At 38.0% G+C, this 144,179-nt stretch overlaps 2 protein-coding genes and 1 pseudogene across 3 annotated transcripts; all 3 read left to right on the plus strand.

Moving 5' to 3' along the window:
• The first annotated feature begins 5,008 nt into the window (after positions 1–5,008).
• Positions 5,009–21,687, plus strand: DSCC1 (DNA replication and sister chromatid cohesion 1). The gene is made up of 9 exons (XM_039227201.1): positions 5,009–5,534; positions 7,622–7,790; positions 9,356–9,490; positions 12,282–12,372; positions 13,990–14,128; positions 15,117–15,169; positions 15,618–15,772; positions 18,033–18,181; positions 21,231–21,687. The coding sequence occupies exons 1-9, from the start codon at positions 5,356–5,358 to the stop codon at positions 21,337–21,339; spliced, it is 1,179 nt and encodes a 392-aa protein (XP_039083132.1). The 5' UTR covers positions 5,009–5,355; the 3' UTR covers positions 21,340–21,687.
• Positions 21,688–22,748: 1,061 nt separating this feature from the next.
• Positions 22,749–108,638, plus strand: TAF2 (TATA-box binding protein associated factor 2). Of its 2 annotated transcripts, XM_039227230.1 has the most exons (27): positions 22,749–23,102; positions 23,763–23,817; positions 34,338–34,498; positions 42,272–42,390; positions 43,686–43,827; positions 45,320–45,551; positions 48,295–48,479; positions 49,537–49,650; positions 50,795–50,894; positions 52,518–52,603; positions 55,444–55,579; positions 57,045–57,199; positions 57,932–58,046; positions 58,380–58,489; positions 61,242–61,307; positions 62,880–63,132; positions 64,507–64,647; positions 67,200–67,310; positions 72,164–72,357; positions 72,976–73,115; positions 76,155–76,224; positions 82,567–82,676; positions 91,865–92,094; positions 93,394–93,549; positions 94,036–94,141; positions 97,725–97,847; positions 107,178–108,638. In XM_039227230.1, the coding sequence occupies exons 1-27, from the start codon at positions 23,020–23,022 to the stop codon at positions 107,438–107,440; spliced, it is 3,756 nt and encodes a 1,251-aa protein (XP_039083161.1). In that variant the 5' UTR covers positions 22,749–23,019; the 3' UTR covers positions 107,441–108,638. The 2 variants fall into 2 exon arrangements, with proteins under 2 accessions (XP_039083161.1, XP_039083162.1); XM_039227231.1 differs by lacking the exon at positions 93,394–93,549.
• Positions 108,639–143,266: 34,628 nt separating this feature from the next.
• Positions 143,267–143,393, plus strand: LOC120228702 (annotated as a pseudogene).
• The last annotated feature ends 786 nt before the right edge of the window (positions 143,394–144,179 follow it).

Below are 144,179 nucleotides of genomic sequence, written 5' to 3' on the forward strand. Positions count from 1 at the left end.
GACTTGTCCAGGAATGCAATTATTGTCTACGTTGACCAAAAAAGCTGCTCTTTGCTCTGACCTTGACCAGGAAAGGTTCATCATGAAGTAAAATCGTTTCATCTGTTGTGTTTGGTAAACACGCTCTGAGTACAGCATCCCTGTTTTGGCCAGCACTTGTTAGTTATTGCATGTGTGGGGATTGTACGGGGATATATTATTTAGCCAAATTGTAAAACGCCAAATATAAAAAAAGAAGTGATGGCAATATTCAGTACACTATTGCCTTCCTTCTGTTATTCTAAATTTACTCACTCTCAGGGCATCTGGGTGGCTCAGTAGGTTAAGTGTCCAACTCTTGGTTTCAGCTCAGCTCATGATCTCACCATTCATGGGTTCGAGCTCCATATCAGGCTCTGTGCTAACAGTGCAGAGCCTGCTTGGGATTCTCTCCCTCCCTCCCTCTCTCTGTACCTCCCCTGCTCACTTGCTCTCTCTCTCTCAAAATGAATAAATAAACATTATTTCTCTCTCTCTCAAAATAAATAAACATTAAAGTATTCTTTATAAGTAGTTGTAAACATCTGAACATCTCACTAGACCTTCTGCAGTCATTTAAATATTAAAATGTATATTATTTTGTTATAGGTTATTTTTTTCTTCTCTATACTCCCAAGTATAAGGGCATCATATTGATTTTTTCAAAATATGTACACCGAAAGCTTATACTGAGAACATTGGCAGATTTTGAACAGAGGAATGCCATGATCTGACTTACATTCTTGCAAAGTTTGTGTGAGAGAAATCATAAAGGATTCTCAGTTTTGTGCTTGACTCAGTAAATATCTTAATGGGATCTTCCTTCTCTTTTCCAAGATAGAGAACAAGGCACAGCAGGCTACTCTGTGAAACATGAAACAATACCACCCTCTAGTGGGGAAAGTCCTGACTGTTTTATAAGCAAAGCCTTCAAAGTTTATTTAACAAAGGATGTGCAGTTAAAATTTAAGCTACTGTATTTTCTAAAGAATTAGATAAGTCTTGGTGTAAATCAGAAATTCCTTACCTGAAGTGATTTTAAGTAAAAACAAGGTAATACAATTTCTAAGACATAACTTTATTCTATTTCTCCTATCACATGAAATTAGTTCCCAGATGGAAGCTTTGTTTGTTTGTTTGTTTTTAAGTAGGCTCCTTACCCAACATGGGGCTTGAACTCAAGAACCTGAGATTGGTAGTCAAAAGCTCTACCGACTGAGCCAGCCAGGCGCCCCCAAGGAGGTATTTCTTTCAAGGCTTCCACTTCAGATGTTGGTGAGGCTTCATTTTTTATTTATTTATTTATTTTTTTAGCCCAGTTTCTAGTTGTGAGCCCCTGACGGGGTTCAGGGCAGGCTGCCCCCAAATATACCACTTGGGCATTCTGATTATTTTGAATTAAAGTTAACTTAAGAAATGACAGTGCTAGAAGGACACTCTGACTCTCCTTTGTCTCCTGAGAAGCAGGAAATAAATCTCCCATGTGAAAGGTACCCTACTATACCAGGAGCGGGGGAGACACCCTCATCACCAGAGATAGGGACTCTAGGGCCAAGAGTGCTATATAAACTTACCACTTCTTCACTACTTTACCACCCCAAGCCCTATAAAGTAAAATAAATAAATAAATAAATAAATAAATAAATAAAGCCTGCCTGAGTTGGTCCCTTCTGTAAGTCTCATATTTCTATGAGCTCAAATATTATGAATTAAGTTTGTTTTTCTCCTGTTAATCTGTCTTGTGACAATTTAATCATTAGAGGAGCCTAAGAGCCTAGAAGAGAAGAGAAGAAAGGAGAACTCCTCTCTCCCTACATCACACTCTCTTCCCTGGATGATCTCATTTCTACCACTCTGTAATCACCATATATGCATATTTAAAAGCTTTATCTTTTAGCTTCTGGCAAGACCTTTATTCAAGATCCAATTTCTAAATCTGACTTCAAGGCATGTCTTCCCCTGCATTTTCTCATAGGATCTCAGTAACCACAAAGCAAAGCCAGGGCTCATCACATCTCCCCCTGAATGTTCCTACCCTTCCTGCGATATGTTGTAAATGAGAGGAAATGCAGTTACTCACATAAGAACCTAGAATTCATCCTTGATGCTTCCCTTTTTCTAACTCCTCAGGTCTAATCAAGTAGCTACCATTGTCCATTGTATCTCAAAAATTATTTCTCAAACCCAGCTAACTTTATCACTCACATAAGGTCTCAGAGACAAAAAAAAAAGGACAGAGAGAGAGAGAGAGAGATTAAGTAGTCATACAAATAAATGTAAAATTACAACTTAACTTAAAATCTAGAAATGAGGGGCACCTGGGTGGCTTAGTCGGTTGAGCGTCTGACTTTGGCTCAGGTCACGATCTCCCTCAGTTCGTGAGTTTGAGGCCCACATAGGGTTCTGTGTTGACAGCTCAGACCCTGCTTCGGATTCTGTGTCTCCCTCTCTCTCTGCCCCTTCCCCCCTTAAATAAATAAACATTTAAAAAAAATAAAATCTAGAAATGAGATGCACCTGCTGCCTTGAATGTATATATTAGAGAGGCTTCACCTGATCAGGGAGGTCAGAGAAAGATTTCTGAGAAATGATTATTGACCTAAGCAAGTGACCCAATACCATATGTGGCCATGTGTGGCTATTTATGTTTAAATCACCTAAAATCAAATGAAACGTAAAATTTCATTCCTCATTCTCATTATGCATATCTCAAGCACTCAAAAGCCACGCACACGTGGCTGGTGGCTACCAAACTGGACTGTGCAAATACAGAACATTGTCAACATCTCAGAAAGGTCTACCAGGCAGTGCTTAGTGAGAGAAACAACAGGTGTTAATCAGGCCAAGAAAGAAGGGAAGAACATCAGACAAACAGACCCCCAATAGGGGGAAGCATCCTGGAGACGGAAAAGACTTCACAGAGAGCCATTGTGCCCAATGCTCCCAGGAGGCATCGGAGAAGTAAAAGAAAAAGCAGTAGCAGAAGAAGCAGGATAGGATTTATCTTCTAAAGGCTGGGAGGGAAAAAAACTAAACAAACAAAAGCAATTCGATGAAAGATGATGAAAGAAAATAAGAAACTACAAAAAAGAGTAAGTAGAGAGAGAGAAAGAAAGATGGTAGAGATGAAGTATATTAGATCTAAATTTGGATCCCATGTACCAGAGGCTGTGTTGTTAATCTGCTCAAGGAAAGATACTACATTCAGCACAGCAGATGCAGGGCCAGACCAGCGAATTAAATGGGCAGATGGGGGCAAACCATTCTTGCACCCTTGAGTCTCTGAAGGTCACATTCATTTCTGTCATATTCCCAGGTGTGTGATGCGTTTTTTTTTTTTTAAATTCTGTGATGCTAATTTTAATTTCTGTGACAGCTTCAGGGCTTCTATTTTGCTTTTTTCAGGAGTAATTATGACTCCATGAGTGAAGGAGCTAATTTGAGAAGCTGCAACTACATATATTATTAAAAATCGGAATGAGATTTGGAAAACAGTGAAAAGATCTTCCATCTCTGGTTGACCGTTTTCTACGAATTATCACTCGCCTCTGAAAATGTTAACCATATTTATCACAAAGTCTTGGGATTTTTGCGCTATATGTCTGTTCCCTTTGATCTTAACTCTTACGTGATGACTTTTTATATCCTGGTTATGTTGTTGGCCATATATAAATGGTGATTCTTTTTTTTATTCTGTTTTTAATTTTAAACAATAACAAAAGGCTGCCATTTGTTAAATTTCACTTGCTTGCCATGCATGTTAGATTGTAGGTATTAGTATCTTCATTTTGAATATTTGTTTCAGATAAGGAAGTTTGAATGAGAGAAATTAAATGAAGACAAAACAAGTCACAAAACTAGTGAGAACAGGGTTAAGATTTCAAGAGAGGCGAGTCTGATGTAAATGTCAGCATTGCTCTTCCATTAAGCTGCTTCCCGTTGATAGAGCTCTGCAATGGTTGATTCTCTTCCAATTCAAACATCTCATCAGGCAGCCACCTTCATACCCAGCATTCTTCTCCACCGGAGTCCTTACACATTCAGGTGTATTAAAAAAGATAAGTAGGTCATAGGAACCAACCTTTCTACCACCAACTAAAGCACCACCCAGTACCCCTGGGATGCCCTACTCTGTAGTTTTCCAGAAGTTGAAAAATGCTCATTTCCTTTGAATTCAACCCCTCAGTCACCTACCCATCTACTCACCCACCCACGTCTTTTACTTTGCCCAAGGTCTGATTCACCCTAGTGGAATGTTCTCAGGGAGACTCAGCTCTCACGGGCACCAAGAGTCCCAAACAGGCTGCGGGGTCCCCAGGAGAGTTCACAGCAGGCTCTTACAAGCTATCAAGGCACGGCCGCCGGCCGTATATACGGATGAGCTTCTCTCTTGAAACTTTGTATTCAATCAGATCACTGCAAAATTTGGCCTAGAAGACACCTTGGAGAAAGCCGAGTGAGCAGTTTACACATCCTGCGGTGGCGAGTTTCTGTCTCCCCAGGAGACTTGCAGGCTGTTTCCACCCCAGGACAGTTGCTTTCGTCCGGACACGGGTCTCAGCCCCTCTCCTGACACCCAGCTCACACTAGGTGCTCAATGAATGGATGGATCTAGTCCAAGCCATTGTTTCTCAGATATGACGGTCCCCAGACCCGCAGAAATTAGATTCCCTTTCCAATTCCACCGGGGCCTCGCTCCGGATCCAAAGTGTTTGCATAAAACGCGGCTGCATATGTTTCGAGACAGGGTATACTGCTCCGGCATCAGACTTACTACCTCCTGCAGTGCCACCGCGGGCAAGGAGCTTGCGGCATTTGCGAAATGGGGCGAACAAGGAAGGAACCGCCTTAAAGGGTGGAGCGAAGGAGGTGGGAAATGATGCAAGCAGAGTGATGATCAGAAGGCCCCGCCCTGGCGGAAAACCGGACTGTTTTCGCTGGCGAGGAACTGGGGGTGCCGGCGGGAAAGCAGTGGAAGGGGGAGCGGGGGTTCCGCGTGGCGCCCCGCCGCCTGGCCGCGCAGCTCCCGCGAGGTCCCGCCGCGGCCGCCCCGCGGAAGCCGAGCTCGCCTCCCCGAGCCGGGCTCTGCCAGCGGTGACGCGCCGCCGCGGGGGTCGCGCCGCGCCGGCCTTTGAATCCTGGGAAGGACGCGCCAGCGACAAGCCCCGCCCCGGAAACACGCCCCCTGCCGCCGAGGCGCGCTTTCGAAAGTCCCCACTCCGGCCCTGGTACCCTTCGTTGTCTTCGGGCAGCTCGCTTGCCGGTGCCCTCGAGTCCGCCCCGCCCTGTGCGCCCTCCCGGACGCGGGGGTGGGGGGAGCCCCGAGGCCGCACAGCGATGAGCAGGACCCGCGAGGAGGTGGACGCGACGCTCCAGATCGCCAAGCTGAATGCGGCCGAGCTGCTGCCGGCCGTGCACTGCCTGGGCTTCGGCCCCGGGGCCGGCGCCGCCGCGGGTGACTTCTGCCTGCTGGAGCTGGAGCCCGCGCTGTGCCAGCAGCTGGAGGCCGGGCGCAGGTGAGCCTCCCGCCTGCCGCCGGCCCGCTGCCCCGCGGGGGAACGCGGGACGGGGACGCCGGGCCGGAAAGGGGCCTGGAGTTGAGCAGGGCGCTCGCAGCTGCCGGGAGGCCTGATCTCCAGCGCGCTGCCTTTTCCCGAGGAGTCCACACCTCTCCCGGTGGTACACTTAGCTGGACTGGGGTGATGCCAGCACGCCTGGTGCATCCGATCGGGGAGGCCTGCGTCCTCGGAGACAGATCAGGAAGCATAACCTCAGGGAAGTTTTGGAGACCTTAACAGGGATGCCGGCAGCTGCCCTGAACACCTCGCCATTCTAGCTTACAGTCAGCGCTACTGTCTAATATTTATAGAGTTCTTTTTGCCTTCTACTTAACTTCGTTTCGAGACGATAGGTAGTACTGTAGGGAATAAGTTGAAAAACGTTTTACAGAGTTGGTAGTTGTGGCATGCCCTCAAGAAACAGACTTGCTTGGGGTCATTTAGTGGGAATCTGAAGCTGTTTCTAATTGTGGATCAGCTACACATTAGCTTCAGAACCATGGATTTAAAAACACAGTCAGAAGAGAAGTCTAGAGAATCAGTCTGTCAAATGTGTGCTCCCCCAGCTCTTGGCAAGTAGGAGTTAGGGGCTCTGGTTTGTTTCTTGTTTGCACCACCTCACTTCCAACACCTGTATTTTATTAGGTAGTTTGTGCTCTTGTAGATTCCTTTAAGTCGAACTTCTCAGGATTTCAGTTTTCATATTTACTCATCTGGTAGTATTATAATTAACTGGCCAGTTTTCAGATGCTAGGCACAAAGTATCTTTAAGGGAGCCAAAAGGGAGTCTCACTCGTTGGTTTTCCTCCCCACTGAGTTGTGAAAGGACTTCAGGCGTGGGGACCTTCTTTATATTTAGTGCAATGTGGAAGTCAATGTGGAAGAGTGGTTACTTGAGACTATTAAGTGTTAGTGCTAGGAAGCTTAAAAAAAACAACATGCATTCTTTTCACTTGAACTGAGTCTTAATTTTAAAAAAGTACTTACACATTCTTCTATTTCAGGTTTTATTTTTACTATTTATTTAAAAGAAGCGAATAGTGTACAGGAGGGTTAAATGTTTTATAGACAAAACCGCTAGAAACTACTCCCTTGCTGTCAACTCCACTTTTTTTTAAGATTCTTAAAAATGTTTATTTATTTATTTTGAGAGAAGCGGAGGGTGGGACAGAGAGAGAGGAGAGAGAGGATCTCAAGCAGTTTATCCTCACATGAGAAACCGAAATCAGGAATCAGACGCTTTACCAACTGAGCCACCCTGGCGCCCCCTCCCCCCATCGTCTCCTTCTTTAGTGTTTCCTCTTAGTCCTCACCTCTGTTATTCTTGCTCTTTTCCCCCTGTGAGCCTTTGTCAGAGCTTCTCTACTGCCATGTGTAAACATATCTTTTTCATATTTTTTCATTCAGCGTTGCCTCTCTCTTCGTAAAGTCCCGATATCTTTGCAACAAGAGCTGATGCGTAGGCTGGGATGTGTCCTAGGATTGTTAGGGGACACTCAGAACAAAACAAGAAGAATCTCTCTTAGGTGGGTACCAGGACCATCAGCATGATGGTGATCATCTGGGAGCTTGTTAGAAATGCAGAATCCTGGGTCCTGTCCCAGACCTGCAGATTGGGATTCAGTTTTTTAACAAGATTCCCTAAGATGCCTCCGCATAGGTTTGAGAAGTACTGCTTTAACGTGGTTTAGGAAATTGACATCGTGGCTGAAGCTACTGGTTGCTTTTGTCTTGTGCTCTTGGAAGCAGTTTGCAGAAAGATGCGATGTGGTAACTTTTGGACTCTTGGCCCCTTTGGATCTTTCTTGCATGTTGAATTATTTTTCCTTGGTCAGGCCACCTGGTGCCCCTCTGTCTCTCAGCTGGTTCCGCCATTGCTCTCTGGAGCCCAGCATTATGTGAGGGTGGTGAGAACAGGGGCCAGACCCAGCCTCAAGACTTAATTTTAAATTCTGCAAACCTGGAGGATTTTGGAACTGTTTATAATGAAGATGTCCCTTGAAGTCTCAACAAACCATGTCTTTTCTCTTCCCATTTTCCTGCAGTCTTGTGATTCGTGGTGATAAAGAAGAGCAGGCTGTGCTGTGCAGTAAAGACAAAACGTATGACTTGAAGATAGCAGACACTTCCAATATGTTGCTTTTCATTCCTGGTTGTAAAACTCCTGACCAGCTGAAGGCGGAAGAAACACGTTGTGACATTATTCATACTGAGGTACTGCTATTTATCTTCTCATTTATATGAGAATCACAACATATGTGCTAATATTGCCTTTAATTAAAATCTTTAGGTGTGAAATGCATGATCACAGGGGACCTGGAAGATTCTCTAACGAGATTTAAAATTTCTTGGCATCATTTGTTTGTTTGGAGTCTTGCGAAGTTGTCTTTATTTTCCCTACTTGAGTTTTAAGTCCCAGATGAGGTGACCATTGCTGGTGACATAGAAAGTGCATTAGGAGGTGACGTATTCTAAACGTTTTACCTATTTTTAGTAAGTCTTGCAGTGTATATGTTTTGAAAGAAGACTCCCTCACACAACTAGCACCTTAAGTAATATTTAGGAGGCAGAGAAATGAAGAAATTGGGTTTTCAAGGCAAGTGTGTGTGTGTGTGTGTGTGTGTGTGTGTGTGAGTGTGACCTTTGAAGTCCCTTTAATTCATTACTACCTCTAGCCATGTATGACCAAGTCTTAATTATTGTGGAGGCTACTGGTGGCAGATACCAAATAGAAGTCTCCATTCTGGTTAGATTGTTAACACATGTTGTGATCGAAACACAGCCTTACATTTCCTCAGAATGATTTTAGGCCATCTAGTGCCTTAGAAACAATTGGAATAGAGATAAGGGAAAATAGTGGGAAATCTCTGACCCACGATGTTGCCAGAACAAAAGAAACTTTGGTAAAATGTGTATTTTGGTTTTGGGGGGGGGGAGGGTTGTGTCTTTTAATTAGACACATGGGCAGTTTAGTCTTTTGTAAACTGTTGGTTTCTCATCGCATACCTGTTCTGTAGGTATTTTGCAGGCCTGTAACAATACCGGAGTGCCTTTGGGCTCTCCTTACGGGAACTGTGTGCAACTGAGACCAGGCAAAGCTTAACAAAGTTCTACCAACTAAAATTTTAATCTGTGGTTGAGCTTTAGATGTCTGAAAGGGCTAGAGAAGAAATGCGCGTGCACAAAGCAGGCTGTTGATGGTAAATGACAGTGGACACTCAGCCTCAGCAGGTAACAGGATGGTGGAGCCTGCAGCAAATTGAAGAGCACAGGCCCCACGGAGGTGGGCGGCCATAGCTTGACCTTGTGGGAAAGCAGGCCCAGAACTGCCAAATCTTCTGATTGCTTGTTTTCTTTTTTAAAAAAATTTTTTTTGATGTTTTATTTATTTCTGAGAGAGAGAGAGAGAGAGAGAGACAGCATGAGCAGGGGAGGGTCAGAGAGAGAGGGAGACACAGAAGCTGAAGCAGGCTCCAAGCTCTGAGCTGTCAGCACAGAGCCCGACACGGAGCTCGAACTCATGGACCGTGAGATCATGACATGAACCAAAGTCAGATGCTTAACCAACTGAGCCACCCAGGCGCCCCAGCAGTTTGGAAAGATGTTTCCTGAAGATACCCATCCATTTGCTGAGTTGGCTGGAGGGTATTTTCTCAACAGAAAGTGAAATGCCTGGCTTTCTTGTCTTCTGATTGAGAGCAATGAGTTGGTTGAAATTTTGTATGACATTTTCATCTAGAATAGTCCCTGAAAGGCTCTAATATATTTATACTTTCTAGATCTTTGGTTTTTCTAATAATTATTGGGAATTAAGAAGATGCAGACCTAAATTAAAGAAGCTAAAGAAGCTTTTGATGGAAAATGCCTACGAAGGACCTGACAGTCAGAAAGAGAAGGATTCCAATCATTCAAAAGTAAGACTTATTTTCACTTTTTTTAAATTGAAAAATAGAACTATAATTAGAGGTATTTAATGGTGACATTTTTATTTTTAATGATTGTATTATGAAAATTTCAGACATCCCCCGAAGCAGAAAGATCTCCATATATTCATCACTCAGTTGAACATTTATCCCTGTTTTGTCAGTCTGGTTTCTTCTGTCCCCCGCTGCTTCCTAGCTTTTTTTCCCCCCCCTTCTTTTTCTGGAATATTTTTTTAAATTGTTTTAAATGTTTATTTTTGAGAGAGAAAGGCAGACACAGAATCCGGAGAACGATCCAGGCTCTGAGCTGTCAGCACAGAGCCTGACATGGGGCTTGGACTCACGAACTGCTGGATCATGACCTGAGCCAAAATTGGATGCTACCCACTGAGCCACCCAGAGGGCCCCCCCCCCTCCCCCCAGTCTGGAGTATTTTCAAGCAACTCCTAGATATCATGGTGTCGTTTACAAAGCTAAAAGTATTGCGTGTTCCTAACTATTAAGTACATTTTTTAGAAGTTAAATTAGTTTTTATTTAATTAAAATTATAATTCGGGGCTCTTCAGAAAAGGCGTTATGGAAATGGAAATGGAAACTATTCTTATTCTTTTGTGAGAATTAATTAATTCCTGGAAGTATGGAAAAATATTTACAAGCCAAGTAAAAAAACAATTCAAGTTTCTAATGTAGTTCAACATTATAACTGTACTGGTATTCTGAAGTCCGCTCTCTTCTTCTCTGTTGACTGATTTCCTTTCTTTTTTTGGGTAACCACTTTATTGAGATACAATTTGTATACCAGACAGGTCACTCATTCATTGGTTTTAGTACATTCACGGAGTTGTACAGTCGTCACCATGATGAAATTTAGGACATTTTTCTCACCCCGAGGAAACCCTGTACTCCTTAACTCTTCTCTTTTAAACTTATCTTTCCCTGCTTCCCTCTCCCATCAGCAACCACTAATCTTTCAGTCTCTTGATTTGCCTCTTTTGGGCATTTCATATGAATAGAATCATATACAACCTTTTCTGACTGGCTTTCTTTTTTTTTCTGATTTGGCGTGTTTTCAAGGTTCATTCGTGTTGCAGCATATATTAGTAATTTATTTGTCTTTATTGGAAAATACTCCATTTTACGGGTATACCACATTTTGTTCTATGTTCCTCAGCTGACGGACATTTGGGTAGTTTCCACATTTTATTATGAATGACATTCCTGTGAACATTTGTGTACAGGTTTCTAGAGGACCTGTGTTTTCCTTTATCTTGGGTTTATACACAAGAGTGGAATTGATGGCTCATGTTGTAACTCTTGGTAACTTTTTGAGGAACTGGCAGACTGTTTTCCAAAGTGGCTGCACCATTTTACATTCCCATGTATGAGGGCTTCAGTTTCTCCACATCCTTGACAACTCTTGTTATTGTCTTTTTTATATCCATACCAGTGGATTTGAAGCAAGATCATTGTGGTTTTGATGTGTATTTCCCTAATGACCGATGATGTTGACCATCTTTTTATGTGCTTTTTGACTATTTGTATTTCATTGAAAACAGTCTATTCAGGAACGCCTTTGCCTAATTTGTAATTGGGTTATTTGTCTTTTTATTACTGGGTTGTCGGAGACTTCTTTATATAATCTAATTACAAGTTCCTTATCAGAAACATAATTTACTTATGGGCACTTGGGTAGCTTAGTCACTTAAACCTCCGACTCTTGATTTGGCTCAGGTCGTGATCTCACAGTTCCGTGAGATGGAACACCATATTGGGTTCCCTGCTGACAGCACAGAGCCTGTTTGGGATTCTCTCTCCCTCTACCCCTCCTTGGTTCATGCATACACACACAAGCTCTCTCTCTAAAATAAATAAACATAAAACAAAAGAAATGTAATATGCTTATATTTTCTCCCATTTTGTGGGTTATTTTTTCACTTCTGATTTTTAAAAAAATTATTTTTATTATTATTATTTTTTTATTTTTGAGAGAGAGAGTGAAGATGAGCAATGGGGGGTGATGGGGACAGAGGGCAGAATCCAAAGCAGGCCCCGGGCTCTGAGCTGGTAGCACAAAGCCCAGCGTGGGGCTCAAACTCATGAGCTATGAGATCATGACCTGAGCCGAGGTCGGATGCTTAACTGACTGAGCCAGCCAGGCATCCCTCACTTTTGATTTTTCTTAAAAATTGTGATAAATATACATAAGATAAAATGTACAGTTTTAACGTTTTTATGTGTATAGTTTTGTGCCATTACGTACATTCACATTGTTCTGTAATCATGACCACCACGCATCATCCGTAGAAACCTTTCATGTTCCCAAGTTGGGACCAAATACCCATTAAACACTAACTCCCCAGTTTCCCCTGCCTCCTAGCCTCTGGCAACTACTACCCTACTTTTCATCTTTATGAATTTGACTATTCTAAATATCCCATACAGGTGGGATCATATAGTATTTATCCTTTTGCGTTGATAGTAATTTGAAGTACAGAAGTTTTTCATTGTGATGAAGTCCAATTTAATGTTTTTTCTTTTGCCATTTGTTTTTGGTATCCTAGCTAAGAAACTTAAGCTAAATCCAACATCATGAACCCCTGTATTTTTTTCTAAGATTTCATGTGGTAATCATTATACATCATTAAAAGAAGAAATTGAGCTACAGTATAAATACTGCCTTAATCTGTTCTGTGTATTTATCCCCCCAAATTTAATAAATTTAAAAAAAATATTCTTCAAAGGCCTTAAAATTTTTCTTGGGGTTTTTTTTTTCTTGTTTTAGTATACAACTGAAGATTTGCTTGATCAAATTCAGGCAAGTGAGGAAGAAATAATGGCCCAATTACAAGTTCTAAATGCCTGTGAGATTGAAGGTAACATCACTTACTGTAATCATTCATAAGAATGGAATTGGGCGGGGCACCTGGGTGGCTTAGTTGGTTAAGCGTCCATGATCTCGCGGTAGTGGGTTCGAGCCCCACGTCAGGCTCTGTGCTGACTGCCAGCTCAGAGCCTGGAGCCTGTTTCAGACTCTGAATCTCTCTCTCTCTGACCCTCCCCTGCTCATGCTCTCTCTCTCTCTCTCTCTCTCCTAGAAATAAATAAAAATATTAAAAAAAAAAAAAAAAGCATGGAATTGGGCATCACGTGTGAGAGAGATTTACGGACATCTTGATCCTATAGCACACTATTTATTTAATTTTCTTTTGGGCTTAAAGATTATGATATTTATGTTTTTGGGTGTGGGGTAGAGACTACATGTGACCTTCACCTGAGGAGGTCAGCTGTGACCAGTGACTCCAACCACTCTTTACAGGGCTTTTCCTTGTCATGGAAAGGAAAGTACATTTGGTCCTAAGCATTGAAAATAAAATTTTTATGATGGATGCCTGCTGTTAATTACTATGGTGTATGGGTACCAGGCATGTTGAGGTTAGAAACCAATGGATTTTAATGCAGCTCTGTATATTAGTCACTTCTCACCTGGGGAGGGATAAAATTTTAGTCTGTGTCAAGGAGCGTGTAGATTATTCCTAACATACTTTCTGAGATCAACATCACACATTTCCCTTTTTCAATGTTGCCTTTATTCTTTCAGAATAGCAATAGTAACATTCTTCCTTGGAAATGGTAGATTTGTACTTGATTTGTTTCTCCAGGGATGGTGGTAGAGCCTTCGATTATAAGATGGCATTTCGTGATCTTTCACCAGAATAGGGAAAGTTGCCTTGATGTCTAGGCTTTATCTTGCCACTGGTTCACATTGTACCTCTGAGTCCATGGACTCTTGAGTGACCTAGGCTTCTTTACAAGTACGAGGACACTTCTGCAGGACAGCTAGGAGTGAGAGTTATAACCATGGCAGTGCCCCTCAGCAGAGTTCAGCATATGGGATATCAAACCTACGGTCTTTACCTCATTTGTACAACGTTCTAATGAAATGACTATTCTAGCAACAGGTTTCCACGTTTCCATTTAGATCGACAAGATTATTCTGAGATTATTGAGTGTTAAAACACTCGATAAAAATCAGTGTTAGTCACATATGAGGTATTTTTTAAACCTGCTTGGTTTCAGTGCGCTAAGGTGGCTCGGTTGGTTGAGCATCTGACTTTGGCTCAAGTCATGATATCATGGTCCATGAGTTCGAGCCCCACATCAGGCTCTGTGCCAACAGCTCAGAGCCTGGAGCCTGCTTCAGATTCTGTGTGTCCCTCTGTGTATGCCCCTCCCCTGCTCACATTCTATCTCTCTCTCTCAGAAATAAAATAAATACATAAAAAAGGTTAAAAAAAAGGTGCTTCATTCTCTCAAGACACAATTCATTGTGATTAGGAGAAAACATAAAAAGCAGCATTGCTTATAAAGAAAGCTAAGACTTTAGTGTCTCTTTTATGTGCTGGGCAAGAGCATGCTGCTTCTTTATTGATCATTAGCCAATTAATTTGCTTAAAATGTTCTTTGGTAAAGATTACATTTGGAATTTGTAGGTTATTGGAGGATTCTTGACTTTGATTATGAGATGAAACTTCTGAATCATGTAACTCAGCTTGTGGACTCTGAATCTTGGTCTTTTGATAAAGTTCCTTTGAACACGTGCCTTCAGGAGCTTGGACCATTGGAGCCAGAGTAAGTATTTTAATCACTGTCCCTCCAAATTTTCTTTAAAGAAGCAAAGTTATTTTCTAGGATGGAGCTAAACCCAGGGCATAGGCTATTTATATTGGGATATCGTATAGAAATTTAAAAAATACATAACCAGGAAGGACTTAGGAATTTTGGTTACTAGACTGAATCAGTGTGCATCATCTCTGTTTTTTCCTGCCATAAAAAATGTTAAGAAATAGGGGTGCCTGGGTGGCTCAGTCGGTTAAGTGTCCGACTTCGGCTAAGGTCACAATCTAATGGTTCATGGGTTCAAGCCCACGTCGGGCTCTATGCTGACAGCCAGCTCAGGGCCTGGAGCCTGTTACAGATTCTGTGTCTCCCTCTCTCTCTGACCCTCCCCTGGTCATGCTGGCTGGTTGTCTCTCTCTCTCTCTCTCTCAGAAATAAATAAAACATTAAAAAATTTTTTAAAAATGTAAAGAAATAATTATATTTAAGCTGTTTTATGATAATAAATGTATGTTCACACAGTTCATGTAAGAATGTCTAGCATGGGGGTGCCTGGTTGGCTCAGTCAGTTAGGCGGCCAACTTCAGCTCAGGTCATGATCTCACAGCTTGTGAGTTCGAGCCCTGCGTTGGGCTTTGTGCTGACAGCTCGGAGCCTGGAGCCTGCTTCGGATTCTGTCTCTCTCTCTCTCTCTCTCTCTCTCTCTCTCTGTCTCTGCCTTGCCCCGCTCATACTCTGTGTCTCTGTCTCTAAAAAAATAAATAAATGTTAAAAAAAAAATTTTTTTTAAATAAAAAAGAATGTCTAGCATGGGCCTGGCATACATGGCTTCCCAGTATTTTTTAGTTAGTTCCTAATGTAAAATTTTATGTGGCAACTGAAATCACTTAGTATTTCAGATCTCAAAGTTCTGTCTTAAGTTTTTAGTTAGCAAAGGTGTTTAAGATATAATGCATAAAAATGTGAGAACTTTTAAAATGAGTATTTGTAAATTTTTCAGGGAAATGATTGAACACTGTCTTAAATGTTATGGAAAGAAATACATAGAGGAAGGTAAGATTTGGAAAGTATTTTAACTTGTGTGTGTTTAAAGTTGGTAGAGGGGCACCTGGGTGGCTCAGTCGGTTAAGCATCCAATTTTGGCTCAGGTCATGATCTTGCGGTTTGGGCTCTGTGCTGACAGCTCAGAGCCTGGAGCCTGCTTCAGATTCTGTATCTACCTGTCTCTCACCCTCTCCTGCTCATGCTGTCTCTCTCTCTCTCTCTCTCTCTCAGAAATAAATAAAAACATTAAAAAATATTTAAAAAAATAAGTAAACATTTTAAAAAATGTTTAAAATTGTATGCCTTTCTGAAGCGTGTGCCTGATAAAAAACAACCCCATGGGCTTGTGAGAAGTGAGCTGTGTATAATTTTTTCTGAGAAATTGCACTGAGGAAAAGGAAGCGTTAGTAGTGCTTTGAATTGCCAGTATGAAACCATCCAAACCCTTTTCCTTTAGGTGAAGTTTATTTTGAATTGAGTGCTGATAAAATATGCAGAGCAACAGCACAGATGCTACTTCAGAATGCGGTGAAATTTAATCTGGCTGAGTTTCAAGAAGTGTGGCAACAGAGTGTTCCCGAAGGAATGATAACCAAGCTTGATCAACTTAAGGTAAGGTAGCAATAGTGCATGCTCCCATAACTCACCTGGTTATCGTTCATTATTGGGTGGAAAGAAATTTGTATTGCAACTGAGCTTGGAGCCACTTTATTTTCCCAGCCACCATTTCCACTGGGAGCACACTGTGCATTCAGTCCGTCTCTGGCTTTAGAACACTTCTGTCACCTCAGTGAGATCCCTCAAGCCTGTTTATAGTTAATCCTTCCTCCTGCCTGGTGTATCTCATCTTGTTGCATCCTCTTCATAATCTTCCCTGTACCTTCTTCCCTTTCTACTTCTCTCCTGCTCCCTGCATACCAGCCTTCTTTCAGGTTTTCAGGATCACCAAGCTCTGTCCTACCTCAGAAACTTCACACAAGCCTTTTTGTTCTAGAATGACCTTCTTTGTCATTTCGTCTCGCCAGCCACTTCCTATTCATCTTTGAGTCACTTCATCAAGGGGGCTTCCCTTTAAAACAAAATGCCTCCTCTCTTACTCTGCCACCGCACCCTGTAGTTTTCCTTCATGGTGCTTATGGCTTAGCACTGGGAAAACGTTTAATTATGTGGGTTTTCCACTCTCTACTTGGATAGAATTTTGTTCACTCTTGCTTATCAATGCATAGCATACTGCCTGGCGTGTCGCATATGCTCAGTAAATATTTGTTAAATTGTGAAAGGATTTGCTCAATATTTACAGAGTTCCTTTTATGTCTAGGCACCATGCTAGATGCTGAGTAGAAAACATCACCCAATGTGCCATCAAAATCTCAGCCTGGGGTCTAGCAATGGGGGGTGCACGTTGCCTGTATAAATCTTTTCTAATAATGTAAAGTGATCTGTGTCATGGGAAGGACATGTGTACAAGATATGGGAAAACAAAGAAAGGGGACTTATCATCTGACTGTTCAATCAGAGATGATTTTCTGAAGGAATGGCGATTTAAGCTGCTGGGTTTAAAAGAATGAACTATTAACTCTCAAGATGGAGGCGCAGAGATAAGGATCCAGGACATCATGCTCCAGGGCATGGAGGGACACAAATTGGGACGCTGTTAGTAGGAGGAAGAGTGAGAGTGGAAGTTGCTGTGAGTCAGTGAGGGACACTATGGTCTGTGCTAAGGAATTTCAGTCCTATTTAGAAAGCTCCTTTGGGGCCCTTTAGTGACATCAAAAGAGCTACCTGGTGAGTTTTGTCTTTTGGAAAGAACACTGACCTTGAAGATGGTTAGATGGAAGTTTGGCCAGATTATGAGAAAGGAGAACTATCCAGGCTCTCTACACATAAGTACTCCTAAGAAAGTACTGACCAAAGAACTAGGTGATGGAGCATAGACAGAGAAATGTTGAGGCCTTAAAATCTATAGGATTAAGTTTGAATTATGGAGGGGTGCCTGGGTGGCTTAGTCGGTTAAGCGTCCGACTTTTGCTTAGGTCATGATCTCGCGGTTCGTGGGTTCGAGCCCCGCGTCGGGCTCTGTGCTGACTGCCAGCTCAGAGCCTGGAGCCTGTTTCAGTCTGTGACTCCCTCTCTCTCTGACCCTCCCCTACTCACGCTGTCTCTCTCTCTCTCCTAGAAATAAATAAAACATAAAAAAAAAAAAGTTTGAATAATGGAATCTAGGATAATCCAGGTCTCCTCATATCCTAGGATAATGAGACTAGAGCAGGTTTGGGTGACAAGCACAATGAGTTCATAGATGGGTTTGGATAGAGTTCCTGTGCCTGGAAGAGAGATTTGAGTTGAAGATAACATATATTACCGTCTAGCAAGTAGGTGGTGCTTACAGTTACGGGTTTAGTTGAGGTTGGCTGAGTCATCCAGGGCAGTGACCGTGAGACAAGTTGAAGGATCAGGATAGAAGCCCAAAGAAATGCAACATTGAGTAAGGAGGAAAATGAGATGGTGATGTCAGAGATAGAGATTCAAAGAGTAGGAATCAACATTCATAAAGGACACAGAGCTAGCAAGATGAATCCAAGAAAGGGGCCACTGGATTTGTCAATGACAGGTCACTGGTAACCTTGAACTATAGCTATTCTGATAAAATGTGCAGCAGGAGCCAGAATGCAGAAGGGAAAAAAGAATTCACTTTTGAATGGAGCTCGTTTTATGAAAAAGGCTATTGGAGGTCTCTCTGTAGTTTATGTGTTTCATGTAACTGACGTCTTAAATGGCTTGAGCTCAGCTGAACCCAAAGGTAAAAAGATGAGTTATATTTAAACATTAGACCAGTATTTTAACTGCCCTTTTCTGTTTCATTTTTTCATAGGGTTTAGCCTTGGTGGATAGACAGTCAAGACCACAAATCATATTTTTGCTAAAAGTAGATGATCTACCTGAGGACAATCAAGAACGTTTTAATAGTCTATTCTCTCTAAGGGAAAAGTGGACAGAAGAAGACATTGCTCCATATATTCAGTAAGTAATTTACTAAAATGGATTGGGAAGGTTGCTCTTCTTATTTTTTTTTTAACTTATTTTTTTTTTAATATTTTATTTATTTCTGAGAGAGAGACAGTGTGTACAGGGGAGGGTCAGAGAGAGAGGGAGACACAGAATCCGAAAACAGGCTCCAGGCTCTGAGCTAGCTGTCAGCACAGAGCCCGACGCAGGGCTCAAACCCACAAACCGTGAGATCATGACCTGAGCCGAAGTCGGACAGTTAGCCGACTGAGCCACCCAGGCACCCCAAGGTTGCTTTTCTTATAAAGAGTAGCTTAGAGATCTTAGATTTATTATTAGGACATATTCTTTTTTCTTTTTTTTTTTTTTTGAGTGTTCCCTAGGGACACAGCTTCCTTCAAAACTTTCTCAAGTTGGTGGCCATCTTCCCTGTCATTCTCCACAACTTCTGTTCCTGGTCTTGGAGAATGTTTGTCTTTTTCCCCCTACTGCCTCTAAAACCATGTCTCTGCCCTCCTCCCTGCAAAACTGCAGCTCTTCGATGACCAAAAAGGCTACATACCCTGCTATGGCACCTCCTGTCTTTCCTGCTGCTTTGCTTTAACATTTTGGTAGATACCAGATTCCAGAAGAATGAATTAGCTCTTTAGTCACTGTTTAAAGAACCTCAAATGCACTGACGTTACCACCTCCTTACTTCTTACCTCTCATGTCCTCTCCTCTCTTTCCCCAGGTTGGATTTCCTGGTCAGGATCTCTAGCTTCTACTGTGTATGCTTTGCTCCTATCGCCCCCTCTCTCCCTCTTGTCATACCTGTCTGGCAAAAATCTGTAAAGATCAAACTCAACCCTCTCCTTACTCTATGCCTCCACCTGGGCAGGTGAAATTTCCTGGAGAAAAAGACACAATGGAAGTTGCCAGTCTTACTTAAGAGCCTAAGTGGTACTTCACAGAGTCCTTGGCAAGGAGATTTTTCTACCCTTGGAGCTCACTTTTCATAGTTTTGCTTTTTGCATGATCAGTACCTCCTTTTTCCTCTGCACCCTCAGCTTGTGACCTCATTTCTTGAGAGAATAGAAACAGATGAGAAAACACAAGGACAACTTCTTTCCTACTGCCAAACCCGCCAGCCTCAGTGTGTTGTGTCCACATACGCTTCCTCTGCAGTCCCTCCTATATAGTGCGTGAACCGGCCCCGCCCCTAAGGCCAATCCTCCTTCTGCACTGGATCCATCCCTCGGGCCTTACATAGAGGTATATCCTCTAGTTATCTTTTTCTCCCTTGTGCTATTCATGTCTCCTTACCTGCTGGATTATTCCCACCGATATGTGGTATGCTGTGGTACCGGTCATCTTAAAAAACAACCACCACCTACCGGACTCTCTGCCCTCTGCTCTCCTTCACAAGAAACTCCTTTTAAAAGTACTATTTATATTACTTCGTCTCCCATTTTCCTTAAGCCGGTGGGATCTTAACCCGCTGACATCCATTTTTCTACATTCAGTGGTCAGTTATCTTGTTCACTTAGCACTGTTTCACACTGTAGATCACTTTCTACTTGAAACACACTGTTTTTTTTTTCCCTTCTCTCCCAAGGTAGCTCCTTTTCTGTGTCTTTTGCTGATGTCTCCCTGTTCTTCCCAATCTTTAGATGGAACGTTCTAGGACTCCATTCGTGACCAGCTTCTCTTCTGTTTATGTTTTTTCCTTGGTGCCGTCATCTAGGCCTGAATTTAAATTTATTTAATTTTTTAATTTTTATTTATTTTTGAGAGCAAGAGAGACCGAGCATGAGTCGGAGAGGGGCACAGAGAGAAGGGGAGACAGAATCTGAAGAGGGCTCCAGACTCTGAGCTGTCAGCACAAAGCCCGAGGCAGGGCTTGAGCTTATGAACCGTGAGATCATGACCTGAGCCGAAGTCGTACACTTGACCAATTGAGCCACCCAGGCGCCCTCGCCTGAATTTAAATTTAAAGACCTACTAATTTTTATCTTCACACTTGATCTTTTCCCTGAGCTCTAGTTTCTCTTATCTAGCTGCCTAACGAACATTTCTACGAGGATATCTAAGAGGAATTTTAACCTGACATGCTAACAACAGAGCAGTGGCTGCCCCTTGTCTAACCCCGTCTTCCACATCTCAGTCAACAGCACTCCCGTTTGTCCGGTTACTCAAGCGAGAAGTCCGGTTGTCTTTTTCTTCTCTCACCGCCTGGTTTAAACTATGAGCAAATCCTAATGGGTCATCTAGTACCTGCTTCTGAATTGGTCTCCCTACTTCTACTTTTTCCTCTTCCCCTCTCCTCCTTTTCAAACGTTTTATTTTAGAAAACATTCAAAAGTGATAATATAACGAACCCTCCATGTGGTCATCATTCAGCTTCCATAATCAACTCATTGCCTCCATTCTTTATAATCCAGATCACATTCTGCTTTTCCATTCATTAAAACCCTCCTGGGGCTTCCCTTTATCCTTAGGATTAAATCACGATTGCTTTCCATGTGCTTTAAGGCCCTGTATGATCTTGCCCTTGCTCCCTTCTCCAGTTCATGTTATTTTGTTCCATTCTTAGCCTTCTCTTTGAGGTACAGAAAAGGAAGCTAAGGTTGAGGGAGGGTAGGTAACCTAGGCAAGCACACACAGGTAGCCTGTAATCCAGGGTCTCTGTGTCTACACCTTCCTCTGTCCCATAGCTTGTATTTCTGATTTAGAGGCCGTGTGATAGAATGGGGCAAAAAAGGGACTCAGGAGGCATGGAGACTGGCAGCAAAATTGGATTCCATCCTTTGCTACCTGAGCTAATTTCCTCATATCTAATGTGGGGTTAAATTATAAATTACTTTTACTCTTTCTGTGAAGGTCAAACGAGATAATACATGTAATGTACCTAGTTCAAGTAAGGCTGAGTAACCACTCCCTACCCTGTTTCTCCCACAAACACATCCTTATGCTTGCAGGAAAGATGAATTTAGACAAGAGAGAGAGAGATAACTAGCACTGTGAATATTATGTTCCCCAGCACATTCATGCTATTCACTTTTTTTTGTTGTTGTTCCTACAGAGATTTGTGTGGAGAGAAGCAAACCATAGGTACATTACTCACTAAATACTCTCGCTCTTCAATACAAAATGGTGTTAAAGTTTATAACTCGAGAAGACCCACTTCTTAAAAGAACAACAGTCTTTCTTTGGGACTAAAGTTGCTTCATAAAGTTGATGGATATAAGAAAAAGATTCTTTCATGTATTTGTATTCCAGACTTTAAAAAACACACTGCCTTGAGGCATTTTTCTCCTCATCCCTAAGCGGTTTGCAACTACTGCTCTTTTTTCCCCTTAAATGTGGTTGGGCATTTCTATATCTTTCAAGTTATGTTTGCGTTATGAATACAGTGTAAAGGACAAAAGGAAGTGGTGTTTACTAGATTTAGAATACCTCTAGAGTCTACATATTTTATTTATAGAAAAAGTTTTGCATTTTTTATATTTGAAATTGCATTTCTTTCATTAGGATTTGATTTTCTAATCATTAACAAATTTAAAGGCTTTTTCAAAGAGCTAAATAGTAATAGTTACCTAGAAGAGAAATTATTTATTCACTTAAATGTCATTTCTCAAGTGATTTCGCCTCTACTTTCAACATTCCATGAAAACAGGGTGTCGCTAGATGTTCTGTTATCTAAATTGCATTGATGAAATTGGCTTGGTAATAGCTCCTGTGTTGCCTGGCTGGTGTAGACATGCACTTTGGGATGAAACTGACTTGATCCTCAATCTTATGTGAAGATTACTAATAGAGCAGTTTATATTCCTATAATGGGTAAAACTGACACAGCTAATACTGGAAAACTACAGGTAATTTCTAGTTGGTTTTGGAATGCTAGATAAAAGTTGCTTTATAGTTTTATTTCCTAATTTGTATTCATTTAGACCAAAGTTCAAATTAATTTTTCCTTAGCTAATAAACTTGTCACCAGGTCAGTTTGAGGGGTTAGGCCAAAGTTAAATCTGATTCCAGGTTAAAAAAAATTATTAATCCTCAATTACCTGAGATTTAACTGTTAATGGAATTTACAATTGTTCTGTTCTCTTGTACATGAACTACAAGTTACCAATGGCTTCAAAATTCTTGTCTTTTCAATAAATGTTTTGTATCGGTGTGAATTGTTTTTGCTTTTTAAAGTACTGAGGCCGCAGTACCTAGTGAGGACTCTCGGGTTTAAGTTAGACTACCTGGGGTCTAATTACGTGTTTTCCAGCTTAAATCACTGGGGCCCAGTGAGTTCATGGTATCTTGTTAACACAGCAAACCAGCAAGACACCCCCCGCCCCACTCCTGGTTTCCTGTATCCCTGGTTACTAACACCCCCACCAACCCCTGTCCCGTTCTTCGCAAACCACTATGTATTTGTGGCCTAGTTCCTAAATTTCCAACAGTTCTCTCCCACCGCACACCCATGGTAAGGCAAACGCAAGCCCCTCAAAGTTATCGCGCAAGCCCCGCCCCCTGGCCCGAAACTTCCGGCTCCCGCCCGCGCCGCCGTTCCACTTCCGCTGACGCCAGAGGTTAGAGGTGACAGGCAAGATGTCGGCTGACGGTGGCTTTGAGCGGCTGCTGAGAAGAGCATCTTCGTGACCAGCTCTGCGGAAGCGGCTGAAAGGAGCCGACTCGGCGGAGCGAGTTTGAGGCGGCGGCAGCGGGGCCGGGGCCGGAGGTGGGCGCCGGAGCAGCCCCGGCCGCTGGGCATGACTGTCGGGAGCGTGGCGGAGCGAGGAGTGGGAGGCGCCGGAGGCCGGTGATCCCCCGCATCCCCCGGGAAACCGGGAAGCCGAGCTCGGTGCGAGCGCTTCATGCCGCCAACTGGTTTAGAGCCCGCCAGAATGAACAGGAAGAAAGGAGACAAGGGCTTTGAAAGCCCAAGGCCGTATAAATTATAAGTATTTTCCCATCTCCTTTCCTCTTCTAGATTTTGTTCCTATTGATCATACTTTGTGATGCTTGAAGCTGCCTTTGTGAGCCTGGAAAAGCTAGTAGGACGTTAGAACCCACTCACTGTGATGGAAATGGTGTTTGTAGGGCATCGTGTATGGTTTTGAATGAGTGTTATTCAACAGATTACCCCTTGCAGGTTAATAGGTATTTTTCTTTTTTTTTTTAATGTATTTTTTAAATGTTTATTTTGAGAGAGAGAACATGAGCAGGGTGAGAGGGAGAGGTGGGGGGTGGGGGAGAGAGAGAAAGAGAGAGCGCGAGAATCCCACGTAGGCCCAGCGCTGTCAGCACAGAGCCCCACGGTGGGGCTCAGTCTTACAGTGAGATCGTGACCTGAACTGAAATCAGGAGTCTGACACTTAACAGACTGAGCCACCCTGGGGCCCGATTATGTTTTTTAAAAAGTAGGTAGCGTTTTTTTTCCCCCGGAGAAATCTTTTTCCATTGGTTCTGCTCAGTTTAAAAAATGCAGTTACCTTAGTGTGCAGGATTTTAAAGTGAAAGATTAAGTATCATGAGCTGCTTATTCCTCACGTATAGAATAGAATAGAATTACGCTTTCATTTAATAATAAAAGTACTTTTTTTTTTTTTTAATATACAACCCATCAGGTCGTCTGCATCAACAACATAAACTTCCAGAGAAAGTCGGTTGTGGTGAGTATATTTTCAACAATTATAAGCAGTAACAGGTCACCTTGACAGTATTTAGAAACTTTCACTTCCAGATAACTGTTTCAAGAATAGGTAAGATTTGGGATTCCGATACGTATGACTCCAGGCGCATTGCCTTGATGTGACACTGGCTGCCTCCTCAATTCTCCCTTTTTTCTTTCTTCCCCCCACTCCTCCCTCCTGTTAACATTTTATTCCATTTAATCAGTTGTGGAGTGTGAAAGTCCATATTAAGCATTTTAGAATTGTGAAAGAAACAAGAATAAGCCCATAGTGGAATTTCTTAATGTGAAAAAAAATTAAGGTTAGTGGTCTCATTGACTTGACTTGGCTGCTAACAGGCCAGTTTTGTTTTATAATTCTTGGCCTCGTTTAGGTGGATTGCTTTTTAAAGTTGTAGGTAAGGTGTTTGCAATCTAGTAAACACTACCCCATCCCTTTGCTGTGTAGAGATTACATATATATCCTTGGCATATAGAAATGTTTGGCTACTTAAGGACTTAATTTGGGGGGAACTCATAATAAATAGACAAAATCAGCTGTTTAGAGGTATCTGAAGGCATGAATTTCCCCTGGAAACTGTTACCCATGTATTCATATGTTTACTTAAGATGAGCTATATAGGCAAAAAAATGGAACCTCTTCATAGGAATCATAGACCCCTTAACGGTTCATTAAGTCCCATCTCCTCATTTAAGAAATTTCTCAATCAGTATTCCTTATGTATGATTACCGATGACCCTTGCATAATATAGGGGTTGGAGTCCCGACCCACTGCACATTCAAAACTATAGCTATAACTTTTGACTTTTCAAAAACTTAACTACTGATATCCTATTGTTGACCAGAAATGTTATCAATAACATGATATCGATTAACACATCTTTGATATGCTTATTATATACTATATTTTTATGATAAGTAAGATTGAGAAAGAATGTGTTAAGAAAATCATAAGGAAGAGAAAATATATTTATAGCACTGAATTGTATTTAACAGGACAAAATCCACATATAAGTGGGCCTGTGCAGTTCATACCTGTGTTTACCTTGTGCTTCATGGAAGGATACTTTAGGTGTGTTGTGTTATATGGATTGGTAGGGAAGATAGGAGAATTAGGGAGTTTAAGCCCTAAAGGAAGATGACAACAGTGAAAGTGTATAGAAATAAAGTTGATATGGTTGACTGAATTACAGTGAACATTTATTGAGTATATACTATGTATGACCTTTCTTAATGTGTATGACCTCACTTAATCTTCACAATAACCCCATGAAATAGATACTCTTTTAATCTTATTTTATAATTAAAGCAGCTGAAAGACTGCAGACTAAGTAACTTTCTTCAGGGTGTAAAGTTAGCCAGTGATTGATTAAAATTTTTTTTAATAATTAGTTTTGAGAGAGAGACAGACAGACCCAGAATCCAAAGCAGGCTCCAGGCTCCCTTCTGTCAGCACAGCGAGTTTAGGGCTCAGACTCACAAGCCGTGATATCATGACCTGAGCCGAAGTCGGATGTTTAACTGATTGAGTCACCCAGGCACCCCCATTTTTTAATTATAGATGATCTAAAAGTCACCTTCAACTCCTTTCTGTCTGTTGTTTCCCCTCTCCACCTCCTCCACCCCTGCCAAATTGAAAGATGGAAAGAAATTGCAGATGACTTTTGCTAAGAGTGTTAGGAAGGAGTTGTGAATGATTTTTGGGTTTCCCACTAGAAGAATTGGTTGGGTGGTGTATGGGTTAGGGCCCCAAAAGGAAATAAGCAGCAGATTCATGTAGGTTAATTGAGAGAAAGAAGTAAAAAGACTATTTAGAAGAAACAGTGTTAAGAGAAACCAAGAGATGGTGGTGCACACGAGGTTAACAACAAGGGATAGTTACTGCTGCTAACCCTGAAAGAACAAAGGAAGGGAGAAGTTACTAGAACCTATAGTAGGTGGCAGAAAGAGTCACCATACCAAAGGTGTGGCCTTTGGTAGAAGAATGAAGCTGCTGCCTCCCTTTGCTGGATAGCGAAGAACCTGCAGAGATAAATGTAATGGGCTCATTTTCCTTCCCCTCACAATTTTCTCCTTGTGCTTCCTGTTTGACCATCCCAACCAGAAGCTGAAGGGCTGGTGCCCAGTTAATGCAACTCCTGGGGTGTGGAATGGATTAGGAGGGGCAAGAGGCGAATATCTAGAACAGCCTATGCATTTTATCCCCGAACCATCCTTTCTTGTTTTTTGTTGAGATGAAAAGCTAGTGTTCCCAACACAGGGGACTTAATGAAGTCTTATCCACTATCGCAGAGGTTGGCAATGGCCGACTATCTATTTTTGTAACAGGTTTTATTTGAGTACAGCCACACCCATTTATTTATATACTGTCTAAAGTGCTTTGAAGCTACACTGGCAGAGTTGAGTACCTGTGGCAGAGACTGTGTGGCCCACAAGAAAAAGTACCAGTCCCTCACCTAATGAATTCACATGAGGATATGGCCGCTCAGCTCTATCACCAGTATCTTTCATACAACATAGTGGAAAGAAAAATGGGTAAGAGAAAGTGAAACTTAATTGTGAGAGCCACTGTTTTCTTTAGCAGCCTTGAGTCAAGGCTGAAGTTGATATACACAACTGCATTATTCTTCCACTCATTCCATTTTTCCTTTATCTTCTGCCACCACTTCTGTTGGTCTGACCTAGACCTTCATTCCTGTAGGATCTGCATCCTTGCTTGTCCTGTCTCTGTTGGGTTCTTGCAGTTTTCCATTGATTAGTACTATTGGTTGAGTGACCCTAACATGCATTCTGTGAATCTCTGTGGACTGCATATGTAATCGTTGTCCTTACTATGTAGCAGAACCTTAGTTCCTATTTAATAATTGGGATTAGTCATTCTAGTCAGTATAGTTACCTCTTGTTGGTTCCATAACATGAGGAACCTAGAGTGGTCAAGTGACAGTCTCAGCTTCTAATTTAATGGGACCATGATTATGTGCCCTGGGTGGATGCATTTTTCTGTTGGCCACACATACCTAATGAATACAAGGTTACAAAGATAGCAAAAATTCCTTCTGTGGGTTTTTTGTGTGTGTGTTTTTTTTTTTTTTGATGTAATAGTGAGAGTAGTCATTCCAACTTTTACCTTTCGGTTCTCAGATCCGTTTTGGCTGTGGAGAGATGACTCTAATCTATGGAGAGATGTCTCCTAGTTAAGACCGCATCCCGTTGCAGGTCTCTCAGTTGGTGCTGTAACTAAGCCTTTAGCAGTTGATCATGCCAGTGCTTCTGGATGGTTGGGTACAAGATAAACCTAGTAAATTTGTATGTTAGAACCCGTCACCACACTTTCCTATACACTTAGTTGGAGGTATGTAGGCGATAATACAGTAATATGTAAGATTTTCTGTAAGTATGTTGTGGTTAGGGAAGGAAAATCTAGAATGTGTCTGTTCTTGTAAGGGCATATCATGTTCTTGGTATGAGCTGTCTGATGCAGTTGTTTTCCTACCAAGTGACTGACTGGTCCTTCCAGTACCATATTGGATGCTTAGTATGATCCTCTACTGTTGGTAGTGGGCGCTCAGCAGTGGTGGTAGTCAGATCATCCTTGGGGTGTGTGTGTGTTGGGGTGGGGGAGTCCATGTTGGGTTCGTGCACAGCCTCCATTCTGCCTCTGTGACCACTTTATATATTGAACAGGTGACTAGGGAAAGAATCTTTGACATCTCCTTCATCTTGCCAGTTGTTTTTTGAGGGTCCTTTCTGCTGTAGATGCCCTCTGATGGTCATTTATGTGATAACATGGATATTTTCACATTATACTTGTTCTGAGAAATCCATTAATAGACATCTTCTATTTTTAATCTTTTTAATCTTCTATTTTTAATCCTGAGAAGTTTGTTCTTTCCAGGTTCCTAACCAGCATATTAGCAGTTGCCCATGGATCAGTGTAATTGTATGCTTCAGGTCATCTCTACTTCTGCAAAGAGTGTATAGCCAGGCGTATTTCCTAACATTCTGTCTGATGTAGGACTTTCTTCCACTGTCTTGGAAGACAGTGGCATTTTTTTTAATTACTTATTTTGAAGAGACAGAAGACCGAGCACGAGTTGGGGAGTAGCAGAGAGAGAAGGAGACACAGAATCTGAAGCAGGCTCCAGGCTCTGAGCTGTCAGCACAGAGCCCGATGTGGGGCTCAAACTCACAGACCACAAGATAGTGGCCTAAGCTGAAGTTGGATGCCTAACCGACTGAGCCACCCAGGCGCCCCAACTTCAGTGGCATTCTGATGGTAGCTTCCATCCACTTCCAGCTGATCCTAGCATCCCGTGCACTTATTCATAATTCAGGCTTGTACTTTGTTCTATTCTGTTAACTGAGCAAAGGGAACTCTCCTTGAGGCCAGAGGTGTAAGTTGAGGGAGAGGTAGAGAAGCAGTAGAGGAAGTCTTAGTGGATTCTGAGCACCTGCTCATGCTGTTGCCTGTACTTTATGAACCTGCTTGGGCCTGGTTCAGATGTGTTGTCTGTTTAAAAGTAGAAAACTGCTGCACATGCCCAGTTTTGTTTCTCAGAGCTTTATATTTACACTCAGTTTCATCATGGTCATTTCAGGTAACATAGTCTTTGGGAATCCCATGGTCATGTGTTGCATTTCTACTGAAGGGTCTAGTAGCAAACCAGTAGTTACTTTGCAAATGGAATATAGTTGGTGACAGAAGAGGTTGTGGTCTTCCTTTCAAATCTCAGGAATTTGCACTGTCATTCTATTGGAAAAAGCCAGAGTCTGTATAGCATCTCTGTCTGCAATGGGCATTTCAGATACCATAGGATCTGCTGAGTCATAAAGCCCAAATAGCAGGGCAGCTTGAACCACAGTCTGGTTCTGCTGCAGAGCGTTTTCTTGGTCTGGACCCCTCTCAAAGCTGACAGCCTAACAGTTTGTCTAGTAAGCCCAAATGCATATATTGCCTCCACAATTCAAAGACGACCACCAAGTTTTGTGTCCCTTCCTCCTCCTCCCCACCTTAGTGATCAGTACAGAATAAAGCAACTTACTTTTCATTCGGAAGGAATATTTTTATATGCCTCAGAATACCGGAACCATAGAAGCTTTGTTAATGTGACAGGCCCCTGAACTTTAATGGGATTTAACTTTCATCCTCTGCCATCCATGTTTTTTATTAAAACATTTGGATAACTTCCTCTTCTTTTCCCAACAGGTCCAGTTGGCATAATGTTGTCCATGTAATATACTAGTATAATTCTTTATGGGCTATCTTTTCTTTTTTTAGATAAGAATAGTGTTTTTATTTTATTTATTTTTTATTATAGTTTATTGTCAAGTTGGTTTCCGTATAACACCCAATACTCATCCCAGAAAGTGCCCTCCTCCATACCCATCACCCCTTTTCCCCTCTCTGCCACCCCCATCAACCCTAAGTTTGTTCTCAGTATTTAAGAGTCTCTTATGGTTTGCCTCCCTCCCTCTCTTTATTTATTTTTCTTCTTCCCCTCCCCTATGATCCTCTGTTAAGTTTCTCCTGTTCCACATATGAGTGAAAACATAGGGTGTCTGTCTTTCTCTGCCTGACTTCACTTAGCATAACACCTTCAAGTTCCATCCACATTGCTACAAATGATCAGATTTCATTCTTTCTCATTGCCATGTAGTATTCCATTGCATAGATAAACCACATCTTGATCCATTCATCATTTGGTGGACATTTAGGCTCTTTCCATGATTTGGCTATTGTTGAGAATGCTGCTGTGAACACTGAGGTACGTGTGCCCCATGCATCAGCACTCCTGTATCCCTTGGGTAAATTCCTAGCAGGGCTCTTGCTGAGTCTTAGGGGAGTTCTATTGTTAATTTTTTGAGGAACCTCCACACTGTTTTCCAGAATGGCTGCAGCAGTTTACATTCCAACCAACAGTGTAGGAGGGTGCCCGTTTCTCCACATCCTCGCCAGCATCTAGAGTCTCCTGATTTGTTCATTTTAGCCACTCTGACTGGCATGAGATGGTATCTTGGTGTGGTTTTGATTTGTATTTCCCTGATGATGAGTGATGTTGAACATCGCTTCATGTGTCCGTTGGCCATCGGGATGTTGTCTTTGGAGAAGTGTCCGTTCATGTCATCTGCCCATTTCTTCATTGGATTATTTGTTTTTCAGGTGTGGAGTTTGTTGAGTTCCTTATAGATTTTGGATACGTTTGGATACCCTTTATCCAACATGCCATTTACAAGTATCTTTTCCCATTACATCTGTTGCCTATTTTTATTGATTGTTTCCTTTGCCATGAAGAAGCTTTTTATCTTGATGAGGTCCCAATAGTTCATTTTTGCTCTTGATTCCCAGTCGAGGGACTTTTTGACTATATTTTGATTGAGCAGGAGAGTTGGTATAGTTTTTTAGGTGACAGTGAAGGCATTCAGATGATTTGAAAGCAACCTGTGTGGGGTTTTTTTTCTGATGAGAATTTTTTGGGAAAAACGGATTTGTTTGATAATTAGCTATGATACTGGGTACCAAGAGCTATGCTGATTTGCTGCAGTAAAACTACTACATCTATAATTGTGGTTTTGATTGACAGATTTGTGATGATTCACCATCATTCTTCAAAACCTTGACTTTCACATTGGCCAAATAAGTGAGTTAAATGAAGATGTAGTAAGCATCTTTCAAATATTAGAGGGCACTAATCTCTGCAGTCCCTCAAGGGATGTCTAGTTGCTTTGATTTACTATCTTGGGGAAGGGAAATGGACACTCTAGTGGTGTCCACTTAGCCCTTTCACAGTAGTTCTCACTACATTGCTTAGAGAACAAGTATGGGGATTTGCCGGTTACTAAATATATGCTATATTTTCTAGGACTGGGAAAGTAAGCATGAGTTCTACTCTGAAATAGACTTGGGCTGTTATCCCCTTTAGTACTTGACCTCCAAAGACTTCCAGTATGACTACTAGACTATGGTAAGGTTTTGGGACTCCAGGGATTGTCAGTTTAGAATCAATATAAGATAACTCCAGTACAAGGGCAAAAATTTGTTCATTGGAGTATGATGTAGATCTCAGGATTTTAAAGAATGATACATGAGACTTGAACGTGATTATAGGCACAGGGGAAAAAAATCCTGTAATTGTAGGATAGGGTAGTTAATAGGACAGGAGTTTTGAGAATACTGCAGAGCATGGCGACCAGTGGAAGGATGATTTTTGAAGAGTAGGGAAAGATAGCTGCATGTAGCTGAAGGGCAAGAGAATCGATCGTTGGCAGAAGAGTGGTTGAAATTAAGGATCTGCATTAAATAGAGACGAAAGTAGCCATAAAAATACCAGAAAGGATTGTAATAAGAAACGGGAGGAGGTCCAGGAGCAGCAGGACTTCATGGGGTTGAACAGGAAGACTGGGGGAGAAGTAACAAGAGGGACAGAAGGATAGGCATTGTGGACACTCAAGTCTAAAATGTCAGCATGGAAGTAGTTCTGAGCAGTGTTGATGTATCTTTTGGAGTGTGATCTTGATTGCTGTCCTGTAATAGAAGTGAAGATTGTAGGAAATAAGGTCAGGGAAGTTTGAAGCAAGGTTACTGTATGGATCAGGTATATCTACATTCAGATCACTTAGAGTTATGGCAGAGATAGGTTAGAAATGGAGCGTATGAGCCTTCAGTGAACATTGGGGAGTTTGGGAGATAGTCATGAAAATGATTAGAGGGTGGTGGACCTGTATGGAATGACTATAAAGGAAAAGAAAGAGAAAAGAATAATAAAAACCATTCTTATTTTTTTTGGCAAACAGTTTTATCTCATTTAATCCCCATTGCAATCTCAGAAAAATTCTATTTAAAAAATAAAAATTATTGCCCATTTACAGCTGTGAAAACTGAGGATTAATTTATCCCGGGTTACATAGCTGGTAACTAAGAGAAGTATTTTTATTTTTATTTTTTTTAAATAGTTTATTGTCAAGTTGGTTTCCATATAACACCCAGTGCTCATCCCCACAAGTGCCCTCCTCCATGCACATCTCCCCCCCCCCCCCCCCATCAGTCCTCAGTTTGTTCTCAGTATTCAAGAGTCTCTCATGGTTTGCCTCTCTCCCTCTCCCCCACTATTTCCCCCCTTCTTCTCCCCCTTGGTCCTCAGTTAAGTTCCTCCTAATCCTCCTATACGTGCAAACATACGGTATCTGTCCTTCTCTACCTGACTTATTTCACTCAGCATAACACCCTGAAGTTTCATTCCTTTTTGCTACAAATGGCCAGATTTCATTCTTTCTCGTTGCCATGTAGTATTCCATTGTATAGAAAAACCACATCTTCTTGATCCATTCATCAGTTGATGGACACTTAGGCTCTGAAAGATGTCTGGTATGATTTTAAGTGCTTTCCATGTATTGCTCAGTTGTCAAACCACCAGAAGATAGGTATTATCATTATTCTTGCTTTACAGATGAGGAACTAGACACTGAGAGCTAGGTAATTAACCCAAGACCATACACTCACTGAGTGGTAGAGCTTGAATTTGAATGGAGACAGTTTGCCTCTAGAACACATACTTTTTTTTTTTAGTTTGGTTTAGTTTAGTTTAAGGATAGAGTGTGCAAGGGAGAGGGACAGAGGAAGAGAGAATGAATCCCAACACAGGGCTCACTCTCACGACCCTAGAGTCAGACTCACCCAACTCAGCCATCCAGGCACCCTGTAAACCATACATTTAATAATGACATAATACTGCCCTTACTCTTACAGCATACGCTATATTAAATTCTGTGAGTGGTCTAGAGTAGCATATGAAACTAAAAGGTTTTCTGTTTTCTCCTCTCCTAATTTATAGTAAATGAAAGAATAAGTAGCTTCTTGTCAAAGGGGTTTCAGGAGACATTTTATCTAAGGCTAGAAGGTAGAGAAGTTTTTGAAAAGGTTGAAGGACACAGGAGAGGTTATTTAGAATAGGATAGGAAGGTGGTCAGCTATGAAGTGGTTGGGAGGAAAACAAGGAGCAAGCAGAAGAGAGTAAGTAAGAGTTTAGATGACCAAGAGCTGGCAGTAATGCCAGTGCCCAAGGCTGACAGTGGAGGTTTGTGGAAGTTAATGGGTCTGAATGTTGCAGGCAGATAGAGGTTAGGGCTCTAGGTGGTGTCAGAGACCTGATGATACAAGGAGACTGGGCTTTCCTTGTCTTCATGAAACATGCTCCATCACTGGAAAAAACCGAATCCTGTTCTTCTTTCCCACCCATGTAAGCTAACTATTGACTGAAAGCACTTTCCATCATCTTTTCTATTATAGTACACTTTTGTTGTTTTGATTCTGCTTGCTTGCTTTCACCTGATCCAAGCTTGTTTATGCAGATTGGCATTGGATTGCTAATAGGCTAATTAAAAGAATTTTGGTCTTTTCCCTGCCAGTTGCTAATAGTTTATATCTTAAACACAGAGCTTTCATTAACAGTATTTTGGCCTCTGTTCTTTCTGTTCTCATTTGCTACCACATAGATCTGTGTTAGTCTAATTTATGGATGTGTGGCTCTCTTCTTATTTGGGAAGCGGAGGGGAAAAGAGCTGCAGAATCTCTATGCTTTTGGGCAGTTGAGCTGAATGTTTTATTAAAAAAAAAAAAAAAAGAATCCTTGCATATTATTTAAAGCCCTGTACAAAAAACATGGTATAGTAGGACTCCACTGGAATCCTTTGGATATAGGTTTGAATGTTAGTTCTCCACTTAATTAATTATATTAATAGTCTTAATTTCATTGACTTATTGTAAAAAGCATAAGGTAGTACTTTTTTCAGTTATTAGTGGGATTTTAGAGAACTTGTGAATGTATCTAGTATAATGTCTGCTGTGCAGTAGCGCTCACTAAATAGTAACTGTTAGAATTGTGCTACTTGAGCTCTCTGTGGTTGCTGCCTGTTTCATCTTCACCATTCCTGTTGCAGCTTCTAAATTTTCCTGTTCAGTTTGTAGCCCTTGAAATGTTACTATTTCATGACCTCCCACATTTCATACTGGAGTACACCAGTTTTTTTACCCATCATATGTCCAAAACCGCTGGATATATATGCCATGTTCCATTGGCCCATCTTTCCCATTTGATTCCCATTTTGGAAGGCCATGTTCTTTTTACCCACTAATCTGGTTTTGATTCTTTCTGCTCTTTTTTTCCTTCTTCCCTATTTGAGTTCCAGTCTGTCTAGAAATCCTTATATTTGAGAGTAGTGAGTCCTTATACTTTTTTCTGGCAGATGGTCCAGTTTTCACTAATGGTGAATGTGAATCATCAAGAAGATAAAGTATATATAATTCATGCCTGTTCATTTATTAGGACAACAGTGTTTGAAATGAAGATTCTCAGAGAGCCCTGACATGTATGTAGCTATTTGGGATTCTGTCTCTGGAGTGTAGTAGAAATAGTAGTATAAATAAGTATAAGTAGTAGAAATAAAAACATTCTAAAGCCTGCCAATCTTAATTATAATGATGTTACTATTCTTTATCTTTGCAGGGATTCGTGGAACTGACTATATTTCCCACCGTTGCAAACTTGAATAGAATCAAGTTGAACAGCAAACAGTGTAGAATATACCGAGTAAGGATCAACGATTTAGAAGCTGCCTTTATTTATAATGACCCAACCTTGGAAGTCTGTCACAATGAATCAAAACAGTAAGTTGTATACCTTAAAAGTTGATATTTCCAACAGCTATATTTTCCCTATTTTATTGGATTTTTTTCAAAATACTTGTCTTAGATTATTTGGTTCCAATTATTTGCATATTTGTTTCAAGAAATTTTACTAGCTGTGCCCACCAAAGTAAGTGACTGTTTCCTTTCTTCAAGTTACAGTTTTGAAGTATTATCTTGAGAATTTTAAATAAATTTTTAAATTATTTTTCTACTTTTAACATTTTTAAAAAATACTTCATTAACATCAAAACAAATGGGTTAGGTGGTTGCTGTAATCCTCAGACCAAAGACTACTTTAAAATATTTTATAAAATACTTTGACTTCCTTTGACTGTCATATAAAAATACTGTGTCTTAAATACCTCTTCACTTTAAATATTACGTCTACTGAGATTACTTCTGTTTTTTATCAGTAAACATGCTGTTATGAACAGTTTTGTGTTCTACTCTTTCATTTAAATACTTTGTCTCCACTTTTCCACACATGATAGGCTTCACTTTCTATATTTTTATGGTCAGATAATATTTCATTTACTCAGTATACTGTAGTTTGCATGATTGTTTTCCAGTTGTTTGGCATATGTACGATTTCCAGCTTTTGAGATCATAAGTAATGTTAAGTGAATATTTTGGCATAGATAAGGTTTTTTATTTGAATTATTCCCTTAGGCAAATAGGATTACTTATTATTCTTAAGGCTCTTCTTAGTATTTTACTTCATTGTGCCCAGTAACATTTGTATTAATTTAAGTACTGTGAAGTATGTTTGAGGGCACTTGGTTTTTTAAAGTTTAGAAAGCACTGGATTGATTGGATCATGATTCTGTGTTTTGGACTAAGGTATCAAACCTTCATTATAAACTCTTTTTAGTCAAGATATTATTTTAACTAATGGCTGGCTGCATTAAGGCAGCAATTCTCAAAGTGTGATTTCCAGATGAGCAGCATCAACATCACCTGGAAACTTGTTAGAAATGCAGATTCCCAGGCATTGCCTTAGATCTCATCAGAAACTGGGGATATGGTCCTGCAATTTGTGTTTTGTTTTGTTGTGTTTTGGGGTTTTTTTGGTGTTTTTGTTTTCAAAGATTTTATTAAGTAATCTCTACACCCAATGTGGGGGTCCAGCTTATAACCCCGAGATCAAGAGTCACGTGTTCTACCAACTGAGCCAGCCAGATGCCTCCTGCAGTTTGTGTTGTAACTAGTGTGTCTGGTGATTCTGAAAGAGGGTGATGCCTATGAATCATTGCCTTAAGGGATTAGGGGGTTGAGAAAGGAGGCTTATCTTTAGATATATTTTTGGTCCCAATTACAATTGGGTTTAGAATCTTTCAGGTAAGAGAAAAGAAAATGCTGTTGGAAAAATACGGGTAATCTCTGAATTACTCTTGTAACTTCTCATTTCACAAAGGTGAGTTGTTGAAATTACATTGCTTTTCAGCCACACTTGTAGAACTCATTTAAAACCGCTTCCTACAAAATCAACTTCATCCTCTTTCCCCCAGGGGGAAAAAAAAAAAATGACCTACCCTTAGAGTAGTAAATATATTACCAATAATGCATGGATAGGGCACTTGTAAAAGAGCAGGTAGGAAAGCCATTGCCTTGCTAGAGTCCAGAATAGCTCCGCAGTTGACATTAGAACTCTGCATTTGATGACAGGGCGAGCAGGCTCTCCATGTGCCAGTCACAGAACAGAGTCTGCATGTTCGCTTTACCTCTTGTTTCTACTCCGGTCTCAGAGAGTGTAATCTGTGGCGGTGCAGTGACCAGAACGATGGGCTCCACATCTGTGGAGGAAGCAAGCTTTTACTTTTTGCCTTGTTTTGAAGTGATCCTATCCCCTAAGATTTTTCTGTAGTGATAGGGAAGATGCTTCATCACTAACAGTGTTATAATGAAAGAAAAAGAAGGTATAAATGGGAGTCTTTTCAAAGGTTAGGTTAGGAAATTGGGAAAGATAGAATATATTTAAATTTTTCTTTTCAGTTAGAAACAGCTCTTTTAGCCATGGTCACTTTGCTCACTACCCCTGCTTTTCTTCCAAGTTCTAGGATCTTGATTTCTTTTTAAGAGAGATGACATTAGTTATTTTTTGCTGGTGTTTATTATCTGATTTGTTTAAAAGAGGATTTGAGGTTGGTTTTAGAATTTTAGTAGACAACAGTTTTAAAATGTAGCTAATGGAATTAGCATAAAGAGTGAAAAAGTGTAGAATAGTGGGTACACACTATTAATTTATTGCACAATTGTTATAGGAAGACTGTAGATTCAGTTTTGATGTTTCTGGTTGCCATACCAAAGAGGAAACACTCATTTATATGATTGATAAGACACAAGATAGAAGATACTGATAATTCAGAAGAAATACTGCTTTTCTTAGCAGTTACACGTGAAAAATCTCTTATCTGAAAGACATTATTTTTAGAGAACTTTGGGAAAGGCAGATACTTAAGATACACTTAAAGATACACTTTAGTGTGTCCCTAGATACTTCTGTTGCCTTTTTTGTTTCTAAAGTAATTTTCTTTAATAAACCAATAAAATTTATGCTGTGGCTGAAACAAATTAAGTATAGCAGTTTTGAAATAGAAAGTTAAATTCTGTGATAAAATTTAATCTTAATACATACGAGAATGCCCTAACATTCAAAGAAGTAATACACTACTTAATCACATTTTCTTATTTGTTTTAAAGTTAAGATGCCAAGCCCTCCTGTTTTTAACAGAAAGGGTCTGCTTACCTTGGTTGAGATTCAGCATCTTTGAACTGCAGAGGGAATGTAAGGAAGAGAAACATTTAGATAAGAGACTGAAAGACATTTCTACCTATTTTACCTAACCAAACACTAGTGGAGTTGTTAAATTACCTGTGCAAGTAATTAAACCCCCCCACTTTTTTTTTTTTTTAATATATCAGCTATTGAGGCACTTGTTCATGCATTCTCTCCTTTCTCTCTCTCTCTTCTTTTTTTTTTTTTTTTTTTTTTGGATTATTGTTTGCCAGTAAAATAATTTCAGCACTTTCTCTAAATATATTTTGTGTTTGAATCTTCTGTATTGTAGATAAATTATAGTTTGCCCAATAGGAGCTTTTTGGTTCACTTTGTTTTGTTGCTGCATTTTTCTCAGAATAAAATAAATAGAAACTTTCTCAGAAGCTGTTTCTTTGGATGGATAGTCTACAGTCCTGACATCTCTTTCCTTTGTTTCTTTTTCATCCCTAGATAGACTTTGCCACATTGAGAAGATCTTTTTTATTTTGCTTGAAAAGCCTCAGTGTTCCCAAGTTCCAGTAATCAGTTTAATTCCTGTCTTCAGTATTCAGTTCCACTAAGGAGTGGCAGTAGAAATGACCAATATTGAGATATAAATAAAGTAGCTATTGAGCGATTAGAATGATTTTTAGAGTAATTGGAGTTGATTTTTTAATTGCTATTTTTAAAAAACATTTTGTAAGTCCTATATTTTAATACAGACTTATATAGTACATAGAGGTTTTAAATGTTGTTATTTTGCTAATATTATGGAGTCAAAGTAGCTGATTCCTTTACTAGTTATGATTAAATAATTATATTTTAACTCAGCCCCAATGCCTCACTACTAGTTGTTTTTAGTAGTGTTGCTCAGGGTTAATTTGTCGTAGTTGGAGGAACATTTGGATTAATTGTTCCGTGCATAACAGAAGAGCCATTTTGTCCCATTTTGTTCTATAGCTTGAAATACAGTAGCCTTTCACAGATGGCTGCTTTGAGTAGTTCACTCAAGTTTGAGCTTGAGTGAATCCCCTAGACTTTTTCATAGACAACCCTGTTAAAGTAGAGTTTTCTTCAAGAATCCTTATTTGATAGTATTATATCAGATGTTGTTTTAATTATTTTTAAAGAGTCATCTTTATTAATTTTGGTATTAGCTTCACTTTTGGAAAATGGGTTTTCCTGCTGGCTTGCTTTTCTTTTTTCTGTGTGCAAACTCTCAGAACCAAAGAGAAGAGAAACCAAATATTGACATGGATATAGAGTAGCTAGAACTTTCAAACACTGCTAATAGGAATGTAAATTGAGTATGAATATATGCATACTTTGCAATTCGTGTAGGTCTCACTCCTAATATATATTCATTAAAAATGTACTCATATGTTCACCAAAAATTATGTACAACATTGTTCGCAGAACATTTGTAATAGTCAAAACTGGAAATTACCTGAAGACTCATCAGTGCTAGAAGATAGATTGTGGTATGTTCTCATACCACTGGAATTCTAAATAGTGGCAAGATCAATGACCAACAGCTACATGCAGCAGTATTTCTGGATCTCATAAACTAGAGATTAAGTAAAAGAAATCAGACACAAGAGAATGTATATTAAGTTCTTAATCTATCACATTAGATGTCAGAATAATGAGTAACCTTGGTGGTGGGAAGTGGGGTTGGCTAGTGGTTACAAGAGGGCATCTGGGAGGCTGGTAGAGTTCTGCTCATGCTCTGCACGCTGGCTCCTTTTGTTCTGTGAGCTGTATAGTTAGAGTATATATAATTTTCTGATGTGTATTATACTTCCATGAATATTGTTAAGAGAGAGAAAAAGTTCACAAATAATTGGATCTTAAGCTTTGCAAAATCTGCATCTGTAGTTTTAAGAAGTATATGTTGTTGACAAAGTATTAAGAGATTATTTTAATATGGATGTTTATAATAGGTTTTACTGGTTTTTCAATATTTTCTACATTACTTGTCTCTTTTAAGCTTGTTTCCTTGGGGAGGGGTTGGGGGTTGGAGACTGGGATTGGCGATGGTGGTGTTATAGGACAAGGACACTATTGTTCTGAAAATTGAAAATACTTATTCTAATCTTGTCTTGTAAGTTTTGGCTTTTATGAGGTTATTATGAAAAGAAACATATTTGATTCATATTATGAAAGGAAACACTGAAATCCAAACCATGAGAAGATTGTTCTTCATAACTGGCTTTCCAATAGATTCCACTTACGATGACTCACCATTTTATTTGGACTACTTTACCTTTTCTCAGGAAATGAGGAGATTAAGTGAGAATAATTTCCCATAAAAAACCTGAGTGGTCTAATATGTAATGTTTCAGTTGGCTTTTTATGTAATGGTTGTTTTTTATTTTTGAATTTCACAGATAACTGAGGGCAATTATGGGTTTCTTCAACTATCTTTCATATTTCATGTTTTTGAAATTTTATTGAAAATAAATTGCAATTTATAGATCTACAAAGTAGTCTTTAAAATTAGATGGTTTGTTAGCTAAGTTCTGTCAAGAATGCAGAGTGACTAGCACTTTTATATATTTCTGGTGGGAATGTGGAATGGTATAGCCATTCTGGAAAACAGTTTGGCATATTCTTGCAGAGCTAAACATATTTTTACCATCTGACTCAGCAATCCCACTCTTGGTTATTTGTACTACAAAAAGAGAATTGAATTCACATAAAAAGTAATACATGGTTGTTCGTAGCAGTCTTATTTGTGACAGCAAAAGCTGGAAGCAATCCATATCTTCTTGAGAAGCTGAATGAATAAACCGTAAATAACCTGTGGTCCAGTATATACAGTAGAAGACTATTTAGTATAAAAAGAAACAAATTGGTGATGCATGTAATGCTCAAGATGAATTTCAAAGATATACTAGATAAGACAAATCAGCCTGAGAAGGTTGCATTCCAGGGGTGCCCGGGTGGCTCAGTCAGCAAAGCACATGACTTTGGCTCAGGTCATGATCCCACGGTTTGTGTGTTTGAGCCCCAGGTTCTGTGCTGACAGCTCAGAGCCTGGAGCCTGCTTTAAATTCTGTGTCTCCCTCTTTCTCTGCCCCTCACCTACTCACATTTTGTCTGTTTCTCTCTCAAAAATAAATAAACATTCTGTATGATTCCAAGGGATAGCACAAGGGACTCTTTGGGATGATGGACCTGCTCTGTATCCTGATTGTGGCAGTGGTTACACATGTGTAAGAATTTATGGGAATTACATACCAAAGGAAAGAGAGTTTCCTTTTAAATGATAATTTAAAAAGTATAGATGGTATCGTGTGACACCTTCATTTTTATTGTGGTCCTGTAGTTTTTACGCATTTTACTTTACATGTTTATCTAACAGAAAGAAATTGTTAAAAGTATTAAGAAGTCTGTTTCACTGCTTCCAGAACCCTACGTTGTGTAGTTGTTAAAAGCTATAGTTAGTACGTCCTTCCTAGTCAGTAGAGACATGGGGATGGGAGAAGAATGGCCTCTGTCAGGCTAAGAGGGTATAACTTTAATGTTTTTTAATGGCCTTTTTCCTGTTTTACTTTTCCTATAATCTCTCTGTACTGTATATGAAACTTTTTTTTTTTTAACTAGTTAAAAACTTATTGAGCTAGTGAAATGTGACTAACTTTACTTTGTGGATTCATCTAATGGCCAGATGATCAATATAAAGGTGCTCAGCAAGAGTATGGCTCATGGAGTTGTGTCTTTCATCTTGCTCTTGCTCTTATCATTCCTTGTCTTTTTTGTTTCATCCATTTTTTCCATATTCCTTTAAATAGATTTCAGTGAGGAAATGTAATATGTGTACAGATGGTCCCCAACTTTAGACATTTCGACTTAACAATTTTTCAACTTTATGGTGGTGCAAAGGTGGTGATATACATTCAGTAGAAACTACTTTAAATTTTAATTTTGATTTCTTTCCCAGGCTAGCAATATGTAGTACCTGATGTGGAGTTGTACAGTGGGCCTCAGCTCCCAGTCAGCCACTCAATCACAAAGCTATATAACCTATATTCTTAGGGCAATTCTATACCCATACAACCATTCTGCTTTTCCTTTTGAGTATAGTATTCAGTAAATGACCTGAGATGTTCAACACTTTATTATAAAATAGGTCTCGTGTTAAATGATTTTACCCAATAGTAGGCTACGATAAGTGTTCTGAGCAAGTTTATGGTAGGCTAGCCTAAGCTGTGATGTTTGGTAGGTTAAGTATATTAAATTCATTTCAGTTACAATATTTTCAACTTATGATGGGATTATTGGGGGAAAAAACCCATTGTAAGCTGAGGGAGATCTGTATATATCAATATACATTTAAAGTGTTTTTAATGAAATAAAATTGGATGGGAACAGTGTTGTATTATTTTCATAAGACTTATGTGTGTTGTTTTCATCCAATGGGAAAGAAGGCCAAGTAACTATGGAACAGCTATTTATTGATTGCCCCCATGGCATATAGGAGGTACAGTAGTAAAGCAGCCAAAAGTTCCCCTCCTTCTTTAAGCTTACATTGTCAGGCACTGGGGAGTAAAGGTAAGCAGTATTACATCTTAAGGATTTGATTCCCATCCTAACTTGTTTTAAACGTCTTAATTTATGTCAGATGATAGAGTTTATTGAGCCCATTGAAATTTTTGCCATACTGATGAAGAATAACTAGTTCTTCAATTCTACATATGTTCCTTTTACTTCTATCAGGAACGTATAGTGGTTTTGGCATTCCAAAATTAATGAAGGATATCATAATTGTAATAATCACATGGTATTGGCAAATAGGCTATATATGATATTGTATTTATAATTTAATAGATTTTGTCATGATGAATAATAGTTACTTGTCCAAAAAGTATTCTCATAAATTATGTAAAATGATATGATACTTAACAAACAAATGCTACCAAATATTTAAGAAAATACTTGGTGAAATGTTTGACTTCTTATTAAAACAGGCTCTATTTTTTTCCCCCCAGGAGAAATCTAAATTATTTTTCCAATGCTTATGCTGCTGCAGTTAGTGCTGTGGATCCTGATGCTGGAAATGGAGAACTTTGCATTAAGGTCCCCTCAGAGTTATGGAAGCACGTTGATGGTAAAACACCAAAAATATATTGACTATATGATAAAATCATGTTAGACTCAGTGACTGAAAACTTTTACATGAAAATTAATAATGTCATAATTGAAGTTGAAATGTACAGAGATTGGAAGCTCTGTTTCCTTAAGATCTCTGATTAATAGGAAAATAGCAATTAAGAGCTCTGACCAAAAGCAACTTATTCACTGTTCTTTTTTTTAAGTGAAAGTTATAAAAACAATTGGATGGATGGAACAATTTGTCAAGAGTTGAGAACCCATGCAATATCAAATCAATTTAAAATTAGAGCATTTTATAGCAGGGAGAATCCTAAAAAAATCACCTGGTTCACTTCCTTTTACAGAAGGACAATCTGAAGTCTAGATAGCAAGTGACCTCCTGAAGGTCACTAAATAGTAGTAGAGGCAGTGCTAGAGCATAGGGTTCCTAACACCCACTCTGCACTTTTGAGCACACTCTTACTGTTTCTCAATCTTTGTTTTCTCTTGGATAAAGTCACAGCCATTATAATTATTATGTATAGCTTGCCTACCTTTATTGAGCCTTATAAAAATTAACCAAGATAAGGAAGTAAGAAATTCTTGTTTTGTTTTTGCTATTTATTTTTTTTCTTTAATAATGTATTTGGTGAGGGGTTGAGGGTTGCCCAGTTTTGGGGGACTGGCATAGAAGGCTATCACTTCATGTTCAGGGAATGGAGATAGTCCACTTATGGTTGTAATATTTTAAGGGAGATGAAAACAAACCTTTTTCATAAGATTAAAAATCTTTTGAAAGCAACATGTACTTGTTATGTACAAATCAATGATAACATAAAAACTACATTACATAAATTCTCAGGTAGCTTTTCCTACTCGCCCCCTATTCCTCCTATTCCTCAAAGTCAACTAGGGTTAACAATGTGGGGGACTTTTTAAGTCCTTTTCAAGTTTTTCATTGATTCATAACTGTCCTTTAATTTCCTATGTGGTAGGTAGTTTTGAACTTTTTTCTTTAGATAGTACATTGTCAAACAAGTTGAGAGGAGGATATGTATGACCTGAGCTATATCTTGGGAGAATACAACTAGCAGAGACTAGAATTGAGTGGAAGTAAGGACATCAATGGAGGCAGGCTATTGAGTTAATATAGCCGGAGAAAAGGTGAGACCTTAAAGTAGGTTAAGTAGTGTGATTTTTCATTTAAAACTGAGCTTTTAATTCTCTTTTTATGTTTAGTGCCTTGTTATAGAGACCATTGTGACCTTATATATTTACATGTCAATGTATATGTATATTTATTTGTTGCAGAATTAAAGGTCCTAAAGATACACATCAATTTTTCTTTGGATCAGCCAAAAGGAGGTCTTCATTTTGTGGTGCCCAGTGTTGAGGGAAGTATGGCAGAGAGAGGTGCTCATGTTTTCTCTTGTGGGTATCAGAATTCCACAAGGTAGATTATTCTTATATATTTCAGTTAATTTCATTTTCCAGTTGCATTTTTTGTATGTATATGCAGTACATGTGTTTAGTGTAAATTGAGAAGTATGAGCTTCATCCTCAGGTTTACTTCTTCTGAATCTTGTTCCACTAGTCATTCCTTCTCAGTCCTATGGATTCTCTTTTCTCTTTACTTTTCAAAAAAGAGACTGTTCTAAAATCATCTCAGTTAATTATTTTTTTTAACTTTATACTGAAGTAAAACAGCATATAGAAAATTAAATTGTAAATAGAAAGTTCAGTGAATTTTCATGAGTGAATAACCTATGTAATCCACACTCACATCAAGAAAAAGAACATTACTAGCCTTGCAGAATCCCCCATCCAACTCACTTCCATTTACTACCTGCTCACCTAATATCCTCCTAAGGATGACCACTACTCTGATTTCTAAAACACCGTAGCTTAATTATACATTCTTTTGAGCTTTATATAAATGGAAGTGTATTCATTATGCTCTTTTTGTCTGGCTTTTTTTGTTCAACACTATGGTAGTAAGATTCACCTTCATTATTATATGTGATTGTAGTTCATTCTTAAAGCTCAGTAGTTCACTATATGTTACTGAAATATTATAGTATGCCTATTCTCTTCAGATTGTTATTAATAATTCTCAGATTATTAACTTCTTCAAGCCAAGGATGATGTCTCATACTTCTTTGAGTTGCAGTATTAGGTATAGACCCTGGCATATAGTAAAACCTGACCTTGATAGAAAATGGAATAGAAATTTTGTGTCTGGCATTACTAGCACTGTTGGAATTTATGTGATGCATCCCAATCCTATTCTCCAAAACTGTTTTCTAATTTATGGATTAGAATCTGAATATTGTGTTTTTATTACAACTTTATTATAAGTTTTTTTTTAGTTTCTGGTAATGAATACTACATAAAAATTGACTAATGTGAATATGCAAGTGAAAATAAATTTTAATTTAAAAATTTGAAGCTAAGAATTGCCTACCTCTTTCTTAAGGATTTAACTGGCTGTATCATGTGATATATTTTCTTAATATTGCCAAATAATATTTGGAGAAAAGTTTGTTGTTGTTGTTGTTTTTAAAGCTTATTTACTTTTGAGAGAGACAGAGGCAGAGTGTGAGTGGGGGAGGGACAGAGAGGGAGTGAAACACAGACTGGAGCAGGCTCCAGGCTCTGAGTGTCAGCATAGAACTTGACTCAGGGCTTGCACTCATGAACTGCAATATCATGACCTGAGCCAAAGTTGGATGCTTAACTGACTGAGCCACCCAAGCACCCTGAAAAGTTTGTCTGAAAAGTCAGACCCTGAAAAGTCTTTCAAGTTGTATAGTAAAAAGCATCAGAGGCAAACTGCTGAAGTTTCTTTTTGCACATACTCTGTAAATGTTAGGAAAACTTATAAGTGGGGGAAACAATGTAGGTTACACTATCACCACTTTTTACACTTGTGATATTTTTTTTAGGTTTTGGTTCCCATGTGTTGATTCATACTCTGAATTATGTACCTGGAAATTAGAATTTACGGTTGATGCCGCAATGGTGGCTGTTTCCAATGGAGATTTGGTGGAGACAGTATATACCCATGATATGAGAAAGAAGACTTTCCATTATATGCTTACCATTCCAACAGCTGCGTCAAATATCTCTTTGGCCATTGGACCTTTTGAAATACTTGTAGATCCATATATGCATGAGGTGAGTCATAGCATCTTGCTCCTTTCTCTCTTCCTAGCCTTTCACTCCTGATAAAAGGAAGGATAGTAATGAAATGCTAAGTTTTTCCTAACTGTTCTTTCAACTTTCCAGAATATCATTAGACAGGAAAGGATTCCTTATCTGATATATTTAATGACGTGAATTCTTAAATGAAGTCCTTTCAGAATGTTATATTAAAGTTTCAGGGGTTTTTTTTCCAACAGAGAGCTTAATATTCCAAAAGAACTTCAAGTTTACCTTGATTAGAGTATGTGGGTTGATTTCCGAAACTGATTTGTATTAACGTCATCTTTTTGTTTGGTGTATGTTCATGAATATTATAATCCCATCTCTGGAATCTGAAACACTGCAATTTCAAATTAAAGAACAAAATTTGTTTTCACTTCAACATATGCAGAGGAAAGAAGAAAAGGCTGAAACAGAGTTTAGAGTTCTAGTCCACATACTCAGGAAGGCTTCTTGCAGTTTTCTTCCGTATGTTGCCACAAATGATATACTAATTGGTAGACCCGTTAGTGCTTTTAGGCCTCCCCAAGCATGAGACTTCTGGAGTTTAGAAAGTGATGCATTGGTTATGACCCTCTCTCTTTCTGTATGTGTTTGAAGTAATATTTGAATGACTGTCTCTTTATTCTTAGTCCCATACATTTTCCAGTATAAAGCTTATATTGTGGCCAAGCATATCTCAATATTTCTTTGTTATATGAGCAAAAATTGAGGGCAGTTAGGTTTAGACTGTCAGTAAGCTCCTCAGTCTGTTCTTATATTTGCTTTCCTGAAATTCACAAGATTTATAAAATCACTCCTGGAAAATATTCAGGGTATTTTATGAATGATTTTGCTTTTGCTGGCTTGACATTGATTCTTAAAAGTATATTCACTGATAAGATTGGCAGTGAATTTTATTATCTTTGGTAAGTGATCAACTGTAAAGTCAACATTTGATTAGTACCTACTTTGTATTTTGGAAGGATTTTTTTTCCCCACTCCAAGCTATTGGATGAGAGAAAGGTAAATGATAGTTAAGAAATATTTTTCTAGAATACTTAACGAGACCATGACTTAGTCTTTCTCTATCTCAAATAAATAGTTTTTGCTGCATTATCAGATTTGCTATCAGGTAAGTCTTTTTAATAGTGAATCTTTTTCTGATGAATAGTATTTTGGTTTTTGTTTGTATACCAAGAGAAGTGCTCTTTATGATGTAGTTTGGGCCCTTGACCATTAATCGTACATAGATGCTCAATACTCATGTATGTTAGTGTCTACTTATCTGTTCTAATGCTGTTAGAGAAGTAATTTTTATCATACATTAAAAACTTTCCTTGCCTCCACAATCTTACAACAGTCAGAATTCGTTAGGGCTGCTTGGGTGACTCATTCAGTTAAGTGTCGAGTTAGGCTCAGGTCATGATCTCACAGTTTGTGAGTTAAGCCCTGTGTTGGGCTCTGCACTGACAGCGCAGAACCTGTTTGGAATTCTCTCTCTGCCCCTCCCCACGTGCATTCTTCCTCTCTCTCTCAGAATAAATAAATAAATGTTTTAAAAAAAAAGAAGAAGAAGGAAGGGCACCTGGTGGCTCAGTCACTTTAGCGACCGACTTTGGCTCAGGTCATGATCTCGCAGTTCGTGGGTTTGAGTCCTGCATCGGGCCCTGTGCTGAAAGTTTGGAGCCTGGAGCTGCTTCAGATTCTGTGTCTCCTCCTTTCTCTGCCCTTCCCCAGCTGGCACTCTGTCTCTGTCTCTCTGAAACATAAATGTTAAAAAATTTTTTGTTTTTAAATAATAATAAAAATAAGAACTCTTTAGTGTGACTTTCAGGATCTTCTAGAATTTGGCCCTAATTTTCCTTTCTAGCTTTTTTCCCATTACTTTCTTATTTGTTTGTTATATTTATTGTAGTTCTATAGATTTTTCTGACCATACTGTATTTCTGTCTTTGACTTTGAGATGTCTACTTTACTCTTCATTCCTATCAGACTTTTGTCCAATCCAAAAAAATTAGCTCAGATTTAATCTCCAGCATGAAACTTTACTAAGTCATTCTAGTCAGCATGATCTCTGTTATCGTTGATGCCATTTTTTTTGTCACAGAATCATAATATGGGATGAGATGTTATATGATATTCAGGTGGCCGTATCCAAGGTAGGATGTCACATAGTAAGGAAGTCAGAATTACTATTTCCATTGCTAGTATTTCTTATCTCTTAAGTACCAGTAAGCTTCCCTGTGGCTTTCAATATGCGGTTGAGATATTAGGGGGACTTCTGGAATTGTTCTTTATATGTAATGAAGGTAGTATGATTAATATTTACTATTAATTATTAAAATAGTACTATGATAAATGCATTATTCACTAGGTTAGATATTTATGGGTCAAAGGTAGATTTGCAATAAGCCTTGAAAGTTTAAATCTTTCTTGTTTTGTATGGTTATGCAGATGAAATTTTAATTTGGAACCAAAGTTGTATTTTCTTTGAATATAAGCATTTCACAGACTTATAATCCATCATGAGTTTAATTTTCAAGTACAGTGAATATTTTATAAACAGTAAAAGTAACCACTAATTTCACGCTAGCATTTTCTCTCATTGCCTTGAATTTGTTAAAAAGATTTATATAAATGAAATTTCCCTTATAATTGAGACATTTAGGAAATTTAATATACTAAAGTTAAACTTTTCATTGAATGATCGATCTTCCCTGCTTTTTATTTTCAGGTTACTCATTTTTGTTTACCTCAACTTCTTCCATTGCTTAAACATACTACATCATATCTTCATGAAGTTTTTGAATTTTATGAAGAAATTCTTACATGTCGATACCCATATTCCTGTTTTAAGACAGTATTCATTGATGAGGCTTATGTTGAAGTGGCTGCTTATGCTTCCATGAGTATTTTTAGGTTAGTATTCCTTAAGATTTGAAATGTCCAAATGAGGGTAATGATGTGAAGAAGGGCTACCCTGTTGATAGATCAACTTTAAGATATGTTTCAAACTTTTAAATATGGTTGGTTTTGTAGAAAATTTAATGTTTTTAAAATTCAGAATGTAGAAAAGCATGCAAAGGAAAATTTCAAAATAACTCAAAAGATTTCTATTATTTTCATCCAGATATAGCTGATAGTAATATTTCATAGATATTTTTGTCTCTTTTGCTTATGCATTAAAAAAAATCATACAAGGTATGTCATGGTTTTCTAATGGGGTTATTTTTCCTAGCATCATTTAATAATTTACTGATGTCAGAAATTTCTTCGCTAACTAAAAAAAAGAGAAAACTTCATTTTCTTCTTATACCTGCCTTAATTTTTTCCCTTCTTTCTTTCTTTTTTCCTTTTTTTGGGAAGGTTCCAGATTATAAATATTAAGTTTTAGATTCAATCATTTTACCTTTTCTGGGCCTTACTTTTCTCATCTGTAAAATGGCAATAATACAACTGGCCCTGTATTCTCTGTATGTTAGAAAGATCTTATATGTAAGTGTATTCGAAAGTAAACAATGGAGCCCAAAAAATTAATAGGGGTGCCTGCCTGGCTCAGTCGGTGGAGCATGCAGCTCTTGATCTTGACATTGTGAGTTTAACCACCCTGTTGGGTGTAGAGCTTACTTAAAAAAATTAAGTTATTACTGGGAAAAGGTTTTTGAAATTACTCAGTTTCTGATGAACATATCCATTTCTGGCTAATGATAATTTCCCATTCTCCCAGAAAATGATACTTATATCACAGAAATCAATAGAAAACAATGCAGTCCTTGCTTTAGGCAAAAGTTTGTTAAGATTATAGATTTCAGCTAAATTTTGAAAAGATGTGAGAGCTTTTGGAAGAATATTGCTTGTTTTTTTTTTTTTATGTCTAACTTGAATTTCCTTATTTTAAAAGTGTGATTATTTTATTTTTGACTGAATCCATTGTTTCTTTCTTGGTTATAATTCTGTCTCATCTTTTAAATTCCAGCACAAATCTGTTACACAGTGCCATGATCATAGATGAGACACCTTTAACTAGAAGGTGTTTAGCTCAGTCCTTGGCCCAACAGTTTTTTGGATGTTTCATATCCAGAATGTCTTGGTGAGTAATTTCATAGTTTAACAAATACTGAGAAAAAGAATTGGGAAAGTTTGTCTTTGTTTTATTTTCTTTATATATATATTTAGAAAAAATTATTAGTGTAAATTTCATCTTATATTTTTGCCTGTCAATTCAGTTTAGTTCTACAATTTTTAAAGGAATTTGGTAGCAATAATTTCTTTGTTAACTGAATGAGTACTGTAGAAAAAAGGCCTTGAATGTACAGAAACTATTGTTAGAACTCTAATGTCCATGTTCAGTGTAATTGGTTATGTTAAAGATCATGTATAAGGCAAAATAACAGTCCTCTACAGTAGTGATAAAGGTTTTCCTGTTAGTGTTTAACAGGATTTTCCTGTTAGTGTTTAACTTTGTCCTAATACACTTGAACAGAGTAAGAGATAAGAACACTTTTTCTTTTTGATTAACTTGAGATGAATTTGAAGATATACGTGAAACTCCCATCAGATTATAATTAACTTTTGTGATCATTCTCAGCTATACGTAGCACATGAGTATAGGTTGGTTTCTTTTTCTTTCTTGTTGGCAGGGAAAGGGCAGAGGGTAATAAGACCTCTTGATTTGTAAAATTACATAGTTTCAATGAAGAATAGTGCCTTGAACATGGTAGGCAAAATATTTGATTAAATGAATGAATGAGTGGATATGAATGTATAGATGGATGGATGGTATTAATTGCCTTTCCTCTTGAGAAACCAAGGAATAAATTAAGTAATTAAACTTTAGATCTTGGAATCCCACTAATAATTTTGCATGGTGTTGCAGATGTGGACTTTAAGAGTTGAGCAGTACAGTCCTGGCTTTGGGCAAGTATTTCCTTGGAGGTAAAAGTATTGGCCAAGGAGGAAACAGTGCACAGACATAGGCACATTCCTTGAAATAAGACTGTAAAGCAGTCTCCAAATTAAAGATGAAGCCAAATGTGAGGAATGTATAATGAATAGATAAGTAGAACTCAGTGGGAGGAAGTAGTTAAACCAAGTATCTTGTTAGTAAAGTTTTCTTTTCATTTTTATTATTATTTTAAGAATGCATAAAAATACACACTATAGCTTGTTCTGTTATTTGGTCTTATCTGAAAATTTCTTATGATTAAAAGAATATATTTTGACTTTCTGCTTAGGTCTGATGAATGGGTACTGAAGGGAATTTCTGGCTATATTTATGGACTTTGGATGAAAAAAACTTTTGGTGTTAATGAATACCGCCACTGGATTAAAGAGGTAAAAAAAAAAAAAAAAAAAAAAAAAAAGCCAGCTCCATTACCCATTTAGAAGTCAACAAGACATGTTAAGGTTCTTCTGATTTACAAGTCATTTGTCCTTTACTTTTAATAATTGTAAAATATTGTCATTGGAAACTGCCTGATTTTTCCCAGCAAAATGAAAATTACTGTACTGAGAAAGACTAATGGTGTATTTTATCTAGTTCCATTGCCAGTGTTGACTTCTAAAGAATTTTTTGCTAAGCAGGAGAGTATTTAAGCTCCTTCAACATCAGATTAGTCATTAGAAAAATCCAAGCTTCTCATCGTAGTCATTTGTAAAATATAACTGGGCTTTCTAAATTTGTTTAAACGTAGAGTCCACGTTCTGGAGTCAGATTGCTTTACAGTCTGCCTCATACCTTTACAAGCTTTGTGACTGGTTAATCTAAGTCTCATCTTTATAAGGGGAATAGATGGGAATTGTGAGACATCATCACACATGTAATGTATATGGTGCCATGTAGATAATAAGTGCTTATTATATGCTGGCTGATCTTTCAATGAATTTATGTTCTCTGTCATTGACACATCTTTTTCCCATTATTTAAAGAGTTGGCTGAAAAGAAAAAAATCACCTGTATTTTGCCTATCCCATTCTGTTCATATGTATATACATTTTACTCATTTTGTGCTTAGCTTCTTCCTTCTCAAGTGGAAAAAAATTCATCCCTTAATGCCTTTATGAAATAGACCCCTCCATCTTTCCCTTTTGTCATTTTATGTATCTTCATCATCCAAATCTAAACTCAAGTAAGCCAAAAGGTAATTGCAAAGGATTTCAAGTATCTGGAACTATGAAAGAATTGATACATCTAAAGTGGAAAAGTCCATTCTTCCTTTCAAAACCTATTAATAAAGAAAAAAAATAACATAGCATTTATAGTGTTTCAGGGACTATTATAAATATTTTACATATTAGCTATATTAACCTTCCTAACTACCACATTTGACAGATGTGGAAGCAGAGGCACAGAGAGGTTAAATTATTTGGCCAAAGTTACATAGCTAGTGAGTAGTAGAGGTAGTAGAGCCAGGATTCATACCTGGCTTTTAAGCACTTCGCTATGATTTTTACCACTTCCGTAATACTGCTTATATATTATTTAAACTAGTCCTGAGTTTGTAACTGTTCTGTTGCCTTTTTGTCACTTAAACTATTTTTTTCGTTTTGATCTGTGTCATATTAGAGAAGATGCACATTTTAAAATGATAGATACGTGACATAAATTTTATTTCCATTTCTTTTTACTTGCCTAAATCCTCTACCAGAAACAAAATACAGAGAAGAAACAAATGAACTTGGAACACAGGTCAGAGAATTTGGGAAGAGCCATTAGGAAAAAAAATGCCAGGCTCCCAGCCAGTCCTGAAGTCACAGAGTAGAGAAGGTTTCTTGGCTCTATTATTGAGCCAGCTATGTAGTCTGCTTTGTTTATAAAAACATAAACTATTTTACAAATCCATTTAATTTATTTTAAGAAATTTACATTTTGATTCTAGGAAATGAGAAATCATAGTTCAGTTCTAAAATTTGATATGTAAAAACATTTTCACGGACTCCTATTTTTATGTTTTTTAGGAGCTAGACAAAATAGTGGCATACGAGTTAAAAACTGGTGGAGTTCTACTACATCCCATATTTGGTGGAGGAAAAGAGAAGGATAAGTATGTTTGTTGTTCAGAGGTGATATTATAAACCTTCTGTTATGGGTTCAGTCTTTTACAGTTACTTGGGATGTGCACTGAGGCCCACACAGGCCAAATAATATCATGTAATAATATTGAAGTCACAAACTCTGATAATACTCCCATTACTCCTTTCCTTACTTGACTATTTTTACTGATATGGTGGCTGCACATGGATTTAAACATCAAAGAAAGACTCTTAAAGAATATAAGACTTCTTTTTTCTATGTTAATTTCCTAATGCTACTGTATCGTATTGTTCTCAGAAAAGTTTGAAAATAATGGAAACAAGTATTTTGCTTATAGACGACAGATTATTTTCTTTTAAGTCTGAGTAGTTAATTCCAACATCTAGACATCCAGCTTATTTATCTGAATGGTCACCTGCCTAGACACTTATGTACTTTTGCTTTTTCCCTGCTTTCCTTTTACTTCCCTCCCTCTCAACCCTCCTTCCCTTCTTTCTCTCCCTTTCTGTTTCTGTTGTATAACAGGTCCCTATAAAGAAGACAGCCACTCACAGCAACATAATGGTACTAGCAGGCAGTCTTGTTTGTTCTAGTGATTCCCTAAGAGAATGTGGGTTGAATTGGATAGGGAAATTTTTTTGTATTTTCATGAACCATTAGATGAAATTTTATGTTTTCCTTAATTATGAACATAGGCAACAGACAATGCTGTGACTGTCAACAGTAGAAATCATTTAAAAAAAAAAAACAGTAGAAATCATACATCTTTTCCTGTCACATTATAATTGTTAGCAGATATTTTGAAATGCTCTGCACTGATCATCACCACCTCAAAATTCCAATAATAGACCACTGCTAGATCTTGTTATTTAATGCATTAATAAACTAGCACATATATATTGGTTTATAATAATGTTTTAATATTTTTATAACTATTTCATTATAATTGGTTTTCTTTGTAATTTTATATTTTATTTTGTGCATATGAAAGCAGTTTCTCAAAAGGGATTAATCATAGGAATAACCAGAATACCCGTGTCTAAAACCACCATAAAGATTATGAAACTGTATAGCCAGTAGCCTTTTCTTTGTTGTAGCATGGTCACCAAGACAAGATTAAGCATAGACGTTTGGTTAGATAAACTTGGATTTTTATCATTATTTTTATGATCATATACCTTTCTGTATATGTGTTTTAATATGTAAAATGACAGTGATAGTCCATCCATCTTAACCAGGTTGGCTGTGAGGTAAAGTTTCATAAATGTTAGTTTCTTTCACTTTCTTCTCCTGACTCACTGCTGTATGGCAGTTTCCCAGCATGTAATTAGAGCATTACCGTTGTGTATAAGTATTATTTACACAAAATGCTTTTGCTTGGGTTCTGCCCATTTACTTAGCTCTTGTGTGTTTACTTTTTAAAGGCGAAAAGTCTGGAAGCAATATACCTCCCTCCTACCCATTCTTCTTCTTGGAGATAATCATGACTATAAATTTGGTATATTACTTCCAGACTTGTGTGTGTGTATGTGTGTGTCTTTATGTATGTATGGCATTACAAAATATAGTTTGATCATATATATATTACTGAGTAAATATCAAATAGACAAGTATTTTAAATTTCAGTGTCATGTTTATAAGGAAGTATAATGAGTACTCTGACACGTTGATTGTGAAAGTGCAATTTGGTACAATGATTTTGAAGGGTAATTTGTTGGTACCAATCAAATTTTTTAACTAAGTTTTAGAATCAGTACTTGTACTTCTAGCTATGTTGTCACATAGAAAGTCTACTTTCTAGGGCACCTGGGTGGCTCAGTTGGTTAAGCGTCTGACTTCGGCTCAGGTCATGATCTCACACTTTGTGAGTTTGAGTCCTGCATCAGGTAAGCTCAAGCCCCACTTCGGGTGAGCCCTCCTCTCTCTTTTTCCCCACCCCCCCCCCATCACTTGCGCGTACTCTCAGATAAAAGAACTTCTACTTTCTACATTTGCCATACAAAAATACTTGTACATGTGTAAAAAGATATTCATTACAGCATTATTTAAAATAGTGGAAAATTTTAAACGTCTTTAAATGCCATAAATTTTTTTCACTATACTGTACCTTTTATTTTTATTTTTATTTATTTTGAGAGAGACAGAATGAGCACGCACAGGGGAGGGGTGGAGAGGGGTACTGTCAGTGTGGAGCTGGGTGCAGGGCTCAAGCCCATAAACCATTAGTTCATGCCCTGAGCCAAAACTGAGAGTTGGATGCTTAACCAGTGAGCCACTCATGTGCCCTTAGAGTGTATCTTTCTTTTAATTTACTGATGATCTCTAATCATTTCAAAATGTAAAATTTTTACATAGTCAGTCCGGTCTTTGTCAAGATTTTATATTTTTTTAGGAAGATTTTTCCCACCCTAGATATATGACAAGAATTTTTTTTTCTTATTCTAATACTTCTATAATTGTTTTTGATATGTAATCCATCTTGAATGTTTTGTGTGTGTGTGTGTGTGTGTGTGTGTGTGTGTGTATGGCTTAACCTTGGGACATTAGAATTACATGGATTATAATGATGAATTTGGAGAGCATTGAAATATTTACACTATTGTGTTTTCCATTCTAGGAGCTTCGCATGTGTTTTAATTCAGATTTTCCTTTATGTTTTTTCATGAAACTTCATAATTTTCTTCCAGTTAAGTTTATTTTTAGAAGTTTCCCAGTTGTGTGCTCTCATGCTACAAAAATTACTGAGTCATTCCCATGAAGTTTTTGATTTATTATCTTGATGTGATCATGACATTTATTGTATATTTAATATTAAAATTTGTTATATTAAGTAAATCTGTTTGTTTTTAGTCCAGCCTCTCATCTACACTTTTCAATAAAGCATCCACATACGCTTTCCTGGGAATACTACACTATGTTTCAGTGTAAAGCTCACCTTGTGATGAGATTGATTGAAAATAGGATCAGTATGGAATTCATGCTACAAGTAAGTGTTAAAGTTAAGGACTTAACTGTAAAGAAAGATGTGTTCTATATGTGATAATCTGAATACTGTTCTGTAGAATAGGAATCAGGGCATCTGGGGTTATAGCAGATGTACTGATTAGCTGTCTGCTTACTAAGTAATCTATGCTTTTTGTTTGAGTTTCCTCAGATGTAGAATGAGTACCAATATTTTACCCACTTAGTACTGAATTATTGTGGTTATAAAATTGGAATGTGAGGATGGAGGTAAAAATCTATTTATGCATATGATTTTGTTTTCAGCATTATTTAAAATATTAAGGATGAAGGGTGCCTGGGTGGCTCAGTCAGTTAAGAATTGGACTCTTTTCTTTTTTTTAAGTTTATCTATTTATTTTGAGAGAGAAAGCATCAGTGGGGAAGGGGCAGAGAAAGAGGGTGAGAGAGAATTCCAAGCAGGTTCCCCACTGCCAGCAAGAGCCTGGTGTGAGATCATGACCTGAGCTGAAACCAAGAGTTGGATGCATCTTGACTCTTGATCTCAGCTCAGGTCTTGATCTCAGGGCTGTGAGTACAAGCCCTGCATTGGGCTGTGCATTGGGCTCTGTGCTGGGCATTAAGCCTATGAGATGGTTGGTTGGATGGATGGATGGATGGATGTTAGATAGATAGGTACATAAATTACATAAAATACATAAATACATACAAATGTATGTATATATGTACATACATAAAATACATAAATAATGATGAAGTGCCATTTAGAATGTTTTCAAGAGAAAAAGCAAAGTTATGTCTAAAAGATGTTCATTTTGGCTATTGTTAAATTCTGCCATATATTTTAAGCAAGTTTTGGTGTAAATGGTTGAGATATACTGGTTGAAGTAGTAGAAACTAGATGTATTATAAATGTTCAGCAATTTTTTTTTCCATTGATAACATTCTTACAGGCAAGTGAAAAATAACTTTTTAGTAATTTTTTAAATAAGCATTTTACCTTTGCCTTAAAATTAAGTTTCTTTAATCTTATATCCTTCACCTTGCCTGTAGAGTTGAGAAATATTAAATGAGAGGTGGTCTATAAAGAAGCTTTGTAGAGTTATAAAAATCCTAATGAGTATTCTCAGTTTGCTAAATATAATGTTTAGTTTCTTTGTAAAGCTCATGGTATAATAAATTATAGGTAGTACCTATTACTGTTACTATAATCCTGAAAAACAGTATTCAGCGTTTGGCCAGGACCTCATTAAAATTGAGTTATTAGTTTAGAGAAAGAATAGTTTTATGGTCTTGCTGTTTAAATCTTTGGCGCTTTTATTGCTAATAGTCTTTAATTAGAACACACCTATGTTGTAGTAAGATATGAAATTTCTGTCTTCTGTAATTGACTATAGTAAAGTCATAATGCAGAGTGGGTATAGTACAGAATTGAAAGCAATAGGTATTATGTTATACAGACTTACTAACCGACACTTTCATCCTTTTAGGTTTTCAATAAGCTGTTAAGTTTGGCTAGTACTGCTTCATCGCAGAAGTTCCAGTCACATATGTGGAGTCAGATGTTGGTTTCCACATCTGGGTTTTTGAAATCCATCTCAAATGTGTCTGGCAAAGACATCCAGCCTTTAATAAAACAGTGGGTGTATCCTTTTCAGTAGCAGTTCAGCAAGGAGGGGAAAGGAATAATAAGGTTATGTGTGTCAAGGGAAGGAGGAAGAGAGATTTGGGAGAGCAAAGGAGAACTATTTGAGTTTCTAAATTGTAGCGGAAATAACCAGAAAGAGTAAATCATTTCTGCTGAGGTGTTTGTTAATTACCGATACACACACACACACACACACACGCTTGTAAAATTCGGCATATTTTGAAATACATGTGTGTGAGTGTAGCAATAGACTTGATGGTGGGGGAGGTGAATACTCCACCAGACAGGCCTGAAGGATTACTTGTAAGATGCAGTGGTTTGGTTGCTTTTAGATGTGGTTAGAGCTTGGCACAACTTGAGTGGTATCTGGGAACTTTCAGTTTTTACATTTTTTCATATCAAAGCACTATTATATTAATAACCCCAGTAGAGTGGCTTTGCTTCTTTCAAATCACAAACTTGTTAATGTTTCAGAAATGTTGTTTAAATCTGGAGAAACATTTTTCACAAAAATTTTGAATACTTTGCCACCTGGTTTACAGTGAAGTGTGCTCCCAAGCTTTGAACTGGTAAGAATGCATTTGAAAATTATTACCTACCATAACAAGTCTTTCATTTTGTTTAGTACATATTCATTTCAATATGCAAAAATACTTACCATAACAAGTCATTCATTTTGTTTAGTACATGTTCATTTCAATATACAAAAATTCCTTTACAATTCTTCAGAGACCAGAGTGGAGTGGTAAAATTTTATGGAAGTTTTGCATTTAATAGAAAACGAAATGTCTTAGAATTGGAAATAAAACAAGATTATACATCTCCTGGAACTCAGAAATATGTGGTAAGATTTTTACCAAAGTGACCTGCATTAATTTCTTCCCAGTTTCAGTATAGGATGGATGGGAAGCTGCTTAGAAGTTTCATAATGAGATTTTGTTTGCAAAGATTGAAATTGAGAAAATACTAAGTATCAGTGAAGAGGTTACAGATGAAGATTTCAAGAAACAGCTTACCCTATGTTCCCCTCCTTTGGCACCAGCTACCGTTTTGTGTCTCCAGATACACGTCTTGTCTAGTATTATCTTATATCATGATAAAAATACCTGTACATGTAAGAATAACGTACTGATATTATTCTAGTATTATCTTTGAGCAGTGTGTTTTCTTTTCTAAGGGACCACTTAAAGTGACAGTGCAGGAATTAGATGGATCCTTCAATCATACATTGCAAATTGAAGAAAACAGCCTTAAACATGATATACCCTGTCATTCCAAAAGCAGAAGGTAGGCATTGAATCATAACCATAAACTGAAGTTAATGATTAAACTAGAAGTCTCACAGATTAAAATGCCAAAATAGAAATCCCAGTATATACCTAAGTTTTGAAGAAGAGAACATGTTATCTGGTATCTTTTTTCCTTCCATTCAAGTTAGTATTACCAAACATTTTTTACTTGCTTTCTGCTTTTGTTTGTTTGTTTTTAAGTTCATTTATTTTGAGAGATAGCGGGAGGAGCAGAGAGAGGGAGAGAAAGAGAATCCCAAGCAGGCTCCACACTGTCAGTGAAGAGTCAGATGCAGGGCTCGAACCCACAGACTGTGAGATCATGAACTAAGTTGAAATCAAGAGCCAGATACCCAGAATCAAGAGCTGGACGCTTAACCAACTAAGCCACCTAGGTGCCCCTTGTTTGCTTTTTCTTCTTGACAACATTTTTATCCTTAGATGATAATTCTTTTTATCCTTAAAATTAATTAACTTAAAAATTTAAGAATCCTTATTTTGTAGGGACAGAGGGAAGTAGAAGTTTGATGTTTTGGAGCCAGGAAAAATTCAAGGCAAATTGCTTAGGTTTTTTCTTTCTTTCTTTCTTTTTTCTTTTTTTAGAGAGCCAGAGAGTGTGAGCAGGGGAGAGGGGCAGAGGGAGAAAGACAAAATCTTAAGCAGGCTCCACCCTTGGCACTGAGCCCCACACAGGGTTCGATCCTACAACCTTGGGTCATCACCTGAGTTTAAATCAAGAGTCGGATGCTCAACTGACTGAGCCACCCAAGCACCCCACTTAGGTTTATTAGTCTCTTGGATTAATATCTATAGTAAATATTGGCAAAATGATTATTAAATAAGGAAAGAGCTCAATACATGTCACAAAAAACCACTGCATTTTCTTTACTGTGTCTTTCTCCCTTTTCTCTATGTCACCTTGCTCTTACACAACATTTTTTTAAAAATTTTACTTATTTAAGTAATGTCTGTACCCAATACGGGGCTCAAACTCATGACCCCAAGATCAAGGAAGAGTCATATGCTCCTCTGACGGAGCCATCCAGACTCCCCTTTATTTATTTAAGTAATCTTACATCCAACATGGGGCTTGAACTCATAACCCTGAGATCCAGAGTCACGTGCTCTTCCAACTGAACCAGCGAGGCATCCTTTACAGAACATTCTTGATGTCTTAAAAACACACTTTGTCAATTTACTTAAAAAAAAATGTTCAGCCATTCATCATTTATTTAATACATTTTTTTCTTTACCATTCTTTTTTAACTCAGCCATCAGCATGTATTTTGAATAGTGAAAGATGGGAATATTTTTGTGCTTTGCTGAAGGAATGTATAGTAATCTCAGAACATTAGGAATAGAAGTCTTACACTCATGACTACATTTAGGTCATCTCAGACAGATGAGAATGTCAGTTGATTCTGAAATCTCCCTGGAACCATTTTTTCTTTGTGGAAATTCTTTCTAGGTTCAGACTGAAATTCCCCTTTCCTTTTGTCCTATCTACCTTGGAAATTGGGAAGATCTGATTGCTACCCTTTTCATAACATTTCCTTAGGTTTTTTTCTCTGTAGTAACAGTATGTCTTTTGGGCGTTCTTTGGTATGTGGAACACAGGAAGACTGTTATCTGTTCATTTGTTTTCACCCACGTTTTTAGTGTATATCCAGTAGATTTTGTGATTCAAGAAACAAGGTCCATCTATATGCCACCTATGAGAGACTCATTTTAGACCTAAAGACACTTGTAGATGGAAACTGAGGGGATGGAGAACCATCTCTCATGCTAACAGATATGAAAAGAAAGCCCGAGTAGCCAGACTTCTATCACACAAACTAAATTTTTTTTCTTTTTTTTTTTTTTTTACAAATAGTTTATTGTCAAATTAGTTTCCACATAACACTCAGTGCTCATCCCCACACACAAACTAAATTTTAAAACAAAGACTATAACAAGAGATGAAGAAGGGCATTATGTCATAATTAAGAGGTCTATCCATCAAGAATATCTAACAATTGCAAACATATGCCCCCAACTTGGTAGAACCGAAATACATAAATCAATTAATAACAAACATAAACTCATTGAAAATAATACAATAATATTAGAGGACTTTAAGGGATTTCTTTGTTGATAGATCTGTTTTTCTCTAAAACAGCTTACCAGTAGTCAGAGAAAGACAGATATCATATGACTTCACTCATATGAGGACTTTAAGATACAAAGCATGAGCATAAGGGAAGGGGAGCAAAAATAATATAAAAACAGGGAGGGAGACCAAACATAAGAGACTCTTAAATATGGAGAACAGTCAGGGTTACTGGAGGGGTTGTGGGAGGGGGGATGGGCTAAATGGGTGAGGGCATTAAGGAATCTACTCCTGAAATTATTGTTGCACTATATGCTAACTAACTTGGATGTAAATTAAAATGAATGAATGAATGAAGAGCTTACCAGTTCTTGGAGATACACACACACACACACTTTAACCTGACATTTAGTTATACATTTTTGCTTTTGTTAAACTTTGATCAGGAAGATATTTCAGTATCATTAACTTCATTCCCTTCAGCTTCAAAATTCTATGGACTATTTTGTGTGTTTAAATTCCTTTACACTCACTATCCTTTATTCCTCAAGGTAACATCTTACAATGTTGCCTATAGTTTTCAATTTGAACTTCAGCTGTTCTTTATCTCATTTTAAAATTGGAAATGTCTGTTTGTAAATTTACTTTTCCCTAAATGTAGGAATAAGAAGAAAAAAATTCCACTGATGAATGGAGAAGAAGTTGACATGGATCTTTCTGCAATGGAGTAAGTTACTTGAGTTTAGGGATATATTTTGCGCATTCTCATTTATCTTGTTATGCACATCTAAAGGTATATAAATGTGTTGAAATTAGTGCTTTCAAAACTTGTGAAAGGCCATAGAAACCTGTTTAAAACCAATCTCACATGAAATCGTCATTAACCAAAGAGTGAGAAGTAAGTTTCACATGGCCCAGGGGAAACGAAGAGGAACTACAGGATGGGGTAGGCGGTTTCCTTGTTCTCCTGGTGCCCAGTAGAGCCGTGTTTCTCAAATTCTCCTGTGCATGTCAATCACTTGGGGATCTTCTTACAATGTAGTTTCTGATCTAGTACTTCACTAGTGGGTCCTTATAGTTGGCATTTCTAGTGAGCTGTTGGGTGATACAGATTCTTTTTAGAAGGCTTCAGGGCACTTTGAGGTCCCCGTGTTTTCAAAATACAGTTTCAATACTGCTGTTCTAAATTTTATGTAATGTTTATTGATTGACAGTGTTTCATTTTTAAACGTAATGTAGCTCAAATTTCATTTTGTTTACCCATTTTGTGCCCATGTATTTTTTATAAAATATCTGTAATTATTTACTAACTTGGTTGCCAAATATTATTCCTGTTTATATACGACTTATGTTCTTTTTTATATCAAGTACCTTGCCTAGAGTAAGCACCCACTGGTATTTGATGAATTAAAGCAGTATTTCGAGTGCTGTTCTTTTTTTATTTAAAAATTTTTTTAATGTTTATTTTATTTTTGTGTGAGGGAGAGATAGAGCACGAGCTGAGCAGGAGCAGAGAGAGAGGGAGACACAGAAACTGAAGCAGGCTCCAGGCTCTGAGCTGTCAGCACAGAGCCCGACTCGGGGCTTGAACTCACAAATGGTGAGATCATGACCTGAGTTGAAGTCGGATGCTTAACTGACTGAGCGACACAGGTGCCCCTCAGGTGCTGTTCTTTTGATAAAATTGTTGGTGTAGACTGGAATTTTAAAACTATGCTTGTTACTTTGAGAAGTATCGGAGGATAAATTCATGATACGCCTTTGATCTATGATTTCAGAACATGCTGTTTGAAAAAGATGATCATGAATCTAACGTTTAGAAAAACAGTGTTAAGAATCAATTAAACAAGTTAATTTTGTTAAATAAATTCGTTTCTTTGTTGCAGATTGATTTCTAAGAAAAGGTGGCATTTACAGCCACAGTCAATTAGGCTATAGGCAGTGAAATGAAGAAATTTGATCTCATTTTTATTTTACATCACATAATCACAAAATTAGCATTTTGTTTACATCAAAATCCCCAAATTAGTATTTTCAGATGGAACATCTTTGTGGCAGCTATTTTCTTATCCTTGAGGATCTTTTAAGCAAGATTGATAAAGATTAGCCGTTGTGAGAAATTTGAAATACATTAAACATAATGAAAATGTTGTCAGTGTGATTTAAAAAAATGAATACAGTAAAACGTCAGGCAGTCTTGAATATTACATGTGTAGAAGAGAATCTGTTTAACAAAACTTTGATTTTACTTTATAAATCTATAAAATTGAAAAAAATTAAAAATTGTATATTCTTTTAGTGCTGATTCCCCTTTGCTGTGGATAAGGATAGACCCAGATATGTCTGTGCTGAGGAAAGTTGAGTTTGAGCAAGCTGATTTTATGTGGCAGTATCAGCTCCGCTATGAAAGAGACGTTGTTGCACAGCAGGAATCTATTCTGGCCTTGGAAAAGTTCCCCACGCCAGCGTCTCGCCTCGCTCTCACTGACATTCTCGAACAAGAGCAGTGTTTCTACCGAGTAAGAATGTCAGCGTGCTTCTGCCTTGCAAAGGTGAGATGACGTATAGTAGAAAGAAAACAAGAGGACTGCTGCATATTAAAAAGAAATAAAACTGAAAATAAATTAAAATTTACCATAGTCTTTAATTTTACTTGGTAGCAATTCCCTTGAAAGCTTTTTGCCAGATGTGTTTTATAAGACTGATGTGAAAGAAACGTGTTTTGACCTGAACATAGATAATGCATTGAAAGTTTATAATTCCCAAACTGAAAGTCAGATTTTAAAACCAAGGAGAATTTTTCACCATTTTATTGAATTGCCAACCATATTATAGCAAAGACTGTATTTGGCAACAAATTCCTTAGTGTGAGTTCTGTTTTACGTGATTATACAGGAAGTCAGTTCATCTTCAGTGTCCCACAGTGGTGACTGTTTCAGATTGGCATGGGCTTAGTAGTCAATATTAGCAATATATAATTTAGAATGATAGGTTCTATAGTTTCATGCACTAGAAAAGTTAAGTTATTAAAACTAAATATTTTTCTTTAGATGCAAAAAAACTAAAGATAGAACAAATGAAAACCAGAAAAACGCAGACAAAAATTTGGCCAGAAATACTGGGTTCCAGGTATTTAAAAAACATATTGATAATAGGTTCATTCCCACTTAGTGACTCTTCTTCCTTCCTCAGTGTTGAATCCATTTGTCCAAATCTTGTCCATTTGTCCAAGATTATAAATAGTTTAGATTCATTTTATTTTTAATGAGAATTATTGGGTAGTTGCATTCCTACATTCTACTCAGATATGTGAGGACAAACATGATATTCTTTGATATAATTTCATTAAAGATCTTTGTGATGCTTGCGTGCTAAATTCTTAGCAGATCCATGAAGTTATAGAGTATTATTTAAAGTTAATTATAAATCTGTTCTTTTCAGACATGACTTATATACACTAAAAGTTTCAACAGCAAGATATGGTGTTTGGAAAGCAGTCTTGCAGATGTTAAATGTTATCACTGTACTTGGCTTGTTTTTCAATTAGGCTAGATTTTAAAAGCTTATTTAAAATCCTTGGTGATGTTTCTATACGATAGATTTAAAATGTTAGAATTGTATTTGCCTAAATGGATAAAGACAACTTATTCAGAATAGAAGCCATCTACAGACATATTTTCTTACAACGTAAAAGAATGCTCCAACTTATAAATTGTAGGAGGTAATTATAAGTGTATGTAAGAATTTTAGGGGGAGGTGAGTTGTTTTTTTGGAAATGGTAATAAAAGGCTAAAATGTATTAAATTTCTGAAGATTGAAATTGTTTAAAACTATTCCAATTGAATTAATAAATTTTTAAAAAGCTGTTTTATTTAAAAATGTTTTCAGTGGTGATGGAAATCACTTTGTTTTCTAATTATTTGCAGATTGCAAATTCAATGGTAAGCACATGGACAGGACCACCAGCCATGAAGTCACTTTTTACTAGAATGTTTTGTTGTAAAACTTGTCCAAACATTGTGAAAACAAACAACTTTATGAGCTTTCAAAGCTATTTTCTACAGAAGGTACAGTTTACTTTCTTAAGATTGTTTTATGCCACTATCTGTATATCTCAGTTTAACTTGGGAACTATTTAAATAACAGGTGTGTTTACTTTTTTATGAAAGGTTTTGCCTTTGTTCTTTTGTTTGTTTCTTCTAAAATGTTCCCCAAATTTAATTGATTGTTCATGGAATTTATGAGCTGTGTGTAAGTAACTCTCTATCCACATTTATACTAAAGTACAAATGGATAATTTGACTTTTTGGTTGGTTACATGGCAGACCGAGGTATGGGTAAGGCCTTCTGATAGCATTCCTTCTAGAATGTGGACAGCCCATCTGAGACAGACCAGTACAGTACCCATCTCTGCTTTCAGTCCTAGCTCTGCTCTCAGTTTTCATGAGGACAAGTTTCTTAACCCTTTGAGTCTCAGTTTACTCAGTTGCAAAATTTTTCTTTTTTAGAATTAAGTAGATCAAGTATGTAAAGCGTTTTATACTATATCACATAGTAAATTTTTTATAAATGGTAATATAGAAAGTCAGAGCAGTGTGATGGTATCACTGTTTTAGGAAGGGATTTTGGAATGGAATGGTTGTCAGCATTTGGGCAATTTGCAAATCATTAATAATGAAGGCAGAAGTGAGATTAAGTACATCAGACTAGACTAGAAGAAGGAATAAAGTTGAAATAGCAAAAACTAAAGAAGCCTATTTAATGATTTTGGTGTTGAAGAATATGAGAAAGACATGTTGAAGATAAAGCAGTGCTGAGAAAGGGACATTTTGGATTTGTTTTCTATAAAGGAAGAAGAAACTTGAGGCATGTTTGGCACAGAGAAAGGAATCTTTGGAAAGGGAGAAATGAAATATTTAAGTGGGAGCAAGTCAGTATAAAAAAGAGAAGGTGCAGCATGAATTCTGAAGATACTAGTAGAGGGTGGGACATCGTTGGGAGTTAATTTTAGAAAAGATAAGAACATTCCTTTTTCTGAGGCAGGTGGAAAACAAACAAAGTAAGTGAAATGGTAGATGTCGAGGGGGATGTTAGGTAAGGTGAGATTTTGTATGACAGAGGCAAAAGTAAACGATTACCCAACAGCCTTGAGACACCTACTGAGAGTAGAAGTCATGATATAATTACAGTGAATTTCATCAGCAGAACAGATTGAGGATGAGCCGGGTTTAGGGAAAGCCATTATTGGTGTAATCAAAGAAGTCTGTGATGTCCTGTTATTTTACACAACTGAACATTCTGTACTACTTGTAGCTCAGCTCTCTGTTGCCATTTCACAAATTCATGGTATGGCAACAGGTTATTTCTGTGTCTTCCCAATATGTTTTCTTCATTATGTGCCCTTCATTGTGCATCTGTATACCTTAGGTTGGAGTTTCATATTGGGAGTGTGTCCCGTCAGTGAGGGGGATGAGACCAGTTAAGAAGTTTTGGTTTGTTTGTTTTTTTAAAAAAGCAGTAGGCAATATCAGAATGCAGCACATTTAATTAGGGTAGATATAAGAGCTTTTTGGGTTTTATTTTTTAGTTAGTATACGTGACATTTATGTGTGTATCAATTGGGATGTAAATATATTTCTTACTGTGGGTTGCCATCCAAAAAGTTGGGAAATGAATGCGTTCAGAACAGTTTATCTTTCACATAATACTTTGAGTGCCAGAAAAGAGAGAGAAAAGATTACTCTCTAAATCAAACTGGAGTCCCAAAAGGCTAGAATAGGCATAGGAAAGGTATTTCTTGGAAAAGAGTCTTTCCCTCAGTTGTTCTTACAGCATTAACAGTGTCTTGTTGCACTGTTGTAACACTGACTATCCTGTTGCTTCTGGGCCTTCACGCAAGCAAAGGAGCCACCCTCTGATTTGTCCCTGTTTGGAGGATTTCATTATCTTGAATCCAGTGAGAGCAGAGTCCACATCTCCCTGCATACTGAGGACTCTGATGACTGTTCATCTGTGGCTCCATCTTGAGTTTAAATAGTTTGTTTTACTGGTAAAGGTTACTACTGTGCGAGTCAGGTTTTCACTTCTTCAGAAAAGTTGCCACCAAAAATTTGGAAAGGGGGAACTTTAGATAATTTACTATTTTTCCTTAGGTTTAGAGTGAGGTGGTACTGCAGAATCAGTGTCTCTCAGACTGCTGATTGAATTCTACTGTCTGCCACAGGCGTCCCACTGCTGTGTCCTTTAATCTTAAAAATGGTCGTGAGGAAAGGAAGCTCTTAAGTCAGCAGGTAGCTAAAATTATCCATCTTGGTAGTAGAGTAGGAGTTCAGTAGTAGTCTGTCTGGTGTTAAAACCCATTCCTTCTCCACTGGATTCATACAATTTATATTACATATACTTTAACAAATGAAGACAAAGGGGCACAGGCTATAGAGTGCCCTTGGTTTGCTTCTCAGCTCTTTTATTACAGTGTACACGTTCTCAGTGGAAGGGGGTGGGAATTAGGGAGGTTAGGTTAGGCTCTATCCAGATACCTGTGTCAGTCTCATATTTCAGTGAATTGTAGTAAAGAAAGAGTTAGGTTATGTGCTTTAAAAAGTTTGTTTTTGTTTTGTAGACTATGCCAGTTGCAATGGCTTTATTGAGAGATGTTCACAACCTTTGTCCCAAAGAAGTCTTAACATTCATTTTAGACTTAATCAAGTATAATGACAACAGGAAAAATAAGGTAAGATAATGAATTTTGTAAAACCTACCTAGTTATATTTTATTTTTAAGGAAATATTTAGACTGTGAAATCATCGTTGAGTCCATGGTACTTAAAATTTCTAGAGCTAGAGCTAAAATCATACAAAATGATTTGTTACAATAACCAGTGGAAAACAACCTAAGATTAATTTTGTGTGTGTGTGTGTGTGTGTGTGTTAATTGTTCCTCATACCTGTTGTAACATGGAGATACTAGTATATCACATTTAAGGGAGCCAACTAAAACTTGCTTTGGTGAAGTATGACAACCCAATTTTATTTTTATTCCTTTTTTCTTTTACCATGTGATGCACACAAAACAGTTCCTTCTTGGGATAACTTGTTTATTAATGAATTTAACTTTTCTGTTAATTAATTAGCTATTGAATGCTGTTCTTTTTATCTTGTTATTCTAACAATCAGCAAATGTTTTTGAGACTATATGCTATGATATGCAGTATACTGTGTTTAAATAGAAGGAAGAGATGGTAGATGCTGTCCAGGATATCATTTACTCATTAAACATCTATTGATCAACTGCTGTATACCACAGTTTGTTTCTGGACCCTCACAGATTCCGCCTAATGGAGAAATCAGACAAGTACAATAGTAACAGTCATCCATAGTGGAAATACATATACCCAGTTTTCTAGGAGAATTCAGTTTTCTGGTACCTTCCATAGTTATAGAGAGAATGACTCAGGGAAGTTTTGTATATGAGCAATGACCCTCAAACTGAGTCACAAAGATGAATAGGATTTTTCCCGGTCTGTAAATAGGGACAGTCTTGGAAGGTTATTCCAGGAGAAGGAACAGGACATCAAAAGACACATGTATCTGGCAGGGTAAGTCAAATTCATGAAAAGTTTAATGAGACATTACAACAGTAAAGAAAAAGTGAAAAGTATGTTTATTAAAAAATGGTGATTAATAATGAAAATCAAGGAGACCAGTTTTTCCTCAACATAGTAGAATAACATTCAAAGATTTAAGCTAAAAAGAGTCTTTAAAAAAATCAGTGCTTTGAAAGTACATTATAGTTGGTAGACTTTCTTTCCACTTTTTTTTTTTTTTTTAATTTCTGAGAGAGAGAGAGGCAGTGTGACCAGGGGAGGGTCAGAGAGAGAGGGAGACACAGGATCCGAAGCAGGCTCCAGGCTCTGAGCTGTCAGCACAGAGCCCGATGCGGGGTTCAAACCCATGAACCGTGAGATCATGACCTGAGCCAAAGTCAGACGCTTAACTGACTGAGCCACCCAGACGCCCCTCTTTCCATTTTTGAATACTGTTAAAAAAAACTTTATAAGGTTTGTTCCTAGTCTTCTGGTTTGTTTGACTTGTCATTTATAACATTCCTTTTTTCCTCTACACATGAATTTCTTTTATTGAAGATACAAGGTTAGGATTTTGGATGATAGCAAATCAGATTATATTCAGATGGAATGGGGAAATACTTTGTACATTTGTTTATGTCAGTTTTCTTGTTTTGGGAGTGTTTTTGTAATTTAATACAGGGTAGTACTTTTACTTTGTGAAGTGATTTTACTTACCTTAATTCTTTTAAACCTTACTTATTCTGTAGTTGGCAAATGAAAGCAAAACACATAGGTCGAGAGTCTAAAATTACACAGTAAGTATGATCTGAGAATTGTGCTATGAGCTGCTGCTGCCCATCTGTGTGGTGATCTTTTTAGTAAACCATGCTGTTTTTTATATTATTATACATGTCATTAATGATTTTGTAAGGTGCATAGTGATAGATTATTAAACTTTACACTTCATTATTTTTTTGCAGACCAATGTAAGACTCAATTTGTTTTAATCTTGGGCAGGCTAATCAGGTGTTTGTCAGTGGTTATAAGTTAAGATTAGCATCAGATGTATGAGATAGATCGTATTATCTCAGTTTACATTTGAGGAGATAGAAGCTACTATAGATCTACTTAGGGCAATAGTCACATATATGGCAGAACCAGGAGTTAACCCAGATCTGTCTGATATCAAAACTTATTCTCTTAAAAATTGTGGTTGGGGAAAAAAAGACTTGGTTGTCATTTAAAGATTTATAGGTTAATGGATTAAAACTTGCAGAACAGATGTGATTAGATGGATGCCTAAGACTATTGCATTGATCTGTTTGTTTTTAAAGCACCTCACTTCCAATCACAAATGATTTATTTCTGAGGGCTTTGGTTAAGGATTTGTTTTTTTAAGTTTTGGTACATAGATATAAAAATTTTAAAGTGCATAAGAAGAAATGACAGGTTTTCTACAAGTAAAATTAGAAATAAAAAAAATTAAATGCCAAAAAGAAGTTGAGAGTCTGGGGTGAAATATTTAAAAAGATTTTTTTAGCATCTCATTAATTGGCAGAGCATAAAATTCAGTATTCTGGATGAGTTAGTTTTCAAGAAGACTAAAATTTAGTCGCTTTTAAGCCTAGTTATTAACCATTTTACATAATCTTTTATGCATATGTATTTCTAATAAATCATGCATGTTTATGAAATTTGTTTTGTCAAGTGTGGTACATAGAACATGGGTTGAACTATTCCTGATTCCAAAGGGTCATTTTTAACATCTGACAGTCTTTGCTGTAGTACATTGATATTGATGCCTTCAGGGTTTTTTTGTTTTTCATAAGAACTTTTGCTGTATTGAATGTCTGCTACCCCATGTGTGTTCTGTATATTACTTCTTCTACCTTGTCTCTTAAAACCTTGAGGTGATGAGATTATCTAGCTTGTTCAATTAGGATTATAGTATCTGGGAGAATTGGATGTGGTCTGAAAGATAAATGTTAAATCTTTGATTTTCCTACTTCTCCCACACTTCCATCTCATTTTTAATTTGTAAGTTTTTTCTGTGATCTCAATACTTTGGTCAGAAACAGTGGTTAAATAAATGTTTAATAAAAGTGGTTCTTGCTTTGTTGGCAGAGTAGTTAACAGACGTAACAATGAAACGATCAGAATACTTGAAGAAAACGCATAAACATTATCTGAATAATCTATGAATAGAAATGGTCTTTTAAAATTTGAAACAAAGACTTAGAACCTGGAAAAGAAAGAGTTGATAAATGCAAAATGTTAAAATAAAATTAGCATGATATAAGTACGTGACTGTTTTCTCTGGCTCTGGAGGAAATAACTGGACTTAGAGACTGAAGCTGTAGTGATTAGTTTTGCAGTCATTAAAATGATTTGAGAGGCCCCTGGGTGGCTCAGTCGGTTAAGCGTCCGACTTTGGCTCAGGTCATGATCTCACAGTTCATGGGTTCCGAGCCCTGCATTAGGCTCTGTGCTGACAGCCAGCTCAGAGCCTGCAGCCTGCTTCAGATTCTGTGTTTGCCTCTCTCTCTGACCCTTCCCTGCTCATGCTGTCTCTCTCTCTCTCTCACAAATAAATAAAAACATTAAAAAGAATTTTTTTAAATAAATAAAATGATTTGAGACAAAGCTTTGTCCATAGTGAACATGTGTAAGCTATTTATTTTATATGTTGTGTGCCATACGTGTGTGTGTGTGTGTGTGTGTGTGTGTGTGTGATTTTTTCCCCCAGTATCTAAGCACAGAATGTGTAGGAGTTCTATCGTTACATCTGTCACGGTGAGCTGCTGGCTCCATGGGGGAAGTCCCAGAGGCAGGTGTTCCTCCTCTGTCTCCTGGCAGCTTGTGTTGCCACAGCACACTCCCCACGCTGGTGATAAAATTGAATTTACTTGTTCCATATTCAAATTCCTGGGCTAGAGTATCTGATTTGCTGAGTTTAAATCAAGCTACAGCCAGATTTTGCCGTTCAGTACATTGCTTCTCTGGGAATTGACTGGGATAAAATTAGGAATTTTTGGATGGTTATCTCTGCCTTCTCTTGCTAGAACTCCCATTTGTATGTTATGTCTTCTACATCAGCCTTATGCTTTCCTTTTTTCTTGACTTTAGATCTGCCTTTTTGCTTAGAATTTCAGGAGTTTTTTTCCAATGTTATATTCCAACATAATTTTGATTCTGCATCTCTGCATATTTCTTTCCTTCTAAAATACGTTATGCTACTGCAGGGCGCCTGGACAGCTCAGTCAGTTAACTGTCTGACTTTGGCTCAGGTCTTGATTTCACCGTTCGGTGGTTTGAGACCCGCGTCGGGATCTGTTCTGACAGCCTGCTTCAGATTCTTTTGTCCATAGTGAACATGTGTAGACTATTTTTTAAATTTTATTTGTTGTGTGCCATACATATATGCGTGTGTGTGTCTCCCTCTGCTCCTCTCCTGCGCACGCTCTGTCTCTCTCAAAACTAAACATTTAAAAAATATAAAATATGTTATGCTATTGGAAGGAATACCATGGGTTATTTTTCAAACAATGTTCAATGTAGTTGTGGCGTATTTTTCCCTTCTTTTTCTTGCAAGCTCTCTTTCCAGTAAGTTATTTCTTACCTTTTGTTTGTTCTGGTCTTTCTTTTTTCTGTTGATGCTTTCCTAATATCTGGTGATCCTTGGTTATAAATGTATGTGTGAGAGTAAATGGCTGATTTCAAGTTCTTTGTTAGCAGCATTCATGGGCTGTCATCTTCCTTGTAGAGGACACTAGCTAGTGACTGTAAAGTGCCTCACATGTGGTAGATACTGGTTGAGTAAACTAACATATTATGAATTAGTGAGTCTCTTTCACTCTTTTTTCCCAAAGTAGAACTACACAAAGGGCATAGATAAATAATTCCCAGAGAACTTGCTTAATCTATCGGATAAGTTATGTTCTGAAGTTGTAAATATTTTATTTTATTAATTTTTGAACAGAGGTGTGAATTTTGTTTTCTCGTGATTATTTTTGGCTTAGTTTTCAGACAATTATTATCGTGCAGAAATGATTGATGCCCTTGCCAACTCTGTTACGCCTGCAGTCAGTGTGAATAATGAAGTTCGAACTTTGGACAACTTAAATCCAGATGTGCGACTCATTCTTGAAGAAATCACCAGGTTTTTGAATATGGAAAAACTTCTTCCAAGTTATAGACATACTATCACTGTCAGGTATGAGGAAAGTTACTTGCTTTTATAATTATAAGAGAAATTAATTCTCATTATAGGAACTCAGGAAATAAAAGGAAAAAATTAAAATCCTATATGGTTGTACCATCACAGTTACATTATTACTGTTTCAGAGAATAGCCTTCTAAATTTTTCCCCTTGTAACTAAATACATTTTATTAATTATGTGATGTTGTATATATAATTTTTGTATTCTTTTATCATAAACACTTTCTCATGTCATCAGAAGTTCTTCATAAGCATTGTGTAATCGTTTTATCCCATTGGATATAATATAAACATCTCTGTTGTTAAGCTTATTTAGATGCCTTTTTACTTCTGTCAACTTGTTTATAAACAGCTATCAAAAAATTCTATTTCTTTAGGAGTTGGCTAAAAAGTTGATTCACTGGTTAGGACATCATCACCAGTTCTCACTTACCATATATATTATTGATTAAATTGTTGCAAAAAATTAATGCTACAGAATTAAAAGATGGATTCAAATCATATCAGTTTTTCAGTTTACTGTTAGAGATTTTAATTCCTAATGCCTGGGAAATAAGTTTGATACAAAATGCTTTTATAGAAGTATTTAACTGCAAATACTGTGTTTCCTAGTTGTTTGAGAGCCATACGAGTGCTTCAGAAGAATGGACATGTGCCAAGTGATCCGGCTCTTTTTAAGTCTTATGCTGAGTATGGCCACTTTGTGGACATTAGGATAGCAGCTTTGGAAGCAGTCGTTGATTATACTAAAGGTAATGCTTTAGAAATATATACTCATGGCGCCTGGGTGGCTCAGTCAGTTAAGTGTCCAACTTCAGCTCAGGTCATGATCTCACGGTTTGTGAGTTCAAGCCCCACATTGGGCTCTCTGCTGGCAGCACAGAGTCCATTTTGGATCCCCTCTCCCCCACCCCCCCTACAGTATCCCTCCCCAGTTTGTTCATTCTTTTGTTCGTACATTCATTCATTCATTCTCTCTCTCTGAAAGTAAATAAATAAAAAATATATATATATGCTCATATCATTTCAGAAAGAAATGTTTACTATTTAAAGCTGTCTTCATTATTGGGGTTGCATATTACAAACAATATTAGATACATAAATTTTAAATTCCTTAGAAAGAATTTTTGATAAATGTAGAACTTCTGTAAGTGAGGGAAAATAATAAAATTACAGATATCTTTGGTCTTTTAAGAAGTCAGTGTATCATTTTATAACTTTAATTATATGTTATTAAAACTAGAAGAAGATTGGGGTGCCTGGTTGGCTCACTCGGCTAAGCGTCTGACTTCAACTCAGATCATAATCTCACAGTTCGTGGGTTCGAGCCCGGCTCGGGCTCTGTGCTGACAGCCAGCTCAGAGCCTGGAGCCTGCTTCTGATTCTGTGTCTCCCTCTCTCTCTGACCCTCCCCTGCTCATGCTGTCTCTATCTCTCTCTCTCAAAAATAAATAAAACATTAAAATTTTTTTAAAAAAACTAGAAGAAGATTTTGGGGAAGTTTCTAACTCAGGACTCAAGAAAGCATCTTAGGCCTTTCAAATATTTCTATTTGTGAAAGTAGAGCGAGATACATACACAGAAGCCCCCATATGGGGATTAGGTAAGGCTCTGTGAAGTTGAAAAAAACATAAGACCAAAAAGTGAATAAGAGGATATTATATATTCAGAACATTTAAAATGATACAGGGCAGAAGAATAGAGATGAACATAAAAAATAGAGTCAGTAGAAGAAAAGTAGTAATCCAAGAAATAATAGAATACTTTGAAAGAGTGTGAATGAAACTTCCTAAGCTAGAGTCTGATAAAATTTAAAATTTGAAGGTTAGGGGAAAAGTGTGTAAGTCCTTAGGAATATCAGAACCCAGTTATTCTACAGAGTAAAAGAATAACATGGCCTGTGACTTCTTCGCAATATGAAGAGTTCAAAAGACTGTAAACAAATGGCTAACATAAATGTTTAGGGAAAACTGCAATCTTGCGTTTTCTTTTTCGCCAAGTTGTCACTGATGTAGACTTAGACTAAAGACTTAGATGTACATCTCCGGTGTAACATTCTTAAAAATAAAATTCCCAAGAGAATTTCTAGCTGACCTGGAAGTGAATCACATAATAACTCAGGATTGGTGAAAGTGTGAAATGAAAGACCTACTCATGAAGTGACTATGCCTGTAAAATAAAGAACTGAGCTTAAATATTTGTTACCATGGTTATAAAATTTAATGCAAACTTCAAAAATAATTCCTTAAAAATAACATGCAAATATAAGAAATATGTAATTTAATTTACGTCTAGAATTTCAGATTATTGTGCCAAAATATGGGAAGAGTAAAGAAGTGTGTCATACTTCTCATCTGACTATGGAAAGAGAAGGAGTGAGGGAAGTTCTTTTATAGGCATTAGTTAATTTTAACATGTTAATAGAGGAAATATACTCATCTTTATAATTTTTTTGTAAATTTCTATAGAAGTATTTGTGTATAGTCAGAAATTATAAACGAGTAAGAACAATAGGTTGTATCTCATATGTTGATCTAAGTTCAGAAAGGACGGTCATTTGTTCTTTTTATTGAGGGTTGAAATAATTCTGTCTTTTAAGAAGTGGTGAAAACAGTGATCCTCTCTCAGTCTTGTTTTGTTTTGACCTTTTACCAATTTATGAAATCTAGAAGTTCTGAGATTTACCAAGTACGCCAGTATTCTCAACCTTCTTTCCTAACGTACATGAATGATGTTTACTGTAATGTAACTACAAAGATTTCATGCATTATTACTACCTGAAATGAAATAGAATGCTAATATTATGATTTCTAAAAGAATGCTAAGTTAGTATAATTTAATTGAGAAATGCTTCAGTGTTATCCATGAATCTAGATCATTAGAAAGTGAAAAAATGGAAGATATTAGAAATAAAATTCAGACAATAAATTAGTTTTTCAATTCCTAAAAGCATAACTTGTTGAAAAGGTGAATGGAAATAGCTAACAAGAGACTTTATTGAGGTCATTTATATTTATAGCATGATTTTATGTTATGTTGAAAAGTTAAGGCTGTTCTTTAGTCTCAAGTGAAAGAAACCACTTGGGTAAAAATAATTTTTCTTATTGTATAATGTAATAAAATTGAGGTGCCACTGGGTATCAAGTTTCCCTATAATTTGATGTAAGCAAACATATTTTTCCATTTAGAGTTTCTCCTCTCTAGTTTAGGGTTCTTAATATAAGCATGATTTGCTTTATGTTTTGTTTGTCATTGATTTGAGCATTAGTGAAAAAAACACACTTGGTTCTGTTTTACATTTTGGCTATATGAATGAATAAGTTTACAAAGTGGCCTATCCTGCAGAAAATGTAAGAAGTTGCCTGCCGCTTTCAACTCTGATTTGAAGTACAGCTAAGGCATAACCCTAGATATTATGTGTAAATTCCCTCCTTGTCCTTTATTTCATTTGTTATAATTAGAAACAAATATATTTCTTAAGTTAGAGAAAGACAAATATATGATTTCACTCGTGGTCTGTAAGAAACAAAAGATGAACGTAGGGGAGGAAAAGGAAAAAGAAGATAAAAACAGGGAGCAAACTATAAGAACAAACTGCGGGTTGCTGGAGTTGGGGGATGGGCTAAATAGGTGACGGGCATTAAAGAGGGCACTTGTTGGGATGAACACTGAATATTATATGTAAGTGATAAATCACTAAATTCTACTCCTGAAACCATTATTACAATATATGTTAACTAACTTGGATTTAAATTAAATAAAAATAAATAATATATTTCTTTATTTTTCAGTGGACCGGAGTTATGAAGAACTGCAATGGCTACTTAATATGATTCAGAATGACCCTGTACCCTATGTAAGGTTAGTTTTTATGCTATGATATTTTGATTTTACAAGAAGTAAACTGAATAATTTTAGAAGATTATATATGAACAGAACAAATTTTTATTATTTTAAAAAATAGAGGAATATGTTATTACTTAATGTCTTTTTTATGTGCTTTTTAATTATTTATTTATTTAAAAAATGTTTTATTGTTTATTGTTGAGAGAGAGACACACACACAGAGTGTGAGCAGGAGAGGGGCAGAGAGAGAGGGAGACACAGAATGTGAAGCAGGCTTCTGGCTATGAGCTGTCAGCATAGGGCCCGATGTGGGGCTCGAACTCAAAAGCTGTGAGATCCGGACCTGAGCCAAAGTTAGATGCTTAACCAACTGAGCCACCCAGGCACCCCTATGTACTTTTTTAAAAAATTGGATATGATTTTGGGAAGACTTTATAAAACATATATTGGGGAGGAGGTTCTTTTTTTCTTTAATGTTTATTTTTTGAGAGAGAGGGAGAGAGAACGAGCATGAGTGGGACAGGGGCAGAGAGAGAAGGAGACACAGAATCCCAAGCAGCTGCAGGCTCTGAGCTGTCAGCACAGAGCCTGACATGGGGCTCAAACTCTCTCAAACTGTGAGATCATGATCTGAGCTGAAATCAGGGGCTTAACAGACTGAGCCACCCAGGCGCCCCCAAAAATATATTGTTAATAAGCAAAGTTTATTCCCTGCAATTTTACATACGACTTCTACTGTAAATTAAAGTTTATATAGCAGTTTGTAATGTACATAGGACATCCCTTATATACCCAAATTTATAAAATCTCTATTGATTGATTCAGTCTGTTTTAAAAGTAATTAAGAGAAGTATCTTGGTGTATCTCATTTATTCCTTTCTACCTCATATAAAATCTCAATTTTTAATATATAGACTTAGTATTTTAAAAGTATAATATATTTAAAATTTAGAAAATAAGGAAAAATAGAAGAAAATCCCAGTCCTGACATAGTAGCAGTTTTCATTGTTGTATTTCTTCTAGTCTTCATTTGCTTCACTTTTGCTGCTTTTGCAAAGTAGGATGTTCGTAGTGTATGTGAATAGGATTAAACTTTTGACTGTTTCTGTCTTCCTTTCTTTGTATATGTTAGACACTTAAATTTTTGTTAATTTGTTTTAAGATTATGACTTCATAAAATAAAATTTGAATCATTAAAAGTAACTTAGATTATAGTCCTTCCAGCTTTTTTTTTTTTAAGTTTATTTATTTATTTTGAGAGAGAGGAAGAGAGAGAATCCCAAGAAGGCTCTGCACCGTCAGTGCAGATGCCTGGCATGGTGCTCAAACTCCCTAATCATGAGATCATGACTGAGCCGAGATCAAGAGTCAGATGCTTAACCAGCTGAGCCACCAGCTGCCCTATAGTCGTTCCAGTTAGAAAGAAGAACATAGACCTAGAGCTGTTAATTTTCTTCCTCAGCTTTACATATAGGTTGGCAGAGAGTGGTTTTCTTTAAAAAAGGCAAACTGCTTTCTAAACTCAGTGAATTGCATCTGGACATGAGGAGTCCATCTAAGAGATTACAGCTCCCTAACAAAGACATTGTCTTTACCAACAGTTGTTTTTCAGGTTGGTTGTAACAGTGAGTTCTTGGTTAAGTCACCTTATTCAGTGTTTTATGTTTTATGTTTCCCTTCCCTCTTCCCTCCTCTCTTTCTTCCCTAACCCCAACCCAACCCTAACTATTTCAGATGCTTGCTGTATACATACCTTTGTATAAAGTTTTATGGTTAATTATTTCATAGTTGTTGATTTGTGGCTGTAAATTGTATTTTAAGTGATTTTTCCTTGTGATTGAGGTGTACTAAAGGTAAGGTTGACATGGACAAAAATACTCATCCATTATAAGGTACATATTCATATAAAAGAGGATAAGCAGGAAACCAGCTTCATCTCTTAATCTGACAGAGTTCATGCATTTGAAAATTTATCAGATCCTACTAATAGCAGGTAGGAACAGAAACTATAAATGCAGTGTAAACAAAGCTTATCATGTATTCATTTATGTTTTCAGTCCACAACATCAGAACTAACATTAAAGCATGTGTTTCTGAGATCATGGAATTATGTTTTGAAGACCATTTTTAGCAGATTATAATACTATGTAATATTTGAAGTTGCTCTATTTCTCACTTGTATTCTATACACTTTAAATGATTGTTTTTGAAATATTGTGAAACTGTGAAGAGCACTGTTATTTATAATCCGAATTGAAAATCTGTTTAAAGATATATTTCATGATTATATTTGACATTTTTCTTCTTAATTTCATTGTGATTCAAATGTGATTCATTTATGTCATCAGAACATAAGCATGGTGCCTTACATACATTTGATTTAGCACATGTTAAACAAGTGATTGGATGCAATTTCTTACTTCTTCCTCTAATCATACAAATGGCTTTTTTCCTCATCATGTTTGCTTAAACAACTTCATATGTTAAAGAGAAGTGCTTTTATCTTTGTGTTGATGACTGTGTATAGAAAAAAGCTTTAAGGTGTTTATTTTTAATTGTGTGGGGAAGTGCTCAATCTTTCATGTTAGTTTGTTGTTTTATTTTTTAATTTTAATTTAAATTCATGTTAGTTAACCTATAGCATAATCATGATTTCAGGACTAGAATTTAATGATTCATCACTTTCATATAACACCCAGTGCTCATCCCAACAAGTGTCCTCCTTAATGCCCCTCACCCATTTAGCCCATCCCCCCACCCACAATCCCTCCAGCAACCCTCAGTTTGTTCTCTGTGTTTAAGAGTCTCTTATGGTTTGTATCCCTTCTGTTTTTATATTATTTTTCTTCCCTTATGTTCATTTGTCTTGTTTCTCAAATTCTACATATGAGTGAAATCATACAATATTTGCCTTTCTCTGACTGACTTATTTACATTTCACTTAGCATAGTACACTCTAGTTCCATCCATGTTTCAAATGGCAAAATTTCATTCTTTTTTTTTTTTAGCTGAGTAATATTCCATTGTATGTATGCATATGTGTATATATGTATGAATGCATGTATGTTCATACATACACACATATCACACCTTTATCCTTTCATTAGTCAGTAGACACTTGGGCTCTTTCTGTACTTTGGCTATTGTCAATAGTGCCACTACAAACATTGGGGTGCATGTGTCCTTTAAGTCACCACTCCTGTATCCTTTGGATAAATACCTAGCAGTGCAATTGCTGAGTTTTAGGGTAGTTCTATTTTCAATTTTTTGAGGACCCTCCATACTGTTTGCCAGAGTGGCTGAACCAGTTTACATTCCCATCAGCAGTGCTAAAGGGTTCCTCTTTCTCCACATCTTCGCCAACATCTGTTGTTGCCTGAGTTGTTCGTTTTAGCCATTCTGACAGGTGTGAGGTGGTATCTCATTCTGGTTTTGATTTGTAATTTCCCTGATGATGAGTGATATTGAGCATTAAACTAAATAAATGCACTTGTTAAGTTACATATTCACCTGACAAATTACTAATACTTTCTTTCATAAAGTTTGCTGTTCATTTTACAGGTTTGATAAGGTAAATAATCTAGATGCATAATTGTTAAATAATTAAATCTAGGTGTACTGTTTTTAAACTAAAATGAAGTTTTTTACATTTTTGAAAATTACAGTTTCCTTTTAGTGGGCATGACTTTTAAATACTCACATAAATTTGGAAAAATATCAAATCACATTAAGAAGAAAATTAAAAAAAAAAACCTATAATTATTTCAACCAGAAACAGTTAACATTTTAGAGTTTTGTTTTACACTTATTTCTGTACGTTATGTACTTTTTACATTGATAGGAAAAACTGTTAATTATATTCTCTTAAGAATAAGTAAGATTATATTTAAACTGACATGGAATTATATTCTGGTTTTGGAATCAAGCATATGAATACATATGAATACAGTGTATCAGTCCCTCAAGAGACATACATATGTCCTGTGCTTTTTCTCATGAGAGATTTTGAACATGTTTTTGGTTTTGATTTGACTCCATTTCTTATTGATAATGATTGGCAATAGATTGGACTAGCCTACCAGGAAAATTCTCAACTCTTTAGGAAAATAATAGGATGTCTTTACTGCTATGAACTTGATGTGAACTTAGGACTTTCTCAAGATTTGCTTTAGATCTGTTCTAGTTGTCTGAAGCATATGCTTATTCTGATTTTTTATGTTTAATCTCTGTAAAATGAAATACAAAATTCTCATTGTTTTCTCTTAAACCTGTCTCCTCTGAGTATTCCTTTGGGTGTTTTGTCATTTATTTCTTTGTAAAAGCTTTTCTTCTATTATCTAAACTTGAGAGAAAAACAATTTTTGCAGAAATGTTTAATTTGATAAAAGTAACATATGTACTGATAATTATTGCTCTTTTAATGATCAAAGACATCCTCAGTGCACTCATTACAATTCATTGGCATGGCTGTCAAGAGTTTGTAATGATCTGAGTAAATACCGTAAAGTTTTATCAGCTGGGCCCTACCACTTTGGTATTTGGGGTAACTGAGAAAGCAGCCAGATAGAAACTTAAGTTTTCTTCTTAATGTGAATTAAAAGTATAACAGCATTAACATGCTCTAAAGAACAAACTCATCCATATTTTTAAAGATTATTTACCTGTAATATTGGTCTATTCTTACAGATAGATTTTGAGGTCCTTAAGGGCAGGAATTGTATTTATTATTTGCTTATTTACAAAATCATGAATATGAAGTATTCATGAAGAATCCTCTTTCATACTACCTGTCTGTAAATTGCATTTATAACCCCAGTTCACTTTTTGTTCTCATAGCTTATTAGTAGTCTTTTATACAGTCTTAAAATTTCAAAGCACAGAAAGATATTAAAGAGAGTCCATCTCTTTTAGTTTTATAGACATGAAATTGAAGCCAAAAAAGGTTAAGTGTCTTAAACTACAACTTAGTAGTTTCGCTTTCTTCCCATTTCTTTTTCAAGTACAAATCCAATTTGATGCCTTACCACCAACAGTTAAAAATAAAAACTTCATGGGTTCACCATTAAGGTTTTGCTAATCTCATTTATAATTAGAGTCTAAGTTTCTTTCGTCTCCAATTATATCCAAACATCTCATTATTCTGTGGTCTTGAATCTCTTGGGCCCAGGCCTGGCTCTTATCCCTGCATTAAGTGCTAGACTGTGGCCATAACTTCCTTGCTTCTCCTTTTCTTTCCCTGTCTTCTTTCTCTGGCATCTCCTACTCATAGCATTGGACATTTTCATTTTCAAATTTTGTTTTGGTCACATTGCCCTATTTTTAGAAGACTACAGAAGTGTTCAGGTAGCCTCTCACAGGAGGTAATTCTGAGTAGTGGAATTTAACTCTTACCCTCCATGAGGATACTTTTACTAATTAACTCTTCTGAATTCCAACTCATTTTGAGGAAACCTTTTAGTGTGGTCTCCATATTTTAAATGCTTCTGCACATCTCCATGCTTTACAAAGATACTATAATAAGGAAGTTTATAATCATTTTAGTATTTCAGGGTAGACTTCTTGGCCTGTATATGATTCCCTCCCTCCGCCTCCCCATGCTAAGATTTTTCTATTTACTCACCAGCCTGTCTTTAAAATTTTTTCTAGGTGGGGGGGGGTGCATGGGTGGCTCAGTCAGTTAAGTGTCCGACTCTTGATTTTGGCATCAGGTCATTATCTCATGGATCGTGGGATCGAGCCCTGCATTGGGCTCCACACTGACAGCGTGGAGTCTCCTTGGGGTTCTCTCTATCCCTCTCTCTCTGTCCCTTCCCTTGCTTATGTGCATGTGTGTGCTTTCTCTCTCTTTCTCAAAATAAATAGACATTTAAAAATATATCTTAAAAAATTTTCTAAGGAGAACGACATGTTCATTTAGAAACAGAATAGGAAAGGTCGGTTAGGAATACATAGAGTCAGTTTTAAAAGAGCTCGTTGTACACTACAGACTTTGTTTTGTTTTGTTTTGTTTTATCATAGCAAGTGCCCTTTTTATTTATTTTTTTGTTTATTTATTTATTTTTTTTTTACAAATAGTTTATTGTCAAGTTGGTTTCCATATAACACCCAGTGCTCATCCCCACAAGTGCCCTCCTCCATGCCCACTATGGATGTTTTAGTAAGAACAAACCCACCAGAATTATTTTAGTGGATAAACAACAATAAATATTTAGGATGTTTAAGGTAATGTCTTTTGAAATGAAATTAAACACAAAGGTAGATCTAAGAAAAAATGATAAAATAGGAAGGAGGAACTACAGAGAATTTTCAAATATTTATTTCATGGTCAGCAAAATTTGATTCTTCTTTATCTTTCAGACATAAGATTCTAAACATGTTGACTAAGAACCCACCATTTACTAAGAACATGGAGTCTCCCTTATGTAATGAAGCCTTAGTAGATCAACTGTGGAAACTTATGAATTCTGGTGAGACAGCAGTAGCTTTTAAAATTTTTTTATTATAATATTTGCATTTACAACAGGTTTTCGTACTTAAGGAACTATGGTTAATTTTTTGTCTTTTTTTTTCTTTAAGAAGGATAACTTATCTGCCTTCACAGTGGTGAGCATGATAATATTTACTAAGCATATATTCACTCATTTTGCCTCACAAGGTGATCGAGGAAACAAAAATATGAATTTGTGTGGAAATATCCCAAATGTTTAAAGAGCTGTAAATATGAGTCTACAAAGTATTATTATTGTTATTTTTATTTCAGAACATTACAGAGAGTGGGAAAATAGGTCTAGTGACCCTTCCCCAGAGGTAACCAGTTTCTTGTGTATCCTTTCAGGAAGAGCATATGTCTTTATTGTCATGCACACTGGACACCATGGTGTCTCATCACAGTTTTGCTGTCTTTGAATGAGGTTAAGGCGCAGGATAGCCTAGTAGTGCTCTTCAGTACTCGGCCCCGGAACCAGTTGATGAGGGTCAAGTCTCAGCTGAATGATTTACACAGTGTGACTTGTCTAAGCCTTTGCTCTTCCATTTATGAAATGGAGATGACGGCACCTACTTCTGCAAACTGAAAATTAAATGAGTTAATATTTGTAAAGCACAGTATACTCCAATTAAGTGCCCAAAATGTTAAATTAATGTAGTGATGACATCATTATGCTTCTCAAATATCTGAGCTGTATGTAGTTCCTTTTTTGTAAGTCATTCATATTCTTTGCCAGTTGAATTTTTGGCCTTTTCCAGTTGACTTGTAAAGGTTGTATATATTTAAAGAAAATTTGCCTTACAGCTCTGATGTGTTGAAATTGTACTACTGGTTTTAAAATTCAGTTAAAAGGTAAACTTATTTTCACTTAAAGATAAGCTGTTCCAGACAGATGGTGAGAGAGAGCAGTTGCTATTCTAATATGTGTGTTACTTCATCTTCTTACAATATTGGAAAATAACATGTCCTACCTGTTTCACTGGTGGCTGCTTCACTAAATCGCAACTAAATACTAAGTTCTGGTTCTTTTAAAAAATATATTTACCAGCATTGTGATATTAAGTAACTGCATGACTTCTGTCCCTCAGTTTCATAATCATACTGCGGTACCTCAAGTAAAGACACCATAGCAGTAAGTCAAGTAATGACACCATAGTAGATATTTCGTTGAAATATAGTCGTATGGAACTTGTCCTCAGAGTATTTGGAAAATAACACATAAACCATAGTTTATATGATAAAGCTAAATTATTTTTCTCATGGTTTGTGTAATCCCTAGGAGAATGTTTACATAGTGTTTTATATTTTGCTACCTGTGGTTACACTGAAGGACGTTATGATTACTGTCATTTAGTCCAGGAGATGAACACATAAGTTCAGGAAATTGTAAAGGATCATTTAACAGTTAATATGTGGCACAAACTATACTGTGTTGAATGTATTCTTTTTTTTTTTTTTTTTTTAATGTTTATTTTTGAGAGCGAGAGTGAGACATAGAATGTGAGCAGGAGAGGGGCAGAGAGAAGGAGATGCAGAATCTGAAGCAGGCTCCGGGCTCTGAGCAGTCAGCCCCAATGTGGGGCTCGAACTCACGACCCATGAGATCATTACTTGAGCTACGTTGGAGGCATTGTTAACCAACTGAGCCACCCAGGCACCCCAGTGTTTTGAAAGAATGCATGATTCCTTGACAGAGATGGAGTGTAACTTTGAGAAAAGCATAATGAAATACAAAGAATCTTACCACCTTCTGGGGAAGATTTCTTGAACAAAATAAGTATGCGTTTAAAATTAATGTAACAATTTCTATAAGACATTTGAAGCCCATTGGAAAGGTATGGTTATACAAATTCAAGCTCTGACTGATGCTCAGTATTTAATGTTGATAGCGTTCGGTGTGAAGCACTGTTACTGGTTTGGTTCGGAGTTCTCTATGACAGGAATGTAAACAGGACAGCTCTGTGAGGTTGCAGTCATACGCCATTGACTGCTCACCTCTTCAGAATTATAAAGAGATGGGAGCAATATGAACAGTAGGAGTGGTGCGAATAGTTAGGAGGGTTTTTTTGTTTTTTAGTGTTTTTGGAGAACAGTGGACATTAGGGGAGATGGGTTAGAGGATTGATCGTTTCTCTTCCACACTTGAGCCCCTGAGATCCACGAATGAATGTGATGTAGGAAATCCCCATTTTTTAATTTTTAAAGTTTCTTTTCTTTTTTTTTTTTTTTAATTTTTAATGTTTTATTTATTTCTAGGAGAGAGAGAGAGACAGTGTGAGCAGGGGAGGGTCAGAGAGAGAGGGAGATGCGGAATCTGTGCTGTTCTGTCAGCACAGAGCCCGACGCAGGGCTCGAACCCACAAACCGCGAGATCATGACCTGAGCGAAAGTCGGACGCTTAACCGACTAAGCCACCCAGGCACCCCTCTTTTTTAAAAATTTTAATGGTAATAACATGTTATGACGTTTTTTTCTGAAAAAAAAAGTATATTTGGAATAAACTGTGGACAGTAGGGATTTCATTATATACATTTATTTATTTCTGTCCTAATCCAAAGTGGATTTGAGATGTCTTGACTGTGCATAGTTATATAATTTGGTGAACCCATTTGAAGTAGCATAGGGAGACAGTATCATGGCAGTTAAGAAAAGGTCATCTTAGTGGAAACTAATTTGACAATAAACTATTTGTAAAAAAAAAGAAAAGAAAAGGTCATCTTAGGAGGTGGTCATCAGTTTTTAAAGAATCAAAATTTGCTTGCTTAGCTGGTTTCAGAAATTTCTCAATACAAGAGTAATTGTGGTAGGATTCATAGCATTAGAATTTTGAAAATTGTGGGGAACCTGGATGGCTCAGTCGATTAAGCATCTGACTTCAGCTCAGGTCATGATCTTGTGGTTTACAAGTTCCAGCCCCATGTCAGACTCTGCTCTGACAGCTCAGAGCCTGGAACCTGCTTCAGATTCTGTGTCTCCCTCTCTCTCTGACCCTGTCCTCCCTCATCCCCCTCATGCTCTGTCTGTCTGTCTCTCTCAAAAATAAGTAAAAACATACTTAAAAAATTATTTTTAGAAAAAAAGATTTTTAGAAAAAATATTTTTGAAAGTTGAAATTAGTATGAGAGTAAGACAAATGAACTAATTATATGAACTTACATTCATGTTCTTTTTTAATTAATATGTCACTCAATGAATATTAATACTACTCTTTTTAGAAATATAATAGGGAGATTTAGAGCTGATAGTTACCAAGAGGGACACCTGGTAACTGAGTCATTCTAATGGCCATGTGCCGGGAGGAAGGTTCTCAGACTTATGTTTTTGAGATCCTAGACTGACTGCCAGGTTTCTACTCCTCTGCTTGGTGTGTGGTAGCTCCACTTATGTTCTGGGTTGCTGCTCTGGTATCATGCCAACGGTTTTTGTTTTAAAGCTTTATTTTTTTTTTAATTAAAAATTTTTTTAAGTTTATTTAATTTTGAAAATGGTAGAGTGTGTGTGTGTGTGTGCTCGTGCAAGCAGGGCAGGGGCAGAGACAGAATCCCAAGCAGGCTGTGTGTTGCCAGCACGAGCCATTGAGGGGCTCCAGCTCACCACCAGGAGATTATGACCTCAGCTGACATCAAGAGTCAGCAGCTTAACCGACCGAGCCACCCAGGTGCCCCCAACAGTCTTTGTTTTAAAAGTTCTCACACACACGGAACTATTAAGTGTGTATGTACACATATGTACAGTTATCAAATATCTTACCCCGTTCTTTAATTTTCCCCTGTAACTTTTTCTCCCCAAAGTTTTGTTTTTAAAATTTTCAGAGCTTAGGGGCACCTGGGTGGTTTCAGTCGGTTAAGCATCCAACTTTGGGTCACGTCATGATCGCATGGTTTGTGAGTTCAAGCCCTACATCGGGCTCTGCGCTGACAGTGCGGAGCCTCCCTGAGATTGTCTTTTGCTCGCTCTCTCTGCCTTTCTTAACTCACTTGCACAAGTGCTTAGAAAAATTTTAAGAACATTACAATGAATAACTGTATTTTCATCTTGGTTTACTAGTTAACTTTTTACGGTATTTACTTTTCTCTTTCTTTTCCTTTCTTTCTTTATACATACCTCTTTTTTCCCCCTGAATTGCTTGTAAGTAAGTTGCATCGTGATACTCTTCCCAAAATACTTTAGTGTATATTCCTATGAATAAGGACATTTTTCAATATCATCATCATTAACAGTATCAATATCATTAAGGCACCCTACTCCAATATATATCTCGTATCCAGATTTCTTCAGTTGTATCCCAAAATGTCCTTGTAGTTCCCATATAGCTTTTAAAATAATAATGCTTCTCAGAAAGAGTGAACACTTTTAAAGAGAAACATCTTTCACTTTATATGATCTTTGTTCCTAGTGGCTTAAGAATCTTAAATAAATAGGCCTATTTTTTTTAATGTTTATTTATTTTGAGAGAGAGCATGTGCACATGAGCAGGGGAGGGGCAGTGAAAGAAGAAGACAGAGAATCCCAAGCAAGTTCCATGCTGTCAGTGCAGAGCCTGTCACAGGGCTTGATCCTGCAAAGTGAGATCATGGCCTGACTTGAAATCAAGAGTTAGATGCTTAACCGACTGAGCCACTTGTGTGCCCCTAAATATGTTTATTTTTAATCAAAAGTATCACATTGTTTGTGGGCAGTTCTTTTTAAAGGCTTCAGGTATTCATTTATCATTTATTTCTTGAGCACCTCCAGTTTGCCACTATACCTTGTTTTGTGTATATCAGATACCTTTTGTGTTAACTTTGTGTACTAGAAAGAGAGACATAGGAACAGATAAATTTTAATACAAATAGATAGTTACTGAAATAAAGAGCAAAGTCCTCTAGAAACCTAAAGAACAGAACCATGAGCCCTGCCTGGAATGTTCATGGGTAGTGACATTTAAGCTAGCTCTTGAAGAATGCAAAAGAGTTTGCCACATGAGAAAGACATTTTAAATAAGCCTCACGTTCTGAAAGGGGGTTTTGGCAAATAATGTTATCTGATAAAATATATTAGGATGCAAAAATGAAAGGCCTTAGGAGCTGACATTTTATTTATCCTGTATACAGTGTGAACAGGTAGAGGTACGACCTGGCTGACTTCTATTAGCTGTATATATGTGTTTCCACACAATGATTTTCATTTCCCCCCAAGAAAGGTTTTAACATTCAGAACATATGGGATCCTACCTTTAATAGCTTTCTGTAAGATATTGGATTAAGACCAACATGATAAAAATTAGAAAAAAATTACATGTAAAGAAAACTTAGGAATTGGAGATTTTTACTGGTACATTACATTTCATTTAAAATATAAGTGCTTTCTCGGGGCATCTGGGTGGCTCAGTCGGTTAAGTGTCCAACTTCAACTCAGGTCATGATCTCACGGTTTGTGGGTTCGAGCCTCGCGTCGGGCTTTGTGCTGACAGCTAGCTCAGAGCCTGGAGCCTGTTTCAGATTTTGTGTCTCCCCCTCTCTCTGACCCTCCCCTGCTCTCGCTCTCTCTCTCTCTCTCTCTCTCTCTCTCTCTCAGGAATAAATAAAACATTAATAAAATAAAATAAAAGTACTTTCTCAGGTCTTACCTGTTTAACAGTGTTTTTTCATTTCTTAAGATAGAAGCCTGCATTGAAGAAATTGCATATTATTAGGAAGGAAATGTTAGCCATCACTCCCAAGCTGCTCTTCAGTGTTTGGCACATTACTGTAAGAATGACATGAAAGCCTTTATGTAATCACTCAGGACACTGGTGGCTGTTTATATCATACTTTTTAGTGTTTGGAAGTGTACAGCTATAGTCTAGGGGATAGAATGAAGGACAGCTTCTAGTTCAGTTTGGTGGGATTTGCCAAGTTTAGAAAATAGACAATTTTGATACTAACATCAGAAGAGTTCAAAGTTCTCCCCCTCTGTTTCTCCCCCAGAATACTCCTTTTTAGGAATAGGAATGGTCAAGAAAATGAAAACATATTAATGCATATTTTTGTAGAAAATTACATATGTATATAAACACATGGATATGAATGAAATGTTTTCACTTCGTGTAGTATGAATGGAGAGATCGGGGCAGAATTGCCCTGTGGCAGTTGTATTTGTCTGGCCCAACTCTACAAATGTCCAAGCTTCTTTCATCCATAAGAAATGCTGGGCTTTTGAAAAATTTCCTGAAAACAGTGCTTTCAAAGTGAGCTTTCTTTTTAGCAGCTTTTTAGCTTGATAAGCTTTAGTAAGCAGTGACTTCAGAATATGAAGAGATGCTCTTTTTAGGATCAGATTTGCTGTTTTGAGGGGTCTTCTTCAAGATACTTTGTGATGTGAATAGAGAACGTCAGTACTGGGTCCCTGCTTTCTTCATGGGTGGTGTTCTTCTGTTTCAAGTAAGCATAATGGGTCCCAGAGTGTAACTGCTAGTGTGGACGGACCAGTCCGAATCCTAACCTGAGAAGAGGAGAATGCAGTTTTCACACATGAGAGCCGCCATTTAAGTGATTGGGACCATACAAGCTAGAAGAAGAGGTTCTTCAAAATGCTGTCACTGAGGGCAGAAATCAGGAGCTGTTTCAGGGCCCCAAATGGAATTGATTGCTTCAAAATCATAGAATTTTGACCTGCGGGGATATTAAACACCATCCCTGTTCAGTGCTCTTGTTTTAGGGCCCAAGCTCCGGACTTGCCCAAGATCACAGAGCTAATGTAATTTAGCAAAAGTGTTTTCCTCACTATACCACTCAACTTCATTGCACTAGAAATAATGACAGCCATTTTAAGATTTTATTTCATGATTTTGAAATGGGATGGAGCTTTGATCTTTTTCTTTTATAATTTTAACAGAGGTAACTGCTGTTCATTTTTTAGCTCCCTTTTACCAGTCCTCAATTTTAATATTTACAAATCAGTTTTTTGAAGGAAAAAACACTATCAGTAATTGCTCTCAGGAACAAAACAGTGTTCATTCTTCCATGCAAATTGAAGATCGACCAAAATCTTCAAAAAAAAAAAAGACCAAAAAGCCCACCTAGAAATAAAATAACACAACTCTTCTCGTAGGGTTCAGTGCATTTAGCAGTCTTCGTCATGCTGCCTAATCACCCGTAAGCTGCTGTTCAAAAAACAGAACACGCTAGCTCATCAGAGGGTACATTTTCCATTTGCTAATATTTTTTTTAAACTTTGAGGAATTCTGCACTCAGTTGCCTGACTGGTTTCAGTGTTATCTACAACATAGTTCAGGATGGTTATTTGCAATAGACATAATTAGGTGATACTGATCTTCAAGGTTAAGTTTTCTCCCAGTGTAAATGTACCCCAAACTGTTCCGGTTTTCTTTACTGATAAATGCCTATGGTTCACTCCTTTTTTTTTTGCTATGCCCAAGGATAGATAGTGCTGGCTGCTCTGATATGATTCCTTCCCTTCCCTCAGAGGTCCAAGTCCACCAGCCCTTGTAATAAAAGGCCTGGGAATCGGACACCCATCTGTGGAACCTTCACATGTATAAACTGCTTTGAGAAGGAAAATGAATGCCTACCAAAAATTAAGCAATGTCAGGCCATTAAAGTGTCCAGATCTGCATATTCTGGAGAAGGAAGTGGATTTCCTGTGTAAAATTCTTACTTTTAACTCTGTACTGTTCTTCCCATTCCTAGTTTCTCTGTAGTTTTTATGACAAAAACTTGATCCTCTTCAGGAGGTCTTACCTCTTTCTTTTGCTTCTAACAATGGTATATATCTTTTACCTTGTCACACAGAAGCAGAATTGAAGGTGGCTCAAATAGGATTGATGGTCACCATTTCATGGCATGCAGGGTGCCTGGCACCATGCAGTATGTCCTGTGAACTCTGTGAAGTTATAATTCCTCCTCTGAATTTCCTTTGCATGTAATCAATGTCATATTTACTTCTATTGGAGTAAATCTCATCAGAACCTTTACTTGACTAATTGCAGTTTATTTACTCATTCTGATATTTGTTGTTGAAAACCACAAAGCTTAATATTTATGCTGTCTAAAATTTGCTGCAGCAACTCCTTTCCCTTTCGTCTTTCCTTTCTAAGCATTATCGTCCTCCTTTGAAACTACAGTTCTTGGTCAAAATTAAGTATTTGTAGAGTTTATTTTTCTTATGCAGAAGAATTTACATGTTACTTTCATTGATTTTAAGTTCTTTGTATCATTTTATATTCCACCTAGAAATCATAGCAATTCTCTTATCCTAGATGACAGATTTTATCTTGTCAGTCAGTTCTGTTTGATGGCAGTATCTGCCTGGGATGTTCTCTTGGGGAAAAAGTGAAAGTGAGAAAGAACTCTGGTATTATGTGCTCTCTGATCTGTCATTGATAATGGGATAAGGTATAATCTGAGATCAAAACCCTTACATTGGAGATTTTTTAAAAAACCTGAGATCAAAGAAATTGAAAGAACTTGTCTATAGTCTCTCATCTACTTTTAAAGTAAATCTCTACACAGTCAGCCTTCTTCTGGTCAGTGTGTTTTATCAGCTGTTGCCATCTCTGGGGTTTGCTTTTTCCTATAATTTTTATCTTTTAAACATACCTTGCAGAGCGACACAAATATAAAGGTGTTTCACAAAACATTTTTCTCCTCAATAAAAATTTAAAATCATGTTATTTTAAGTAGTTGTCGGGTTTCTTACCATATTTAAAACCTGAAAGTAATAAATTTGAGAGGAGAATTTGTTTCAAATAGCAGGGTTCATAAAGACTCTTGGAGGGCTGTCTTCCTAACGGGCAGTTCAGAAGAGAATTAGACAAGAACAGAGAATGAGTGAATGAGAAGTAGTTACCAAGGAGGAGGAATAAATATACTGAAAGATTTAAAGCCTGAAAAAATATTGCTTTTGAAATACTAAATTTTTAGCAGATGTCTAATATTCATTTGTTAAGAATAGTATAGTGATAACATTCTTTCCGATTATAAGTCATTAGTTCATTCACTAACATCACTGCTTCCATAACAATTTCTGAGTATCTGTATTAAGATAAGATAAATCTTTTAGAGGGTTTGCCAGTGGTGCCTAGGTCAGTCGATGGCCCCTTTTAGCACAGTCCATTTTCTCTGTATAGGCTCTGGAGCAGTTTATGGATAAGTGCACATATTGACTTCTTTATTATTTACTTCTTAGGTACTTCACATGACTGGAGGTTACGTTGTGGTGCTGTGGACTTGTACTTCACACTTTTTGGCCTCAGTAGACCTTCCTGCTTGCCCTTGCCAGAGCTTGGGTTGGTTCTTAATCTAAAAGAGAAAAAAGCTGTCTTGAATCCGACCATAATTCCAGAGGCCATAGCAGGCAACCAAGAAGCTGCGGTTAATCCAAGTAGTCACGCACAGCTAGTTGGATTTCAGAACCCTGTAAGACTCACATGCATTACAGAAGATGCAGTTTTATTATTATACAGAGCTCCCTAGAGAAGAGAATTGCTTTTTTTAACTGGCAACTTTTAGAGCCACTAACAGTTTCGTGTACCACTTAAACCACTGGTTGACAGTAGTTTAGCACTCTACAATTTATAAAGTGCTACCAACAACTGCATAGCTGCACATAACAAATGATGTGCTGCCAGTCCGTTTACCCCTTTTGTGATGACACAGTGATGTTTTTGTACTTGAGTGTCAAATTTCTTAGCATATCAGAAAATTGAAGTGAATATTTCATCTTGTCTCTGTATCGTATTAGCAAACTATTTGAACACAAGGGCTCTGAGTTTATTTGCTATTCTGTGTAATACTTAGCACAATTCTAAGCATATGATAAGTACCTGGCAAATGCTTGTTGAATTAAACAAATAAGTTCTTACTTAAAAGGGTCAGTAAAAAGTCAGGTAAATGAGTATGTGCAGATTTGGGAGGAGATTATGTATTACATGTTTTTTTTAATGTATGTGTGCATGTGTTTGCCTTTTAAAAAGCTTTTATATCTAGCTCTGCATTGTGAAATTACCAGACTTTTTGTAGAAAGACCTTTAGCATACATAACAAGTCATTTTACTGTAATTCAGAGAAAGTTTTCCGGAAATGATTTTCATGTTGGTAACAAAATGTCCCCAATAATGCAAGCTTCATTTTTCACCAATATTTAGACCAGATTACTTGCCTGGCAATTCCCTACTGGTGTTTTGACACTTGAAAACTGAGATTCTCTTTATGCTAATTAGTGATAATCATTTTAAATCATTTATTCACCTAAATTTTCTGGAATATAATCGTACTTATTTGTTGTGAATTTAAAATGTATCCTAGAATTTGGATTATAAAGAAGTAAGATAAGATCTTTCCATAGAAAAAAGGGTCTCATGAAAGTGCTTTTTCAAATCTGAGTATTTATAAACCTTTATAAACTAATTGGTTTCTAATTCTTGCCATGTATGTTAATTTATTCACATTCATTCTTGGAGTTTTCAGGAAAAGAGAAAATGGCACCAAAACATACATTCTTATGGTAAAGCTCTAGAAGTTTGCTTATATACCTCCCATGTTCCACCCAAAAGACCAGCAGACAGAAAAGGTGAAGTTTACTTTAAGCCCACTGCTGATAATTTTTAGGCACTGGGCGTGCTCTAATCTGCATGGTTGCTGTAGCTATTAGTGTTCAGCTATAATATGAGCTACTTGTCTTCAGGAATCTAATTTTGATCTTGAATATTGCCGCAGGAAGATGATCACCTTGCCAAGGAAGCATCATGTAATATGTCAGCTCACCAGCAGGGAGTGAAGAGGAAGGCTGATACACCACTGGGGTCCCCACTAGAACCTGGTCAAATACTGGAGAAGAATGAGGATAGCAGTAAAGTCAAACTCAAAATCAGAGTAAGAAATACAGGTTAAACCTGTATTAATAGTGTAGGATATAAACCTTCTTGTAAATCTTTTTGAATACTTCCAATGGTATTTCCTTAGCAGGAACAGATGGGGCAGACTGAATCATAAAGAAACCCAAATGTCTGTTTAAGACCTTCCATCTGATTATTTAACTTCTATTACCACATACTTCTTCTCTGTTTGGGGGAGGAACTATGTGTATATGATCTGCCATGGCTCACTACCTCTTCCCACGACATAGGAGTAGATTTTAGTTGCTATTTCATTTCTGGTAATATCCAGTCAGCTTCTTTTAGAGGCTGGACCATGTAATCTTTTCTTATTCTTAATACTTTCTGAGGAAAAGACTACTTTTCCTCGTAAGATGTGGGGGTGTATTCTGTGGCCTTTCTGCTACCTTTTCTAAGAGCTAAGATCGAAACGTAAAGTGATGTAATGGTTCTTTTTCTCCTTTGTTTTGTGTATGTGTTGTAGTTTTCAAATTCTCAAGATGAGGAGGAAATTGATATGGACACTGTTCACGATAGCCAGGCGTTTATTTCCCATCATTTGAACATGCTTGAAAGGCCATCGACTCCAGGTGAGATTAGTGCACAGTAACCACAGGTTCACAAAGAGAGTGCGAGCAGTACTGCTGTTCTAAGGCCTGTTGCTTTCTTTACAGGTGAACAACTAAAGGTTAAAAGTAGCTAGTACAAAATGCTAGTTTGTCTCAGATTATAGTGCGGATCAGCAAAGGAATACAGTTTTTAAGAGGATTTTCTTTTTAATTCTGTTTTATTTTGGTCCTTTTAAAATTTTTAGCATACTTCTGGATTTGTTTTTTTAAAAATCCATTCATCAGATTCTTTCCAATAGCTTTAATTTTTTTGTGTGTGTATCTTTTTTTCTTTTTTTGTAGTAGGCTTAACCTCAAACTAAAATACCAGATCTATTTTCTTTTTAATAATGCAACCATAATTTTAAACTCTGACTGAAGTTAATGCCTCCCTAACACTGCTACTTTTTTGCCTGTCTGTTTCACATCATGTTATAGAAGTCTTAGATTTTTGCATGCGTCTCCCAAACATCATAATCTTTTCTTTTTTTAAAAAAAATAATTATTCTTGAGAGAGACAGACAGAGTGTGAGCGGGGGAGGGAGAGAGAGAGAGGGAGACACAGAATCCAAAACAGGCTCCAGGCTCTGAGCTAGCTGTCAGCACAGAGCCCAACGCGCGGCTCTAACCCTTGAACCATGAGATCACGACCTGAGCCAAAGTCAGACGCCCAACTGACTAAACCACCCAGGCGCCCCACTTTTCTTTTGAAAATAGTACCTGAGATGGTATTGAGTTGATATACTATAATTTATCTTATTTTTTCTTGTTGGTAGGCATTTGAGTTGTTTCATTTTTTTTTAATAGATGATTCCACACTGAATATCTTCATACAAAAGCTTTTGTTTCTTTTTTGTTATATTATATTCTTAGGATAAATTTTCCAAAATATTTTATTGGTGAAAAGATTAATTTTAACTGTATTATGAGATACTTCTCTTTAGAAGGTTTTCACGTTTTGCTATAATGCTTTTTGAAGAGTTAATACCTAGTTTATGTCTTTAGCATTTTTTAATTTTCAGAGATAGAGCATTGATGTAACTTGCATGTAAGTTGTAAAGCACAGTAATAAACCAGTGTCTGCAAATCTGCTCTCCACCTTAACCTGTGTGTTAGACCCCGTACCATGGTCGTTCCCTCTGTGCCTCTTCCCTGATTCTGTTCACCTGCCTTTGCACTACAAGTAAATACTGTCTTCAGTTTTCTCTTACTTTTTCTTAACCATTCTGTTACTTTTTTTTTATAGTGTGCCACGTAGGTATAGGATTTCCTTGTACTTGTTTTTTTTAATTTTATGGAAATGGTATGATAATAGGAGTTTTTTTCAATCAACACTATGCTTCTAAAACTCATCCACATGTATGGAACTAGAGGGTGTTATGCTAAGTGAAATAAGTCAGGCAGAGGACAGATACCATATGTTTTCACTCGTGCAACAGGAGAAACTTAACAGAGGACCACAGGGAAGGGGAAAAAATGGTTAAGGAGGGAGGGAGGGAGGCAAACCATGAGAGACTCTTGAATACTGAGAACAAACTAAGGGTTGATGGGGGTGGGGGAGAGGGGAGAAGGGGTGATGCGCATGAAGGAGGGCACTTGTTGGGATGAGCACTGAGTGTTATATGGAAAGCAGCTTGACAATAAACTGTAAAAGAAAAAATAAATTATAAACCAAAAAAGTTAAAAAATAAAATTCATCCACATTGATGTGTAAGATATAATTTATTTTCACTTATTTATTTTTATGCATAATTGTTTTATTGTCACCAACATAACAACTTAAAAGATATTAATTATAAATGATAAATCAAGTTTACTTTTTTCAAAAATGTGTTTGGTTTTTTTTTTTGTTTTTTTTTTTTTTTGAGAGAGGTAGAGAGTGAGCACAAGTAAGGGAGGGGCATAGAAGGAGAGCAAGTGAGATTTTCGCTGACAGCAGTGAGCCAGATTCAGAGCTCAAACTCATTAACTATAAGATCATAGACTGAGCCGCCAGGCACCCCAATCAAGTTTACTTTTTTAAAATTTTACTTTTTTTTTTTTTCCCCTTAGAGATAGCACACATAAGAGGGGAGAAGGGCTAGGGAGAAAGAGAATCTTAAGCAGGCTCTACTCTCAGCATGGAGTCCAACATGGGACTTGATCCTGTGACCCTGGGATCATGACCTGAGCCGAAATCAAGAGTTGGGCACTCAACCAACTGAGCCACCCAGGCGCCCCTAATTTTTACTTTTTTAAGTAATCTCTGCCCAACGTGGAGCTCAAACTCATGATCCCAAGATCAAGAGTCACATGCTGTACTAACTGAGCCAGCCAGGCACCCCTCAAGTGTACTATGTAATGCATTTTTTATTGAGAATATGACTATTTTTTATTCTAGGTACTCTTCCTGTTTTCTTTTTATTGGCAAAAAAGAGAGTATTTATTTATACCCCATACTGGTTGTCTTTTATGGTCTTTACATTTGAGTGATGTTTTTCTTTTTTTTTTTTTTTTTTTTTTTTTTTTTTTTTTTTTTTTTTTTTTTTTTTTTTTTTTTTCTTTTTTTTTTTTTTTTTCTTTTTTTTTCTTTTAAGCATGTTACATATTACAGAGTCCTCCTTACCCACCTTGGTCTGCTTTTTATTAAATTTTAGCTTTTGAGACCTAAATTATTTTTCACTGTCTAGTAAACTAGTATAAGCTAATAGAATTTGAGAACTTCTGGGGATGAGCACTGAGTGTTATGTGGAAACTAATTTGACAATAAACTATTTGTAAAAAAAAAAAAAAAAAAAAGAATTTGAGAACTTCAGATAGAATATGAGCCTAAGAATCATTTGAAAACTGACAGTTCATGAATTCTTTGGATTTTCTAATTGTCAGAGACCTTACCAATTATATATCTGTTCTATTTTACAGATAAGTAAACCTAAGAGAGATTAAGTGACTTGCCCTAAATGACACACTCTAGAAATAACCACCTCAGGGCTAGACTATCTAATCTTAGAACTTTGCCATGTGACAGGTGAAGGAATTGAGAAACAGTGAGATAAGTGTCTCACCTAGATTATGTATCTAATTAGTTGATTATTTGGAATCAGAACCTACGTATCATAATACCTGCTACAGTGCTGTTCACATTATACCATTACATTTCCTGTTTGAAATGTCTTCTGTAAACCCTAAATTATTTTGATCTATTTGTTGAGTAAGCATTATAATGAAATTTATTAGCAAATTTCTAGGGGGAGCAGGGAAACTTTACTGGATGCAAAATTCCATATACAGGCTATAAACTATACTTTCTGCCTCAGATACAGAATCCAGATTATGTATTTAGCAGACCAGTCACACTTTCCTATCTTTCTTGAATGTGTATTCTTAGATTTAAGAGTATAGGAACTATGACAAAGGATTAAAATCAAATGGGATCTTTAGTAGTTAGTAGTATTCTTTTTATTATTAGAATTCTGTTGTTGAACTGCTTCTGGTTTTAAGGTTAACTTATGAAAACATGTGAGGCTTTTTTCTTCTTTTGGTAAACCAAGAAATAAATTCCTTTTTTCCCTCTTTGTCATTTTAGGGCTCTCTAAGTATCGGCCAGCCAGCTCCCGATCTGCTCTAATACCCCAGCACTCATCAGGCTGTGATGGCACACCTACCACAAAACCCCAGTGGAGCATGGAACTTACACGGAAGGGAACAGGTGAAATTATTATTAATATTTTATTGTTATTATTTTGCTCAAGAACAAATCTACAAACTTTGTAAAGTTTTATCAACTTAAAAAAATACATGAAAATAGAGATCTAAGTACTTGCTTTTCATGCAACACATTGACTTTGTATTATCTAACATAAATATTTTAAATTAGACTTGTAACTATTTGAAAATAATGCACTCCTATTACATAAAACTTGGAAATGAGACAAGAGTAGAAAGGAAGGGGAAAAATCATCCCTCATGCCATTTAAGAATACTCACTGTTCTGCCTTGCAGAACTTTTTCTTAGAATATTATAACATGAAAAATGCCAACTTCAGTAGAAACCATCAAATCTATGCCTTTTATACTTTTATAAAATGCAAGTTTCAACCACTTATGTCTCCTTTTCCTCTCCCCCTGAAAGTTTTACAAATGGTCGTCCATGGTCAGTCATGAAGACTTGATGCTGTACTAGAAAACTAAGATGTTCTGTCTTTTAAATTATTAAATACAAATTGGCTTTAATTTTATGAAAGGTTATTCAGTTCAGATGTGTTTGTTACCTATTCTGATTTACATTGTCTTCTGCTTACTATGTTCTTTTGTTGCTTGCAAAAAAAAAAAAAAAAAAGATTGTAACCTAGATAAGAAATGAGCCTTCAGTACTGTTGAACAAAGATTTAGTGCTGAAATTTTGAAGGGATGAGAAGTGAACAGCAAGATCCATAAGCAAAATCAGTTTTAAAGAATTTTCCAAAAGTTATTTGTCAGGCTTTAAGATTCCAACAGATGGATCTTGCTTATATATAAACCATGTTTTTATGATATAAACAAAAGGGTAACTGTTTATTGATTTGAGGAGCTTAAGGATCAACTGTGATTAATTCAAACCAAAGCAACATCTCAGAAGACTTTGGTATTGAGACCTCAGACTACTGCTTGCTTCTGTCTGTGTGTGCTATATGCATTTATTGTAATCGATTCATACAAAATTTATTTCAGAAGGAAATCAGCTGGAGACTTTATCATTTACTTCGATAAGTAAAATTTGACATTTCTTGGCCCTTGCCAGTTTTGTATTTTCTTGATTTTGTTTTTGATTTTGGTGTAATTTTGCTTTATTATCATTATACTTATTGTATAAGTATACAATTGTATACAATAAGTATACTTATTGTATAAGTATATTGTATAAGATTTTACTAGACATGAAAAATTTCCCACATTTTTAAAAACAATAAAGCTTCAGGCATTTCAAACCCCTTGGTATAGATTGAGAGTGATACTTCTGCGTGTCTTCCATGCCTTTAAAAAAAGGAAAAAATTCTGTCTGAATCCTAACAGTCCAATGAATTCCTGCTCCAGAAAAGAATCTGAATATTTTTGTTTGGTTTTTCCTAAACCTATGTAGAAGCAAATCTTAACACCTTTTTGTGCTTACTAATGTGCACATTTGTATAATAGTTCCATATTGCTTTAAAAAAATATATTTTTACCTTTTTTGGAATCTCTGTAGTCTTACAGTCCTCATGACATCATGAGGGGAAGATTGGGGAGGAAATATAGGGCTAATTGTGGGGAATAAGAAAGTATTAAAATTTTAGCTTTGGTTGATAGGACACTTTTATGTCATTAGGCAAAATGTATACCAGTATATTATATGGACTGATCTGTAAAACTTAATTGTGCATATACTTTTTGATATGCCTTTGTAGTTTTCTCTCAGTGTTATTTGTGCTGTTCAACACAGTGGATTTGGCCACTGAGCAAGTCTTAAAATTCAATAATGGTATTATAAGGATTTAGAAAACCTTCATTTTATTAATGGTAGTGTTTTAAACAATTCTTCGTACATGTATTTATTTTGGAATTCTAAATACGGTTTTCCCACAGACACCTTGTTAGATTTGATAGGTAACTTTCCCAAACTAGCCAACAAAGTTAAAATCCTTTTTAACTTATACCATACATGAGGGGTATAAGTATCAAACCTAGCCACTGTGTATAACAATGTTTCTGGGAGAAACGGTGCTTTAGAGCTCCATCTTTTGGAATGTCAGGTACACAGCTTCAACCTAACCCTAATAAAGTTGGCAGTAAAACAGGAGCTTCCTTCCTCTCTTCCTGCCTCCCAGAAGGAGCCAGGATCTCTTGCTGTGGTAGCTAGCCTGGCCTGACCTTGTGAGTGGAGGGCTCAGGAGAGGAGGCAGAGAACCAGTGTAAGGGAAGCTATGACCTCTCTTAATTCTCTAAGATTTGCGTTCACAGATGGGTCTTACGTGGGGCCTTGTTCAACACATCCAGCTGAGGCATCTTTTACTTGGTCAATAGAAGTCTTAACAAAAATATTTGAAGTAGTTGACTAAAAAGATTACACATAACAATCTGGATTTCCAGCTTCTCCTGAGAAAGAGTTAACTGAGAGGTCCTCTTAGGGAGTCCTGTGCTTCCCATTTTGTGGGTTCCCTTTGTGTTGCACTTAGTATTGTACTTAAATTACATCATTTGTGCTATCCCCTTAGGTCTAAGACTTTTGACATTGGGACCCCTGCTTCCTCTGTTTGAGATGAGGTGGGTTCTGCGGTGGCTCCTTTGGAGAGCCAGCAAGCCAGATGTCACGTTGGGGCAGGGGGCGCGGGGGGTTAGGAAAGGAGTGGAGTGTAGGTAGGGTGGAGACCAAGGTAGCGGACAGGTCCTGGTTTGCTTTCCGTTCTTTTTGCCCTCCAGTTTTCTCTTTCCATGCATATGATAGAAGAATATTTTAGGGATGATATGTAGGTTAAGCTATTTGCAGTAAGAAAGGAGAAGTGGCTGAGGAATCTTCCTTCTTCTATTATGACCTTTTCCTCTCCCGAGGTAAGGAAGGAAATACGGAGCAAGGGCTGTGTGGTTGCCATGTCCTCTGCCACCACCGCAGTCCCTGACCAGCTCTGCAAAGGCCTCATGTGGCTGCTCTGCTTCCTGACTTGCTCCAGGGCCTGTAGTGACAAAGCACAGAGGAAGAGTGACAGGCAGGGAGCAGAGGGAAATCCCTAGTGGTTTCTGTGGGGGAAGAAAAGGAGCGTGCCTGCCTAGCTGGGGCTGCTGTATTACATAACGCCTTTTTGCAGAAGCCAGAAAAGCACTATTCTAGTGCATGAAGTCTCCCCCCACAGCCCCCCACAAAAAATCCTGAGAGTCCTAATTCTTTTTTTTGAAACTCTGATATGAAAAATAGACATTGATATTGTTTATGCTTAAATTTTAGTAATACAGTTTTACACTTTGTTTTATACAGTGATCTAAAGAATCCAAAGATCAGACTTTGCACTTTTCATAATAAAAACTGCAGGTTCTGTGTTAAGTTTAAACATATACCTAATGTGAATGAATTTAAGAGAAATAGCAGGTTATTCACTAAGCACTTTAGTCAGATGGCTGAAAAGCTTCCACATTAGGCTTATATTAAGTACCTCTCAGGTTTATTTTGCATTTTGTTAAATTGAGTGCAGCTAAAATCCTTATTTGTAGTGCATTTTACTAGATCTCTAGGAAGGAGTTTATGTTGGATAGAACAAAATGGAACATCTGTTTTATTTTCATATACCATGAAATAGGAAAATATAATAATCTGAATTATATGTATCTCCTTTTTTGATATGTTTGCTATCATAGACACATGTGTTTCAGGTCACTAAATAAAAGGGCTTTCTTTAGCTTAAAAATGAGTGGGCCTCACCTGGGTGGGCCTCAAGTTCCCAGGCATCTTGTACACCCCTGAAATGATGTGGGGATGGTAACATATACATTTTTGCCAGGAGCAGTTCCGTAGATGATCTCAAGCTAGTGTGAAAGTAAACTCATATTAATCCAAAGCTGACTGTTAATACAATTCCACATGGAAAGGAAATTGTACTTTTATATCCCCTTGGATTATACCTGGGAAAAATTATCTAGGAGAGACAAGAGATTAAGAAAAAAAAAAAATATATGTATATATATATATGGAATATAATAAATGAAAACTTAAGAGCTAAAGTTTATTGATGGTGGTGATAGACTAACATTAGGTTTTATCATGTGTTCTGTTGTTACAACGCTGTTCTGGTGAATATTTTTTATATGTGTCTTTGCACATATGAGTGATAGATTTCTAGAAATGAACATTCTAAATCACAGAATATGGGCATTTAATATTTTGATGGATAGTGTCAAATTGCCTTAACTTTTTTGTGGGAAACTGAAGGAGTCAGACTACTATAACGAACCCGCATGTATCCGTCACTCAGCTTCTATAGTGATCAACTCATGGTGGATCTTATGTAATTGATACTCTTACCCTTTTCCACCCTTATGAATTATTTTGAAACAAATACCACATATCATCATTTTATTAATAAATAACTTAGTATATATCTCTAAAATATAAGGACTTTAAAAAGTCATAACCACAGTAACAATCTTATGCTTAAAAAAATGAACAGTTTTTTTGTGTTATTAAATATCTAGTCACTGTTTAAATTTCAGTTGACTTCTGTCATTATTCTAATATTTGCTTTTAATACTTTATTTTTTAAATTAGTATCCACATAAGCTGTACACATTGTAATTGACTGATAAAGTCCTTTACATCTTTTTAAACTTAAAGTTTATCTTTTTCTCTCTTTTCTCCCCTTTTACAATGTATTTGTTAGAGGAACCAGGGTTTTGATATGTAGTTTTCAAGTCTGTGTTTTGCTAATTCTGTAAGTGTGGTATAGTTAATGTGTTAGAGTCCTCTTTATTTCCTGTAAATTTGTAGTTGGATATAGAAGCTTAATTGGATTTAGGTTTATAGACGGTGGTTTATTCTTCCATCTGGAAGGATACAGTGTTCGGTTGGCTCTTTTATGATGTTAGCCACTAAGATGTTCAAGACCCAGATCCATTCATTCAGGCTTGCAAGATGGTGATACTCTAATTCTTTCTTTCTCTCTTCTTCTCTTCCTCCCTCCCTTCATTCTTTCCTTCTTTCCTTCTTTCCTTCCTCCCTTCCTCCCTCCCTCCCTTCCTTCCTTCCTTCCTTCCTTCCTTCCTTCCTTCCTTCCTTCCTTCCTTCCTTCCTTCCTTCCTTTGTGAAGTGGGGGTGGCTAGAGGGACAGAGAGGGAGAGAGAGAATCCTAATCTGTACTGACAGCGCAGAGCCCAACACAGGACTCAAACCCAGGAACTGTGAGAGCATGACCTGAGCCGAAATCAAGAGTCAGACGCTCAACTGACTAAGACACCCAGGCACCCTTCATCTTTCCATTTTGTTTATGAGCTGGTTTACTTCTATAAACCAAAAATCCCCCTTATGTATTATTATTACCCAGTGATATGGTCTATAGATCATATAGGAAGAGAAGGATAATAGCTTCTCTTTTTATTTAATAATTTTCAAAAAAATGAGTTGGCTAACTGTATCCTCCAATGGTGATCAGTTAGTTCCAGTCCATTATAATTAATGTCCTTGTCAGTATTCAAATTGTCCCATCGTTGGACAGTGAGAACCTCTTAAATTGACTCTTGGGTCTGTTGAGAAGAATTTAGCTTCCTTGCTGTCATACCAAATGTTTCAGGTTCGTCTTGTAAATATTCTGCCCAGTCCTAAAAATCAGCCATTTGTCCTAGGAGGCCTCATTCCTAACACCTTGATCTTTGGATCTAGCTAATCCATCATCTTACGAATAGACTAAATACAAATCAAGACACAGGCAAGATTTATAGTCAGTGTATCTTTAGTGCAAAATATAAGAGATTGGATTTACTTTTGAAGTGGTTGTAAGTATTCCTTGGAAAAGAGTGTGCCCAAGTACACTTGGTTGTCCATTTGGCAGTTGCCGCTGCTGAGAAGTACAGTTTCCAATGTAATTATTGGCTTTTCTGCAGTCCAAGTAGCTTGGAAGGTATTTAGGATTGGATGATGTAGCTTCTGTCAGGGTAGAGGACGCAGACGCTCGGGAGTGCAGACAGCCGTTTGGAACGCTGCAGGCTCTGCCCTTGTAGATCAACCAGATGGTGAGGGGGTCTGAAGGATTTGTTCTTGAGACTTTAAAGTCCCTTATTTCTTCTCTGTATCATCTGGCTCTCTGTCCTGTTAGGTATGGACCTATTTTCCCATATTTTGAGAATTGGAAACATCGTCATGTAATTCACTCAAAATCTAAATTAAAATCATATAGTGGCATATTTGGCTGATACTCTAAATCAGATCTCCTTCACAGTTTTTCATTTTCTGAATACTATCTGGCTATTGCAATGATTGTTGCAAACGATACAGATCCCTAGACTTACTTTTGTATATATATAATCTCTTTAGTTAGTTTATGTGTTTTTAGTGTTATTTTTACTAAAACATTATGAATATAAAAATATGATTTTGCAGTAGTAAATACATACATTATATGAATAATCTGTAAAGACAAGAACTTTGTCTGACTTGTTCATCTATTCTGAGTATTGAACAGTGCCTGACACAAAGGAAGTATTGTTTCTGTGCTTTGTCCCTCCCCTTCAGAATTGATGACCTTCACAATTCATTTAGATGGGCTAGGTTTGCCAGACATCCTATCTAAAAGAAACACAGATGTTAAATATTCCTGTTTGTCATTCATTCATTTAATCATTCAGCAAGCTTTGGCAGGGGTAGGGAGGTGAGATGTAGGGGTGTTGGATACTGTGTGACACTGGGACACAAAGATTAAAAAGACAAACTCCTTGTTCTCAAGATGCTCTGAGTCTAAAGGAAGAGACCCAGAGATAAACAGAGGTGCCACAATGTACACCTCGCTGTGTGCTTGTCAGCACACACTCTGGGGTCACACTCTTTGGGTTTGTAGCTCAGACCTGTGGATGCCACCTTGGGCAAGTCACTTAAGTTCTCTGTGCCTTAATTTCCTTTCTGTATTATCTTGTGGGAACATGAAAGAACTAATTCTTTTGGAGGGAAAGCTTCTTAAATGACATTTAAGCTGAATTTTACATTATTAAGAAGCCTAAAGTGTTCTTTTGCTTTCCTTTTGTCTACTTTAAGGTACCATTTAAACATACGCCCTTGGAGAAGTTTGCTTCTGCTCCCCCCACAACTAATTTAAGTCTCCTGTCTTGCTGCTGGCTTACTCTTTCTCTTTTTAGTACTTGGGTGTACTTACTCACGTTCCTTCTCGTTAGCTAGTTTGTAAACTCCAGGGGGCCTGAGATCTGTGCAGTTCATCACTATTTTCCCCAGTTCCTGTGTAGTTCCTGATACTCGTTAAATAAATTTAAGAGTCAGACAAATAAGGGAAGGGCATTTCATGCATAGGGAATAGCATTTACAAATACACAGTTAGGACAGGGCTACCCTAGAGCACATAGAAGGGAACAGTGGAAGATAAGGCTGGATGGTAAGTTCAGGACAGATTGTAAACTGTCAGTAAAATTAGTGCTGGAACTGATTTTTAGAAAACTTGGGCAGTGATGCCTGTTTTGGTAAGAACCATGGTTTGGGGCTAGTTTGGATCAAAATTAGTGCTGAGAATTTACTTTAAAAAAACTTGCTTTGAAGTCCATTTTAGTGAAAACTTGGTTTTTTAGCTAGTTTGAATAAAACATACATATATTTTTAGAAATTGCTGCACTGAAGTCCAAGGAGTTTTGCTTTTATTCAGTTGGTAGAATCAACTGAGTTGGAGTTTTTTGATTATTTTTAAGAACCAACTCGGTTTTTAAGCAGATAATTATGAATAGCTTTGTTTTTAGGAAGATCACTACGGGGCACAGTCTTCCAACCTAAACACTGTTGACATTCTGGGTGTGAGAATTTGTTGTCAGAGCTGTCCTGGCCATCCCTTGGCTCAGCCGGTGGGGTGCCAGTAACACAGCCTCCCCTGACCCTACCTCGGGGCGACAACAAAAGTGTCTCCAGATGTTGCCAAATAACCACGTGGGGCAGAATCACCCCGGATGAGAAGCACTGCTGTGCAGCTGTGTGAAGTATGGGTTTGATTGGAAGACACATCAGGCACAGGGAGCCTGGTGAGGTGAGGTCGTCTGAGTCAATACAGTTGCAGATGGATGGGGACAGATCTTGGAGATATTTGTAAGTGACAGCCAGTGAGGTTTGGTAACCACCTAGATTTAGAAAGGAGGGTATCTGAGATGGTTCTTAGGCTTTTTTCCTTGGGTGGCAGCGTGTAAAGCGCTAGGCACTAGTAAACCAGAGTTCTTTCTCAGGCACGCCCCAGCGATTGTAGCGTCTTCAGGAAGCAGGAAACCGTTGCACACTAAAATTCGAGAACTACTGTTGTAGATTCCTAGGCTGATAGAATGTTAGAAATGGAAAGAACCTTCCAAAACGTTTGATCTGTTTTTTCGGTGAGATAAAAAAAAAAAAAGATGAAAGCCGAAGGTTAACAGCAGACTCTGTTCAAGGGTACCGGTCTCCTCCCTCTCTCCCTCCCTCTCTCTCTCTCTCTCTCTCTCTCTCTCTCTCACACTACTTTTTTGTCTTTAAGTGGAGATGTTCCCTTTGTAGACTCGTCTTTTTCTGGATTTTGTAAACTGTGTGCACTTTTGCCTTCCTGTTCCCAGAAATTACCATAAGGAACTAGAGAAATTAGATTTTTGCTGGAACATTACTATCACTAACTAGCATAACACATTTTTGTGTGTATAAGTGGTTCTTGAGATGGCAGAAACGAAGTACTGCCATCTCACCCCCAAAACCATAAAGTTGAACTGCAGTTAAAGGAGCTGCAGTTGAAGGATGAATGTGGGTCTTAACTTAGAACACACGTAATCATTATTGTTACATAATAATACTTTAAAATGTTAACATTGAGAAGATGCTTTGGTAACACACTACTATGTATCATAATTTGTATAAACTGTAAGGGATTAAAATATTCAGTTTCCTGGACACAGTGCTGACCAATTACCTGTGTGTGACTAATTGAATGTCTTATTTAGATACTTCTCTCATTCCTGATGATTCCCGTGGAAGTGATAAACACTTAAGAGTCCCTCTTTTCTTTTCCTTTTTCAAAAAAAAATGTTATAACATTCATTTATTATCGAGAGACAGAGCATGAGGATGGTAGGGGCAGAGAGAGGGAGACACAGAATCGGAAGCAGGCTCCAGGCTCTGAGCTGTCAGCGCAGAGCCCCACACAGGCCAGGAACTCAGGAACTGCGAGATCATGACCGGAGCCCAAGTCGAGCGCTTAACTGACGGAGCCCCCCAGGCGCCTCAGGAGTCTCTCTTTTCTGTATTGTCCTCAGCACCCTCGTACCTTCATTTCACTTTCCTTGTGATCATCAGGAATTCATTTGGATGTTTTTAATTTTGAAGGTAAAGAACAATCACCTTTGGAGATGAGTATGCATCCAGCTGCAGCAGCTCCACTGTCAGTGTTTGCTAAGGAGCCCGCGTCCTCCAAACACAGTGACCACCATCACCACCATCACCATGAGCACAAGAAAAAGAAGAAGAAGCACAAACATAAGCACAAGCACAAGCACAAGCACGATAGTAAAGAGAAGGACAAAGAGCCTTTCACTTTCTCCAGCCCCGCCAGCGGAAGGTCCGTTCGTTCTCCTTCTCCTTCAGACTGAGGAGGGGACAGGCGAGACCTTCCCCTCGGTGTCCAGAAGAAGGTATATAACTACAGCTTTGTCCTCTGTAAAGAATGATAAAAGGAAACAAACAGACAAAAACAAATATAGTTGCCTTTCTCATAGAAATTCAGAATCCATGGAAGTTCTCAACATTGGATTTGTGGTTTTTATGCAATTGAGGTCTAATTAGAAAAATGTTTTATAGTTCTGAATAAACCATTTCACCCCATTTCCTCCTGAAAGCGCGCGCGCACACACATGCGCACACACGCACCAAACTTCATATAGGCCTTCATATCCACTGGCAGTTACCATTCACATCATGGTTTTCGTGTATACTGCCAAAATCAATTATGTTTTAAAGTCTTTGATGGATGCTCTGGGGCACGGTTACGTTTTAAACTGAAGTTACTGCCAGATCTGTGGTGAAACCACTATTTCCAGTGAAATACTGTATAACCCTATTTGGAACTACTGAAAGAGACCGAGGCTTTTCCATAGGAATCTTCTTTATTACATGGTATTTTTTGTGTTAACCATAGAGGCTAAATATCAGAATTTGTGAACAAGAATACGTGGTATTTTCTTTTGCCCTAAAATACTGGAATTTTCAAAAGCAGCTCTTTTAAGAAATTTTTTTGAATAGCTTTTTTGATAGTGCATTTGGTGATTATGATGTTGGAATTTAATAGAACTATCAAATCCACAGTTGTTCTCAAATCAAGATATTTAAATTAAAGATCTTTTTTTCATTAAGTATAAGTGAATATGTTCATATGTAGAATATGTTTGCTAAATGTGGACAGTTTACACACCCAACACATAATCTAAAATTATTTCTATATAACACAAAATCCAATACCTTAAAAAGGTGTTTACATGGTGTTTATTAACTCAGACATAGATAAGTCAGCCCTCATGTGAGTATACCAGAAACATTTAGAAATATATGAAACATTTTGGTTTCAGACTCAAATAGCTTGTATGTTTGTGTGTTTTTATTTCTGAATTTACCATGCGCTTTATTGTTTAAAAATGTTTTTCATACCTCTTCTATTTTTATCATTTCTCTTATCATTAGTTAGACAAAATACTTCTTCCAGAATAGATATTTCAGTGGGATCCAATAATGTTGGACTTTTAAATATACTTTTAGTTGCATTTAACTTGTTTAATAAATAACTTTTTAAAATGACCATTCTCCTTTTGTACGTTTTGTAATCTTTTGTTACCTTTCTCTGTGTGTATGTATATAATGTACCTGGCCACAAAGCTCTCTGCAAGCTTTGTGGATAGGCAGGATTTGAGCTGGCTTTGCTAGGAACAATGATTGTAATAGACAGAGATGGGACAGTCCTCTCAATAGAAGAAACCGTTTTTTCAAAAAGATGGAGGAAAGCAGATGCATGTCCAGGAGTTAGTTGTAAAGCAGTGCGGTTGACCTGGAGTCTTAAGTGCAAAGGGAATGTGGTCAGATGTCAAAGGGCCTAAATGGCAGTTATTTAAAGATTACAGTTGAGTGTTGGCCAATTGAAATTATTTTTGGAAAATGGAATATTTTACATTATGGTGTGCAATAATACCATATATAGTATTCCCAACTTTGAAAATAGGATATATTTCAGAATAATTGTTAGTGTTGTAGAAAGATGGTGACAAATACTAGCCACCTTTATAACTTAAGGACCTCTTGTATATCCAGCATCATTCTAGGAACTGTATATTATATATTTTATTCTAAATTGAATATTTATATTGGGTGTTTTTTGTGAGGAACGTTTTGTCATGGCGGCCTTTCAGTTACTTAAGCTGATGGTTAGAAGCAGACAACAAGAATCATTCCTAGTTCTGAACTACGTAATGATAAACACCACAGAATTCTCGCAGTCTCCCCAGGGTCCCTCCCCAGAAGCTGTCAGGGTCAGCAGTACTCCATGCATCTTTCCGGCTAGTCTATACATGGATCTATATGGTATATACATTGTTTAAAAAGATGATATTTATAGAAGTGTTTAACTTTGGTATAGTTTATCTTTTAGGACTATACATTTTGTGTCACACTAACAAAAGCCTTTCTTATTCCATGATTATAAAAGAATTATCTTGGTTTTAGGGTTTTATGTTTCAGGTTTCTATCCAACTAGAAGCCATCTGGAATTTATTTTGATAGAAAATAGGAGGTAGAGATCCAACCGTTTTTTTTCCCCCCTTCCAGAATGCTACCCAACACTATGTATTTAAACCTCTGTCTTTTTGGGGTGCCTGGCTGGTTCTGTCTGTAGGGCGTGTGACTCCTCATCTTGGAGTTGTGAATTCAAGCTCCACACTGGGTGTAGAGTTTACTTTTAAAAAAGCTAAAAGGAGGGATGCCTGGGTGGCTCATTTGGTTAAGCCTCTTCGGCTTCAGCTCAGGTCACGATTTCGTGGTGAGTTCAAGCCCCGTATCCAGCTTTGTGCCGACAGCTCAGCCTTGAGACCAGTTCAGATTCTGTGCCTCCCTCTCTCTGTTCCTCCCCCGTTTATGCTTTCTATGTCACCTGACAAAAATACTTTTTTTTTTAAAAAAAGTTTTTTTAAAAAACGTTAGAAAATAAAACTCCTTTTCTCTCAAAATTTCAAGTATTACAGACTAGTACTAAATCTCTTATTATTTGGGTCCATTTCTGGACTTTGTAGCTGGTTTCATGGATCTGTCTAGTCATCTGCCAGCACCACACTGATTAGCTCGTTGCCGTGCTGTGATATTTTGATATGACAGAGCTAGACTCCCTTCATTACTTTTTTTTTTCTGTTCTTCTGGGTTATTTACTTTTTCTGGTTGACTCACTAATTTATATACAGTAAAACTCAATTCTTGTGTATGTTTTTATGCGATTGATAAATGCTCAGACTTGTACATCCAACCACCACAGTTTCATCACTGCAAAATTCCCCTGTGCTGGCCTTGGAATGTCAGCTCCCCCACCACCCAATTCCTGCCTTCCACTGATAGATTTTCCATCCCTGCAATTTTACCTTTTTGTGGGTTTATCTTTCTATATAAATATTAGAATCAGTCCTTAGTGTCACCATGAAATTGTTTTTGTAGTTGGTATTGGCTGTGTGTTAAATCAAGAGTTAACCTAGAATTGGTATCTTGATGTTGATTATTTCTATTATTGATGTCGGTATTACTATCTGTAAGTATAGTATTTTTTTAAATGTTCATGTATTTTTGAGAGAGAGGGAGACAGAGAATCCAAAGCAGCCTCCACCCTGGCAGCACACATCTCGACTCTGGCCTCAACCCATGAATGGAACCACGAGATCATGACCTGAGCCGAAATCAAGAGTTGGACACTCAACTGACTGAGCCACCCAGGCGCCCCAGTTTAGTACTTCTTTTAGCTTCATTATAAGGTAGTTTATTTTTTTATGTTTGGTATTCTATAAATGAAACAGGTTATTTTATGCTGATTTTGCGCTTAGCTACTATGTTAACTAGGGTTCTCGATATATTTGTACACGTTTGTTATAAGGTATTGACATAATTTGTTATAAGATACTGACAATTTTGGGGGCCGAGAAGTTCTACAGTCTGCTCTCAGCATGCTAGAGACCCAGCAAAGCTAATGGTCTAGTCCACAGCCTGAGAGCTAGAGAGCCTAAAGTAGATTCCAGTGTGGGTCTGAAGTCCTGAGAATCAAGACTGTGAGAGCAGATCTGTGTCCCAGCTCTCAGAGTCAGGTTCTAGAGGGGGTTTAAACTTCCTCTACTGTTTTGTTGAGCTCAGGCCCACAGCAGTTTGAAGGAAGCCCATCCACCCTGGGGAGGGCCATCTGCTTTCCTCATTCACCCAATTCAAATACTAATCTCTTTCTGAACCATTCTTATGGACACATCCAGAAATGTTGAACCAGCTATCTGAGCAGTCCTTGGCACCTAAAATTAACCATCACAACTCCATTACTAAATTCTCATTATTTGTAACATTTTAAATGTATTCCTTGGGGTTTACTTAAAAGTATCCACATCTATAAATGATAGTTTTATTACCTCTTTTCTAATGTTTATAAAGTTAATTTTCTAATTTATTCTTTTGTCTGATTTCTCTCTCTCGCTAAATTTGCCCAAGAGCTGCAGGGATGGGTATCATCTCAGCATCTTACACGCTTCACTCTCTGCATTTGGCAGACCTTCCTCAGGGGTTGTGGATTTGTGTTTCAAATTTCCTGAACTTCTTCAGGGTAGAAGTTTAAAATATTTGTTTTTGTATTTTCTTATTTCTTTTGACCGATTATCAAGGAGAGAATTTGGAGAAGCTACCTTACTACCAAAGTCTTAACGAAGTCCTTGAAAAGACATTTGTGATCAAAGTATTGTCCTTACATTGAAGTCCTTGTAAATAGCTGGAAAGCTACTTAATTTTCCCATCCTCCTCTCCTAAGTCATCTCTTCTGTTTCCAATCTTTTACTGTAAATAAATGAAATTTCTTCCTATCAGATATGCTGCCGGCACCCCAACTTCGAATGTAAATTGGACTTCGTAACTCACTTGCAAAGGACAGAGTGTGCAAAGGAGAGAATAGTAACTTGACAGTTAAGAAAGCCCAGGGACACCTGAGTAGCCCAGTCATTTAAGTATCCGACTTTTGATTTCGGCTCAGGTCATGATCTCATAGTTCAAGCCCGTATCGGGATCCTTGCTAATGGTGGAGAGCCTGCTTGGGATTCTCTCCTCTCTCTGCCCCTCCCCTGCTCACACGTGTGCATGTGTGCTCTCTCGGTCTCTCTCTCTCTCTCATGAAATAAACTTTAAACAAAAGAAAGCTGACAGACACTACCTTAACCAAGTGGCCATAGTAAGCATCACTAGTGGTAAATCCTGTCAATATGCCCTCGTTCAGGGAATGTGACGTGTGTATAAGACCCCACAGCACCATCTACCCAGTCTCATGGGAAAAGCATCAGGCAAACCCAGCTGAGGGACACTACAAAATACCTGACCATTACTCCTCAAAACTATTAGATTCATGAAAAACAAAGGACTTAGAGATTATCGCACCAGAGGAGACGAAGGAAACATGACGACAATGCAATGAGTTTTCCTGGATTGGATCCTGCATCAGAACAGAACATGAGTGAAAAAACTAGTGAAATCCAAGAACGTTCTGAAGTTCGTTCATGTACCCATGTTGGTTTCTTAGTTTTGACAAATGAACTGTGGTGATGTACGTCATTAATGGGAAACGGGGTGGGAGGGGAAGGATATGTGGGAATAGTTGCCAAGAAGGAAAATGTACTAATAGAATTAGAATCCTTCTAAACTGGGCGTATACTTTGATCATTTCCAGAACCTAATTTTTAATTTTTCAATGTTGGTTTATTTTTGAAGGAGAGAGAGACCCTGCACAAGCGAGGGGTTTGGGGCACAGAGAGAGGGAGACACAGAATCCAAAGGAGACTCCAGGCTATGAGCTGTCAGCACAGAGCCCAAAGCAGGGCTCGAACTCACAGACTACGAGATCATGATCTGAGTGGAAATCAGACGTTTAACCAACTGAGCCACGCAGGCGGCCCTATAAATAACATTTTTTTTAATGTTCATTTATTTATTTTGAGTGGGGAGGGGCAGAGAGGGAGACACAGAATCCGAAGCAGGCTACAGGCTCTGAGCTGTCAGCACTTACTTACTTTTTGAAGAGATAAAAATTCACTTTCTTCCTCTCAGGATTTTAGAAGATAATGTATGCACTTGGAGGAATATTTGGAGAAAGGTCATTGATAAAGATCCAATGGGTGAAAACTGTAAAACCTAGGAACAGAAATATAAAAGAGATTCTTATTCTAAAGAGAATAGCCCAAGGGGCTAGCCTTAAAAAAAAAAATTAACTCTCTAATTACATCCTGTTAAAAAAAAAAAACTTGATTTTTATGCTTGGATATAATTGAAAAACTGCATATTCTCTCTTAGAGTTTCTCTGTGACCATCAGAGGCCTCTCACCAGCTCCAAGAAGTTCTGTAGTAAAGAAACCTGCTTAACACAATATTTTCCCAAACGTACTTGACCGTGGAACTTTGTCCTGTCACATCTGTGAAAATCTAAGCAACACCTGTAGTACTTTTCAAAAATTCTATTCTGTATGTGTGACTTTTAATGTTAACCCTGGTATTATGTTTGCACGTATAGGAGGATTTGGAGGAACTTAACGGAAGGCCGTGGGGGAGAGGAAGGGGGGAAATAGTGGGGGAGAGGGAGGGAGGCAAACCATGAGAGACTCTTGAATGCAGAGAACAAACTGAGGGCTGATGGGTGTGGGGGGGGGGGGAGATGGGCATGGAGGAGGGCACTTGTGGGGATGAGCACTGGGTGTTATATGGAAACCAACTTGACAATAAACTATTTGTAAAAAAAAAAAATGTTAACCCTGGTATTTATACTATTTGGACTATTTTATCACCAAAATAGAGGCTTCTCAACCAATTATTCTAGAGAATTTATTATCACTTAATGATCAGGATTTACTTAAGAATATCCTTACTGTTTAATAAAACAAAACGTAATTATTGAGAACCTCCTCTGTTCATCATGTTGGAATATTATGACTTTTAAAATTTTTTGGCAATCTGATTCTTTAAAAAAATTTTTAACTCTAATTGCCTACTTGACAAACATAAGTAATGGATGTTGATACACCCAGCACTGGGTTTTTTTTGGAGTTTTTTTGTTTTTGTTTTTGTTTTTGCTTTTGCTAAAACAAACTTACTTCTCTTGGGTTAGCCCAGTAATCTCTAAACATTTTTGGATGTTCACTCCATTAGTTAAAAATAAAACAAACAAAAACTGTATTTATCTAATCTTGCTTTATAAAGCATATATTAATACATAACATAGTTTGGACTAGGGTGTTGTTTTTTAAATTATGCTGATTTAAATACTTTTCATTGGTGTATTTAATATCATTTACATTTAAAGTAATTATATGGTTTATATAGTTGGATTCATATCTACCATTCTCATTATAAAAGTATACAAAAAAGGATAGGATAATGATGAATAAATTATTTGTGAATATCCTGACATTTGTGATACCTTCATACTATTTAATATCTTAAAGCCCAATATAAACTTTGTTCAAAGTTAATTAATAACAAGCATTTGTCAATTTGTATTTCAAATTGATAATTTCTTTTTTTCTTCTCTGATCTGATTAGGAGCTAATAAAAACTCCTATGTATTATGCAATATTCTAAGTACTTTTTATGCATTAACTAGTGTAATCTTAACAACCACTATATGGGATAGGCAGTATGATTATGATGAAGAAATTGAGGCATGGAAAAATTAAAACAAAGGTCACACAGCTTGTAAGTGGCAGCATTTGGATTCAAACCTAAGAATTTGGTTCTATTTTGTTACCTCTTACATATCGTAGCCACTAGTCACACATGGCTATTAAATTCATGTTTAAAAATTAAAAATTTAGTTCCTCAGTTTCACTAGCTGCATTTCAAGAGTTTAATAAGTGTATTTGGGGGTGGCTATCATATTGGACAGCCCTAATTGAGGACATTTTCATCACAGTAGACTCTCGGGACAGCATTGACTTGGGCAACTGTATCTTGTGGTGTGGCTTTGGGAGAACTCAGGGTATGAAACAAGCATTGGCTGAGCTCTTTTTCAGTTGTTTGCGTGTGCTTGCATGATTCATATTGTCTTCAGTGTTTCTTGTAGAGATCTTTGAAAGACGATTGTCTATTTTATAGTGTTTTGTTTAGTTAAAACCAGATAATATAACCCATAACTGAACACATTAACTGTGATATGTCAAAATAGAGGGATAAGTGAAGACACCACTGTCCCCGATCTCTTGATGCTGTGAAATACTTCAGTGTTGTCTGACACGGGATTCAGGAGATAGTCTCCATGTCAATTTATGGGCAGAAAGGTAAATATACCTAGACGTTCTAACAGTCATCTTCTATCTACTTGGAAGGTCACTATTCTAGATCTCTGACCTCACCCTTTTGAGCTGTTCATCCCTCTTCATCAGTGCCTTGCTCTTTTATCATTGTTCCTCTGTCTTCCTCTTTGCAAAGAAATAAGCAAAACTTAGGCTGGAGACCAGCAAGACTATTGCTCAGCAGGGGAACTAAAATCTTAACGGGATGCAGATGTTTACTATGTGAAATACAGGGCCAGAAGGAGACAGCACATGAAAAGATGAAGATAAATATTCTTCAAAGTTGCTTTCTTTGATTCTCTTAAGAAAAATCTTGGTTGCTTCTTTGACAAGATAAAAACCCTTTCCTAATGTTTTTGCAAACACATTTTCTGCTTTTAGTGTCACATTTTCTGTTTGATTTACTGTTTCACAAGAACTTTTTTCCTCAGTGCAATCATAGAAAATAATTGACATCTTAACTGAATTTATTTTATACTGTAATAGAACCTGATATTTCTTTGTCAACATGTGTGTAAGACAACGAAATAGGGATAGATGTAATTTCACTTGTACACCTTGCAAATACTTTTCATAAAGTTGTGTACTCAGTGCTTTAAAGTGAAAGGTGGCAGGAAACTAGTAGACTCCATTACCTCCATTACCAAGACTACACTGTGCTTCTCAACAGGAGCGCAAGGGGGGTATTTTGTGTAGGACTGTCCCACATGTCATTGGACATTTAACACTCAGGTCCCAGCCCACCAACCAGGCCCATGCCCCCTGGGAGTGGGTACTACTCGGGTTGAGAACTCTCGGGCTAACAGTTTCACTGAAGACTCTCATTACTGTCTCAGCTTACAAGAGAGAAGATTATTAAAAATCTCTAATTACAATTAGATAACAACTCCCATTCAGGACACTTGGGTCACTTGGTTAAGCAGATGGCTCTTGATTTCGGTTCAGGTCATGATCTCATGGTTCGTGAGACTGAGCCCCATGTCAGACTCCCTGCTGACAGCATGGAGCCTACTTGGGATTCTCTTCCCCCGCTCTGTCTGCCTCTCCCACCACCCCCCCCCCCAAAATAAATAAACTTAAAAAACATTCCCATTCAAAACAAAAGCCTTATTGTTTCTAATCACAGCTCCTACTCATTAAGCATCTGCCATGAGCCTGGCACTGCTATATGCCATACGTGCCTTCTCTTGTTCTGTTCTCCTTGTATAGCATATGAAGTGATGAGGAATCTATTAAGTGCATAGTATATGATTAAAGTTCATCATCTAATATTTTGTTGGTACGTTCTACATGCTAGGCACTGAGATAAATTCATGAACAAGCTAGACACAGTTGTTGCCCTCAGTGAGATTGCATTTAGTTTACGCAGCTAAGTCCGTGGAAGCATCAAGATTTTAACCCAGATCTGTCATTTCTAGAACTGCCTCCTGATTTCTACTACTACCTCTATTTTCCTTCTTCTTTTTTTTTTTTTTAACATTTATTTACTATTTTTGAGAGACAGAAAGAGACAGTGCAAGCAGAAGAGGGGCAGACAGAGGGAGACACAGAATCCAAGGCAGGCTTCAGGCTCCAAGCTGTCAGCACAGAGCCTTGACGTGGGGCTCGAACTCACAAACTGTGAGATCATGACCTGAGCCCAAGTTGGATCCTTAACCAACTGAGCCACCTAGGTGCCCCCCAGATTATCTTGAAGGAGAATTTAGTCAGCCAAGCTCATCCTAACTGATGAACTGTAAATATATTTAGCAGACACACAGCCCTCTGCAATTACGGTCTTTATCCTCCTAGGAGTTGCCCAAGTCCATGCGGACAGCCCTCTGTAGAACAGTGTGGTGTGCAGCCTGTGTGGCTGTTGATGATCAAACGCCCAGCTCTCCCTGCCTGGAATACTTTCCCCTGTTCTATAGAATTCTTTCCTGCCTCAGGAAGTTGTACCTTGCAATGAGAGTCCACTAAAAAACCTCCTCTGATACTTGGATTTTTCTGGTTCTAATCAACTAACCTCTGTCCCTCTCTTCTTCCCTCCCTTCTTTTCTTTCACTGATGCATACAGTATTTTTGAATGCCCATTATTTTTCCATGTTCTAGGACTATGATAATATAGCCAGTGAAACAGCCCTTGTCCTCAAAGATCACACCACAGAATTACTTCTATCCTTCCTTTCTCATTGTGTGAGTAACTCATATCATGCTCATGTCATTTATTAAGTTTGGTTGTATCCTCTAGTGCTTTTACTATAATGATATTTGTTTGGAACAGACTAGGCTAACACTGATGTGAATTCAGTGACATTCTTAATTTGATTGGTGTTATAAGTTTGCATGCCAGACTGTAGATCGGTGTACAGAGTTTCGTACAGAGGAGAATCGCATACAGTATATTATTTTATTCCTACTCTCAAATACTGAGAAGCAAACACTGGAAGACTTTTCTTTTCAACAGGGATATCTAGTTGCCTATACCAGATATTCTGTGTAATATGCACATGTTAGATATTAGGAATATAGTAAAAAAAAAAAAAAAAAAAAAAAAGGAAAGGACTCCGCAAATTGGGTGGGTCGAAAACTTTGAAAACTTTATTATTTCTCAAGATAAACTTTTACCCCAAAAACATGTTACTTGGGTGTGTGAAGTCCTTCCCGTTTGATTATGACTCACTGAGGGCAGAGGTCATGTCATTATCCTGTTTATCATACTTATTGTCCCTTAACTGTCTAAAGCCACTACAACGCACTGTTGGCACTAAACATGGGCTCAGTTTTTATTGTCTTGAATATGAAAGCAGAAGGCATTTTTATCAGCCAGAGAGTAAATAATACTGTGGAGAGATCATGGTTCTGGAAAACAGGAAACCTGGGTTTTATGTCCCAACTTCATGAGTCCCTCATGTTGTGGCCTCGAATAAATCACCCCAACTTACTGGGGCCAGTTTGCTTGAAAAATGAGAAGACTGAATAAGACTGTCTCAAAGTTTCTTGCCTGCTGCCAGACCGTGTGATCATTCTGTTACCACTGTATGGTAAATACCTGGAACAGTCACATGAGTGTAAGAAAATCGAGGTTATAAAGTCCTTATTTCCGTTTTTAAATATGGATAGCTTTGGATGGTTTTATTGAATTTTCTAGAGAGAACTTGTATTTCAGCCTCTCTTCATCTGCATATGCTCAGCCTAGGCATAAGACCTCATGTAGCTGGACATTTCTCAGTTGACGGTAAACACTTTTCTCTTTTCTCCTCTCTTTGGACAGACCCAACGTTCCCCCAAGACCCAAATGTCATCACAGGGATGTGCATCAGTGGCTACGATTGGCTTTTAGAACTTTTACAGATGCCACAATCCTCAGACTCACATCAGGTCAGTGAGTATCACTGGATGTCTGTAGGGTTCCTCCCTTCAAGGTGTTTAGGTTCTAGTAAGAGAGTTTGAATGAATACATAACTAGCAGTATTATGTACTTGAACCCGGAGTCTAACTAACTATTGAGATACTTTGAGGCAGGCCATGAAGGGCACGGGGGAAGCCTTGCTCCAATTACAGATAAATGCCATACAAACTTCCAGTAAAGATTTTTAACTGCATGTATCCTGAAACTCCTGGGCCCTGCCTGTAATCCTACACCAGAGAGCCATCTTGTCCTTGCAATCCAGTGTCCAGAAAGTCCATCCGGGACTGAGAAAACAGTGCCAGGACTGACTCTGTGACCTGTTCGTCTCTGCATAGCAAATGAGAAAATTGAGGATGAGGCGGTGAGACTTTAATAAAACTCATTCGATTTAAATTACTGCCTTTTACTTTGGGAATTAGTATGTCCATCCTAGTAGCCTGGTGTTGAAAATGTCCTTTTATGAAACGATGATGATGGTGGTAAGTGGTTTGTTGTCGGGGTGATTGATTGTTGCTATGATTGTCAGTTTCATGTTCCTACTTGGCAAGGTCAAAGTTGATGGTCCTTGAATTCCTCAAGAATAACAAGTGCTGCCATCAGTGCTTTGTGGATATGGTTTGTGTCTTCACGGCACTTATCTTCTGCTCTTTCACCCTATGGAAAGAAGTCAAGTCAGCAATACTCTGCTCATTTTATGGTTAAACAAACAGATTGGGAACCATGTGTTCTATATTTTCTATTAATGCAATACAGGCTTGTCCTGGCATTGATTAAAAAATCTGCTCTCCAGACACCTCTGTATGTAGTAATTATATGTGTGGGGTTATTATATATGAGGTCGCCAGGCTTCACGTGTTCCTTACACCTTGCAAATATTGAACTAAGTCCTTTCACGCGGTAGGGGAGGCATCATCATTGATACTGTGGTTTTAATTAGCAATGGTAAATTTTTTTAAACTGAAAAATAGAGATGTCTACTTTCCTGGCTAAAGCTTCTAACATCTATTGAGTATCTTGCTTTGAGGGGACGCTTCACACATCAGGTTTTGATTCTCATGCTGTTGTCTTCCATTCTGAAGGGAGCCAACTATTATCCTAAAAGGTCAGTATTTGGCTTCCATGCTTAATGACACAATCAAGCTTCATGGCTATTTTTCTATGAAATACAAGAGTTTTCTGTTAAATGCAGATGTCTTTCTGCTGCGTCTTAGGTAGCTGCCTGGTGATCCAGAAGACTTAACACAAGAACTGGCCGCTTCACGTCTTTTTCCACTGGTTACTACAGGGCTCTGGCTGAAGCACACACCGTAGCGAATCCAAGGAGGAACAAACTGAATCGTAAGTGGAGCACAAGAGAGAGTTCAGGAGGAAAAGAACTCTTTAAATGCCTCTACCCAGTTGCCCTAATGACTTTTTTTTTTAATTGAATTATGTAATTACCATGCAGTGTTATGTGAGTTTCATGGATACAACAAAACGATTCAACAATTCTATACATTTCTCAGTGCTCATCATAATAATGCTCCCTTGATCCCCTATATCTGTTCCTGTATACGCTTTGGAGTCTACAAGCCTACCTTTAAGGCTTGTCTCTCTTGTATAGAAATTGTGATTCAAGGTAAGCAGTTTAACCTCTTCGTTTGCAAATAAAGCAGCCAACGTCTATTGTCCCTGGATGAGGACCACAGACTGTTAAATTCACAGCACGAATTCTCTCGATTGTCCCACCGCTAACGTAGTATGGCAGACACTGCCTTGGGGGTGCTTACAGTAGCCCAGTTTTGTGTGGGTAAAAATGTGTCTCCTACAGATTTGCTTCTCAAGCTTCACTGTAGCTCAAGGGACCGTGTAGGACAGAGTTCTGGCCCTAGAGACATGGGCAGGCAGCTGCTGCGTTCGGCCTTAGTTTTGCTGATCAAAGAGGACCCTTATGGCTGCTTCCCTCTTCTGTTCTCTTTCTGCTCTAAACCCTGACGTGATGTCGGAACAGCAGCGCCTGGCTGTGGTCCTGAGAAAAAGGCTGAAAGAATCACATATATTGGCCCTCACGTTGTTGAAATGCTAAACCGACATCTGCAGTTCCCAGTTTTCAGACTTGCAGTTAGGTAGAAGAATAAACCCCTATTTGCTTAAGAGATTCCTTTACATACAGTTGAATACATTTCTGTCTGTGAAGGGAAGGATCATTATTATCGTCAGTCTGTAGATGAGGAAACTGGGGCCCAGCGATGTTAAATACTATGTCTGACCTGCACTGCTAGTCATTGATGGAACTGGAATTCAGACCCCACAGCGCTGACTTACAGCCTGAGCTCTTAACTACTTGTGGTTTTTGGAGGAATGAAATGAAATTACTCACATAAAGTATTTTAGCTTAATATGGTGCCTGGCTTGTATTACATGCTCATTAAAATCTTAAGACCTTTCCCACAATCACAGCTAATTGCTTAACAACGTGACTCCTGGGTTTTGGTTCTCATGAAATTATTTTCCATTCTAAGAGGAGTCAACTTTTATCCTAAAAGGTTGGTATTCAGTTTCCATGCTTAATTGAATAATCCAGCTTCCTGGCTGTAATAGGTGCTCAGAGAGTTTGTTATGTAAGTGAATGAATAATTCCTTTAGAGAAATTTTCCTAAGTACCACTCTTAGAAGGTTACTATAGTCCTCAATGGTAGTGAAACAAAATTTTTTTTTAAATTTTTTAATGTTTTATTTATTTCTGAGAGAGAGACACAGTGTGAGCAGGGGAGGGTCAGAGAGAAAGAGGGAGATACAGAATCTGAAACAATCTCCAGGCTAGCTGTCAGCAAAGAGCCTGAGGTGGGGCTCAAACCCACGACCTGCGAGATCATGACCTGAGCTGAAGCCAGGTGTTTAACTGACTGAGCCACCCAGGCACCTTGAAACAAAATTTTTTTTAATATTAGTACAGTACAAAGTTTAAGTTCTACAACTAGTCTGCCTTGGTTCAGATCTAGCCTCCACCACTGATTGATAAACTGTGTGACATTAGGCAATTAATTTAACCTCTCTGTGCTTTATCTATAAGATGGAGACAATAATAATCCAAATTGCCTCATACTAATATTGTTAGCATTCATTGAAGTAATACATTTAAAACAGTTTTTAAAGGGTCTGGCATGTACTCAACAAATGTTAGCTTTCACAATAGTAACTTTTAATTATTTTTACTAATTCACATGTACCCTACCCAGAGTGGTTCCAGTAAATGAACCCACATTGAAGACGAGATCCTCATGGCATAGATGCAGCAATGCACATGTGGGTTCATGGTGACTTATCCACATTCAAACGTAGTAGGGTCAGAATAAAAATGGGGTGTGTGTGGGGGGGCCTCAGCTTGGCCGCCAGTACCTACATTCTTGATTTCCTTTGTAAAATATAAGTCCACTTTATTCTTGGTGTGTGCCTTTTAAAATTAAGACGTAAAAATACTGCAAACTTTTAATGACAAACTATAAAATGTTATTCCTACTTTGTTCCCTTTTCCCACTTCTGTTTGGAGATTTGCATGCCAGTCAGTTTATTTGAGAGGCGTCAAATCAACTTGATCAGGAAAAAATAGCATCTCTGTGCCTAATTAGCAATAATCATTGCAACTTAAAAATGAAACAGCAACAATGACAACAGAAACTAGCAATTATGTTAGCTTCTGGAATTCTGTTTTTTAATTTTTTTAATGTTTATTTGTTTTTGAGAGAGAGAGAGAGACAGTGCAAGCCCAAGATGGGCAGAGAGAGAGAGAGAGAGCAGAAGACACAGAATCTGAAGCAGGCTCCAGGCTCTGAGCTGTCAGCACAGAGCCCAACGTGGGGCTCAAACTCACAAGCAGTAAGATCATGACCTGAGTGGAAGTCAGATGTTTAACCAACTGAGTGCCCATGGAATTCTCTTTTTCCTTTAAATGGGCCAGCGCTTCTGGAAAGATGTGAAGAGATCTGCAGACCTATTCTCTAGTAGAACAGTCATAACTGGTGAAAGTGCTAAAAACAAAAACACAACTAGTTAATGTCTCTGGAGGTTTTCCTAAGACTGTACAGTATATGGAGAAATATTTATTCAGCAAAATCTACTAAATATGTAAGACCAGTGAGAGTCAGCGGCACTTGGATCATAGCCCTCTCTCCCCGTCTCTCCTTGCTCACTATGCTTGATGGGAGCTCCACTCCAGGCCAGTGTGGCCAAGAAGACCAAATGGCCATTTCCCCCTGTTGCCAGTCAAGGGGTGTGGTATTTTACGAGGAGCAGCAGGCCAACATTTCTAACCACCTACAACTTCAAGTTACAGAGGCTAAGTTCCTGGTGAGCGCATCCATGAGGCTGGGTACTCCTCTCTTCCAAGCAGTCCCCACGCATAGGGTCGAGGCTTCTCTGAGCATGGTAGTCTGAACATAATGGGTTGCTGGTCATCCTAACTCATAGGGTGAAGATTCCATGCCCGGGGAGCTGAGAGGCTACTCCCTCTCCCCAAGTCTCTGCTCACAAAGCATAGGTGTCCCTGCAAGGGAAGCAGGCCCCTGTCACTGTCTAGCACCTGGATCAGTGGCTCAGAGATTTTGCCCAGCGGGGTGTGATGAAGCCAGGAAGAGCAGAGAGCTCTGAAGCTCACCCCCAAAGGAACTGACTTTATTTGAAACAGAAGGTTCAAATCTAAGGGCACTCTCTAAAACAATGGAGATTTCATAGAAAGAAATTAAGAGGGTCTGGTCGTTCTGAGCTTCAAGCTAAACCATAAGTCAGCTAGTTTACTAGAGAGAATCAGGAAAAGACATCACTTCTAAAAGTTCCCCGATGTGAGAAAAAGGCTTCAAAGACTGGCCCCAAACTAGCCCTGCCTGCATTTAATTAAATTAAACTGAGGAAAGCAGTTTCTGTCCCAGGATAATGTCAGAAAGAAAAGAACAATCGCAAGCAATTAACAGAGTCTAACAGCTGAGTGTGATACAAAAGAGACAGACTCCTAAACAGAGAGGTCTGGGAAGGAGAAGGCCTCTTTGACCTTGACAGTGTTAAAACAACTGTCATTCCAGACTGTGTGCGTGTATGCTCCCACTGTTGGGGGGCAGGAAAAGGGAACTAGATTTCATTTAAATAGTATACCCAAATCACTAAACAAATAAATACGTGTACATGCTCATACAAAGGCCCAGAAAGGAAGGAGAAAAATCAGCACTGGAAGCTACTGCTCTATATTACCTAAAATGTCCCGTGTGTGTGTGTGTGTGTGTGTGTGTGTGTGTGTGTGTGTGTGAGAGAGAGAGAGAGAGAGAGATGGAAAGAAACAGGAAAGTGTGACTCAAAAGAAACTATGAGGGGGGCTAAATGTCAAATTTAGTGGACAAGGACTTCAAAGTGGTTGTAAATATGTTCAAAGAACTAAAGAAATCATCCTTAAGAAAGTAAACATCATGCTAACAAAGCTATGATGACAAAGAATATCAATAAAGAGAAATTATTTTACAGAACAGCCAATGGGAAACTATGGAGTTGAGACGTATAACTGAAATGAAAAATTCATGAGAGGAACCAACAGATTTGGGAGAATCAGTGAAGTAGAAGTTAGATTGATAGAGACTGCAAATTGAAAGGCAGAAAACAAACAAAAACAAGAAAGAAAGAAAAATGAACAGAACTTCAGAGAACAGAAATGAGGGGCACTATCATACCAACATACACACAATGGGGAGCACCAGAAGGAGAAAAGAGAGGCAGAAAAGAGCAGAAAGTAATGTCCAAAAAAAAAGGGGGGGGAGCTGAAAACATCCCAAATTTGATGAAAACTAATCTATGCATTTCAGAAACTCAAAGGATTGTATGCAGGATAAACACAAAGAGATGCAGTAAGAGACACATCACAATAAAAATATTGAAATACAAAGGCAAAAAGAACATTTTGAAAGCAGCAAGAGAAAAAGGTCTCTTCATAGATAAATGAATCCCGCTAAGACCAAAATCTGACTTCTCAGGAACAATGGAGGAGAGAAGGCCATGAAATGACATATTTGGAGTGTTGAAGGAAAGAAACTGTCAACCGAGTATCTTACGCCCCGCAAAGCTATCCCTCACAAATGAAGGCCAAATACAGACAGCTCCAGATAAAAACTGAGAGAATTTGTTGTTAACAGACCACTTACTAAAAATAACAAAGGGGATTCTTTAGGCTAAAGGCACGGGACTACAGACAATAATATGAACCTTTGAGAAAAAACAGTGGGCACTAGAAATGGTAATTATGTAATTATAAAGGGCAGTATAAATGTATATTTCTCCTCCTTTCTTCTCCCTGAATTAAAAATCAATGGTATAGGGTTGCCTGGGTGGCTCAGTCGGTTGAGCATCCAACTTCAGCTCAGGTCATGATCTCACAGCTTGTGAGGCCAAGCCCTGTGTCAGACTCTGTGCTGACAGCTCAGAGTTTGGACCCTGCTTTGGATTTTGTGTCTCCCTCTCTCTCTCTCTCTCTCTCTCTCTCTCTTTCAGCTCCTCTTCCACTCACTCTGTCTCTCTCTCTCAAAAATAAATAAAAACATTTAAAAAATAAATAAAAATCAATGGTATAAAACAGTATGTATATAACCATACCATTGGGCCTAAAACATTAGGCAGTGTGATATATCTGATGTAACAACGCAGTGGAAGTGGGTGGAACAAAGCTGTATCCAGGGAAAGAAATGGTAAACAGAGAGATGAGGAGTCGGACCAGGGATAATGGATATCAGGAATTTTTTTTTAATTTTATTTTTTAATTTTTATTTATTTCTAGGAGAGAGAGAGAGAGACAGCGTGAGCAGGGGAGGGTCAGAGAGAGAGGGAGTCACAGACTCTGAAACAGGCTCCAGGCTCCGAGCTGGCAGTCAGCACAGAGCCCGACGCGGGGCTCGAACCCACGAACCGCGAGATCATGACCTAAGCGAAAGTCGGACGCTTAACCGACTAAGCCACCCAGGCGCCCCCAGGAATTTTTAAAAGTCAGAGTTAATACCCATTCTTTTCAAGCTATTCCAAAAAAAAAAAAAAAAAAGGAATGGAAGGAAAACTTCCGGACTCATTCTACAAAGCGAGCATCACTTGATTCCCAAACCAGACAGAGATCCAGCAAAAAAAAGAGAACTACAGGCCAATATCTTTGATGAATATGGATGCAAAAATCCTCAACAAGATACTTGCAAATCGAATTCAACATCATATAAAAAGAATTATCCACCGTGATCAAGCAGGATTCATTCCTGGGTTACTGGGCTGGTTCAATATTCGCAAATCAATCCAAGTGATACATCAAATTAACAAAAGAAAAGATAAAAGCCATATGATCCTGTCGATAGATGCAGAAAAAGCATTTGACAAAATACAGCATCGTTTCTTAATAAAGACCCTCGAGAATATCGGGATAGAAGAAACTTAATTAAACATCATAAAAGCCGTTTATGAAAAGCCTTCAGCTAATATCATCCTCAATGGGGGAAAACTGAGAGCTTTACCCCTGAGATCAGGAACATGACAGGGATGTCCACTCTCACCACTGTTGTTTAACATAGTGTTAAACAGTCCTAGCATCAGCCATCAGACAACAAAAGGAAATAAAAGGCATCAGAACTGGCACAGATAAAGTCAAACTTTCACTTTTCGCAGATAATATGATATTCTACATGGAAAACCCTACAGACTCCACCAAAAGCCTACTAGAGCTGATCCATGAATTCAGCAACATCACAGGGTACAAAATCAATGTACAGAAATCGGTTGCATTTTTATACACCAATAATGAAGCAACAGAAAGAGAAATCAAGAAACTGATCCCATTCACAATTGCACAAAAAAACATAAAATACCTAGGAATAAACCTAACCAAAGATAGAAAAGATCTATATGGTGAAAACTATAGAAAACTTATGAAGGAAATTGAAGAAGACACAAAGAAATGGAAAAACATTCCATGCTCATGGATCGGAAGAATAAATAAAGTTAAAATATCATTACTACCCAAAGCAATCTACACATTCAATGCAATCCCAATCAAAATTGCACCAGCATTCTACTCAAAGCTAGAACAAACTATCCTAAAATGTGTATGAAACCACAAAAGACCCCGAATAGCCAAAGTAATGTTGAAGAAAAAAACCAAAACAGGAGGCATCACAATCCCAGACTTTAGCCTCTACTACAATGCTATAATCATCAAGACAGTATAGTATTGGCACAAAAACAGACACATAGACCAATGGATTACAGTAGAGAACTCAGAATTGGACCCACAAATGTATGGCCAATTAATCTTTGACAAAGCAGGAAAGAGTATACAGTGGAAAAAAGACAGCCTCTTTAACAGATGGTCCTGGGAGAACTGGACAGCGACGTGCAAAAGAATGAAACTAGATCATTTTCTAACACCATACACAAAAATAAACTCAAAGTGGATGAAGGACCTGAATGTGAGACAGGAAACTGTCAAAACCCTAGAAGAGAAAGCAGGAAACAACCTCCTTGACCTCAACTGCAGCAATTTCTTACTTGACACATCCCAAAAAGCAAGGGAATCAAAAAAAAAAATGAACTATTGGGACCTAATCAAGATAAAAAGCTTCTGCACAACAAAGGAAACAATCCATAAAACTAATAGGCAACCAACGGAATGGGAAAAGCTACTTGCAAATGACATATTGGAAAAGGGCTAGTATCCAAAATATATAAGGAACTCACCAAACTCCACCCCTAAAAAACAAATAGTTCAGTGAAGAAATGGGCAGAAGACATGAACAGACACTTCTCCAAAGAGGACATCCAGATGGCCAGTAGACACATGAAACAATGCTCAGCACCACTCATCATCAGGGAGATACAAATTAAAACCACACTGAGATACCACCTCACGCCGGTCAGAGTGGCTAAAATGAACAAATCAGGGACTCTAGGTGCTGGTGAGGATGTGGAGAAACGGGCACCCTCCTACACTGCTGGTGGGAATGTAACCTGGTGCAGCCCCTCTGGAAAACATTGTGGAAGTTCCTCAAAAAATTAATAGAACTCCCCTATGACCCAGCAATAGCACTGCCAGGAATTTACCCTAGGGATACAGGAGTGCTGATGCATAGGGGCACATGTACCCCAGTGTTCATAGCAGCACTTTCAACAAGAGCCAAATCATGGAAAGAGCCTAAATGTCCATCAGCTGACGAATGGATCAAGAAGATGTGGTTTATCTATACCATGGAATACTACATGGCAATGAGAAAATGAAATCTGTCCATTTGTAGCAACATGGATTGAACTCAAAGGTATTATGCTGAGTGAAATAAGTCAGGCAGAGAAGGAGAGATACCATATGTTTTCACTTATACGTGGAACAGGAGAAGCTTAACAGAGGACCATGGGAGAGGAGAAGGGGGTAATAGTTAAGGGGAGGGAGGGAGGCAAACTAAGAGAGACTCTTAAATACTGAGAACAAACTGAGGGTTGATGGCGGTGGGGGAGGGGGGAAGGGGGGGATGGGCATGGAGGAGGGCACTTTTTGGGATGAGCACTGGGTGTTATATGGAAACCAACTTGACAATAAACTATGAAAAAAAAATGAATATCAGGGATTTGAGGAAATGCTAAGCAGCCCCCTACAGGATTCGCAAAATGTTTGCACTTGCAGGGCTTTACATGGCATGTTTTCCTCATTGTCAATCGGAAAAAATTCATTGTTGATTTAATATCTACTTGTGTCCCAAAAGGCACACTTATTTTTTGACTCTGAAATGCAGCCAGTTGGAATAATTGGTTGCTTGGGCTCTGTGATTGCATCAGACCTTGCTTTTCACCTCAAGGAAAGAAACTACTGGAAACTTACTTGCTGCAAACCATTTTTATGCAAAAATGAATCCAAATTTTAAAAAATCATTGAGTGCATTATGAATTTCACAGTTATAAATCAAGCTTTATCTGTCAAACTATATTCCTGTGATTGGGTCTATGTTGAGATTTATTTAAAATTAAAGGCATTGGTCTACTATTTTGGAGGGGTTTGCTCAGCAACTTTTTAACAATTACATTTTTGAGAATTTTATTCTCATTGAGTCAGCTGAATAGTGATCGTGATATAATTTATTACTTCTGTTTTGTAATTTCCTTTTCCGAGGTGACTTGATTTATTTGACTGACACATTTCCAAAGGAAATGAAAAGTAATTTAGGCCCTCTACCACAAGGTCATAAGTTGCGGGTACATGTTTGCAGCATTAGATTTAATATAAACAATACTTTATACTAAGTAGTGATGTAAGTTCCAGGGTTTTGAAGATATGAAGGTGAGCAAGATAGGATAGTCCCTTGTCATAAGGGAAATTGTGATCTCAAGGGACAGTTTTTGCTAGAAACAAGTAATTTCAATGCAGGGTGGTACCGTGTTAGAAGGAAGCCCAGATGCTCTGTGACAAAGACGAGGACATCAAGCAGGCAGGGCTGGGTAGGGAGAATTCAAAAAGAAAGCTCGGTCAGAGGGCTTTCTCTTTCACTTTCTCTCCTTTTCACATCATTAATTAATCACTAAATAAATAGTAAATAACATTTTAGAATAGTTTTTTTTTAATATTTTTATTTATTTCTAGGAGAGAGAGAGAGAGAGAGACAGCATGAGCAGGGGAGGGTCAGAGAGAGAGGGAGATACAGACTCTGAAATAGGCTCCAGGCTCTGAGCTGGCAGTCAGCAACGTGGGGCTCGAACCCACAAACTGCGAGATCATGACCTAAGCGAAAGTCGGACGCTTAACCGACTAAGCCACCCAGGCGCCCCTTAGAATAGTTTTTAAAGAAATCGTATCAATGATACATGTTTTAGTCAGGGATTTCAAATGAAAGGGATAGATAGCCAACAAAAACCAGCTTAAGCAGAAGAGGAGCTGAGACATTAGGCTTCAGACCCACAAACGAGGCCATCTCTCTACCCTGTGGGTCTGCTGGCTTTTGTGTGTTGGCCTCATTGCCTTCTACTGCAGATAAGAACTTATTATATGTAGCTCAGGTGACATGGATGTCAGTAGTCCCAAATTCACTAATTCCCAGTTTAGCAATCCCAGGGCAAAAAAGCTTTTCTCTTCCACCATTTATATATAAATCTTAAAGAAACTTCTATCTCACCATGCTTGCTCATCTCAGACCTCGCTTGGGTCATGTGCTCATTTCTGGACCAATCAAGGGGTTGAGAATGGACTGTGATGACTCATCCAGCCTGAGTCACATTCCCACATCTGGTAGAGGAAGTACTGTGTAGACTGTATCTCCAGGACCACAAGAAATGGTGTAGGGTGAGGAAGAGTTTCTTAATAAAAAAAAAAAAAAAAAAAAAAGGAATTCCTTTACCAGAAGAAGAGGGCAGGCTAAAATAACGCCTACCTATAACAGAGACTGCTAATGATCCCTCAATATCTATTCCTCTCTTTCTCTTTAAGTAACCCCTGATCTCCTAGCTATCTATGTGTCCACCTAGAATAAAGGCATATTTCGAAGACTCATGTGCAACCAGGTATGGCCATTTGATGAAATCTGGCAAATGAATGTATGTAAGATGGTTGTATAACAGTTTCTGGAACTCTTCCTTTACGAATAGCTGTTATATACCTTCTGCTTCATTTTGCTAGTTTTTTCCTTTCTTTTGGAAAACTAAAATACAGTGGCTGCCCCTCTATCTGCCACGTTGGACCAAAAAGCAAGGGCCATGCCATCGAGTCTCTGGAGACTTTGTAAAGCAGAGCTTCCATACCTTCCCTAGTTCCAGACTTTTAGGTGAAAGAGAAATAAATGTCTGCCTTACTTAAAGCACCATGTTTAATACAAACACATCACAATCCACTTCAGGACAATTAAATATTTTCCCCTTATAACTGTGCTTCCTCAACCCTTAATTGTGATCTTAAGTCTATACAGATAGTGTGATGTAGTTATTCATTTAGTCAACAAATATTTTTTGGGACCTAAACTATGTACTGGTTCCCGGCACTGGGGATACAACAGGAAGCCAAACTCTTCAATAGTCTAAGTTGACATTTTAGTTGGGGAAGGTGAAAGAAAAGAATAGATATATAGTTTATAAGTGGTAATGCATACTAATAAAACATGAAGAAGAAGCATGATTAAAGAGATAGAAAGGATATGGGAATCTAATATTATTTTATATGGGGTGGTATAGAGAAACCTCTCTCTGATAAAATAATATTTGAGCAGTGACCCAAATGAATGGAAGATGTGATGGCTAATTTTATGTGTCAACTTGATTGGGCCACTGGGATGCCCAGATGTTTGGTTAAGAATTACATGCCCAGATGTGTCTGTGAGGGTGTTTCTGGGTGAGAGTAACCATTTCCATCAGGAGACCGAGTAAAGCCGGTTGCCCTCCCTAATGTGGGGGGCCTCATCCAATCTGTTGAAGACTTGAATAGAAGAAAAGGCCGAGTGGGAAAGAATTCTTTCTTTCTACCTAGTTCCCTTCTAGCTGGGACATCAGTCTTCTCTTGCCTCCAGTCTCAGACTGAAACATACACCATCAACTCTCCTGAGTCTCCAGCTTGCTGACACCAGATCTTGAAACCGGAATTCACGAGAGCCAATTCCTTCGAGTAAATATCTTTTTGACACACTTTCTATCAGGAAGGAACAGTGGGAAATTCAGTGAGTTTAGAGCAGTAGTTCTCAAACTTTTTGTTCCTAGGACCCCTTTGCATTCCTAAAAATTATTGAGGGTCCCTGAGAACTTTACATGGATTCTGTCCATACTTAGCATGTTAGAAGTTAAAACCGAAAATTTTAAAATACTTATTCATTCATTTAAAATTACAATAATGAACATATCACATGCTAATATAAATAATATCCTTATGAAAAATAACAATTTTCCAAAAGAAAAAAAATATTAATGAGAAGGGCAACATTGTTTTGCATTTTTGCTAATCTCTTCAACTGTCTGGCTTGCTAGAGCACAGTTGTATTCTCATAGCTGCTCCTGTATCCAATCTGTTGTAGTATCTTGTTTTGATTTTAGTGTATGAAGAAAATCTGTCCTCACACAGATACATGTTTGGAAAATGGAAGTATTTTAATAACCTTTAAGATATTTGCAGTTATTCTTCTTGGATGCTACAGTTGACCCTTGAATAGCATGAGTTTGAACTACGCTTCTATATGGGGTTTTTTCCTAATAAGCAGTGCAGCACTGTAAATGTATTTTCTTGTCCTTGTAATTTTCTTTTTTAAAAAAGTATTTATGTTTATTTATTTTTTAGTAATCTCTACACCCAACGTGGGGCTCAGACTCAAGACCCTGAGATCAAGAGTCATGTGCTCTTTGGATTGAGCCAGCCAGGTACCCCCATTCTTTTTAAGTTTATTTATTTTTTTTTAGTAATTTCTTATATAGTTTTAGTAACATTTTCTTTTCTCTAGCTTACTTTATTGTAAGAATACAGCATATAATACATATAAAATAGAAAATATGTGTCCATTGACTTTACTGGTGAGACTTCTGGTCAACAGTAGGCTATTAGTAGTTAAGTTTGGAGTGAGTCAACAGTTACACACAGGGGTCAGTGCTCCTAACCGTGCCTTGTTCAGAGGGTAACTGTACATCAAAACTCAACAAGCAGTGGTCTTTTAGAGGGTAGTTACAATGTGGAATCTGAAACTATACCAAGAAAGTATTTTTTCCGTGTACCCCTGTGACAAAATAGGCATGAAAACAACATGTTTGTTTTAGAATAAAAGTAATTTTGCCCTTCAGCCCCCTGAAAGGGTGTCAGGAACTGCACTTTGGGAACCATTGCTCTGGAGCAGAGGGAGGGAGGAAAAGATGCCATCGGGTAGTAGACATAGGAACCTGTAGCTCCGGATAAGCATTTGGAAATCTATTCTCAGTAAAAGGTGAAGTCATTGTAGAGTCTTGAGTGGTGACGTGAGTTGGTCTAACATTTAAAAGATTCATTCTTTACGCACATGGAAAAGAGACTGTGGGGGCCCAGGGTGAACAGAGAGGGTGCTTAGGGCATAGTCATCCAGGTGAGAGAGAATGGCAGCTTGAACCACAGAGGACATGATGGAGGTGGTCTGGCTCACCACATAAACATTTGTGGAACAATGGAAACGGACACCTGTCTTTGCTCGAGGGCATTTTGCCACTCTATTAAGGATGATTCAGTGAATTTATACTACAGCCTCTATTTTTCTTTGTGATACTTCTGATTCTCTACAAAAGCTCTTGATGTCTCAGGGAATCAAAGTAAGAGCATAAAAGAATCTTGGGGAGCATCTTTGCCAGTAATTTTCAATTATTCTCTAAGGAACCATAGGATCTCTATGAAAGTATTATGTCAGTAATTCTAGGAATTAAAGGAAACCAGTAGCATAGTACTTCAAGCTCACCTCTGCTTTAGTCTGAGCAATACCACTTTTATCTGTTGTAATAATGCAGTCTTTAAAAGCTTTTGTTCAAGGAATGTGTTCCGTGGCTAAATAACAATTTATGGCTAAATCTTGGCGCGCTTTCCTGAGTAAGGTGCAACCTCAGAGTCATCAGGACAGTATTCCACTCGTTTTCTAATAACAGCTCAGAACTGGCACTTCTGATGAATAATATTTGCCATTCCTCGGGGCACTGGGTGGCACAGTTGGTTGAGCATCCAACTTTTGATATCGGGTCAGGTCATCATTCATGGTTCATGGGACCAAGCCGTGTTGGGCTCTGTGCTGACAGCATAGAGCTTGCTTGGGATTCACCCTCTCTCTGCCCCTCCCCCATTTGTTCTCTCCCTCCCTCTCTCTGTCTCTGTCTTTCTCTCTCTAAAAATAAATAAATATACATTGACAAAAATATATTTGCCATTCCTCATGTAAGCCCAAACTGCTTATCTCGTCCCATAGCCATCAGTTAATTTCAGTGCCCCTCACTCTGACTTTACTAGTTTCTACATTACACCCCACCTGCTTTCATGGCCATGTACGATCAACCATGTAGAAATGATAGAATGGTCAAGCTAAGGAAATTTGTATAGAATGTTTAGGGTTTGAAAACACACATGCCCTTCAGAAGACAAGCGGCAGCAGGCTAAGAGTGGGACCTGAAGAGGGAGACGGGCTCTGGATGGACAGAAGTACAGATACTCTGAAAATTCAGGTAAACAATGACAAAGCAAAGAAACAACATCCTGCAATGCCTCATGGACTCTGTTTGGGCTCTCTAAAATTTCGAATTGGTTTAACATGCCCATTTTTCATAGGAGGCTCATAGCGGAGCCATGACTTGGAGTTTGTAGAAGTTGGGGATTTAGAGCTTGGATTTTAGAGTCAGGTTCACCTCACTTGCATCATGGGACCACCGTTTGCTAGATGCATCATCTTGGAAATAACAACTTCTGTAAGGCTCCATTTCCTCCACGGGAAGCCCTTGGCCCAGGGCCTGGCACATGAAGTGCTCAATAAACGTGGCTGTTTGTGTTGCTATTGGACAGGGTCACACACAGCCAACTTGGTGTGAAGCTGGAGGTTCCCCATTGTCCTGACATGAGACATTGAGGAAGTCTGCCAGTGTCAGTGGTGCACCTGCCCGGACGCTGCTTCTACAACATCAAAAAGAAGAAGATTCAAAAAGGAGACCTGAATCAAGGGACAGTTTGTGGCAGGACACGAGCTTCCCTTGAGCCTGATGCTGCTTCTCAGGAGCAGCTATTTTGCCTTAAGCACAGGGTCCCCTTAGGGAATGTTTTTAAAGAAAACTGATCTCTTCCTCAGGTTCCCCGTCTCTGCCACCTTCCTCGGAGAAGGCTGGTAGCAGTCAGAGTTTGTGCACAGGTCACGTTGCCTGCAATGTACCAAGAATGAGTGTGGACTGCTGAATGGCTGTTGAGGAGGAACAGTTTTTGAGTTGAACTGATGCCCTGGAATGAAAAAGCCAGCCTGTCTCTGGCTGAATAGAGAAGGGAGTTTGCAAATGAAGTTTTAAGCTTGTTGCTTGGATGGTTTTTATGTTGCAGTTTTCCCTTCTCTAGTGTGTTAAGCACTTTATGGATGTCTGTTAGCCATTTGGGTACAGTATGGTTTTGATTAAATTATATTCAAAATTCTGGGGGAAATGTTGTGCCTAACATATCCACATAGTGTGGGCTGTCAGTACTTAAAAGGGCATGCTTTTATAGAGTATCCAGTCCATCAGTTCAGGACATCGGTACTTGCAAATGAATCATTTCTAATTAAAGAATTTTCAGGGCCCCTTGGTGTCTCAGTCAGTTATAGTGCCTGACTCTTAATTTTGGCTCAGGTCATGATATCAGAGTTCATGAGATAGAGCTTCACATGGGGCTCTGCGTTGACAGGGCAGAGCCTACTTAGGATTCTCTCTCTCTCTCTCTCTCTCTCTCTCTCTCTCTCTCCCTCCCCCCCCCCCCCCCTCACTGGTGCAACTATGCGCTCTCTCGCTCTCTCTCTCAATCTCTCTCTCAATCTCTCTCTCTCTCAAAATAAGTAAACTTAAAAAAAGGGAATTGTCAATGTGCTCAGGAGGGAAGCAGCATGGTATGATAGTAAGAGTGGGGTGTTTGCAGTCAGAAAAACAAATTCTCGCTGTCTGCTTTCCAGGTGTGAGGCTTCATCCAGGCACTAAAATCTCTCTGAGCTTCTCATTCTTCATCTGTTAAATGGGCATAATAACATCTCCCTCTCAGAACAGGGCAGTGAGGAAGCTTAAACTGTATAATGGGTGTTGTTAAGTACTTAGCCCAGTCTCTGGAAATTCATTAGTGGGTGCTCTGAACACCATAGTCGCCACCCCCTACTCCCTTGATGGCCTTAATTAGCGGAAATAACAACTCACATTTGGACAGCCTGCATCAGAATGCGTGCATTCCGTGTCTGCAGATAGCACTGCGCCTGTAGTGATTTGTGAACAGGTACCTCCCGAACTCCCCAGCGCTCAACTGTCCCCTTCCTTCACCTGCTGAAATGCTCCTAATTGCCTTGGGTATCCACCTTTCTGGGGTTTTTTTCTAAGTTTATTTATTTATTTATTTTGAGAGACAGAGAGAGAGCCAGCAGGGGAGGGGCAGAGAGAGAGGTGAGAGATCATTCCAAGCAGGCTCTGTGCTGGTGTCAGCACGGAACCCGATGTGGGTCTCAACCCACAAACTGCGAGATCAAGAGATGAAGAAAAGATGCTCAACCGACTGAGCCAGCCAGGTGCCCCCACCTTTCCTTTATGTGAAGGTGGGGATTTTTTTGTTGTTGTTGTTTTTAACCAACCATCCCGCTCTTTCTTTCTCCCTCTCCCTCTCTTTCTCTCTCTCTCACTAAAATAGAAAACATTTCTGGGAGAGGAGCCTTCCAGTTATCACCTCCTTTGCTGTGTTAGGCTGCTGCCTTCCAATGAGACGACTAGTTGAGGGTGAGGATGAGGACATGGGGCTCATGGGTTTTGAAAGAGGAGGACCTGGTGCCTGACCCAGTGCCCTGGGAAGTCTTTCCGGAAGTCTGGGCTGAGCAGCTATATCACGGTCCCACCCGGCCCACTGATTAAAAATTCAGATTTCTTTGCCCCACGAAAGCAATCTCCAGGGGCAAGATCTGGGATTCTGTGCATTTAACAAACACTTAGGGCAATTTGATCATAGTTTTGTTTGAGAGTCCCTGCCCTCGTGGGGAGTGGGGTGAACATGCTTGGTTTTAAGCAGCCAAATATATGATGGATTATTTGCTTACATGATTGCTCCTGAAGATGAAATTCATCTACTGCGCCTCACCATTTTGCTAGAGCACATTCTGCTCAGTCTACACCATGTGTGTGGGGGGAGGGGGTTGGGGGGGACGGGGTGCATGCACTAACTGAGATGGAAAGGTGGGAGCAGAGAGGAAGATGCCCTCTCTTGTCCCCTCCACAGCCACTCCTTATTCTCCATGAACAAAGCCACTCCTCCCAGGTAGAAATACACATGTCCTTTGATCCCAATTGTGTTCAGGAGACCACCACTGTGAGCGTATCTGAACTGTTTTGTTTGGAGTTTGGAGGAGGAGAGAAAAGGCATTTAGCAGCTTCTTACAAGATCCTCAAGATAAGACAAAAAGATCTCCAGGGAGCTTGAACACAATCTGCTGTAACTGAGAAACTCACTCAATCCCTTTCCTGGTATGTGTATTCCATAAATTCTGTGGCAACCTTTTGCTTTGCTTTGTTTTGTTTTGGCAGAGCTGAAGGAAAACTATAATGGGGGTTATTTTCCATACTTTTACCATAAATTTTTACCCACCAGGAAAGAAAAAGAGCGGTAAGTTGAATGTTCTGCTCTTAAGAAGGACAAATGCCAAGGAGGAAGGAAACTCACAAGGCTCCTAATGACATTATTTACAAAAGAAAGTCCTTAGAAACCTGTAGTGTTGCCAGTCGGACTTTACTGGTTGATGTCTGAAGGAAATTAATTGATTCCTGTTTTTGTATCAAGTGGAAAGGGCATTAGACATAAGGAATAATGGCTTTCACCTTCCTGCCTGTCCTCCAGTCTTGCAAATAGAAACAAACAGAAACAAACACCCTGAAGTATTTTCTCACAGAACTAGTTTAACGAAGTAAAGGGGCATCTAGTGGTCTTCATTTCTGGTTGGAAAGGTGGGAATTTTTGTACCTTTGAAAAAAAAATTTAGGTAAGTTGTAATATGTGAATGTTGAGGTTTGACTTGTATAGCTGTGTATGAAGAATTTACATGATAACTTACATATCATGAACTTTCTTATAGTTTTCATGTTCATCACATCAAGATCATATCAAAGGCTCTGTATTTAATTTCATAACTGTTGTAATGTCATGAGTATTTACTGTATCTCAAGCTCAGCCACACTTTAGACGGCTGATCTTGTTAAGAGATCAAGAGGTAGGTACTCTAATTTTTATTTTATAGAGAGAAAACTGAGACTTGGAGATGTCCAAAGTCAACAACAACAAGTAGTTGAAAATTTGTGATATGAACTCAGACCATCTGATTCCAAAGTCTGTGGAGTTCACACATTCCTAAACTTGTAGCTTTCCACAGTACTTCCTATGCGCTCACACATATATGCACACAGAGAAAGATGATTATTAGGGATAAAATATTTCTGTATTTCATCTTTTTTTTTTAAATATTTTTATTTATTTCTAGGAGAGAGAGAGAGAGAGAGACAGCATGAGCAGGGGAGGGTCAGAGAGAGAGGGAGTCATAGACGGAAACAGGCTCCACGCTCTGAGCTGGCAGTCAGCACAGAGCCCGACGCGGGGCTCGAACCCACGAACCGTGAGATCATGACCTAAGCGAAAGTTGGACGCTTAACCGACTAAGCCACCCAGGTGCCCCTCTGTATTTCATCTTATAGGGACCAGGTTCAAGGGAAACAGGAATTAGAGAAAAGAAACAAAAAACCCAGAAATATGTTGACCTTTGGAAAAAATAGGTCAGAACTGTAAGTCTCCTTAATGACTATTTCAAATCATTTTGGCTTTGCATTATAGCTTTGTTCTTTCATTAACGCTGTAAGTTCTTATGGGCAAGTAGAAATGTCCTTGACTCTGGAAAAGATGGAGTAAAAGATGGAGTTGATCAAATAACCATTAAATTCCTCCAGTTCTAACATTCGATGAGTATACATGGTAATCTACTTAAGGAAGCTCAAGTCTCTGAGCTGATGTAAAAGTACAAGCCATGCATGGTGCAAAACAGAAGTTCAAGTGAATGATTGAAGTATCTCTTTAGGTGGTGGGAATCATTGCTAAATCAATGGTAAAAACTAAGCGTGGCTCAGTTGGTTAAGCATCCAACTCTTAATTTCAGTTCAGGTCATGATCTCAGGATTTGTGAGATTGAGCCCTATGTTGGGCTTCATGCTGACAGTGCAGAATCTGCTTGGGATTCTCTCTTTTCCTCTCTGCCCCTACCCTGCTCATGCTCACACATACTCTCTCTCTCTCTCAAAAATAAATAATCTTTTTTTTTTTTAAGAGAGGCAGAGAGAGAACATAATCCTAGTGTTATCAAAGATTTCTCCAAGGGAAAAAACATAAGCTAGACTTTTTAAAAGTTGAGTCTATTGGACTTCTAAAAATTTTTAAGATGAATATATGTAATGAGTCAAATACCCTGGAAGTCTTGAGGGTGAAGGCCGGCTAGGAGAAATAGGGAGAAAGATGGGAGCCCTTGCCCTAGTATAGTTTGGTTGTTCATTTTGCTGTGTTTCCACTAACGCTTCACACACATTGCAGCTCGCTTCACATCACCATCAGTGCCTTTCACTAATGGCACCGTCATGGGGTCTGGAGTTCCTTGATGACACTTCTAGATCATCGTATCTGGCACAGTGCCAGCACTGACAAAGCACTTAAGCAATAATTGGTTGAATGAATGTTGAAATATTTTGGAGATGTTCATTTATTTAAACCACGCAACAACACCTGTGTTGGTCACTCTGGGGGCCAGGCGCTACATGCAGATTAAAATGATGCAGACCCTGCTTTCACACAACTCCAAAGTCCCATATACAGGTGTGTTCATAAAGAGCTGAAATGCAAAGGAGGAAGGCAAGAATGCCTCAGGAGAAACTTTGTAATTTGAATGGACCAGAAGGAAGAATGCAAGTAAATTTTCAACTCAGTAAGGAGAAGACATAGGGTAGGCAGATATAACCCTAGATAACTGGGTGAGGCTTTTTCCCAATCAGCCTGTCAACTCTCAAAGTGGATCAGTTTTCTTAGGCCTTGGATGCTGACTCTTAAATTTCCTCCACAATGCTAGCAGCTTGTCAGATGAGGAGGCTCAGATCACATCCTGACTTTTGGGTAGAAGTGTATCTAGCTAGCAGAACCCTGAGCACGTATGAAAACAACAGAAGAGGATCTGCTCTCATCACCGACTGAACAAGAACGCAAATGAAAATTCTGGCCAGAGACTGAGGGGAAGGGAGCAGAGGATGAAAGAAGAAAAGGTTCATCTTTTCATTTCTATGTATCACCACACAGAGAATTAAGCATGGGAAATCTAGGTGAGCTATGGTTCCATTTTGAAAGTAACTAATTAAGAGGTTCTGGGTGGCTCCGTTGGTGAAGCATGTGACTCTTGATTTCAGCTCAGGTCATGATCTCTCAGATCATGATCTGACTGTCTGTGAGATCAAGTCCCAAGCCCGTCTCCAAGCTTTAGCTTGAAGCCTGCTTGGGATTCTCTCTGTCCCTCTCACTCTCTGCACCCTACTCTGTTTCTCAAAATAAGCTTAAAAAATTAATTGATTTGACAAACAGATGGAGTGTTTATGATGTCCAGGGCAACGTGCCAAGGTCTGAGAGACCTTAGAGACTACGATTTGTGTAAATCTGAGATTGCATATGCAAGGTGTATTAGTTTGTTAGGGCTGCCATTACACAGTACCACAACTGGGGGCCTAAACCACAGGAATTTATTTTCTCACAGTTCTAGAGACTAGAAGTCCAAGATCAAGATGTCAGCAGGGTTGTTTTTTTCTGAAACCTCTCTCTTCAGCTTGCAATGGCCACCTTCTCCTTCTGTCTTCATAGCTTTCTCTGTGTTGCTGCCTGTGTCCTAATCTCTTCTTAAAAGAACACAAGTCAGGGGGGCCTGGGTGGCTCAGTCAGTTAAGTGTCTGACTTTGGCTCAGGTCACCATCTCCCTGCTCATGGGTTTGAGCCTCGCATCAGGCTCTGTGCTGACAGCTCAGAGCCTGGAGCCTGCTTAAGATTCTGTGTCTGCCTCTCTCTCTGCCCCTTCCCCATTTGTGCTCTGTCTCTCTCTCTCTCAGAAATAAATAAACATTAAAAAAAATAAAAAGAATACCAGTCGGATTGGATTAGGGCTCACCCTCATGACCTCATTTTACTTTATATCTCTTTGGAAGTCCTATTTCCAAATACAGTCACCTTCTGGGGCCCTGTGGGTTAGGACTTCAGCATATGCATTTAAAGAAGACGCAATTCAACATGTAACCTGAAGCTTCAAACTTTCAGCCTCAAAACAGAAAAGGGAGAAGCTTGGGACTGTTTATTTTATTAAAGTTTACCTTTAATAGGTAAATAAATATATGCTCTTCTGACAAAATGAAAACCAGCTTGAAAAATCCAAAGCATTAAAATTTTCCATTTACTCAGGATTTTATTGTTTGATGAAGATAGTAATTTTTAAGTATTTTTGGCACTAAGCTCTGTTAACCAGCCCTGTTTTGTTTACTAAGTCCTTAGTTACAGCCCTAGAGTTGACGTAGAATGTCTTGCTCTGGCAACGTGTACACAGTGTACAAGCTCTAAAAGAGGAAAAAACATAGTCTGCTGGCCCAAGGCTGAAATTTACTATAAAGGAGGATTTCAAGGGTGTTAAAAGAAGGGATAAACGGTGCTGCATGGTTTTCTTCCAGTGGACATAGACAGTGTGTTTGGACTTGGATAAGAGGAAACATTTTGACTTGGGATCAAGGGGAACAACATGACATTAAGATTGTTGGTTATGCTTATCAACAGGAACCTCTATGCTTGTTAAAGGCACTTCTGTTTCCATAGAGGACATTTTCATTTCTGACCTTAACCATGGCCTTTAAGTGCCTGTGTGAAATGATGAAAGATACTGCAAAATTTCATCCCTGAGCCAATTTCATTTTTATCACAGTGTGGTAACTTAAGAAAAAAAAAATCCTTATTTTGTGTATGCATGAGATACAGTTTGGGGTTATTTTGAATAGTGCCACCGATTCATTTCAAGTTTAATAATGTTATTAATTTTTTTCCATGAATAAAACAATTTTGCATTGAGTATTTATAGAACAGTTGAACTGTAGGAGATGTTATAAATCATCTATCTTGTTCATCTCACTTATCTTACAGAGAAGAACCTGAGATTAGCAAATGTGTGTCTCTCTTAAGATCACACTGTGATGGGGCGCCTGGGTGGCTCAGTCAGTTGTGTCCGACGTCAGCTCAGGTCATGATCTCACGGTTCATGGGTTCGAGCCCCGTGTCGGGCTCTGTGCTGACAGCTAGCTCAGAGCCTGGAGCCTGCTTCAGATTCTGTATCTCCCTCTCTCTCTCTCTCTGACCCTCCCCTGTTCACGCTGTCTCTCCCTCAGCCTCAGAAATAAATAAAACATTAAAAAAAAAAAAAAGATCACCCTGTAAGTTAGTGGATGAATCAGGATTCAGCCCAACTGCATTCAAGGTTCGCCAATTTCTTACTTGGGGCTCGTTCCAGCCGTAGTCACAGGGCATTCATGCTCAGTGAGACCTTGGAGACCAATGAGTCAAATCCTCTTGTTACCATTAATTAATTAATTGATATTAATTAAGGGCCTTGTGGTCCATAAAGGTGAGACTGTCTGTCTAAGTAATAGGAAATTGAAGTCAGAGCCGGGAACTGGAATCTATATCTTTATTCTCCTCCAAGATTTCTCCCCCGCCACACACCCTGAGGACACACAGAGCTAGTGAAAGGGACCCTGAGTCTATATCTTACAGTAAGAGAAGGGAGCATGGGATTTGAGGCTCCTTTCCTTATAATCTTTATCTTCCTTCTGTACAAAAGGATGATGCCAGAGAGTTAGAGATTCCAACAAGAAAATAGACAAAGTTTCAGTTTTATTTTAAGTGCAGTGGATCCACTGAAGAATGTGTTTTTCAATTGGTCAACTATTGACTACCTGCTAATAAGCAATGAAAACAAAACAAGACAAAACAGAAAATGATTTTGTGCTCTCCCCTTGTCAGTGTAGGGAAACTAGATATAAATACTTCAAAACATACCTAAAAGTAATATACTACGCATAGAACTAACTCACAGACCAGGTATCCCCTTTATTGTAGCCTCATGGACATGTCTCCTCCTTCTGTTTAAATTGAAACCTTCTTGAAGCAAGACTATATCTTAATCATTTCTGTCTACAATACTTAGCATGCCCAATACCAGTTTAACTTAATGAATGTATGTTCAACAACAATACAAATGTCATAATACACAAGATATCCTAAGATTCCTACATTGGTTAGAATTAGACCCAACTGTGGTAAACAGGGAATAAAGGCAGCAGCTTAAACAAGTGGAAATATACTTCTACCTCATATTTAAGAAGTCTATAGGTGGTAGCCAGTGCTCCATGGTGATCAAGACTGACCCTTCCTTCCTTCCTTCCTACCTCCCTCCCTCCCTCCCTCCCTCCCTTCCTTCCTCTCTCTCTCTCTTTCTTTCTTGTCTACTTGTTTTTGAGAGAGAGAGAGCGAGAACACACAGGTGAGTGGGGGAGAGGCAGAGAAAGGGGGGAAAAGGATCCAAAGTAGGCTCTGTGCAGACAGCAGAGTGCCCGATGAGGGGCTTAAACTCATGAACTGTGAGATTATGACCTGAGCTGAAGTCAGATGCTTAACTGACTGAGCCACCCAGACACTCTGTGACATCTTCCTTTTTATAAACTGCTGAGTATGGCTTTCATTCCAAAATGGCTGCTAGAGCTTTGCGCAGTGGCAGTATCGTAGCCAATGAGGTTTATCCGAGGCGCGATTATTGCTAATAGAGCTATGGTGATTACATGTAAATTCTGGCAAACAGGAAGAAAGGAAGTGATGAAGAATGATGTGCCCTCTCCCTTTAAGATTACTTCCAAGAAATTGCATACACCACTTCTGCTTATATCACATTAGCCAAAATTTAATCTTGGCCATAACTAGCTGCAAAGGAGGCTGGGAAATGTAGTCTTTTTCTTCAGGGGGTCACGTATATAGGGATTTAGTTACCGAAGGAGAGGGAAGATCAGGAAGAAAACTGGCAGGATCTGACACAACTCCAAGCTCCTAAAAGAAATATTTCAGGTTTATTTTAGTTTTTTGTTTTTGTTTTATTGTTCTTTCTTTTTTTTTAATTGGGGGAGAAGGTCAGTTGTCTTTAGTCTTATGATAAAGATGGTAGATTTAGTGATAAACAGATCTGATTTAACCCTGGTTCTGCCGATTACCACCTGTGTGTAACTTTGGTTAAGGAACTTAACTTGTAGGATTGTTGGAAGAATTAAGCCACAGTCCTGGCACATGGGCAATATGCAACAAGTGATGGTGTTTTGTTTATTGTAATTTTTTTCTTATTACTTTCCCCACTGAGAAAAATGTATACCCAAAGACACATCTAGTAAAAGATGTGAGGAGCTCGTCATCTTCCTGTCAGCTGGAGGATGCATGCCTGACAAGCCTAAGCACCACAGGGCCAAAACAAGGAGTTATGCTTCCTTCTGATTAGGTTGGCATGGGGAATTGTTCCTGTGAATATTCTATATATATGGGTCCTGATCCTATGGCCCCACGAGAAATGCCATTACGTGTCAGAGTCTCTGTGTTTGGCGGGCTAGGTGCTCTGGATAAAAATGGCATAG

This window comes from Hyaena hyaena, unplaced genomic scaffold, assembly GCF_003009895.1.
Source record: "Hyaena hyaena isolate Hyena2069 unplaced genomic scaffold, ASM300989v1 scaffold_26, whole genome shotgun sequence".
NCBI classification, from domain to species: Eukaryota; Metazoa; Chordata; class Mammalia; order Carnivora; family Hyaenidae; genus Hyaena; species Hyaena hyaena.

Excerpts from the sequence above, each read along its gene's own strand:
- TAF2 (XM_039227230.1), top strand. The coding sequence starts at position 23,020 with ATGCCGCCAACTGGTTTAGAGCCCGCCAGAATGAACAGGAAGAAAGGA. Across the intron at positions 58,047-58,379 it reads CTGGAACTCAGAAATATGTG|GGACCACTTAAAGTGACAGT; the intron begins GTAAGATTTTTA and ends TTCTTTTCTAAG. Across the intron at positions 61,308-62,879 it reads ATGGATCTTTCTGCAATGGA|TGCTGATTCCCCTTTGCTGT; the intron begins GTAAGTTACTTG and ends ATATTCTTTTAG.
- DSCC1 (XM_039227201.1), top strand. The coding sequence starts at position 5,356 with ATGAGCAGGACCCGCGAGGAGGTGGACGCGACGCTCCAGATCGCCAAG. Across the intron at positions 7,791-9,355 it reads GTGACATTATTCATACTGAG|ATCTTTGGTTTTTCTAATAA; the intron begins GTACTGCTATTT and ends TATACTTTCTAG. Across the intron at positions 12,373-13,989 it reads AAATGCCTGTGAGATTGAAG|GTTATTGGAGGATTCTTGAC; the intron begins GTAACATCACTT and ends TGGAATTTGTAG.